Source organism: Ricinus communis, chromosome 5 (assembly GCF_019578655.1).
Source record: "Ricinus communis isolate WT05 ecotype wild-type chromosome 5, ASM1957865v1, whole genome shotgun sequence".
NCBI lineage: Eukaryota > Viridiplantae > Streptophyta > Magnoliopsida > Malpighiales > Euphorbiaceae > Ricinus > Ricinus communis.
This window is the reverse complement of record NC_063260.1, coordinates 1890861-2024283: the sequence shown is the minus strand read 5'-3', so window position 1 is coordinate 2024283 and position 133423 is coordinate 1890861. Positions and strand designations below refer to the sequence as shown.

General features: G+C 28.7%; 13 protein-coding genes and 3 long non-coding RNA genes across 22 annotated transcripts in view; 10 read left to right on the top strand and 6 right to left on the bottom strand.

The window, feature by feature from the left end:
* LOC8268714 (naringenin,2-oxoglutarate 3-dioxygenase) overlaps positions 1–86 on the top strand; it is a 3170-nt gene extending 3084 nt beyond the window's left edge. Inside the window, exon 3 of the mRNA XM_048375061.1 lies at positions 1–86. This exon is cut by the window's left edge and continues 429 nt beyond it. The gene's annotated coding sequence lies outside the window, so the exon portion shown is untranslated.
* Positions 87–17283: 17197 nt separating this feature from the next.
* Positions 17284–24730, top strand: LOC8268713 (calcium-dependent protein kinase 28). Its single transcript, XM_002521612.3, has 12 exons — positions 17284–18049; positions 19307–19437; positions 19647–19688; positions 19850–19961; positions 20052–20130; positions 20265–20434; positions 21665–21791; positions 21898–22013; positions 22102–22209; positions 22358–22420; positions 22770–22943; positions 24195–24730. The coding sequence occupies exons 1-12, from the start codon at positions 17609–17611 to the stop codon at positions 24357–24359; spliced, it is 1728 nt and encodes a 575-aa protein (XP_002521658.2). The 5' UTR covers positions 17284–17608; the 3' UTR covers positions 24360–24730.
* A 2480-nt stretch (positions 24731–27210) lies between these two features.
* Positions 27211–30275, bottom strand: LOC8268712 (transcription factor bHLH121). 3 transcript variants are annotated; one of them, XM_015720859.3, is made up of 6 exons: positions 30124–30275; positions 29856–29995; positions 29297–29421; positions 28520–28647; positions 27968–28435; positions 27211–27897 (listed from the first exon to the last, which is right to left on the bottom strand). In XM_015720859.3, the coding sequence occupies exons 2-6, from the start codon at positions 29936–29938 to the stop codon at positions 27745–27747; spliced, it is 957 nt and encodes a 318-aa protein (XP_015576345.2). In that variant the 5' UTR covers positions 29939–29995; positions 30124–30275; the 3' UTR covers positions 27211–27744. The 3 variants fall into 3 exon arrangements, with proteins under 3 accessions (XP_015576345.2, XP_002521657.2, XP_015576346.2); XM_002521611.4 differs by having other exon boundaries at positions 29297–29418; positions 30124–30274; XM_015720860.3 differs by having other exon boundaries at positions 29297–29412; positions 30124–30274.
* Positions 30276–32060: 1785 nt separating this feature from the next.
* LOC8281334 (DNA-(apurinic or apyrimidinic site) endonuclease 2) lies at positions 32061–36755 on the top strand. Its single transcript, XM_015720836.3, has 10 exons — positions 32061–32628; positions 32719–32830; positions 33299–33517; positions 33605–33690; positions 33769–33884; positions 33973–34053; positions 34392–34592; positions 34776–34927; positions 35024–35724; positions 36294–36755. Exons 1-10 carry the CDS (start codon positions 32521–32523, stop codon positions 36363–36365), a joined length of 1848 nt encoding a protein of 615 aa, XP_015576322.2. The 5' UTR covers positions 32061–32520; the 3' UTR covers positions 36366–36755.
* Positions 36756–44992: 8237 nt separating this feature from the next.
* Positions 44993–45857, top strand: LOC8281335 (chaperone protein dnaJ 11, chloroplastic). The gene has a single exon (XM_002521609.4). It carries the CDS (start codon positions 45021–45023, stop codon positions 45453–45455), a length of 435 nt encoding a protein of 144 aa, XP_002521655.1. The 5' UTR covers positions 44993–45020; the 3' UTR covers positions 45456–45857.
* A 7729-nt stretch (positions 45858–53586) lies between these two features.
* On the top strand, positions 53587–54225 carry LOC125370172. The gene is made up of 2 exons (XR_007216082.1): positions 53587–54074; positions 54164–54225. It is a non-coding gene; the product is annotated as an uncharacterized LOC125370172 (long non-coding RNA).
* Positions 54226–68596: 14371 nt separating this feature from the next.
* LOC8287926 lies at positions 68597–71377 on the top strand. Its single transcript, XM_002533748.4, has one exon. The coding sequence runs from the start codon at positions 69220–69222 to the stop codon at positions 71185–71187; it is 1968 nt and encodes a 655-aa protein (XP_002533794.1). The 5' UTR covers positions 68597–69219; the 3' UTR covers positions 71188–71377.
* A 3347-nt stretch (positions 71378–74724) lies between these two features.
* Positions 74725–79261, bottom strand: LOC8287927 (probable apyrase 7). Its single transcript, XM_002533749.4, has 3 exons — positions 78978–79261; positions 76204–78478; positions 74725–75357 (listed from the first exon to the last, which is right to left on the bottom strand). The coding sequence occupies exons 2-3, from the start codon at positions 78185–78187 to the stop codon at positions 75056–75058; spliced, it is 2286 nt and encodes a 761-aa protein (XP_002533795.2). The 5' UTR covers positions 78188–78478; positions 78978–79261; the 3' UTR covers positions 74725–75055.
* Positions 79262–79455: 194 nt separating this feature from the next.
* On the top strand, positions 79456–80544 carry LOC112536937. Its single transcript, XR_003080855.2, has 2 exons — positions 79456–80164; positions 80249–80544. It is a non-coding gene; the product is annotated as an uncharacterized LOC112536937 (long non-coding RNA).
* Positions 80545–81129: 585 nt separating this feature from the next.
* LOC8287928 lies at positions 81130–83104 on the bottom strand. 2 transcript variants are annotated; one of them, XM_048374152.1, is made up of 2 exons: positions 82833–83104; positions 81130–81645 (listed from the first exon to the last, which is right to left on the bottom strand). In XM_048374152.1, the coding sequence occupies exon 2, from the start codon at positions 81607–81609 to the stop codon at positions 81304–81306; it is 306 nt and encodes a 101-aa protein (XP_048230109.1). In that variant the 5' UTR covers positions 81610–81645; positions 82833–83104; the 3' UTR covers positions 81130–81303. The 2 variants fall into 2 exon arrangements, with proteins under 2 accessions (XP_048230109.1, XP_048230108.1); XM_048374151.1 differs by having other exon boundaries at positions 81130–81650; positions 82833–83100.
* A 2719-nt stretch (positions 83105–85823) lies between these two features.
* Positions 85824–86267, bottom strand: LOC112536938 (glutathione S-transferase U7). Its single transcript, XM_025159880.2, has one exon. It carries the CDS (start codon positions 86265–86267, stop codon positions 85824–85826), a length of 444 nt encoding a protein of 147 aa, XP_025015648.2.
* A 17308-nt stretch (positions 86268–103575) lies between these two features.
* On the bottom strand, positions 103576–104558 carry LOC8287931 (glutathione S-transferase U7). The gene is made up of 2 exons (XM_002533753.3): positions 104195–104558; positions 103576–104111 (listed from the first exon to the last, which is right to left on the bottom strand). The coding sequence occupies exons 1-2, from the start codon at positions 104504–104506 to the stop codon at positions 103752–103754; spliced, it is 672 nt and encodes a 223-aa protein (XP_002533799.1). The 5' UTR covers positions 104507–104558; the 3' UTR covers positions 103576–103751.
* Positions 104559–108982: 4424 nt separating this feature from the next.
* On the top strand, positions 108983–111689 carry LOC8287932 (ferredoxin--NADP reductase, leaf isozyme, chloroplastic). The gene is made up of 9 exons (XM_002533754.4): positions 108983–109273; positions 109360–109603; positions 109864–109997; positions 110189–110267; positions 110397–110488; positions 110624–110701; positions 110858–110920; positions 111018–111252; positions 111450–111689. Exons 1-9 carry the CDS (start codon positions 109169–109171, stop codon positions 111515–111517), a joined length of 1098 nt encoding a protein of 365 aa, XP_002533800.3. The 5' UTR covers positions 108983–109168; the 3' UTR covers positions 111518–111689.
* Positions 111690–114064: 2375 nt separating this feature from the next.
* On the top strand, positions 114065–117320 carry LOC8287934 (cold shock domain-containing protein 3). Of its 4 annotated transcripts, none has more exons than XM_002533756.4 (2): positions 114065–115074; positions 116532–117320. In XM_002533756.4, the coding sequence occupies exon 1, from the start codon at positions 114249–114251 to the stop codon at positions 115047–115049; it is 801 nt and encodes a 266-aa protein (XP_002533802.2). In that variant the 5' UTR covers positions 114065–114248; the 3' UTR covers positions 115050–115074; positions 116532–117320. The 4 variants fall into 4 exon arrangements, with proteins under 4 accessions (XP_002533802.2, XP_048229945.1, XP_048229944.1 ...); XM_048373988.1 differs by having other exon boundaries at positions 116529–117320; XM_048373987.1 differs by having other exon boundaries at positions 116430–117320.
* A 162-nt stretch (positions 117321–117482) lies between these two features.
* Positions 117483–117971, bottom strand: LOC125370094. Its single transcript, XR_007215844.1, has 2 exons — positions 117920–117971; positions 117483–117648 (listed from the first exon to the last, which is right to left on the bottom strand). It is a non-coding gene; the product is annotated as an uncharacterized LOC125370094 (long non-coding RNA).
* A 4147-nt stretch (positions 117972–122118) lies between these two features.
* LOC8287935 (thaumatin-like protein 1) lies at positions 122119–124121 on the top strand. The gene is made up of 2 exons (XM_002533757.4): positions 122119–123014; positions 123435–124121. Exons 1-2 carry the CDS (start codon positions 122260–122262, stop codon positions 123565–123567), a joined length of 888 nt encoding a protein of 295 aa, XP_002533803.2. The 5' UTR covers positions 122119–122259; the 3' UTR covers positions 123568–124121.
* The last annotated feature ends 9302 nt before the right edge of the window (positions 124122–133423 follow it).

Genomic DNA, 133423 nt, shown 5'->3' with positions numbered 1-133423 from the left:
CATCTGCCTTCTTTGTTTAGTATGCTAAAAAAGAAAATGATTCTTGAATAATTTAAATTTGGGTGTCAACTCAAAACTATCAAATATGTTATAGAGTTTGAATTTCCTTCATATATTATTAATATGTTGTCATAAAGTTACCAAAATGATATTAAAGATTAATAAAAGAGACCCATATATTGAAAAACAACCAAATTCACTAGCAGAAAGATTACCTCAAATTTCCCATATGCTTTCCCTAATGAAGTCTTACCCATTTATTGGACTTTTTGGACTTTGAATTTGATCCATACTTAGATTTAAAAATAAACTATAAGCCAGGCCAATCGGTGTAAGAAAATTAAAAGGTCAACATTTTCGTTTCTTTTACAATTTAATTCAATCGGGTTCTAATTAACAATATTAATTAACTTCTTGGTATTATCCATAGTATAAAAATCAATAAGAAAAAGTAAAATAAATTATTTTCTATTCTTCAAGTTTAGAAATGGCATCATTATTTTAGTATAAAATATATTATAAAAATTAGAAATGGCATCATTATTCATAATCTGTGAATATAGGTAGTATAAAGTTAGAGAATTCGAATTTATCCTAATCATGGTTGCCTTAAAATGAACAAGAAAATGAGAAAGAGAAAACCAACTAATATGTGTATAATTGAGATTCTCATGTTAGATCATTTCATGTTAAGTGAGTAGTACTCTTTGCCATTACTTTACAAGTCAAAATGAGTTATACATTTTCAAAGTTGGAATTAAATTTATAAAATTTTAAAAAGCAGACTAACTATTTCAGTTTTTTTTTTTTTAATTAGCATTTTGGACAAAATCTTTTACGTTTAATTAGTTCTTTTATTGAGTCAGACAAGAAAACTGGCAATCTATATTAATTTCTAAAACGTAAAATTTTTATTGATTATTATTAGTTAATAAAATATTAAAATATAATTAATATGATTTTTTTTAGAATAGAATTGGTACCATTATCTAAGTAGGAAACTATTTATTAGTTAATGTGTAAGCGTTTAATTAGAAATGTAACTTATTAATCAATAAATTAATTGAAAAAATTATAAAATTACACATAAATTTTAATTTTTGTATGTTAAAAGTAAATACATATGTCAAAATAAAAATCTTATGTGTCAAAAATTTAAGCATATATGTCAAAAAATCTAGGTCTCAAAATTAATATATATATATATATATATATATATATATATATATATATATATATATATATATATATATATATATATATATTCTAATTCTAGGAAATAACATCTTAAATTATATTTTTAATTTCAATAATAAATCAATATTTTAGTTATATAATAAATTTTTAATTCTAAAAATAATAATTTCAGTTATATTGATATATTTATTTATATAATATTAAAATTAAATAATAATTAATTTTTAAAATAATATTTATATTATTGTATTAATAAAAATTTTAGATTTTAATAAAATTTAAAGATATTTAAAATAATTAGTTTGCTATTATTTTTAAAATTTTATAAATTAATATTAAATATTAAAGTTTTATTAAATTATATCTATTAACTTAATCTTATAATTAAAATAATAATAACAGATGTGCAAGAAACGGATAACGACTAATATTTAGTAATTTTGAATATTAATTCTAATTATTTAAAAAATAATGCATGTTCATTTAGTGAATGAACACGTTTAGTAATACTAAAAGATTGTAACAAGAAACTGATAATTTTTTGTCATGGGCACAATTGAGCAACCAAAAGAATTCTATATAAATATGTTATATGTTGGTGGGCAGTTGGCTATTTGTTTTAGTTTTGGTGGGAACATAGATTTTTGATGCCTTGCTTTCTATGCTTTATTATTATTATTATTATTAATATTATATAATTGGCCTGTATTTTTAAAATAAATATATTTGAGATTTATCTCAAGTGTTCAATTTTTATTTTTACATTAATATAGATAAAAAATTTCTAGAGTAGATTACGGTTTTTCTCTTGTGACCCTAAATATATATAAATATATATCATTTCAAATGTGATTATTGATTTCAATTTTCAATTCATCAAAAAAAAATTTTAAATAAATATTAATCGCAAGGTAGAATTATAAATTTAATTTTTTAAAAATAAATTTACTTAAAAATATATCCATCTCGAAACTCCACACTTGCTTATATCACTCCAAATGTGATTGTTGCTTTTAGAACCCAACTTTAAATGGAGCTCCAAAATTTGTTTATACTCCAATGTGAAATCAAGATTCTCAAAAGTGATGTATAATCATATTTATTGGACCAACACAAAAAAAAAAGGGACAGAGACATAGATTTTCTTTGAAAAAATTGGTGGCACTTGTGATTCATTATTAGCTTGATTAAATAAAATCCCACTTTATATTAGAAAAGGTTAGATGGATCTTTTCTCAGAAAAGTTAAATGGATATTTACTTTTTTATCCTATATTTTGTTTTATGTTTCTTCTCCTTTTGCCCTTCTTTCTTTAGGTGATTGTATTTCTTTTTTCTGTTAATTATTATATGCATAAGTTTATTTTAACACACACTTTAATCTATATTATTTTAACCTTTCTAATTTCAATCTTTAAGGTTTGTTGTTTTATATTTTAGACATTATGATAAGAATTTAGGATAATTTAATCTTCACAATTGACATTGACTAAATATCCAAATACAAAGGCAATGTGTAAAGTATGGATAGGACAATATCATATACCTATTTAGAGAATAAATATTAAATCCATCTCTACCTATAATATTTGAATATACTATGAGTAGTTCATTATTCAAATAGTTATGAAATTATTTTTAAAAATACTTGTATTAATTAGAAAATTAAGTACATGATAATTAACTAATACTCACATTTAAGTAAAAATAATACATATTATATTGAAGAGCTATATTAAAATTCGAAATAAAACAATTAATATGCAAAGAAATAACTAAAAACCCCATATAAATTCCTTTTTAAAAAAAAAAATAATAATTTTACATACTTTTTCATCTTGAAACTACAATTTTTTAATCATCCAAAAATGTTCAATATTCAACAATAATATCAAAATCATATATTATTAAACCTTGACCACAAAAAGCTTCAAAATTGGCTTCTTGTGGTTAGCTTGGGTGACTAGAAATGTCACTTTCATTTTCATGGAGTCCAATGTTGATGAATAGTAGGGTTAAATCTCTAGTTGCTGCTTACTATACCAAGTATGACCAGGTATTTCAAGCAGTGACAGATATGCAGAATTTTCATACATCATTGAACATTAATTACTTAATTATTGGTCCATTTCATTTTAGTTGTTAGAATGGCTCTGTCAACAGGGTTGCAGATGAATTCAAAGTGTGAGGTGCAAAGAAAATAAGAAAATGTTTGAATGACAAAAGATAAATGAAAAATTTGCAACTGGGGTGGAGCCTTTAGGACCTAGTCCAAGTATTCATCTATCTTATAACATTTTCTTCATCATTTTCTGGGTTAATTACCTAATACTGCATTATGTTAGATTATTTGTTACTCATCCACTATTCGTACATTTTTATTATTTTTTTATTTACGTGAGATTCAACAGATCGTGTACTATATAACATGAGTAATTATTTTACTCGTTATAAAATAAAGATTTATCCAGTGCAGAAAAGATGACACGAATTTAATATTTCTCACTCCAAAAACAACTGCTTTGGAATTTGAAATTTATATATTGTTATTTTATCCCTTTAAGAAAAAAAATAAACTAATTATAACCTCGACCAATGAAATAAATATTTTTTATTTTTTTTTTTAAATTTATAAAAACATAAAGTTACTTTAGGATTATACACCTTTCTATTTAAGGATCAGATTTTCTTTTGATATTTTAAAATTTGTAATATCATTTTCTTTTCACTTTAATATCATACCAGCTAATATCTTTAGAGTTTTCAATATAAATTTTCTTTATTTAATGATTTAGTATACAACTAAACGTAATGACTTTTCAAAAAAAAACATAATGAATTTAAAATAAATAAAATTAGTATGTGCTTTTTGATACTATAAGAAATAAACGAAAATGGTTTTTAAAATAAATTTCAAAATCTCTTTTTAGAAATATCCTGATAATTAGTTTGATAGTAAACTATTTAAGAATTGATTTATTATTGAAAATTAATGTTTTTAAAGAAGATTATTGAAAATTAATCTTATATTAATATCACATCATAAAAATAACAATATTAATTAGTAACTAAACCAGTTTAAAAATTGAAAACCATGGGCCTGAGATTTTTTATTAAAAAATCACAAATTTTTAAATACAAAAGCCACTAATCCCATGTTTTTTTTTAATAATATATATTTTATTAACTTTTAAATTGAGATAAAAGACAAGACAATATTTAGAGAGAAAAGAGTCATCTTCTGTAACTCTTACATGAGATGAGAATTATTTTAATTAATATAATTGTATACGATTTTATTACAGAGCAATATTCATGAATCAAGAACAACCGACCACCATGTCTGTGCTCATCCCTTACCAAACCTGCAGCTTTCAAGCTTACTGTTAGAAGCCTTTTCATGGGAGCCCCACACCATCTCGAGAGAACCAAGCACATTCGTAATTGTAAGTAACTATTTGAGGAGGAAAATTAATACTCTTTTTTATAAATTACAAAAACACCATTTTATAAAGTGACCTTATCCTCATATAACATTCGATCCAAAGGCTACAAAAAGAAAAGTGTGAATTATTAGAAATTTCATGCACATCATATAAATTTAAACCCTCCTAATGTATGCCCAATTGGAACTTAAAACCTTGCTCAAATTGAGAAATATACCTTTATTATGAGAGTAAATATATGAATACCAGTTGTGAAAGTTAATATCGGTAAAGAGTATATAGTAATTGACCCAGCTAATCAACTGAGACCAAAGATAAATAATTGCTTCAATGTTGAATTTATACTCATATAATGGTATATAGTCTTATCATTATTTGTGCCAACTTGGACTCACCTGATGTGGCATGGAAAGAGATTAGTTTAGTAAAGATAATACATGCTACTGTACAAATGTTACTATATAATTAATTTTTTATATTTTGTAATATATCAAATTTACTTAAAAATTTCTCAAAATTTAAAATTTCATTTAAATTCTATTGAGTTTTATTTTCTTTTATTTTTAATTTTAGCACCATACTGTATTCAATATATTTATACTTGATTCAATTTATTTTATAGAATATATAAAATTATAAATAACAAAATTCCATATATTTGTAATTCAAATTTTAGTCAATGATATATAATCAATCGCAATCAGTTCCACTCAATAGTATATATGCAAAAAAAATAGGACAACAAAACAATAAAAATTCAATCAAAACTTATGAGTGGGTTAAACTAAATATTACAAGTAATTCGAATATAAACTTATTAATTTGAGTTAATATTAAATCAATTTGAAATAACAAATAACTCTAATTTATTTGCATGCTGAAAAATAAATTGTGCACGTGATAGTGATGGGACTGTGGCTGTGGCTTTTCCGATAAGCCATTTGTGATGCTTGAGATTCAGAAATTGACTCGGTCTTTCCACAACTAGAAATCAAAAAGTTGCATTGTTACTTGTCATATTCTATCAATTTCTAGAGCAAAGCCCCTTTTTACAAATATGTTAAAATTTTAATTAAATATGCCATTTTTTATGGTGTAAATTTAAAAAAATCAACCAGCCCAATAAATTTAAAAAATAAATTATTTTTTTTATATTTTAGCACAATAAAAATAAAAATATAAAAATTTATATAATAAAATTTCCAATATTTTTTTCCTTTTTTTTTAATTTTTTTGAGCAAGGAACAAAGCTTCTTTTTTTTTTTCTGAAAAAAAAAACAAGAAGAGAATGAACAAAGCCATTTATTCTGTGAAGCTGCTGCTACTTGTAGATTATTGACCATTTCAAAATTTTAAAAATAACTGTATTTAATTTATAGAATTTTCTTAAATTGAGTGCAATACTAACCATTTCAACTTAATTATCATATGGTTTAAATTAAATTTTATTTAAATACTAATTAAGATGGGTCTTTAAATCATTATTTTAATATTTATAGTTTTGTATAAAAAAGTATTAGAGAATATTACATAAAATTAATAAATAAGCATTACATATTTAATGCTGAAAAAAATGAAATTGAGATAATCATGAAAGATATAAAATATGATGCCCTGTTAAATTTACAAGTTCCAGAAGAAAAAATCTACAAAAATTCTTAACAAAGACTTGAACTTGTTTTCTTTTCTTCTGAAAAAAAAAAAAAAGAAAATCAATTGATTTATAACCACTATCCTCTCATATGATAAATATAAAATCTTTATATTTTTTATACAATATTTATTATTTTTATTTATCATAATTAAATCTTAATATATCTAAATGATCCAAAATATTATTATACATAAATAATATATTATAAAAATTAAAATCAAATTATAAAAAAAAACAAACACTCGATTATTATTTATTTAAATTTTGTTGTTTAATATATATATAATATTTTTATTAAACTATTTTTTATTTTTAAAATTCTTAAAATAATACATTAAAAATATGATATATCACATTAATTAGCAAGAAATAAATAATAATAAATTGTAGCATTACTCATTTATAACACATGTTAATTTATTTATAATAGAATCTTAACACAACGTGACATATGAGATTGATTTTGATTTTTTTTTTATTTTTTTAGCATCGATAGCTGCAACCTATGAGTTGTTCTCTTTTTACCAATCATGCGGTGACATCTTCCACATAAAGTGTCTTTATTTTTGTTTTATTTATTTATTTATTTATTCTTTACTTTTAGGTGCTAGTGCTTCGATTATTGGACTATATTATATATATAAAAAAAAACACATGAGTTAATAAAGAAATGAAATATATTTAGAACTAGTAAATGATCAAGAAAATCTTATTTCCCTAATTTTTACAAATTATACAAAAAAAAAGTCTAATGCAATAAATTTATTTAACTTAATAAAGATAAAATAAATTATACAGCATTAATTAGGTAATAATCTGGCCAATATCTTAAAATATGAATTTTTTTTAATTTTTACGATGAAAATAGTATAAGATAATATTGTTCAGTAATAAGTCTATAAACAATTAAATAAACTAAAATAAAATAAAGAGATTGTATATTATTTATTTTTCTTGAATATATGCCATATTTTATCTTCACTCTTGTATTAACATCAAGAAATATATATGTAATAGAAAAATATTTAAAAATATCCACCTTTGCTTATTTTTTCTTTATTTTTTTTCCAATTCGTGTTGAATTTTGAGAAATTATCAAAGTCAAAGTCTTTGTTCTATTCTTTCTTATATTTTCAATGTTCTGTTCACAGCTTCCTGGAACCCATACAGATTTTCAATTGATTAGTAAATAATCATAATCACATTGGTAACTTTTCCTTTATAAAACTATAAAAATAGAAAATAAACTAAAATTCTCTGGATATTAACAAATTAAACTAACTCCTTATTCCACATCTAAAAAAATAAAAATTTTATTAACTCTTCCTTTATGAAATAAAAGGTTTTTTTGAAGATGAAATAGTTTAATCCAAATTATCTTATACTTTTTTATATTAGTCCGTTCAATTCTTTTTTCTAAAAAAAAAATGATAAAGACAAACATGTGCTTTTGGAAACGGCTATAGAGAAGAGAAGGGGTAGGAGACGTTGTCGTTTTTGGATTCGGAAAAGCCAAAAAGGAAAAAGAAGTCTTCCATGGATTTTGGATAGGTTAAAAGGGAAAAGAAAAAAAAAATGCTAAAGACAACATTTGTGGGCAGAAGTATTGGTTACATAATATTGTCACTGGTGAGCGCTAAGCGCATTAATATGTCTCCAATCATATTAGTCCACTATTCACAAGTGCTACTTGTTATTATTATTTTAATTGTAAAAATTTTTATTTAAAAATTGATAAAAATTTAATAAAATATTTTATATATTTGATATTCCTATGTTAAGGTATAAAAGTTAATATGTTATATCTATGATTTGATGAGAGTATGTTGGAGAAAAATATATTTTTATTAATTTAAAAAAAAAATTTACATCAGAGACAAGTATTTATACAACTGCTCTAACTTACTAAGTATTTTAGGTTTCTTAATCCTTCAGCTTGAAGTGAGACTTAAGAAAGTTCTTTAAATCATCACTAAGTGAGTTGTTATTACTAGCAATTACTATGTCATCGACATAGACTAAGAGAACTACAAAATCAACTTCTGTCCTTTTGGTAAATAAGGAGTAATCAGACTTTGATTGAGTGTAACCATTATTAATCAAACAATCAGAAAACTTGATGTTTCACTGTCTAGAGGCTTGTTTCAAGCCATATAGGGATCTATTAAGTTTGCATACCATATTATTAGCTTCATTAGGTAATTGCATCTCCCCCTGAAAGTAATAACTTGGTGGAATTTGCATATACAAAAGCATTATTGATGTCCAATTGAGAGAGAGACCAATTAAACATAGCCGCTAAAGCCAGAAATACCCTGACAGTGGAATGCTTTGCAACTGGACTGAAAGTATCATGATAATCGAACCCTTCCCTTTGTGTATATCCCTTAGCCCCCATATGTGCCTTATGCCTTTCTATACTACCATCTGAATTAAATTTAGTTTGCATCCCACAAACTGTTTCCTAAGTGGTAAAGGTATAATAGTCCAGGTTTGATTCTGAATAAGAGCAAGTAACTTATCTTTCATCGCTTCTCTCCAGTGATAATGTTTAATAGCTTATTGAAATGAGGTTGGATCAGGTGTAGAAAGAATAGCATGACTAAAGTGTTTATGAGTGGGAGATAATAAGTGATATGAATGATTGAATTGAATTGGATGTGAAGTGGACACCAAATGAGCTAAAGATGATGTGGGTGGTAATGAAGTAACATAATCTTGAAGATATGCAGGGGGTTTAATGGTCCTATTACTTCTTTTAACAGAACGAACAGGAACAAAAGGTGAAGAATTAGATGGTGTAGGTTGTGGGATAACATCATCATACATGTCATGTTGTAAAGAAGAAAGAGAAGTAGAGTAATTTGGAGAATTAAAATTTGAAGGTTCTGTATGTTGGTTAGAAGAGAATTGAGAAAGATGACGAGATAAAGATGAAGATGTAGTGTAATCATCAAGATATTGAGAAGGTAAATAAGGTAAAATAAAATTAGAAAAAGAAGAAATAGGAGTGACAGAAGAGAAATAGGAAGGAGAGAAAGGAAATATAGACTCATAGAATTTGACATCCCTAGAGTTGAAACAAGTTTTGTTGTCAAGGTCATAAAATTTGCACCCTTTAACTCCTTGAGGGTAGCCTAGGAAGATGCATCTTTTTGCTCTTGGATCAAATTTAGTTTTATGGGCACTGTTATCAACTGCAAAACACAAACAACCAAAAGATCTAAGTATACTATAATCTGGTGATTTATTGAAAAAGATTTCATAAGGTGTTTTATTTTGTAAGACTGAACTAGGTGTACGATTTATGAGATAAACTACAGTCATGATTGCATCTCCCCAAAAATAAAGAGGTAATGAAGCATGGAATAAGATTGATCTTGCAACATTTAGTATATGTTGATGTTTCCTTTCCACTGCTCCATTTTGCTGTGGAGTATATGGATAAGAAATTTGATGCATAATACCCTTAGAAGCATAGAAGATAAGTAACACAAACTCCAATCTATTATCTGTTGTAATGCTTTTAATTCAGTAATGAAACTGTTAAGAATAAAGGCATAGAAATATTGCACAAAGGAACTAATTTCAGCTTTATTTTTCATCAAGAAATCCCATGTACACTTGCTATATTCATCAACAATAGAGAAGTCGGGAATATGAATATAGCCCATCTGTGATGCCATGTATCAAGAGAGACACTACAAATGAGTCTGGAGGATGCATGTGTTGAATAGCCTGTAGAAGGTTTTTGAAAATAATAAATTCCTTCATGCTTTGAGCATGTCCAATCATCATCTTGGATGAGAGGTCCTATATGAAGCATCAATTTGAAAAAGAACATGAGACAAAATTGTTGGTTTGCAGTTAGCTTGCTAATTGAAATTAAATTAAAATAAAATGAAGCGATTAAAAGCACATCATGCAAAACAATGTAAGAGTTAAGAACAATCGTGCCAATGTGAGTGACAACAACTTTAGTACAATCTGGAAGACAAACAAACAATTTTTATACTGCCTTATAAGATCGGATATAACCAATAGAACATACAATATGATATGTGGCACCAGTATCCAAGATCCATGTATCTGAAAAAAAAAATTATTCAGATTTGAAGAAAGAACCAATGATGGACAAACCTGCCATATTGGTGATGGGAATATGAGGAACAGATGAAGAGGAAAAAGTGATAGAGGTTTGGTCATTTATCAAAGATAACAATCTACCAATTTGATCATTGTTAAGATTCAATTACTGAAGAGATTTCAAAGCCTCATTCTTATCATTTTGTTCTATTATACTTGTAACCACTTGATTTACAGTTTTATTATTTGTATTCTTGCTCTTTGTGAATTTGAAGTCTGCTGGAAAGCCAATTAGTTTAAAACATTTCCCCTTTAAATGTCCATTCTTCCCACAGTGTGCACATACCAAGTCAGGTTTATTCCTTTTCATTACCATTGCAGACATTTCAGCAAAGTTTTGTGTCTTAAGAAATAAAGCTCTTTGATTCTCCTCTCTCAGTACCATGTTATAAGCTTGATCTAACATGGGGAATGGCTTTATATTAATAAGTTGTGACCTAATAGACTGAAAGGACTCATTTAAACCATTCAAGAACTTAAACATATTGTCCTTCAATTGAGTTTCTATATACAATCGAAAACAAGCTTCATTACAGCTTCCACACACACAATGAGCAAAGGCCTTAGATTTCTTAATTCCTCCCAAACAATATATAATTCAGTAAAGTATGAATCTACATATTTTGTACCTTGAATTGTTAATGATAAGACCTGTTGAAGTTGACATACCCTAGAGTCATATGGTTTAGAAGACCTTTGATTGAGTTTATCCCATATTTGAGAAGCATCTTGCATATAGAAAACAGTGGAGGCAATTGGAGGTGAAATCGATCTTGATAGCCAAGATACAAGCAAATTATTGTACCTCTTCCATACAAGAAATTTAGGATCATCAGAAGAGGGTTTCTTGATTGATTCATCAAGAAAATCTTATTTGTTTCTAACTGAAACCGCTAATAGAAAAGATCGTTTCCAAAAAGAGAAATTAGTCGTAGTGAGTTCAAGTGAGACTACTACAGAACTATGATTTTCACTGTGATGGAGATAGTAAGGAGACAAAGGATCTTCGAGAGTTGATTCTGCTATTATCACCTAGAAGCTTTAATACCATGTGATTTGATGAGAGTATATTGGAGAAAAATGTATTTTTATTAACTTAAAAAGATCGTTACATCAGAAACTAGTATTTATACATCTACTCTAACTTACTAATTGTCTTACTATACTAATTCTGTTATTTAACTAACTCATCACTATGTGACAGCTGTATAATTAGTTACACTAGCAGTTACATACTTTCTACACTGTTGACTATTCTTTATACTCAATTGACTAGCTTCTACACACGCATCTTTTGCTGATTGCAACTCAACATGCTACTTCTCATCACAATATATATTATTATTTTTAATATGTATACATTATATTTATATGTAATTTTTATATTTTATATTTTATTTGAATTATTATGTTAATTAATTAAATAAAATATTATTTTTATTACATAATTATTTTAATTTAAAATAACATTTAAAATATAGTATATTTTAATCAAAAAATGGGTTTTAATTTTCATAAAGTGTTAATCATAATATTTGGTTATATAAAAGTAATTGATATTTATTAGTTAATACATTAATAAAGTTTTTTGATCTTATATGATTTATTAATAATTATATTTTTCCTTAAATTGTTAACATATGGATTGAATTTATTATTAATTAAATTTTATACATAAATGTTATTCAAATATAAAGTTCTATTTAAATTTTAGAAATTATAAACTTTATAATTAGATTAATAGCAACACCTGCACAATAGTTTAAAACTCCTTATGTTTCTTAATTTTCATTAGCTAATATATTAATTATATTTATAAATTAATCAAAATAATAACAAATATATTGTTTTGAGTATTAAAATCATTATGTAATTAGAAGTAAAATTTATTAGTTAACATATTATTGCATTTATATTAATTAATATTAAAAATATAACAAATACAAAATTCATACATCATTATTATATTTATACATTAAAAATTTTAAAAATCATAATATAACGATCGATACGTATATCAATGTGCATAATATAATGCATCTCTTGGAAGGATTCAAATGGTCTTAGATCGATCAAAGATTGAACTTAAGTAGTATAATTTACATCTTTCGTGAAAATTCAAACAGTTTCTTAAATCAATAAAAGATCAAACTTAAAAAATTAATATGGTATGTGAAAGAATATAGACAACTTAATTTGCTGACATAAAAATAATCCGTATTTTATTAATATAATTTATGTAAGATATTATGGAATTGAATAAAAAAATTATTATTATATTCAGTAGTATAAATCATATAATTACTCACAAATTCTATAAAAATTAAATTAAGCTTATATCAACACTTATTAAGAAAAACAAATCTTCCACGCTACTCCATTATTGTTTATCTTAATTACTTCATTATGCAAGATCTTATGATCAATATAACAAGTCTAAATCAATTCATAAAACCCACCCAAAATCTTAATCATGATAAACCCTAAAAATTATAACTCTAATATAAAATCATGCAGATTATCTAAGATGTTTATAAAAAAATCAAATGTTAAATACAAGTCATACGAACGATTAAAAGAAAACCCACAAAACAATATAAACGTAAAGTAATTAGTACGAAACTATAAAATAAAATTCATAAGGAACTACAGTATTCGTCTATGGCTATGGGTCTTATATGTATAATATTTAATGTAAAATTATTTATAGATAAATTTATTGAATCTTATTAATAATATTGTAAATAAATTAGAATTTGAAATAATTAAGAAAAAATTACTAGCAGTTTTATTCAAAATATGCTTGAAATTCAAATAAATACTTTTAATTAGTTAACTTTACTCCCTCTATCAAATTAATATATATTTTAGTCCATATGTTTCTTACTATAAATAATGTTTCGTCCTTAAATTTTATAAAACAATAACTTTTTAAGACAGTACAAATTGACAAATGCATGGGTGAATTATTATTCTATTTAAAACGCGAGGAACTAAAATATATGATTTTGTTTTAAAAGTAGATGATTAAAATATAAGTTTAAAATCTTAAAATATATATTTTAAAATTTAAAATCAGTCTCGTTCAGCTTTCAGAAAATATGATTATATAATTAGAGTCAAAAGCTTCAAAGAAAAATAATGATTTGTTCAACAAAATGCCAGAAGGAATAAGAAGCTGAATTAGATTCTTACAAGGGAGGATCTAATGGATTGAAGTCATCACAGATAATATTATTGAGAAGCATAACAAGCACAATGGTCAACTCTCTTCCTCTTAGCTTGTTATGTGAAAAAACAAAATAAAAACATTTTTTTTTTAATTTTTTTAATTGGGTTAGATGCAAATAAAATGAAAGCTGCTTATCCAATACAAACCCACCCTTTCTTGTAAAAGAAAAGAGAACAAAATAAAGGAGGCAATATGTTTTAATGGTGCAAACACAGTCATGAATTTTCTTGCCATAAAATGTTTTAACTTTGTAATTGGTGTATGATGTTGAAGACTTGTAAAGTCTCAATCTCATGCATGTAGATAAACCCTAATATTTTCTAAAGGGCCATTGCCCATTTAGCATGCTTCCATAAGGAGGGAGAAGAAAAAGAGAGATAGAGATCTAACAATCACCCAAATAATGTGAAGAAAAAGATAAGCATTTCTTTTTTGCCACATCAAAAGTTGTGATGTTTCCTACTTGGGAATTTCTACTTCATCTAATGTGAAAAGAAGGTGAGTTTTTCAACCTCTTTAGTCGGCCGATCTCTGCCATTTTTCAGTGCCGGTGGCTCATTCTTTAAGTTACTAGGGGTTGAGATTTCAGTCTCCATTTTTCTTCTCCTCTCTTAAACTAACTAAACACTTTGACAAAGTAAGGAATTCATAATAACATGTAATATTATATATATTACTATTATATCTTGGATATATATTGTTTAATGGTGGTGAAATTGATTAGTTGTGTAACATGTGTCGAAGAATATCGGATGATTCAATATCATCCGGTATATAAAATAATATAAAAAAATTATAATATAAATAAGAAAAATTTATTAATTTAGTTTAATTCATGCAAATAGTTAGATTTAAATTAATATTAATTTATTAATGATACATTCATTCTTCTTCCGTTTCTAATTTTTGGAGCCATGAGTGCTAGGACCTTGTAAAATATAGTGTTAATCTCGTAATAAACTTGCTTACTCTTTTGATCCATAAAATTATTTCATATTGATAAGAAGGTTAGCTTCGAAACTTCACAATAACTATACATTGATGAGAACTTTCAACCTAAAATAGTATCAGTAATTAAAATATATAAACATCGCTTGTTCAAAAATAATATCGACTCTTCAAGAACTTGCAAAAGAGAAGATTCTATGTCAAACTTTTTAAGTGACATGAGAAATAAGACTTTGCCTATAGCTAGAAAAATTATTGAGACGGATATTGAAGATAACCAACGTCAAATAATAATTTTGTATCAAACTAAAGAAGGGTACATTTATATAATATAATGTTTTAGACCTAATAAACATACAACTTGTTCACCCATATATATTTTGCCACCATTAGCATCAATTACAATAACTTTCAAGTAAGCACAAATAACTTAAAGAAAAAGAGAGATAGAACTTTAATAGAATCACTACATCTCAAATCTACCAAACCTTAATATACTAAGCTTGTTACCTCTTATAATCCCAGCTAAAGAGGGTCCTTATTTTAGTTAAATTTTCTTATTTTAATATAATTAATTCTCATAAATATAAAAAATTTATATCCGATATAAATATTAATATTATAAACTAAAAGAAATTAGTCGACATCAAATTATGCGATATCAATTCACAAACTTGATCAACGCTTCAACTTTGAAATCTCAATTTCACGTGGTTAACACGATAGATTATAGTTTCTCTAGTCTAGAATAAAAAGAACAACAATTAATTAACCAAACTAATAAGAGAGTTATTCTAACGTCCGTAACCTACCGACAAATTAAAGACTAAATTTGTACTAATTAATTCTAAAACTTCATCAAAATTTTGACAGAGTCTTACCTATAACACAGATATCAAGTAAAACAAATTCATTTCCTACTAACAATTTTATGATAATCTAATTATTAACTATAAAACTTGAATCGGAACCCTAAATCTAAATCTAATCTATATTTTATGCTCAACCTCAAGCGGGGCAAGTCACCAAATATAAAAGCTATAGCTTAATACAATTATAATTAGAAACGTAGAAATATTAATTATAATTAAAGTAATAGCATCGGGCAGTAAAATATATGAATAGTTTTATTAAAGAAAGTCTAACTCATGATAAGATTAGTTGCCCAAACTATTTAAAAGTGAGTGTTCAATTAAAATAAAATTTAATTAGTTATTACAATCATATATATTATATTCAATGGATTTGTTATTTTTTTAGTTTTATTATAAATTTATAAAAACAAAAAGATAAAAAGGAAGCATGTTCATATTTAATTTTCTTATTAATAGGATATAGTAATAAAAATAGATCAAATCCGACCCTTGACTCGAGTAAAAATAGATAAAAAAGTAATGTTATATAATTTATTATTTTTTATCCCGTCTCTTACTCAAATATTGTGGCATCTACCATTTTTATAAAATTACCTCTTAATATTTTTCCTTCAACCATCATTCTCTATAGTCAAATATTAATATCCCTATCTTCTATGTATTAGTAAATTTGCTCTAAATCTCTAATTTAACACAGTATACATTTGCCATCTGATCTTTTTCTTGTGATTTAAGTGCTTGTGAACCATTGGATCAATCGGGCTTCGCATGCAACTATTAACTATGAAAACAAAAAGATAGAAAGTGGGAGCAGGTTCATCACAATTCCACATATATTTATCTTTTTTTCCCTTGAATCTCAAAATTTATAAATCTTTTATCTTATTCGAACCCAAAATTTGCAAATTTTGATTTTTCTGCAACATAAAATACTAACATAAAAAATAATTTAAATGAGGAAAAAGTTATACTCTGATAATTTATTTTGTATTTACTTTAATTTTCACTATAAAAAATAATTACCAAACTCTGCACATATTAAATCTGTTCATGGTTTCGATATTTGTAAGATCTGTTCAAAATTAGTTGAGAAATTTTAAAGTTAAATATATATTTTTTTATTTGAATCTTTTTAAATCCGAGCTCAATTAAAATAAAATCTATCTAATTTTGAGCATATTTAAAAATATTATTATTATTTTTAAATTTGATCTCTCAAGAAAATTACATGTAAAATATACTTTTGCTATTTCAAAAAATAGTCACTTTTTTCTTTTGACATGTCTCAAATTATAATTATTTTTTTAATTGATAATATAGTAAGTTATTATCAAAAACATCATTCATTATTATATATAATAAATTTTTAAATTTTATTTTATAATAACTATGATAACAATTAATAATCCTAAATAAGGTTTTAAGTTTAAAAATTAAATATGCATCTGCATTAAAACTCTTGAGATAATAATTTATCATTTATAAAAATTATGCTCAAACATTCTAGATTAACTTTAGATATATGTACATCAAAATAATATTAACTGAAAGATTTATATTTTTTAATTTACATGTAATTAGTATTGGATTATGGTTTTAGAAGGAAGAAATATTTTTTTTTATTATAAATTAAGTTTCAAACTAAATTTGTTAGAGGAAGAAAGATAAAACAAAAAAAGAAGAAGCAAAAACAAAAAAACTTGAGGAAAAAAGGAAAACATCTGTAAATATTACTAGTATAGTAATAAGAATAACAAGAAAACGTTTAATTTCTGTTATATACCATATCATCATCTCCTTCTCTGAAATGAAAAAAAAAAAAAAAGAGGAAGAAAGAAAGAAAGAAAGTCTCTTTTTTGACCACCACCCCCACCTCTCTCTTTCTTCTCTTCTTCCTCCTATCTTCTCTTCCGGTTCCCCAAAAGCCCATTATTATAGTTTATCATAATCATCCTCTTTATTTATTCATTATCTATATATATATTTTACAGAGTTTTGATCCTTGTAGAAACTTATTTATATATATTTATATATAAGAGTATAAAGCTATTGGCTTTGACATTTCTGTCTCATGGTTGTCTTCTTTGAATATTTGCAAATCAATTAATCAAATGGGTGCCTGTTTTTCTACCATTAAAGTTAGTGGTTCTAGTAGCAATAACACCGCCACCACAACCGCCACAGTTGGCGGCCACCATTATCAACGGAAAGAAATTGCCGGCAACCCACAAAGAATATCAACAGCAACAAAAACAAACAAGCAAACCAAGAATAACAACAACAACAACAACGAGAACAACAACAATGAGAGTAGACAACAAAAGCAGCAATCACAACAACAGCAACAAAAGGTCAAAGAGAAGCAAACTTTAAGGAGACCTGGCGGAGTGATCCCATGCGGTAAGCGTACAGATTTTGGGTACGCTAAAGATTTTGATAAAAGATACTCCATCGGGAAGTTATTGGGTCATGGTCAATTTGGCTATACTTATGTTGCTACTGATAAGGCTAACGGAGATCGTGTTGCTGTTAAGAAGATTGAAAAAAATAAGGTACTTTTTTTGGTCAATTGGGTCTATTTTTGTATGCTTAATCTGCTTAGCTTTTGTGCGTTTTATGCTTTTACAATGGTTATTAATGAATCTGAGTGTATTAATGACGTTGAATTTCAATATAATATAGGTGTTGTCTTGTTAATGGGGTGTAAAAGATAAATCTAAAGAACACTTCTTTTTTTGTGTGTGATTACTGTTACTAATGATGGTTTTGGATGCTTAAAGATTCTAATTTTGGACTTCGATTGTAGAGAAAAGGGGATAAATCGAGCATAAGATCCTGGAAAGGTTTTTCTGCTTTTATTACAGATAGATTCTCATTTATTTAATTTGCTTTTAATGAAGACCCTCTTTGCTTGAGAATCAAGCTTGCACTAAGCTGTTTGTACTGTTTTTCTCTGTTGATTTGGGTATCCATCCCCAATTAATTCCCCATGCTTAAGTATTTTAGGAACCGTTGCGTCCATAGAAACATCTGACATTGTTATCATTGACCTCCACCTATATATTGTGATATCCTCTTAACTGGGATTTGGGGGTATCCATGGGATTGTTGTTAGCTGAGTATTGATATTTGCGAATGGATTCTTTTGGGTTGGCGAGATCGTTTGCTTGTTTTTGCAGAAAGCAAGTTAGCAGGAGTATTTTTATAGTATAGCAATAAAATTTTGGTGTTCTCCTTCATCTCATCTTAGAATGCATGTACTTGAATTAAAGAGTTTTTCTTTTCAGATCTTTCTCAATTATGTTAAAATTCAATCTAATTTAATTTCAGAGTTGTGATGTTTCTGTAATAGAGGCCATGTTCTGAAGGCGCAGACTTCCCTTTGCCCTCATGTAAAGAAAAGAAAATTTTGTTTTATTCTCCTGCCAAAAAATGGTTCTAGAAAGAAGAACATCCCAGATCTTCCATTTATCATCTGCTAAAGTTGTTTTTCATGCTTGTCCCATGAAATATTCCAAATCACCAGTTATGTTCTTCAGTAGCTTTATATATTTATATACACTGTTATGCATCTGAACTCCTATTTTAATGACTGTCATGTGCAAGGAGATGTCTTGTTTTCTTTTCTAGTTAGGAAATCTCTAGTTCTGTAGCTACTTCTGATGATGTTGAGAGAGACTAAATTAAGCTCATGATCACTTACAGCTCCAATGCTTAAGATGGATTAAGTGTTGCTGCTTTATCTCTTAAACAAAATGGCCTGTTTACTCTTTGTCTATTTTAATGCTAATCCTGGGCTTTGGTGCTAGATGGTTCTGCCAATTGCTGTTGAGGATGTTAAACGTGAGGTCAAGATATTGCAGGAACTTGCTGGCCATGAGAATGTAGTTCACTTTTATAATGCATTTGAGGATGATTCATTTGTATATATAGTGATGGAGTAAGTTTCTATACCTTCTCTGTTGACTAAGCTGTGATTCATTTATATGCAGTGTTCCTAAGAATGCATCTCCTCCTATTTATGCAGCACTGATGCTTATTACAAGATACAACTTTTTTGCCTTCACCTTTTTCTTTGATGTTGTTCAATTGTATTATCTTTCTTCTACTTGGTTAATTTTATGGCTTCTATGTGCTGTCTTTAATTAGGTTATGTGAGGGTGGGGAATTGCTGGACCGCATATTGTTGAAGTAAGAATCTTTATTTCTGGGAACTTTATTTTGCAGTTGCTCCAATCTAGCATATTTTCACTCTAAATTTGTGTCAGAAAAATGTTTCTGATACGTTATCTTGGTTCAGTAGAGTCATTTCACATCGTTCTACTTACATCTGCTTGACTTTCTTCAAACAGGAAGGACAGTCGTTATACTGAGAAAGATGCAGCAGTAATTGTACGGCAGATGCTCAAAGTTGCAGCTGAATGCCATTTACATGGTTTGGTGCACCGTGACATGAAACCAGAGGTATAGTCAATTTTATTAGTGTGGATATCATCCTTGGCAATTCAGAACGACGCCCCTTGACAGTGTCTTCCTTTTTTGTCTTGACTGTAGAATTTTCTTTTCAAGTCAACCAAGGACGACTCACCTCTTAAGGCCACAGACTTTGGCTTGTCAGACTTCATTAAACCAGGTATGTAGTACTTCGTCATGAAGGGGGTGGGTTGGGGCAGCGAGGGAAGGGGCCGGGGTGGGGGTGTGGAAGTGCGGGTGGCATTAATATAGTTATACTCAAGATACTATATCATACTATCCAATCAATTGCAGGGAAAAAGTTTCAAGATATTGTTGGCAGTGCCTATTATGTAGCCCCTGAAGTATTGAAGCGCAGATCTGGACCTGAATCAGACGTCTGGAGCATTGGTGTTATTACCTATATTTTGCTATGTGGGAGGCGCCCTTTTTGGGATAAGACTGAGGATGGTATATTTAAGGAGGTCTAGCACAATCTCAATCTTGGATACTGGCTTTTTTTCATTTTCTTTCTTTACCGTCTATCATTGCCATGTGGTTTGCCAACATTTTGGAAAAAGATAGATTTGCCCTATGGTTTCTTGTGGATAATGTTGCTGACTTTCCTTTTCACATATTCATATTTTTCTAATTTTCTAATTAATACTGCTAATATTTGGCCTCAAGTTCTCAGTTTGTGTACGTGAATCAAAATGAGATACTCTTAGTTTCCTCTATATACGTAGTTGTTAAAGGCAAATTATCTCAATTAAAAAAAAAGATAAGAAATGGAAAAAAGAAGAAGAAGATTACAAGAAAATGAGACTTAGGGCAAAGAAGACAAGTTTACAATCAAAAGACCGAAATTAAGAAGTTGTGCTTATAGGAGTTGGCGATCTCTTCCACTGAAAGGTGATCACAAGGAAGTTGCAGACCTCTTCCAGCCAGCCAGGTTGCTGGGGTAGTGGAGTTGAAGAGGAGGGCTGTGATCATAAAGAAGTTGCAAACCTCTTCCACCCAGCCAGGTTGCTAGAGTAGTGGAGTTAAAGAGGAGGCCTCTCGTACTAGAGACAAAAAAATCATATCTTCTTCCTCAGTTAGGCCTAAACACAAATGGAAAAGACAAAAGGCATCTTTTCATATGAGAGCTAACCCTCCTTTAGTACTTAGAGATGAGGAAGAAATTGATTTTGAGGAAGATGATGGAGAATATGAAGGAGAAAAGGAAATTGGAATTGATCAACTGGAATTTGATGATGGTGATAATAGTGAAGACAATATTGACCTTTGACGATTAATTGTGCTTTGATATGTGATAAGTGTTTTAAGAATTGTTGCTCCAGTTTAGTATTATTAGGAATGTGTTCTGGAATTTTAGAAACCTTTATTGTTAAATATTATGTGTTTTTCTGTCATGACTATGTGTTTTGAGTATTAATTGTTTATTCATTAATTTTTAATTTTTTAGTTTTGCACCTTGTATCTATCAGGCAAGCACCTGCTCCTTGTGCCTTTGTGTGCCTTGCGCCTTTAATAACTATGTTTATATATGCAACCTTTTCAGTTCTCTGAATTAACTATTGTATACTAATAGATTGCAACTTGGCATATATGTCCAAGTAAGAGTTGGATTTTGTTTTAATTGGATTGCATACTGCTTATTTCTTTTTAATACTGATATTTACTCTTAAAGTACTTATGTCTAATGTCTGCAGGTCTTAAGGAACAAACCTGATTTCCGGCGTAAACCATGGCCAAGCATAAGCAGTAGTGCCAAAGATTTCGTGAAGAAGTTACTGGTGAAGGATCCTCGGGTCAGACTTACTGCTGCACAGGCGCTATGTATGTATCTTACTGGCCACTTAGGAAAGAAATAAATATTGGTAATTATTAGTATGAATTTTGGAGCGTATAAGAGTTTGGTTCTAAAGTGTTGTTCCATTCGCAGCACATCCATGGGTCAGAGAAGGAGGAAATGCATCTGAAATACCTATTGACATATCTGTTCTAAACAATATGCGGCAATTTGTGAAGTACAGTCGTTTTAAACAGTTTGCTCTAAGGGTAAGACATGCGTCTTTTGTTGTTGGGTTCTCATAGAGCAGAAGACAAGTTCTTCCTATATGTAAATTTTGTTTTTCACTAATAATAGGCATTGGCAAGCACACTTGATGATGAGGAGCTGTCAGATCTTCGGGATCAATTTGATGCAATCGATGTAGATAAAAATGGTTCTATTAGTCTTGAAGAGATGAGACAGGTTTTCTTTTTTCCCATTAATCCTGTAATAATTTTTTCTTGATATTAAACCTGGACTTTTATGGTAATTAATAAATTTCTTTCAATGAAATTTGCTCTTATATATACAATTTCTTTATTTTATTGTAACAAGGATGGTTTTAATGCAGGCACTTGCTAAAGATCTTCCCTGGAAATTGAAAGAGTCTCGTGTCCTTGAGATTCTCCAGGCGGTAAGCATGATTTATTTTGTTTTATCAGGGAAGAATTCTGTACAACATAAAAGGGAGAGGAAATGAGCCTTCAACTTGGTTTATGCCATCCTTGTTCTTTGTGGTCCATGGAATTGGCATTTTCGGCCAGATGACATTAGTGTGGCATTCATTATTCTACCAAATAGTCTTCTTTGTCCATTGGAATAGAATAAAAAATAGTTGATTTTAAGAATAGAATTTGGGATTCCACTCCAAACTTTTGTAACCACCCTTGAGCAATATGATATCGCCTCACCCTTTTTTCACATTGCTTGCTACTGCTGCTTCCTTGCTGCATTCTGAAGGGTTGGTTGTCTGTTTGATGCAGATTGACAGTAACACAGATGGACTTGTTGATTTCTCAGAATTTGTTGCTGCTGCTCTACACGTGCATCAACTAGAGGAGCATAACTCTGAGAAGTGGCAGCATCGATCACAGGCTGCTTTTGAGAAATTCGATATTGATAAAGATGGTTTTATAACATCAGAAGAACTTAGAATGGTCAGTATTTCATTACATGGAGAATCCATTATATTAATTCGACACCCCCTCCAAAGCTGAAAACTAAGAAAGAAAAAGGAAAAAAAAGATGATTATATGCACATCATGGCTTAGTGACTGTTATGCATCAAATCACCCATAACTCTTAGTTCTGGTACCATTTTGTTATGGTCTGAAAATCTAGTTATGGGGTGATGCATCTGAAATTACAAGATAGTAAGGCCTCATTAAGAGAAGTGAACAATCTCTATGTAAGGTCTCGTTAGGAAGAAGTCAATGATATCTTGAGACTAAGAACTCAAACACTTTTTCAGAAATGCTGCCATTAGGGATGGATCTCTTGAGTTTAAGGAACTCAAAAGGCCTTCCTTTGATATTCTGCAGGCTTATATAAGCAACTTCTACTTAATACAACAACAGACATAAAAACATGAACTTAAATGCCTGCTAAACATGAAACATGAAAAGGGAACTGCCCCATGTCTTGATAGCTACCTGACATCATAAAGAAACTACTGCCCCTAAATAATTTAAATAAAACTTGGAACAAAAATTACATTAAAGAATGCTTTTCTATAAACTACTATGTATTCTGGTCCTCACTTAAAAAAACCTAGATGATATAGAAATTTCTTCCATCTACTGGTTTGTCTATTGCACCATGCTGTTGATGACACCTATCTTGGTTTGAGTTAGTTCCATCTGCTACGTCTCTTCTCCTACTCTTTAGCCCTTAGTAACAGTGACAGAGCTTGCATTTGATTTTCTGGTCAAAGCAATTGTTCTTCATTGGATTGTTACACACACCAAGTGGTCCTTTTTTAACTTAATAATGATATGAGTTTGAAGACTTTGTGTAACTGATAAAAAAGACTTTCTAGTTTGTTGAAGGAGTCTGTAACTGATTAAAAAGTCTTTGTAGTTTGTTCAAGGAGTAGCTTTTTTTTAGTTTAACTTTGGGACATGTGGATATTCTTTTCTTCATAGTTTGATTGTTGGTAACACTTTCTGCCATGCACTTTATTTATATGTGAAAGGCCCCTGATTTCTATGGCTGAGTAGCACTGCAATTATGTGGGCGGTCTTTTAATCAAATCCTAGATCAGACAGGAGCTTGGGAGGTTATCTGTGCCTGCCTAGGGTGTTTAACTAGCAGAGATCATGTGCTTTTTATGTATGATAACTTTTTTGTAGCTACAAAGACACATTTTAGCTGCATTGCTCATAACTATTTGCTTTACTGAAATGTAGCACACGGGCTTGAGAGGTTCCATTGATCCGCTTCTTGAGGAAGCTGACATTGATAAAGACGGTAAAATAAGCCTTTCAGAATTCCGTAGACTTCTAAGAACTGCAAGTATTAGCTCACGGAATGCACCAAGCCCATCCGGACATCGGAATTCTCGAAAGATGTAGAGCAGAATTTGGAGTTCCAGAAAATCGAGACAAGTCAGAGTTGCAAAAGTCATCTACTTTCAGAAATTCTGCTGCAGGATTATACGGTGTTGTAGTCAGGGTACTCTCTTGCGATTAGATTACCATCCCATGTATTTTCTGAACTCAAATGTTTTCAATGGTAGGACTAATTCCCCAAAGGATGTGTGCTAAGAGGATGCGTTGTATTAAGTGGAGAGGTGTTGGTTCGCTGTGGAGGATGGCTGGCTGGCTCTGCGTGTGATTGTACATTCTTTTTGAGTGTCAGGGACTTTCTTTGTCGTGCCCAATGAATTGTAATATCTAACAGAAACCAATAAAATGCCAATAAATCTTTGGTGTTTTAGAAATCATTTTGATTCCTTTCTTTAGTACCCTGTTTCTTTTTGTTTTAAATTTAAATTTATGATTTCATCTACAGAACCATTAGACTCAGATCAGTATTGATCTTGAAGAGGCTGGAAATATGGGAGGGGATGAGCATTGAAAAGTAGCCACGAAAAATTGTTTGAGAAAATACACCTTTTATGCGTCCTCTTTCTTCTTTTTTTTTTTTTTTTTTCTTATGATATTTTTTTATTTTTTTTTTAATCTTTTTTATGGATTACAGCTCTAATATGTTCTAATTTTTCAAGAAAAAATTGAAATAATAAAAAAGTGAATGTAAATATATTAACAAAAAGATTGATAATTAATTATTATAATCTTTTTTTAATAAAAAAGAATTATTAAACAAAGTTAATAAAAAGATTATAATTTTTTTTCCTGCAAAACCCATTTGAATAATCTTTATTAAATTCAAATAACTTCATTTTAATCAGAAAATATTTCTTGAATATATTTTTAAAAAAACTAATAATGGCTATAACAAACTGCTAAAAAAATATTTGATAGAAGTGGAAGAGAAAATTGAATAACCTTAAAATGTTTTGAAAAACAGAGAAGAAGAAATTAAATTGTTAGTGATTGGTGGTGTGTGATAAAATATATATATATATATATATATATATATATTTTTTTTTTTCTTTGCATGTATGTTATGTGTGACATTTTTTAAATGAAAAAGAAAATAGTGGAATGAATCTTCTTTCAAACTAAAATGGAGAATGGATAAAATGGGATAAAAATATGATTAAAGAAGAAAAATTAAAGAAGAAATGGAAAGAAATAAAAAATGGAGAATGATACTAAAAAAAATGAAAAAGAATCTTTACTTATGCATGCATGTTATGTGTCACATTTATTTAACTGCTTTTAGTATGGAATTTTGCATGCATAGTCCTTTTATTTTGTCATTGCATTAGATGATGGAATAATTTAATATGTCATATGTCAATACTGTATGCTATATGCATTTTATGTTCGGTTTTTGTTATTTTTCTATTTTTTTGTTTATGTTTGGTTTATCTTTTGCTACAAATCAATATTTTTATTTTAAAATATACATATTTTAGTTTTTTTTTGTTATGCTATAATTAATCTTTAAGTATGTTATTTTTTTGATTTTTTGATTTATGTTTGATTTTTCTCTTTTACAACAAATCAATATTTTTGTTTTAAAACATTAATTTTTGGTTTTTTTTTTGTTATATATAGTTTACCTTCAATTATGTTGTTGCTTGTTTATTTTTGCGACAAATTAATATTTTTTTATCATGTTAGATATGTCTTTCCAATATGTTCTTTTTTATTTTTTTATTTTTTTTGTATAACATATCAACATTATTTCTGAGTTTACTATTTATTTTTTTTTTTAGATTTGATCTTCTGAAATCAATTTCGATTGATTAATTATTTTCGAAACTCCGATAAATATGCCGATTTCATCAGTGTTGGTGAAAATCGACCAAAACAAACAAGAAAAATAAAGCACCTTTGTGAGATTTATAATTTTATTTTAAAAATTCAAAACTAATACTTTTTTCGAATTTTTTTGAATAAAGTTGTTGATTTTAGCTTTAAAATTGATTCTGAAAGTCAAGTTTCATCAATTTATTTATTTTTTTATTTAATCGAATGGATTTGTATTAATGTATTTTTTATTTTTTAGGTTTTACGCTTTATTTCTAGAATTCAAATATATTTATAATAAATTGTGAAATTTTTCCAAAATTATTTGGGTGATCCATGCTAGACAATTTCTTATATACAACCATATCAAATAAGAGACCATATCTAATAATTTTAATAATGAGATGAAGGTTTTGTCTTTCCATGATTTTCTCATAATCTTCAAAACTCCATTTTGTTGGTTGGTTAGAGAGGGAAAGTGTACCTATCTCAGTGCCTGTCTTGACATGGTAACTTTTGGAGCCTTACCTTACCTTTGCCTGTGTGTTAACTGTTAGCTAGGGTATTGGGAAGGCGTGAGAAAATCACTCTGCAACTTCAATTCTGCTTTGATCGAATGAGACAAGTTTAAAACCTCAATTTCCGTTATGATTTATGAAGCTACAGAACTAGGTTGGCCCGACCGGGGCCGATTCGAGCCTGAAACCAGTTCAAAACCGGCTCGAAACTGAGTGACCCAAAAATAAAATTATTTTAATTTATTTTCTTTATTATGTCTTTAAATTAGTTAAAATTAGCCGGAACTAAAACGGTAAACCGCCCAATCCCAAACCGGCCTAAAAGGCAACGGAACGTGAACCATGGCCAGGTCTAGAACTTGGATGTTATGTCACTTGTTTGTAACCATTCAACAACAATCTGAAGAACAAACTAACATTAGCAAGTAACAATCCCCTATTAGAAACGCTTCTCTTACCGGCTCAATGTGCTGGTTACATAAAATTACCATAATTCTCTACTGGATACGAGATGGTATCTCTGCTTAACGAGAAAGAATTAATGGCATTTCTTCAACTATAGTTCATACATCCACAACAAATGAGTTGTGCTTTTTGGATACAGTTTTCACAGCCACTATTGAGCTATCAATTACAACGGGATAATAGCAAATGTGAACTGGAATAATGATGCAAAAAAGGAGGTTACAACTGAAAGCAGCGTTTCCAGCTAAACTAGTCTGTCAAGTAAAGACCCTGGCCCTTCTGTACATAATTAGAAATTATTTTTCACTTATAACCAACTAGCCAGCATGCTCTCAAGCCTAGAAAAGATCTACAGACATCTCTGAAGCAAACTCTATCCAGGTTCTTTGGTTGCCACTGACCCAAGGACAAATGGGTGATTATCCTTATCCCCAATGTCAAATGTTGCTAATTAGGTACCTGCGTAACCTGCCTTACTTCCAAGCTGGGTGTTGGGTCAGAAGTGATATCAAACATGTTACAGCCACAGCTTCCAACGTACACTACCCTTATGAGTTAGTAGTTTGAGAAGCTAATGGGAGCCAATCAGCATATCAATTATTAGGTTTTGGGACATCTCCTACACTGTTAGAAGAGTTATCCTGAACACCATGAGATGTAGAATACCCACTCGAGGTGCTACCAGGTGTAATATTTCTCTCCTTCCTCTGCAACGGTTTGCCTTTCCTTTCTCCGGTTGAAGTATCCTGCATAAACTTTTCAATCAGTTTTCTGTGTTTAAAGTGATGGTTGCAAGAACTAGCTTTTAGAACAAACCTGTTGGGCTGATGATCCAGGCATTGTCAGTTGAAGTTCTGTTGCAACATCATTCGAATCATCACATCGTTCTGCACTGCTGCTCCTTGGATGATCTGCTGACTTGCTTTTGGAATCATGTTTGCTCAAAGTATTGGAAGTAGAAGCATATGGAAGTGATGCATGTTCAGTTGGAGGATTAGCAGGAGCTGGGTATGGAATAAAGGTTGAACAGGGACCAGGAATTGCACCAGGATTCTGATTCCCAAAGAAGGGAAATGGCTGCAGTGAAGGATGCATGGGAATTGGGCCAGGTGGGACAGGTAGAGGAACAGGATATGAGTAAGTCGGACCCACAACAACAGAAGGATCAACAGAAGCCCATGGGAACATAACCCTGACTCTTTGTTGATACTGCACGCTTAGATTTTCAATATCAGATTTTAAAGATGCCTTTTCTTCTCTCAGCTCATTCTTCTCCTGCATTAGCTGTGATCATCACAAAATAACTTATCACACATGCAGTTGTATATATAACAAGGCCATCAGAATCAAACATCAACAGACAATCACCTCCCGTGATTCTTCTGAGAGTGTGGCATATTCAGCCTTTAGTCTGCTGACTTCAGCTGTCAGATCCTTCAGCATTTGAATTGTGTCAGTCAAAATGGTTGCCTTATCATTTTTGGGCCTATCTGGGTCTGCATGTAAGAAATAGGAGAAGGTCAGGGTTACCAAAATGAACACTTAAAATTAGAAAACAATTTATATATTCCTTTTCTTTCCAATAATTAGATACACAGATTCATGGAGAAGTGCCAAGTTAAATTACATTTAAAACAACATATCGCTGCGGTTAAATTTTAATATTGGGTTCATATATCTTTTTGCCAAAACATTGAATTGTCAAGAGCTACTAACAACTGTTTGAGTAGACTTCTCAGCAGGAAACTAATTCAAGACCTAACATCATAGAAACCAAAGAGACTTCCATATTCAAATTTAAATTTTTTTAAGAAATAAATAAAGAAGGCCCACCATATTCTTAAGCAAAATGGCAAAACTGCTCTTATAATGGCAAAAAATTTATACATCTGAAACTATAAGAACCTACCCTTTTGCTAGGAAGGTTAATGGACGAAAAATATATCCCTATTGCAGGAAAGACAATGGAGGAAAAAGCGATTAATTTAAATCACAAAATGACCTCTAAATATTAGGTACATAAGCCGCCACTTAACAGTTAGCTGGTTTCAACTCTTAATAACTTTTGCAGGAAATTAATCCAATTGCTAGTGACACAAGCGTGTCAAATGTCTCACAGAACTACCAAAAGCAACATCATATTACCTAGTGTGTTTCCCAGCTCAAGGAACTGCTCATTTAGTCGGTCTCTCCTCAATTTTTCACGATCTGCCTTCTGAACTTTTTTTGCAGCAATTGGATCCTTGGCTTCGGCTTCTAGTCTATTTCTGCTAAGCATCAAGTAAGAACTCTTCCTCAATAGTAAAGCATTTATAATACAAAAAGCATAAGTTGAAAAATTTAACTAAAAGCATAAAATTTTAACAAAATCCCCACCTCAGCTATTATATAATTGCAATCCTAATATCCAAATGCAAGCAATCAAGAAAACCCAATTATTCCACTAACCATAAATGCTTAATCACAGAATTTCTTTTTACAAAAAAAGAAGAAGCAACAGACAGAAATGAAGAAAATCATACATGCACTTAACTAACAACAACTAATGCTATATCTAATCTACAAAGAATCACAAGATCAGACAATTAACTATGCAGCAGAATTTATTAAACTAAGGGCACAAAAATTACTTCTTAACTACAATCAAGAAACAACTAAAAGCCAACTAAAGGAAGCTAATTGCAGACGTGGGGAGGAAAAAGACCTGGATTCAGAAGATGAAGGAGCCATGTCTGTTGCTGTTGCTACAGGTTGAGAGAAATCATTTGTTATATTCCACTGATCCATCTTTTAACCTTGCTAAGTAAATATCCTTTCTTTCTCTCGCACATCAAAAGGTAACAGCTACAAAAAGAAATAAGAAAATGAGAAAATAATTATTGGGTTTAATTGGGTTTATTTATGTGTTATCTTTTCTGGGTTAAAATTGGGGAAAGAAAATCTAATGTTCTGAGCAGGAGAAGAGCAATCACCTAAGAAAGAAAGCAAATGAGAAGAGGAACTTGTGCTTTCCACGAGCCTCCACCAAGCATGTGTCCTCCCACGTTCTCTTCTTTATAATATTTATTTTATCTTTTATTTATTTATTCCTGTGGTCCAACGCTCCAGGTAATTCTGCACTGTGTTTGGTGGGAAGGAAAATGACGGAAAAAAAAAATTAATAAGGTCAGCACTAATTTTATGGGTTTCTTTTCTAAAGTCAGTTGATCAGTAGCATTTATAGTTGATAGCTCCTACTCGATTAATATAAAATATTTGTAAATATCTATAAAATATGCAAAGCAATTGAAATAGAAATAATTTATTTTTATAATACATTATACTTCTTTATTATATAAAATAAAAAATATAAATATAAAATCAAATAAAATAATAACAGTAACAATATTAATAAGATATCTACCAACAAGTAACTTATTTTTACTAACAAATACGCGACCCGTTCACCAATGAACATATTATATATCAGGCAAAATATATTATTAGGTATTTGAATTTTTTAATTTTATTTTATTGGGTATCTGAATTTTTATTCTATCTTTTTGGCAAATTTATATATTTTTTTTTTTAAATTTACAAAATTTTTATTTCTTATGGGTTTTCATTTTTTTCATTTTTTTTTGTTTTTAATTAAATAAAAATTCAATACAATAAAACAAAATTAAAAACTCAGTGCACTAAAACTGAAAATTTAAGAGTTAAAAATGCATTTTACCTATATGTTATGTGCATGTAAAACCAAACAAAGGATAATCATGAAAGAAAAATTTACTATCATTTTTTATAAATAGTTTAAATACAAGGTCTTATCCTTTAAATTCATATTTTTCTTTCTTCCCAATAGATAATGTTAATATGTTAGTCGTTAAGTTAAAGGAAAGGGAGAAACTCATTTTATAAGTAGAAAATAAACCACAATATTTTAAAGAATTGAGATCTCGAACTTAAGACTTCAATCTCCGGTATTAAGTATTTGATCACTAGATAAATATATAATAGATTCTTTGTTGCTTTCAATCTAATTAATAAAAAAAGTACCTTGTCTATGTGTTTTCACATCGAGAATTCTCTGCAGATAAAGAGATGTCAAAGGGGCTTCTTATAAAACCTGTTGTTGCTGATACCTTCTTCTCAGTTCATTCTTCTCCTTCGGTAATTACTAACGAGAGAGAGCCGATGCCAAAGTCCAAAATCTACATACAGAGTTTCTTTTTTTCTTTTTTGGAGCAGGGGGAAAGAAAAGAAAAAAGATATGCGTCCCAAGCCGAAATATCATAAGTACCGTCGCGTCCTCTTTTTGTGCTACTTCTAGGGCGGGAAGAAGATAAGAAAACGCGTTTAAGACTTCAATCTCCGGTATTAAGTATTTGATCACTAGACTAAAATCTAGGAGTTATCTTGAAATTCACTATATGTTAAGAAAAAGAAATATATATATGGATGTCCTTGAGAATTATATTTTTTAACAATAAAAAATATTTAGTTGTACCTGAGAAATAAAAATGAAAGTTCATATATTCAATAGATGTATATTTATGATTTAAAAGAACATTCTAATGTTTGTTCAAATACCTTGTTTTCTATGACACATATTTTTACTTATGGATTTCGATACCCCTCAAGCCTATTAAAAAAATTTGAGTTAGAGACATAATTTTTACTTAATTATTTATTAAATGAATTTGAAAATATTATTTGTTTGAGATGTATTCGTAAGATTATAAATAGAAATTATATATTTTTAAAATAGATCAAATTTAATAAAAATATAATTTTTATTTTAAGTTCAGTCGAATTTAAATCTATTATTTATTTGGGTTTGGTTTAAAGATTATAAGTTAAAATATTATGTACTTTTAAAATGGAATAAACTTGATCATGATCTTCTATCTCTATATATATGTACTAGGCAAGGCTCAGGCTAAGGGTAACAAGTTTAAGTCCAACCAATCCCGACCTAAATTATGTCCGGCTCGAGTTTTGAACAGGTTCCATCGAGACGGAAAGCACAATTTTAGTCTTTTTAGAGAGCACGAGATCATGTCTGCTTAAGAAAAAAACATGAAGGGTCTATTCTGCCTATTAGGGAAAATATTAGAGGAATGTTCGACTTTTTTTCATTTTTCTTAATATGATTCTTAATCAAATTTAAGCAGGCGGATTCGGTTCTGATTCAGAAATTTTCCGACTTTAAGCAAGCAAGGGTTTTACATCTCCTCAATACGATAGCATAGAAGATGCTGATAAAACATTGCCAGTTTTAAAAGCCTGGACCTGGTTGCCTGCTGTGCAATCTTAGCAAGCCAAAGAACAATATTTCACTGCCCAGAACGGTAGCTTTCTGGGGTTCAGAGCAGGAAAGAAAAGAAATGAAGATAGTAACATACAACGTGAATGGCCTTAGGCAACGCATTTCCCAATTTGGGTCTCTCCTCAAATTGCTCAATTCTTTCGATGCCGACATCATTTGCTTTCAGGCATAAATATTGAATATTTTGTTTCTTTGCCTTTTCTAATTCTTAATTTTATCTTTGCTTATTATCAAAATTGTTTTCAAAATAATTCAGGAGACTAAATTGAGAAGACAAGAACTAACATCGGATTTAGTAATTGCTGATGGTTATGAATCCTTCTTTTCTTGCACTCGTACTAATGAGAAAGGCCGCACTGGCTATTCCGGTAATCTGTTTGTTAATTTGCCTCAATGAAATAACTTATTTACTTGCTATTTGTAATTTTTAATTACTATAGTTTCCTTTTTGTGTGTGTGTGTGTGTGTGTGTGTGTGTTTTGATATGGCTATTTATTAAATGTTAAATTGCCTCGATGAATAATATTTTTGCTTTTTATAAAAAAAATTTCTAACTATGATCATTGTATATTCTTTCCTTGGAGGTGTTTGTTAAATTGCCTCAATGAATAAAATTTTGCTTATTTACTTATTTTATCCTTAATTATGATACTTTCCTGTTTCCTTTTATCTTAGGCGTTTGTTAATTTCCCTGACTGAATAAAGTTTTGCTTTTTGTCCCTGATTGTGATAATTTTCTTTTTCTTTTTGTTATAGGTGTGTGTTAAATTTCCTGGATGAATAATAATTTCCTTTTTAGTTTCTAATTACCATTATCTCCTTCTCTTTTCCTGCAGGCGTTGCTACTTTCTGCCGCGTGAAGTCTGCATTTTCAAGTAGTGAAGTGGCATTGCCTGTTGGAGCAGAGGAAGGATTCACTGGTCTTGTGGATTGTTCCAGAAATGGAAAACATGAAATGCCAGTAGTAGCACAAGGTCTTGAGGAGTTTGATAAAGATGAGCTTCTTAAGATCGACAGCGAGGGACGGTGTATAATCACTGATCATGGCCATTTTGGTACTGATTCCTATGATTTGCTTGAAAGTTTTAACTTTATGTTGAATATTTTGTTATGGGAATAATGGGTTTGTGGCATTTGGTTAGTTCTTTTCAATTTATATGGGCCTCGGGCAGAAAGTGATGATACAGAGAGGATACACTTTAAGCTTTTGTTCTATAATATATTACAGGTAACTGGATCTGTTTCTCCTTGTGATTGGAGATTCTTTGTCATATGACATGAAAAAGTTCATTTTATTTTGATATAGAAAAGATGGGAGAGTCTGCTACAGCAGGGAAGGAGAATATTCGTTGTTGGTGATCTGAACATTGCTCCAACTGCCATGGATCGTTGCGACGCTGATCCAGATTTTGAAAAGAATGAGTAAGTATTGGACTTCTTTCTGTAGATTTCTTCTTCTTCCTGCCTATGATTATTCGAAGTTATCTTACTCTTAACTATAATTGTATAGGTTCAGAATATGGTTTAGATCCATGCTAGTGAAGTCTGGAGGCCCCTTTTTTGATGTTTTCAGATCAAAACATCCTGACAGGTTTAAATTTTATGCTTAATGATAAGTTTTTTCTGTCCATTAAAACATCAGTGTCACTGTCTAGCAATCTTTATTTCCATCGTGAAAATTCCTTTGTGTGTCTTGTGAAACATGTGTGATTCAGTTGTTGAAATATTTAAATTGAATTTATACCTCTGTGCATTATTCAATTGAACCTCTTTTTTTTCCTGTTTAGTTAATAAGGTATAGTCTGAGTTTTAAAGTTCCAATTGATTAGTAAATTTGGTCTTTCTACCTTGTCTGCATGTCAATATCTGATTTCCGTCATTTGTTTTTTGAGTTTCGCATTGAACCTAATTCATCTTCAATGACTGCAGAAGAGAAGCATATACATGCTGGCCATCAAATACTGGTGCTGAACAATTTAATTATGGGACTAGAATTGACCATATTCTTTGTGCTGGACCATGCTTGCATCAAGAGCATGATTTTCAAGTTCATGATTTCGTAAGTTGTCATATGAAGGACTGTGACATATTAATAGATTATAAACGCTGGAAACCTGGAGATACAATGAGGTAAATATTGAACCTAACCATGTCTTTAAATAAAGTATGTTGCCACATCTGTGATTCTGTTTTTTGCATGGTTATGTGCGCATCAGTGGTGTGCTCGTGTTCATTTACATGTATCTGTATTAATATTATTTTTCCTTTCTGGAAGAAGGCAACAATATAACCTTCTGTTTACCTAACGCATAGGTGGAAGGGAGGTTGGGGCACGAAGTTGGAAGGTTCTGATCATGCTCCAGTTTATACAAGTTTGGTAGAAATCCCTGATATCCCCCAACATGGAACTCCGTCTTTATCTGCTAGATATCTTCCCATGATTCATGGATTCCAGCAGACACTTGGTGTGAGAAATCTTTCTTCTAGTTCAGTCAGGTTTCCATTAGGACATTTATTTTTAATTATCAATTTAAAGTACTAAGTTCCTTAATGTTGTGCAGTGTCTGTCCTAATGAAAAGACAAGCTTCTACCCAGGTATCAAGTTCATTTTCAGATGGAAATGTTACTATAAAGGCATGCAACGAAAGCATAAAAGGATTGTACAATAACTGCAATATATCTGGTCACTCTGCAAGTGACTCGTCTTGTGCGACTAAAGATTCTGATGGAGCCATTTTGAGGATGGAAAAGCATTGCAAAGATTTCTCTGATCAGACTTGTTCCGACAGCACAATTATGTTGCAAAGTAGGCATATTAATTCAATGCATACTGAGGGAACCAAGAAAAAAGCAAGAAAAAGTCAATGTTCCCAGCTCTCACTAAGGTCATTTTTCCAGAGAACCCCAAACACTAGAAGTGGCGCCGAAAACACTGCTCTGGATATTTCACATTCTCAGGAAAATGTGTCAAACTCTAATAGTCCCCCAAGTGAAACCGCTTCACAGGATGACCATAACAACACTCCTGGACATTGTGGACTGAACTCAAGCTCAGGCACTCAGGATCAGGATGAGATCAATAATGGTCCTTCAGAGAAAGAGAAAAATAATGTCGCTTTATTGGAGTGGCAAAGAATACAGCAACTCATGCAAAATAGCATACCTCTTTGCAAGGGCCATAAGGAACCATGTGTTTCTCGGATAGTGAAGAAACCAGGTCCTACTTGTGGCCACAGGTTTTATGTCTGTGCTCGAGCTGAGGTATTTTGTCATCAAAGTAGTCTATGTAGATTTTATACTTTGAAAAGAAAAACCTGAAATGCTTTGGATGATTGGGGAAAATGTAATATCGAGGAATGCACCAACCAGTCAATTTAATGATATGCCTTTTCTTTTGGGGTTTGGTGCGGTGAGGGAATATTTTGCGATGCTTGGTGGTCTTTGGGTGGTTGGATTATGTGATTGGTACTTTCAATATGTTGAGATTCAGCTGATGTTGGAGCAAAACAATCGTCAGACTTTAGTTCTCTTTAATTTGGATAACCTATCTTGCATCATTGGATGCATGAGGCTGTTGGCTAGCATTGGTTTTGTTCAATCTTGTCTTTAAGCCTCAAAGCATTGAGCTTGGCTGTCTTAAACTGAATACACTAGATGCTAGCCTTGGTTGAGAAATCATGTTCTCTTTGGTTCCTTTTTTTTTTTTCTTTTTTTTTTTTCAAATTGTAATGACACATCATTTTGTGAATTTGTTTAATTTAGTTCCTTTGGACCATCTGCACTGGTATTTATTGTGCTACGTTATGTGAACTATTTTCTTTTCCTCTTAGGGGCCTGCATCTAATCCTGAAGCAAATTGTGGTTACTTTAAATGGGCTTCATCAAAATCCCGACAGAAGTGATTATGCAGACGATGATTTTTGCACTTGCATTATAGGTAAGCTAATTTGAATTTTCTTGTATATTTTTTATCGTTCCTATTCGTCTCATTGTAGTCCTTTTCTTCAAAGTATAGCTACTGCAGTTCTGGAACTGCTTTGGCTGAGCATAGAGCATCAGCTTGTATTTCTTCTGTATTGTCATAAGAATTAGGTTAAATATTTCCTTATGTTGGAAGTAATCTTCTTCCTTCTAATGCCTTCTCTTTGCATTTTTTACTTGTTACTTATTCCTGAGACTCAATCCTGTTGGTAGAAAACTACTTAACAAGAGGCTCGAGAGAACCAAGGAAATTGAGGCATCTTGTATTGCCTTGAGAACTAGCTCTGCTTACCAAACTTTTTCTTCTTCAATTCTTTGCATGCTAGCAGGAAAAGCACCTTTTGACATGTTACTGGATTGATGATTTGCTTGTGAGATAAATTTAGGCTCTCTCCAAATTTGATTCTGGCATAGTTGTCTCATAAATGTTAGTCTTCACTTTGCTAAGCTTTCTGTAGCTTCCAAAATATGCTGCAATTGTTGTAGTTGAATGTAGTTGTCTACAGATTTGAGTGATCGGAAGTAGAAAGTTGACCTGAGAAATGTGGTTTTAAGTAGATTGTGCATGGACCCGTTGATACACAAAGATTAGGGACTGACCCCCCAGTTAATCTGAACTGGGTTAGGATTGTACCCCAAGTTCGGACCTCTTAAGACTTGATCTAATTACTAAAAATGCTTCTTCAACCTGAAGAACTCAAGAGTATAATCTGTCTCCTATCTACTGAAAGTACCACCACAGCAAGATTTTTGATACATGATTATGCATCTGGATCTCTTTTTCAAATGAAATTTGAGGTAAATAAAATGATGAAGCTCAAGCTTCTTTATTGTTCAATTGGCTGAAGAACTGGAAGATAATTTAAGAATGAGCAGACATAGTTTCTAGTGCTCGTTATTATATCTCATTTTAATTTAAAATTATTTGATTAGTCTAGAAAAGCTTGAGTTCAGACTCGTAAGTATAATCAAGTTCGATCTCTCCACCTTACTTGTTGAGGCTATAATGAACTGATTTTTATTTGGTTAGGGATTGGTTCGACAATATTATCGAGCTGAAAGTTAAACTTGAACTTGGCTTGTTTAACTAAGGAGACAAATTCAAATAAATTTTTTTATTGAGTTAAGAGCTTTTTAAGTAGCTTACAAATAGATTATCTTGTTATATTATATAAATTAAATTAATGAGACAAAAAAAATACTACAATAAGATAGCATAATATATATATTTTTAAAATTATATGTATAAATATATTATATAGAAGAGTATTTTTTTATTACAATAGAGAGTTTATTTCTATTTATAACTAGCTCGAATTGGCATTGTAATCTTTTATTTCTATGTAGATGCCATTTCTATGAAGAAATTTTATTATATATTATTGATCATAAAAATTATTAAAAAAAGAAAAACTAAATCGATCACATTATTTCTTAAAACATCCTATCAAACACAAAATCTTATCTCCTCTCTGTTTTTTTTTTTTTTTCTACTTTCAAGCGAGCATAGGTGAGCAAAACAAGATCTAAATATGGTTTGATATCTCAGAAAATTTTAGATAGACTCAGTATATTATGTTTTTTATAATAAATTATATTTAATATTGATATGTGGTATTTTTTATTAAATGTTATATTTGTATTGATTAATTTATTAATATTAACTATTTATAAATAAAAATTAATTAATATAAATACAATAATTAATAAATAAAGTTATATATTATTAGACAATTAGTTTAATTTATGGATATCACGGTAGAATCAACTTTTGACACCACATATGCTTTACTTAATTACACCCACTTCAGTGGGATGACATGGGTTCAAGCTAGCTGAGTCAGGTCCCAATATTGAAATTAATCTTGTGGTTATCTAGCCACTCCAAGTAATTAACTACTTATTTCTCCCACTTGTCTTGTCTTGGACTTCGAATTTGTGTTTCATATTTGCATGTTAAAAAAAGGTCTCATCATCAAAACCATTAGGCATTTGGCAATATGATGATGACTTGCAAATTCAATGGATGGGAAAAAAGAGGATTTTCTTTTTCTAATTTGGACTTTTAAGATGAAGAGAATACAATTCTTTCATAAAATGTCACTATTGTTATTAGCTATTATAATCTTTCAAGATGAAGAGAATTTTGGGACTCCTTGTCCTTTGATTGTCAATCTTTATCATTATCCTCTCTCTCTCTCTCTCTTGTTATTTCCCTTTAGATATTTTATTTTTTTTCTAATTAAATTTAGTCTTTCATTACTATTGAATTATATTTAGTTAATTAATTAACTATATTTATTTAATATTTTGCCAATAAATGACTATATTAATCCGTTTTAAATAAGTAATTTACATAAATTTAAATAAGAACTCTTAAGAAAATTTTCCAAGTATCTTTTATTTGTACTCTTATATAAAGTAAACTTTTTTAAAAATATGCATGTAGTTTTATATTTTCAATTTTAAATATATATTTTTCTTTGATAAATCAATATATATATATTTATGTCAGTTAACAAAAAATAATATTCCATAATCCCTTGAGATTTGCTGACGTTGGTTTATTTTTTCTGATATGACACTTGTATTGTACCTTAAAAAATAAAATTAAAATTCATGCTTGTAATTTTGTGTATTTTCAATTTTAAATATGTATTTTTTAATCATGATAAATTAATATGTATACTTTTATCATTTGTAAAAAATAATATTTTATTATAATCAAATATCTATTCTACAAGTACTATTTTTTGTTAATGGAAATTAATAATTTAGTCAACAAGATCTTTAAATCTGACCGGAGTTTCGGTATACTTAAAACAATGGTTAAAAAGCATCGGGCACAGTTATTAAATAACTTATTCTGATAATTAAGTCAATAATAATTTTAAGTTGTACATACGTAGCTTTTTAACTATTATTTTAAATACATTTAGGTTAGATTTAAAAACTTTGTTGTCAGTTTACCTTTTTTTTGATCAAATTATAAAAAATAAACACTGATATTAACTTGTGGTGAAAAAAACATATACCACATCTATATTAACTTTCTCCATAAAATAATATGCTCACGAAAGGGTGGTGAAAGGGGATATATTATAGTCCGACATAATACTTCACTTTTGTGAATCGCCATTTATAAATAAATAAAATAAAGGATTTTGTTTTTCTCCTTTTCTGGCGTACGATGGAATAGATCAATGATGGGGATCGAGGGTACTGTCAAATAGTATCAAATTTCATCATAATTAGATATTATATAAAAATAATAATAAAATATATAAAATAGTCTTGTCAATTGTCATTGCAAATATAATATTTTCTTAGATTAAATCATGACCGTAATTGTTGTTGGGAATAAATAATACTATATATATATAGAGATTATGGATAATAATTAATGCATGGACGGTTATGAAGATAAAATAACTATAATATATAATTGACTGACTGAAATTAAACGCTAATGCGAAACTTGTTATGGTACAAATTAAGTTGTTCATTTGATGATTAAATGGTAAGTTGTCGTCATCAAATAGTGAAAGTCTCTCACTTTTTAAGTTGATAACCATTTTAGACCCCTAATAATTAATTATCTCAATAATTCCTGCCCCATCAAATAATGAATTTGTGATTTTAGAATTCTTTTTTAACAATTGGAAAACAAACAAATTTCAAACTCGAGATTTACCATTAACATAAAATCCCTGAAACTTAGTAGTTTTTATACAATCAATTGAATTATTGTGTGCCCTTTTGTATGCATTGAAAACACAAGAAAAGATCATGGAAATGGTCATGGATGGGACATATTTATGTTAAATGAATGGCATTTAACATTTTAGATAAGTTCATTAATTCTTTTTCTCTTTTTTTAAAAAAGAAAAGAAAAGAATGACACTATAATTAGGAGACAAAAGAAATCTAATGAACTAGAAAAGTGGGTCCATTTATATATATGTATGCACACAAAAAAACTTGCTTATTAAAATCTAAATTGGAATACCGACATGGCTAAATAGGGTGAATGGGGTTTAAACAATGAATAGTCTGCTGGTATATTATCGGAACAAACTATTGGCCTTAGTCTGGTACAGTGTCATCTAGAACTTTTAGGAGCAGATGTCCTGCGAGACACTGTCACTCAACAGTAGCTATAGAGGTTAAAGAAAGACTGCTGGTGAAATGATAATGCTATATAAGGCACTGATCGGCCTCAAAGATCGATGGAGTCGTTGTCAACTTTGCCTAAAGTTATACCATTTGTGATCTAAAACCTTTAGGAGAAGATGTCCTATGGGACACCGTCACTCAGCAGTAGATATAGAGGTTAAAGAAAGACCGTTGGTGATGCTATATATGGGCACTGATCGACCTCAAAGATCGATCAAGACGCTGTCAATTTCTCTCATCCCCAGTACTTGATGATGATTTTTGCAAGGTTTAGGTGGTGTTGGGTAACAAATCCATAAGATAAAGTGTTCTTTTTTAGCCTAGTCACTTGGCTCCTGATTGGAGTAGCAATGCCTCTTCGAGTACCTGATAGGGCTCCTTCACATTTAAAGAGATATAATTTTTAAAATATAAAATGTGATGATTACTTACATGCTATATTAATTAATAAAGAATATTCTTGATAATTATTTACTAAACTAATAACTAAAAAATAAATTATAATTTAGAACAAAACCAAATAAAGACTATTCTTAGAAAAAACAATCACTTCTATTATACAACTCACAGAAATATAACATGTGCTAGAGAGCATTGGAGAACAATCAATACCAATTTCAAAACTAAAAAGAATTGCTCAATGATCCTTCCATTATGTGATTTATGTCACCACTAGCAAAAAGGGACCATTAAAGACAAGAAGATATTTTGCCTAAAAGGGTCAAATCAAATAAATAAAAACCATAACTATACTATTATTTTTAATGCAGAATGATAATGTAGTGTAGGACAGATTGGTGCAAATCTTCCAACTGAAAAGTATCCATACCCATTTGGTAAGAAGATTTTGCTGTTTCCCATTAAATCAATGTCTTTAGGACCCACAAACACATGCATGATCCATTAACCATATAATTAACTAAAGCCTTCCCCCAAGTATAAATTAATATCATGAATGCAAGAAATGTGACCCAAGAATGGTAGCATTATAGAGTAAAAATAATAATAATAATTTAACACACATCAACTATGTAGTGCAAGTTCCTCAAGCAAAAAAAGATACATATATATATAAATAATTATCTAGTGGAAGACTTAAGAGTTCTATGGTAAACATTCCACTCCAAAGGTTTGCTACTCTATTACAATAGCTATCCTTTTTCTTTTATATTACCATGTCTTAAGAGTCAAACTTTAAAAAAAAAAAAATAGAAAAGTTTAAGCTAAATTTAAAAAATAGAGAATTTAAAAGAATTTTAATAAAATAAATAAATAAAAGTTTTTCTACCGTACCGGTTTGGTCGATAGAGTCAAATTTTAATAATTTATTGATAAATTATATTGCAACTATTCAATTATTCACAATTAATAGGGTTAATCAAATGGGTTTGGATACACAAAAGCAGACCATTCAGCTCTGATTGAATCTTCACAAGTAGTTTATGTTTATAATGAATAAATATTTACTTTTAAACTAGTAAGAAAACTAACTCTAGTTTTGACAACTAAACTACAACAAAGGAGAATCTATCTAATTACAATAAGAAAGGAAAATATACCAAATGGAATTTTTTAAAGATCTTTTAATTTTATTTTTAGTTGAGTAAGGTATTTTTATTTAGTTCTTTTAATTTTTTTTACTTTAAATGTATTATTATGTTTTTTTCTATAATTAGTTTAATATTAATAAAAATTATTTTTTATTTATTATGACTTGTACAATAAAAAAATAAAAATTTTAAAATTTTAAATAGTTCAAATTTGACTCATTATTTATTTAAACTTATTCAAGATATCTCGAATTTAAACGAATTTGAATCACCAATATAATTTTATCTAATCAAACCTAAATAACAATATTAATTTATTCAGATCGGTTCGATCCATTCCCAGACCTATTTGAAATGCATTCTAATTATATTTTAAAATCTACTAAATATGAGTATGAGTCCGTGAAAATCCAATTTAAATAGATGGTCCGTTTTTAATATCCTGAAAAATTATTCATAATTAGGTATTTTTAAGTGGGTATTGATACAATTTATTTACATACTTAGCTTACATAAAAGGCTTTGAATTTTAATTTGTAGCCAGAAACTTTTGAAGCTCATGCTTTGAACTATAGAAGATTTGTTCTTTCTTGTAGAATTCAATCAAAAGATTCTGAAAAATATTATTAGGATTTGGATAAAGGAAAAGAAGAAGAAATTCTCAAAGAAAGATGGGAGTTGGAAGAAAAGAATGTCAAGAATATCAGCTTAGAATAGTGGTACTAAACTCAAATTTTCCAAGAAAACAATTGACTGTGTTTGGGGTTTATAATTGTTTAACCAGAATTTCTCTTTTGAAATCCTTTTTTCAAAATATATATTTCAACAACACAGCAAGAAAAGTAAAAAAAGAACATTTAAAATTGCAAGAGAAAAGAAGAAGAAGAAATGTTCTAGATATTCTCAAGCAACAATTATTGACTTGGGTCCATTCAGCAGATTGGGACAAATTCTAGGCCAGAAAAAAAAAAAAAAAAAAAAAGAACTTCTGGCTGCAGGGACACTGACGACACTTTCCAAATCTTCCAAATGTAAAGGGCTGTCATTTTGAAAAATAAGGCAATAAAACTTATTTCATTTGAAAAGTAATATATTCAACAAATAAATATTTTTACAATTTCAACATTCTTATATTATTTTCTAGAATTCTAATTTTATAAATTTTGTAAATAGATAAATAAGTTATTAATCAATTATATATATATATATATGCCATAATTCTTGATGATTTCTTTATTGAGCTTTAACGAGCACAATGGAGCCTAAAAGAAATTAATAAATATAAAATTAAAATTAAGTTATTTATCAATAAATTAAGAACTTTTAATATTTGTTATAAAACTATTTTAATATATTTGTCTGAAAAATACGTTCATTTATACTGCTTTATCAAATTAAGCTTTAAATGGCTCACAGGCGCAAATTATATCATGCTCCCTGGACTACTGTGCTATGTGGTCCAGGGAGCACCTTACACGTGTATGGACAATGTTTTCGCTTTTGTGGAATTAGGGGATTTTTTTAATTATATTATAAAATTAATTTTAGAAATTAGTATTATATTATATAATTAAATTGTCTATATATATATATTTATAAAATTTTATTATAAGTAAATAGGATTTAACATAATTATTAATAGTTTACTTTATATTTTTAATTGGTCATATTCTATAAATATTAAAATAAATTAATAATTAAAAGTAATATAATATAATATTTAGAAAGTCTTTATATACCAAAATCTTTCATTATTACTAAATAAAACTAAATTTTTTACTTAATCAATAAATTTAAAATTTTATTTATATGTAGTTAATAATTTCATAACTGAAAGCATTATATTTTTATGATGGACATCAATATTTTTTATTTATAGGCACAATATTTATTATTTATTGTAATGAGATCACTATTTATTCTATCAATTTTAAAATGCTGATCATTTTTATAAAAGATATTCATAGTTTATAATATGCATATTCATTAATTGATTCAAATTACTTATGTACTTGTAATTTTATATATATAATTTTAGATTACTATGAAATATTATTTTTAAATAAAAATAATTATTATTTTTTATAAAAATTAGATTTATTATTTTATAATGTCATTAATTATTCTTATTAATTTAATAATTATAATTTTATATATGTTACTTATAACACTGTGATGAAAATAATGATCATTATTTGTGGAAGTCAAATTTATTACCTTTATCATGTTAAAATAATTTTTCTAATGGGTATAAACATTCATTATTCATAAATATAATATTTATTAATTTATTAATAAATATTATATTCATCGAATAGTTTAATAGGTCACATATATATAATATATATAGCATTAACATAAACGTAATTCATTCGTATAATATTAAAAAGAATATTAAGTTAAAATTAGATTACAAATATTTATTTTTAAATAAAATAAAGTAAATAAATAAATAATAAGAGTTTAACTTTTAGATAATCAACCTCTAATGCAGATTCAATTAATATAAATAGAAAATTAAAAAATGGACATGAAAAACTTAAACCGCTAACAAGATATAACGGCCGAGAGACTTGGAGTTATCTTCATATCTCTCCCCATTACCCTAAACTCTTACAATTAAGATTGCACATCAAATTAAAATAAATTCGGATAATCATTTTATTGCTGACTCGGCCCAAACTCACCTCTTAAAAAATCATTTTTTTAATAAAAAAATATAAATAAAAATAATTGGATAAGGGCCATTTCCCGCTTTAGTGACTTGACCATAGTTAAAAACTTACACTACGGCTTCCGTATTATTTATACCCTTCCAAACTCCAAAACCTTCCCTGAAAATTAACAAATATGCTTTCTTCTACGCTTCCCAAATTCTCTATAACTCCTCCACCTCCCCGGATCACCACTTTCCGGCCACCGTTCATCTCCAACAGCACAACCACTACTTACAAACAAAGATCGTCCAATCTTTACATAAATCCCCAAAGAATGACATCTTCCTTGTACGAGGTTCTTGGGATTCCAATCGGAGCTTCAAACCAAGAAATCAAATCAGCTTATAGAAGATTAGCAAGGACTTGCCATCCTGACGTTGCCACCTTGGATCGGAAAGACACTTCAGCCGATGAGTTTATGAAGATACATGCTGCTTACTCTACTTTATCTGATCCTCAGAAACGCGCTGTTTATGATCTCAAGCTTGTTACAAAGAACCGGCCGTTGACTGTGAGTTATTCCGGTGGTTATCGTGGCCGGAGTTGGGAGACGGATCAGTGCTGGTAGCCCAGTTGAATACACGACGAAAAAATCAGCGACTATATTTTCAGAAATTGCAGGCCCGAACACCCTGTAAGTTATTCCTGAATGCACAGATTGGACATGAAATACGTAGTGGAACTGGCTAGGCAATGTCGAGTTGGTCCAGCTATCAATGATGAAGACTGTAAATATTACTAAGATGTGCTAACTAGAGCCAGCAGCTTGATATGGAACTGAAGTTTCCGATCAGTACTGAGTTTGCTAATATACCTAATACGTACTCTGGTTAGTGTATATGCGGTCAGGCCGGCGTGATTTTGTGCCGGTGATCGATGCTGAAAAGTAAAAAAAGAAACATATGTAATTTGTAGCAGGCATTCAGCTTGAATGATATACAATCTTATACAATATTATATATGTTTTCTATGGTTGTTTCGTTTATAATTCCTTAATTTCTATAGGGTAATTTCTTTCTTCTCCAATTTGATTTTTGTTGTTTCATCTTCTCAACTAGTATAGCATCTAAATATATTTAACGTCTCAACTTGAGTAAGGATCATCTTCAAAATTATTATAAGAGAACTTTCTACACATAAGATAGTCACTAAACCTTATATTTAGTTTTATTTTGATTCTATAATTTTATTTTATTTTATTTTATTTTATTTTAATTATAATTTTAATTTCGATTATAATTTAATTAATTTAGCATATGTTCTATTTTTTTCTGTTAATTATTCTTTTTATTGGTTATTTTAGGACTTAATCTTTTATTCATAAAAATAACTAAATTAAAACGCAATTATTGAAAACAATAAATCAATATTATTTAACTAAATAATGTTCAATGACCAATATGTTATTTCTCTATAAATTAAATTATTTAATTTGATATCATAAAAGCACCCACAAACTTAATTTGATGAGTGATGTATATCTCAACTTAATAAACACATCTTTATTTGCATTTTAATCTAAAATCAAAGAAACTGAATTACATATAAGTTAGTTTTGGGTTCGTAATAATGTCTCCATTTGCACAAAATGTTATTGTATTATGATGATTGCCTTCAAAGAAAAGATTAAATTCCCAAATAGAAAGAAAATCGAGAATGTATTGTGAAGGAGTAGTCTTCTCCAATAGACAGATGCTGGCCAGACTGATCTAAGAGGACAAGTAGAGCAATGGATGTGACCCTAATCACATCCATGAAGTTATGGATAAGGCCTCACCACAATTGGACAAGTAGGCATGAATGCTTACATATCCATCCATATGGCTAAGGCAATAATAGAACTTAATAGTCAACTCATGCTTAAGAACAATTTGCAAGAGAAATTGGCCAAATTGCAACATGACAAATATACATAAGTCTAAATTCTATTATATATTACTGCAGCAAAAAGTCGGAACCAAATTTAGATGAAAATTTGGCCTTTGCAAACCTTTTTATTCGTAGCTATTATCTCACTCTATTATAGAATATAACAATTCAGAAATATTTTTTATTTGCATTGTTGGACAAATAATTATTTTATTCTTTCATAACAACTCATGAACTGTAAAATGAATTATACCATTTAATTAGTTTATAGTAAAATGAATTATGTTTATTATGATGTATATGAACATTTTAAAAAAAAATAAATCAAACAATTTAAAAAAAAAACTGAGAAACAAAAATCCGAACAAAGTATGTTTTGGATTGAGAAATTCTGAAAAAAAAAATTAATAATTTTATTTTAGAATCTCTCATTTCGTTGAATTCAAACGGCCCCTAAGTCTTTAATATTAAATTAAGGAATTAGATAACAATCGCAAATTAATTTTCATCAAGCTCCTACTTCAATCAACTCATTCATTATATATTTTCATTTATGTTAATCCAAAGTCTAAATTAAATAGAACTAATATTACCTACCTAGTATGTAAAACAAAATCCCCATAACTTTAGAATTAATTAATTATTTGATAGTTTTTATACAAAATAAAAGAGATGTTTCATTTAAAGATTTAATACAACTGATAGTTATTTGTCACTGAACAATTATATTGAAACATTTGGTAAAGACTTAAGACACAGCAGTTGATAATTGATTTAGTCTCAATCAGCTGTAGATTGTATCAGCTATATTTTAGAGTTTTCTTTTATTAGCTGATAACTGATTTGATTTATTGATATTATTTATTTAGATACTATTATCTTTATTAAAATTTATTAATAATAACTTACTTAAAGTTGATCTCATATAATTAGATTCTTATAGTTTATAATAAATAATTATTATTTTAAAATTATTTTTAATAGTTAAATAAGTAAGATATTTATAATTATGGTATTTAAATTAAAAAAATTTATTAGTAAATTTTAAATTTAAACTTTTACTTTTAAATAATTTTTATAAATAACATACTAACAACAACTGATAATAAAATCTTATTAAATAGTTTAATTTATCAATTATTAACTATCAATTATCAATCATCAACTGCATTGATCAGCCGAACCAAACAGATTCAAAATAAATATGGAAAAGAACTTTTAAAAAAAAAAGTTAGAGAAAAACAGCTATCACTTGATGGCCTCCAAAAATTAAACAAACGACCATTAAAAACTTTAGAAAAAACAAAAAGGAAGGAAAGAAATAACACTTCAAACACAATAATAATTTTAAATATAGCCAGCTTAAAGCATATGCCACTAACACTTATGTTTAGGGCCTCGGACAAAATTAGATTTAGAATTTTTTTATTTAATAGATCTATTATAATTTCTTTAATAATATATATATATATATATATATATATATATATATATATATATATATGTATATGCTCATTAAATATCTACCAAAATAACTCTTAACTACTATCACAAATATTTTTTAATAGAGTCTAGGTGTGTTTGAGATTGCTGTTATATGTTTAAAAAGCAGGTTTAAAATATTTTTAATTTAATATATTAATTTCTTTATAAATCTTTTTTTCTCAAAATTGCTTTTAGAAAAAATATTTATTCGCCTGTAAAAGTAATTTTAAAAAGTTTAAAAATAATTTAAAATAGAAATTGAGTTTGGAAAAGCATTCTCCTAACTTCAATGCCAAACTCATCCTCAGTTTGGGGACTGCTTTTTGGAATGAAAAGTTTTCTAGTGCACCAAGCAACAAATCTTCTTATTCATTTTCCACTATTGTTAGCATGATCAATCCCCATCATGGAAACACTTTTCTAGAAGATGTATACATGTGATTTAGTGGAAAAGAATTGGAAGGAAACATATCAGTCTAATTCCACAGCATGTGGAGTACTACACCTTCTTCTTTAGAACCTTATATGGACAAAGTAACCAAAGGAAAAAAGATGCAAGATTTTTGTGATTGAGATGGGGCATACCAAACTCAAACAAGTGGAAAATTAAACCTTTAAGACAGTGACAAAATAAAGAAATACCCATTTATCTATGTGCAATTAGAAGAAATTATTTTTGTTAATTATTCATTTTTGTCTTGTCACTTGATGCCATTTCTCAAGAACACATGGGATGACTTTGGAGGAAATCCCAATAGAGCAAATTGACTATCAATATTTGATGGTATTATTATTCTAAAAAAATTAAAATATAATTAATTATGTTTATGTCAGTTGTTTTACTTTTCTTTTTTTTATTTCCTTCTCTTTTGTTATTTTGTTTCCATAAGAATTTTCAATGGATGGAGCAGTTGAGCAAAATTATTGGTGGTGAGGAGAGTCCAAGAAGGCAATAACAAGATTATTGGTACTCAGAATTTTCTTGATTTAATACTCTTTAAGTTAAATGTCTAATTTCTATTAAGCCCTAGGATTTACATTTTATTAAACTTAAAAAGAATTCCTTTTTTTTTTTTTTGAAAAATCCTTTAATAGCTTTCATTCATGTGCATTCAAACTAAGAATTTCACCAAAGTACTGATATAAACATTAAAACACTACAAAAAGAAAAGTTCGAGTTTGGGGAAAAGAAAGAAACGATCATGGTAATATTATTCACAGTTTACCCATTAAATTTACCGACAAAATTATGATAGTTGGTAAATATGGCTAATTAACGTAATTATTAGATAATTTTTTTATATATATCATCCACGGAATTATCGACGGTTTAGTAACGATATATTATCTATAATTATATCATCTAGCAATCTCAATATATATTGTTCTTAATTATTAGAGATACAAAAAATACTTTAATCTCTCATCTAAAAATTAAAATTAAAATTAAATCAAATAAATTTCTGATCTAGTATTGTTTTTGACATGCCAATAACTATTTATATGTAAGAGTGTATTAAAAATGTTATACATGATCCTGGCCTGACACACATTTTCATGGGTAAACTATGCATAAATAAGAATACAAGTGAACAGCCTTAGCCCATCTTATTGGATTAAATTGGGCCTACTCACATAATATTCATTTATTTCCAAGCAGGCAATCAGTTTTTTAAGCCTAAAGTTGAAACAACAAAATAGCGGATTGTCTGTCTAATACCACACGTATCCTACAATTAAATTAAGAAGCCTAATCTATTTATAATATATTAGTATCAAAATCATATTAATGATTAAAATCGATTCAGATTCAAAATATTTTAAATAAATTTAAACGAGTTAAATAATGAGCTGAATCTGAATTAAATATGAACCGCTCAAAGTAATAATATCTTTTAATATTTTGCTTCTTTTCTATTATATAAAGTAAAATAAATTTTATTAATATTAAAGTAATAAAAAGAAAACATAAAAAGTGATAAGCTCAAAGTAATAAAATAGAAATCCTTTTACAAAATTAAATAAGAATAGTTTACTCTATTGAAAATAAAGAAAAATAAACTCATTATCTAATAGTTCCTTTAAAAGCTATTAATTATTACATCTTCGAAAACGCAAAAGATATAAAAAAATTTTACTACCAGAAAATAATCACTTTGTATAAAAGATAGTTACTGGTTAAATACAATTTCTTTTTGGATTTATAAAAAATTTATTTAACTTTATTTTTATTATCAATAAAATAAAATTAATTTTAAAAATATATGTATTATATTTTACTATTATAGATAATATATATTATTTATAATGAATCTAAAAGTTTATAAACATATGAGCCAATTTGTTTTTTTTAGCTTAGCTGGAGTTTTTAACGAGCTTAAAAATTAAGATCAAGCTCAAATTGGCATATATCTGTTATAAATAAATTTAAACGATTTAAAATTTGAGCGAACGTCAAACTATTCAGATTATTTTATATCTCTATTCATATCTAACTTTTTTCTCATAAATTATTCATTAATTGATGCATGGCATAACTGTTATTATATTTTAATTTAATGGATATTTTGAAGTAGATGGTCTTTAGCTTTTACTTTGTAAATATGTGAATGTCATTTTGTAGTTCTCCTGATGAAATTGGAGGCTTCGAGGAAGCATGTCCACGAACTACATCAGTCCAAAATGTTTAGTTTTTAACAGGCAATTGTACCTTTTAAAACCACAGAAATGGGTCTCCTATAAGATGTTTGTATTATAACATTTATAGTTGCAATTATAACTATGATAAGCTGTCACTTTTCTACGGTGAAGGGGAGTGATGGATCTGTCTTATTCAAGCAATTTCAATGGTGACACAAACTGTAGCGTGATAAAGAAAAGAATGATCACATAAATATGTTTCATAAAGAATAAATTAGGTTGGATTGAAATTTCACCTTTAATTCTTGAGAAAAGGAACATTCAGATCCTTGGAACTTTGAAAATGTGGGGATTTGAGAGAGCTGTTATGGAAAAGATTATGCATTCATTTGAATTTAGGTTTGTATTTTTCAGCTAAATGGCATGTTGAAATAAAGAAATGAATTTTCAACTCAGGGGTAAAAGCATTAATATGTAAGAATTGGATATATTTGATCCTGAGGAATCTACTAGAACCTTGATGGATTCACTAGGATCAGAGAATAAGACTTTGCTTATCCTGGATCTTTTGGGTCTTTTAGACTCAATTATTTGCCTACTTTTGATTTATTAAGAGATATATAACTCACACTTGGGCACTGTGCTATAATGATTTTGAAGATTGAATGACTAAAGGGTCCTTCAATCATTTTGAAGATTGAACCATCTTAACCTTTGTTCTGAGTAATAGTTTTGAACATTGAGTCATATATAGAAGCCTTACGCCCTAATGATTTTGAAAGATTGAACCATCTTAAGCTTTGTGTATTTGTGATAGTTTTGAAATTAAGGACCCTCTTAGGCCTTGTTCGTTAATAGTTTCCAAGATTGAATCATCATAGCCTTGTGCCTAAATGATTATAAGATTATACTATCTCTATCCATTTAATAGACTATTTTTCTTTTTTAGTCCGTCCAAAAATATGAGTCACTTTTCTTTTTTTAGTTATTAGTGTAATAAATATCTAAAATACTCATCAATAGTTAATATAAATAGTAACATTTATAATTAATGTCTATTTACTTGACTTTAAAATTGTAAATTACTATATAAACTTTTTGTTTGAATTTAAATCTAAAAAATTATAGATAAATTGATAAAATTATATCAATATTTGGATTATTATACATTGCGTTAAAAAATTTATTAAGAGTATTTTAGTAAGAAAGTGATAAAAAATAGTAGTATTAATTGAAAAAAAAAACTAAAATTCTTAATCTTTGTATAAATAAATAAAAATGACCTATAAAAATGGAGCAAACAATTAGTGAAGAAGCCAAGCCCTTTAAGCTAAGAGCTGTAAGGTTATAGTGAAGAGAATTGGCAGTATGATCATAATTTGCTGAAGAGTATTTTGAATTTTTATAATTATAGAAAAAATAGGATCCTATCAACTAATCTAATAGTCAGTTGGTCTTAAATCCAATTTGATCAGATTATTATTTTGAGCACCAAACCATATTAAAGTTCCCCACCAATTTTTCAATTGAATTGATAAAACTAGCCCATCTTATCCGAATTAGGACACTAGTTTTAGATATTTTATAATTATAATAAATTATTAAATTATATATTTTTAAATATTAATTAAATTTTAAAAATAATAATTAAATAAAAAATTTAATATATTTATAATTTCTTGATATATTGTTAGATATCACATTACTTATAAAATTATAATTTAATAATAATTTATGTTAAATACATATAAAAAATATGAAAAAATAATAAATATATATTTAAAACATACTAAGAAAATAAGCATATGGTACTCCTTTAATACATGCTCAAATGAAAATACTCAAACAACATAATATCTTTTAAATTTTATCCTAAAATATATATTACATATATAGGATATATTATTTTTAAAAATATTTTATTGAATATTTAATTCAATTAAATTTACAATATTAGTTAATAATATAAAAAAATTAATATAAATATGTACAATATTTTTATAGAATATACAAGTTATGAATTTTTAACATTAATAAAATTATAAAAAAAATAAAGGGGAATCCGTCCAAAAAAGTAATTCTACTTCATAATATTCCGATTCTTTGTAGAGCAGAAATGGAAATCTCAAGACCGGATGCTATTGCCATTCATATGTTGCAAAGTTCTTTCTAAAGTATTATTTCAAATTATGTTATAACTGAAATTCATAAAATAAAAGAATTAGGTCAACAATTTAAAATTTTTGTATACATATATAATATAAAGAGATGGCTTCTTTTGTAAATTTAGAGCCATCAATCTCATTTATATAATATAACATATGATATTAATATATTTTATTTATATTTTTTATCATTTTTCTAATAAATTAAATATTAAATTTAATAAAAAATTTAAATATTTAAACTTTTATTGAGTTAAAATATATTCATAGTTGTAAATTTTATTTAAGTCTAAATGTATGAATATTATATATATATATATATATATATATATATATATATATATATATATATATATATATATATATATATATATATATATATATAGTTTTTCGTTACCCATATTTTAGTTTAGTAGACTCCAAAACAGAAATGCAACTCCTTATTTGTCAACAATTCGCATACGTACAAGCAGCCTGGCTCCATCAATAATATTCTTTTCAGGATCAGACCACCTTCAGATTTTGGTTTACTGACGTCTCTCCAATTTAACAACTTTGATAACCTTTCCAAAGGAAGCTACGACATAATAATAATAATAATCTCCCTACTTCTGTTATGCATACCGCCAATCAGCCGGCCGGTATGGCAAATTAGCTTTATGCATATGTGCCAATTATTCCATCTTTCCGGACAGGTCCAAGAATGCAACCCCACTCTGGAATTATGCATTACTTATAGCCCCTCACCGTACAGCTTATGCAAATCAGGCTCAAGTTTTTTCCCCATCTCTTGCAATCCACCAAATCGTCCTGAGCTGGTTTGTCTTGGAGAATTTATTACTTTACAAAATCTCCCAATCTACACCACCTTACAACCTCACATCACAATCAGCAAAAACCCTTTTCTTCGTAAGTGTGTTATTTTTCTTTTTGCACGTTTTTCGAGTCTTTTCTTTTTTTTCTTTTTACAAGAAGATGAAAGGTCCTGAGGTGGGGGGTCACAGAGAAGTGGAATGGGGAACTATTAGGTATGTATGTCTGTATGTAAAGTCCTTGGATCTACCAATGCAATGTTTGATCACATGCTGAACATTGAACCATTGTCTGGTCTCTGCAGCAGTTAGAGAAAGTACGTAGCTTCCTGGAACCAGCAGATTTCTGTCTATCATGATTTCGTCACCTTTATTTTTCCACTTATCAGATCCTAAAACGACAAACTGTCAATGCATGCTAATTTCTTATTGACATATATATATATATATATTGGAACCGTATAGAAGAAATGATAAAGCAATAGATTCCACAACCCGTTTACTGGGTATATCCCTGTTATCATCTGCACTATTTTTTTTATGAAGATACGTACCCTTGTCATCTGTGTTGCATAATTTAAAATTTTAGTATTGGGCTATTAATTATGTGAAATATTTAAGCTTAGGTTCCTAAATTTTCCGATCACATGCAAGAGATTGCCACTACACCACATTTACGCACGTTGCTGCTGATAATCGGTGCGTCCAAATCTCCCCCGGGTAGCCACAAACAAATTATGTTGCTTAAGATCAAAAACAGGATACTATAATGGATCAGCTTGATCTTATTCTACATTGAGCTGAGGGAATTTCACTTTTATATACTGGGACCAGTCACTTAATCATGTGGGAAATTTCTTTTTTTTTTTTTTTTCTTTTCCCTCTTTCCTTTTGTCTTCCCTTCCCATCTTTAGCAGAATATCCAAATCCTGCAGATAGTTCCAAGATAGGTGCAAACTCAAGCAACACACTCCACATCTGAGAATTATGGAAGAGATTAAAAGATAGAAAAAACGGGGCATCAGATGTTATGGGAATAAAGGGGTAAGCTTACGTACTAGAAAAACTTCAAATGTACATAGCTTTCTTTTTTGGGCAAAGAATTTAACTGGTATCACAAGACAACTTTCACGCACCATATTTAACCTTTTCACCTTTTCGAACAAATGGAACACATACCAGTATTTCAAGAAATGGTATTGGCAAGGAATGAATAATATAGTTGGAAAATGCTTGATAGATTCATATCATTGTATATACACAAAATTGATAGATGATTACATATGTCCATTGATTTTAAATAATTGAGTATACTTTCATCATTCAATTTTAAAATATAAAACATTCCTTAGGTGTTGATAGGAATTATCCTGATTAGCTATAGATTCAGACTTTAATTTATTAAAATGGAGAGTACATCTACTAAATGATTAAGCTAACCCTTGGAACTTTTTATTCTTTTCCTGAAATGAGTGACAATTTGTGGCAAGTAAACATCAACTAAGTGCTCTCTCTACATGCCCACGATTTACGAGCTCTGTTCCCTGTCCGATTCTGATAGTGACATATCACACTATCAATAAAATATGAACCCATGGCCATATATGGGGTGCTTCGAGGAAAGACGTATCCTTTGCTAAGCCATCCGAGACAGTACGAAGAAAGTAGTTCAACACATGCTGCTATATAGTTAATTCTACTAAGAGTCTTGGGATTTAAATACAGAAAGATCAAGTCATTTTCATGTTTGTGTACCTTTTCTATTTCGTCTAATCAGCTATGGAAGATATATACCGTACAAGTCTTCCCAATATTGCCACAACAGGATTGTCTAGTACACCTTCAAATTCAAGCAAGTTTGGATGTGTTCTATTTCTTTCCAAGGGAAAAATGGGAGTGGGTCTAAAAATGGAAAATAGGAAGGAAAAATTTTATTGTAGTTAGGGGCCTAAACGAATCGAGTTTCGAGAGCTCGAGCTTAAGCCGAATTTCAAAAAGTTCAAACACCAACTTGAGTTGGAGCCAAATTAACGAGCTCAAGTTATTCATTCGAGTCTAAGTTTGAATCTAATTGAATTTGAATAATAAATATAATTTTTTAATAATTTTTGAAATATAAATTATTTAATTATTAAATTTAAATTAACTATTTATAATTATTAATATACACAGGATTATTGATATTTATAGGACTATATAAAATCATGTTAAACTTATTAAATTATGTATTATCACGAGATCAAATTAATATATGCTTATATTTAGTCTACCGGATAAAGTGTACAAATATTCTATTGAGTTTGCAAGTTCAAATCCTACTCTTTACACAATAGTTAATTTCTTTATTCAATTAAGTCTAAACTTGATTAGACTCGTGAGCTAACTCGAGTTGGCTATTATAGAGCTCGAGCTCGAGCTGGCTCGGCTCAATTAACATTGAATCAATCTTTACTTCTCTAATTATAGTAAAATCTAAATCACCTTTCACTTTTTTTTTTTATCATTATTTTGCACTAAATATAAAATATTGAGAAATTATAGATAGACTTAGTCTACATCATTATCTATAAACAAAATTAATTATATAGAGTAATATATACTATTACCTATTATTTATTATTTATTACTTTTACAATTTATTTACCATTTACACTCATTATTAAAATCTGATTAATATAAAATATCAAAAATAATAAATTAAGTTTATTTATAGATAATATAATAGACTAAAAATTACTCTCCCTATCTTATCTTCGACCATAGAAAATGCTAAAAACATGTTTACTGCTCTTTCTTCTTTCTTTTTACTACTTTCCTTATTGCTGTAAGAATCTATATTTTAGGACCACGTTAATAAGCAATCATTCCATAGGAATAAATCATTTTATTGTCCGTATTTGTATGTGTAATCGACCCATATTATATAGTGGAAAGGGGTTTCCATTTACTGCCCCAAAATAATATTCAAAAGAAATACTAATATGTATATGCAAATATGAGATATCCAGCAAAAAGAAAGAAACAAGAGCAAATGCATTAAAGATCCAAATACTTTCCATATCCCATCAAATTAATGAACATTCATTCATACAGACAAATTAAGCTCTTTTAGAATTGATTTGCCTAGTGAAAGCATCTTATGATAGCTTAGAAAAGATACTTCACATTCACGCCTTGCTCACACTAATTAATAACTTGTTTACTACTTAAAAGATAAATAATGGGAAAAACGTGCATTTTTTATTGTTTATTAATCAGAATCATAAGTGTTTATGCTCTGTCTAATCTTACTTTGGTAACCTTTGGAACTCTATGGTAAAGTTTTATGCCAAAAATGATGCTTCCTGGTGAAAGTTAAGAAATTAGTGACTAGAGAAATGGTGTTTTAGAGATGTAAAGGTTTACTTTGTAACTTAATGTTTGGTAAAATCCATTATTAAGTTTTTCAGTTTTAGTATATTAAACCCTTAAACTTTTTATACATACTTTACGATATTTTTGTTTATTTTATCGAACATTTATACTTTTATTTTTCTTACTTTGATTAAGGATTATTAAATTCGAAATAAGAATATAAGGGCTCAACAAAACAAAATAAAAATTAAGAAGCTCAATAAAGTAAACTAAAAGTTTAAGGGCTTAAAATGACATTTTTTTCTTAGTGTTTTGATGATGATGTTAATAACCCCATTGATCACTATGACAAGAAAGCCTCACTAGATTTAGAACATTTAGTCAAATTTCCTTTTATTTTGGTAGGTTTTGATGGGTTTGAGAGTTGAGTGAAGTAGGTATTTGTTGCTACTTTATTTATGAAATGGTCATCATATTATTTGATTGATCACTAGCATTTGCTTCCAAATACTATGATTAATTGTTTGCTAAGCATATTTTTCTGAAAAGGAACACCATTGTTGAAAAAGCTTCCATTGATCAAGCAATTTTCTGCTTTAAATCTGAGAAAATACTTGTCTGTATATGGTGTATTATGGAGTACTCTTTTTCAATTCATGACTTCATTTCACATACCTAATTAGTGAATCATGTTCAAATAACATTAACTTGGTTAATTACAACCCAATTTACAATTGCATTCAGCAAAAAATGCTGTCAAAAAAAGTCTAAAATTTGGAGTTTTGCAAACTATTTTAAAAGTAAAAGTAAATAAATTGATATTTCTCCCATGATATGTAATTTAAAAAAAGAAAAAGAAAATCCAATCAATTAAATTAAACCTATTCATTTTAACACTCAATACATTTTCAATCCGGCTCTATATAAAATTGCAGCTATACATGGTTCCAACATCTTTTCATTTTGGCAATATAATTTGTAAAAACCTCTTTTTTTTTTTCTTCAATAATTGCCTTAAATTCAGACAAAGGCAAGCCAATAAAATCAGCAAAATCTTCAAACAAAGTGAGTTCTCGAGAAAAGAAAAAAAGAAGGGGGCTTGACATGATTTGAGCTAGCTTTCTTGTGATCTTTGTGTGGGTTAATAAGAAATTAATGAACAGTTTATAGAATACTTGTATTAATTAACAATTATTAATCAGTTGCCTGCACATTATGTGATTTTTGTTGTTATTTAGACTATAGATATTATTAATTTTATAAGATTTAGGTTTAGATTTTATATTTAAGAATATCTTTAATTAATACTAAATTAAATATATGTAATAACAATTTAATACAGCATATAATTAATAATATCTCATGTACAATTAAAGATTTAATAATCTATTATCTAATATATTGATATAATTATATATATATTTAAACTAAAATATAATTAATATTTTTAGATTAAGAATTATTATTTAATTATAAAAATAATTTTTAATTATCACACAATTTTTAAGATTAGAAAATTATAGTGTAATTAAAAAAATAACATATATTAATTAACGCATTAATATAAAAATTTAAATAAATAATAATAATTCAAAAAGAATTACATGTCAGTATTATATCTATATATCAAGAATAATCTTGAATATACAATATTGTTCATTGAATTAATTAAATCATTAGAAAAATATTCTCCTTCTTATCACTTCTTAAAATTCTAGTTTCTTTTTGTTAATTGGTTTTCAACTTCTGCTTTATATGCCTTAAAAAGTATTTACTATGTCACTTTTATGCCTCAAAAAATGAATAAATGTGTACTTAGATATATCATTTATAAATGTAATAAAAATATTTATTGCCTCCTCTAGTTTACATGTCATTTAATTTATTTCAAGATGTATTATAATGAGTAAGGATTCAAGTATAGATTTAAGTATAGATTTACAAGGAGATTCCACTCACTAAATTCACTTAATTATGGAACATGAAGAACATTTCTGTGAGTAACTTTGTTTTCGGAATAAAAGTGAGTTCCCCATTTCCCTTGCCAAGCACCTCACAACCAACTTTGTTTTCCATCTATGACTTTCTTGAATGAGAACCAAGCAAGTTTGGTTCTCTTTGTTTTGTTTTCGTTTGTTTATGGCATTTGCTCTTGCATTACTAAAAAGTGTCACTCTTGTCTTGCATCCTCGATTACTCCTTAACTTGAAATATCTTTGAATTTTGCCGGATTTTAAAGAGGAAAAAAGTCTTTCACTACTATCACATAGATTTTGAATTCAATAGTAAAGAATGAGAAGTTGATAAGGGCGCAGGCTCTTTGTTATAGTCAATATAGTGTTGAGGTTGAGATTGTTAAAGTGTCATATCGGCAACTAAGAGTTGCATGATTTAGATTGTAAACGTGCATGGAGGGTACCCTATGGGTATTAGTTGGTTATTTTGTTGGGGTGATGTATGCAGGTGCTACTTCAATATCAAAATAATGTAGGGATTGCATGCTTGGTCACTACTAACATGGCTAGTATTAAGGGCATAAGGGCATTATATATATAAGGTGGGGTAGTGACCTTTTTTTGAAGACTTTGGCATGTGATTTTGGTGTATTCAAATTAAGATTTCGATAGAGTTTAAAAGTAATGTTGTATCAGTAATAACTTTGAAAAGAAAGTAATGGGGTATTCAATATAGAATTTTAGAGACTTTTAAAAAGTTTTTAAAAGGTTATGAGGTATTCAATTATAACTTTTATAAAGTTTTTAAAAGTAAGCTAGTATTTAAAAAGTTATTGATTTTTATAGATATGAACTTTCATATATTTTTAATGACTTTTTATGCATTGTTATGAATAAAGATTCTTATGATTTCTTTTTTACTTTTCATCAAGATTTTAATATATATATATTTTTTTTTAAAAAGAAACTCATCTTTCTTCTTTTCAAAATTTCCTGTATTATCATCTTCATTTCTCTTTAATATATTCTTCATATTAAAAGATATAAGAAATAATAAAACTTTAGAAGTTAAAAATTATTTACAAATAATATTTTCTTGTACTCACACATACAAAAAATTAATTAAAAGTTTTAATTTAATTTTAAAAGAGCCTCATAAGAAATATGAAGTTAAATGAAACATTTAATAAATTGTTCTCACAAACAACCCCACCATATATAGACTTTTAAATTTTATTTAGAAGACTATTTGGATTATTTGTTTTATTAGTAAACATAATTTTCAATTTAAATATTTATCAAATAATTTAGTAAGCGTGATTATTATTGATTTAAATATTTATCAAATAAATAATAAAAAATATAATAAGTATGATATGAATTTGGTGGTTTAATTGAAAATAAATTGTAATATATAATAATTTCATTTAAAAGAATTATTCTCTTAATAAAAAAACAATATTCATATTGTGAGATAAAAAAATTTGAAATTGGTATGAATTTAATATAATAATAAAATAAAGTCTACTATTTTGCATATAAAATTATGTGGAATAATGTTTAAAGTAAACGAAAAAGAATAAAGAAAGTAATAAAAATAAAATGATTAAATTTATTTTTAAGTAATTAAATAATAAAAAAATAATAGTCTATCAATATCTATAAAAGTATGTTTAAGTGAAGTCTGTAAAAGTCATTCATTAAATCATAAACTCTGTAAAAATCATTAAAAATTCAGAAACTCCTTAAAAGTAATTCATTTAAAAAAAATCTATAAAAATCTTAATTAAATACACCATCCTTAGAGTAGAGTTCACTTTGAAGTAAGATGAAGTTGGGGTATTAAGATGTATGGTAAAGATTGATATGTATTTTAGATGGGATTCAGATAGGGCACAAAATATATCTTGGTATTAATGCTCCGTTTGATTGAAATCTATTAAAATATTTATTTCATCTGAAAAAAATATATGAGAGAGAAACTAAAATGGAAATACTAAAATTGAAAAATATATCTTACTACTATAAAATATATTGACAAATTAATGTGAGATTCATTTGGAAATTCTATCTATCTTGTTAAAATCTAATTTAGTTATAACTAATTCTACATAAATTTGAATATATAAAATTTTAAATTAATTTTTATTTCATTTAAAACATATAAATTTTAGATTTGTAAATAAATTCTATAGATTTCATACATCCGAACTAAACACAATGTAAGTCATATATTAACCCAATCAATTCTATTGAAAGCCTACATTTGATAAATAGGCATCTCCTCATGGTTATATTCATAACCCATTCAAGTCTATTGAAGATGTCCTTTTGAAGATTGTGCTCACTTTAAAATTGTTGTCAGGATTAACTGTGTTTCAATCGGTTATTTATAAATAATTAGAAGTAAATCAAATTCTATTTTTTCAAAATAGAAAAAACTTAAAACCATGTTAAAATACAGATATCGCTATATTGAATCGAACAATTTTTTTTAAAAATCATTTTAAATTAAATATTTTTATATAATTTTTTAGTTCGAGCAGAAATTATCGATATCTATGCTCTGGGCCCTAATTCTTATTTCCAAATTTTGTTTAACCTAGACAGCGTCTAATACATATTTTAAATGCATAAAAGTTTTGGTAATTAAAAATGCTGCCTGATTAATGAGTGCTGACCTTGTTATTCCATTGACAACACCAAGTCATATATATGTTATGTATATCCAATATTTTAAGTCCTTTTTTAATTAGTAATTTGTTAAATTAGTGTTTATATATGTTAATAAGTGGACCAATTTTAATATGTAATTCTAAATTTGTATAATTTGGTCCAACAAGTTGCATGTGCCCAAAACTTAAAACAATAGACATACTGTAAAGTGTATATATTTGAGTAGATTGGAAGAAGATATATGGTTTTGATTAGTGCTTTGGTGTCTACAGATTCGAATACAATAATTAGAAAATTTTGATTATTGTGTTTTTCTTAATCAATTAATATTTGATTTAATTAGCTACAGAATCGCAATCCACATCATGAGGGCCACTAATATTTTATTAGAAATTGAGGTGACTAGAAACTGTTTTTTTTTTTTTTCTTTTCTAAAAAATAATTAATTTTTAAATTTTAGAAATTATTTTTATGAAAATTCATGTAAATTATTGTATTTTTCAAGAATGTTTTTGATAAAAACAGTTTTAAAAAGTGCAATCTATTCAATGAAAAGGTTTAACACCCATTAGTAATTCGGTATAATCATAAAAATGTTTACTTAACTTTACATTTAATTTTATTTTAGTCATAAAATTTTTATTTATTCATTCAATTTTAATTTTATTTTAATTTAAATATAGCTAATAAGAAAAAATATATGATATGTTAAATTTCTTATTAATAAAATAACTTAATTATAACTAAAATTAAAGTTATCGATTGAAATAAAATAATAAAAATTTTGTAACCAAAATAAAATTTAAATATATCATTTATATTATTATTGTTGAATATACCCGAACCGGCCTACTATCTTTAAAATCTGTAAGAGAAATTAAAGAGCAGACTGAAATATATATATATTTTTGGATCCCTAAATTTTGTGAATAGATTCAACACCATAAATTTTGTTAAGGAAATTTCTGAGATCAACTAAGCCTTACGTGTCCTAAATTGGCTGGCGCTAGAAAATAATATATGATTATAAATAACCAATCCCAAGTCATTCTTCAGCCGCTGCCTTTGGAAATATTGCATAGATTCTCATTTTTAATTTGATGATCTTTATTTATCCTTTCAGTTTTGGAATGTTCCTTCTATTTTTCCTCCTCCAGTCTTTGTTTTATTGCCCACCTTATAATATTCACCTCTGCTCTGTAATAAAAGGGAGAAGAAAAAAAAATAAAGAAAAGGAATTGTGATTTAATCTTTTTATATAAAGAGTTTCGTAGCATTTCTAGCGACATTTTAGTATTTTGACAGTTAAACCATTAGCAATTTGTATATGAATTTATTGACACTGTTGATAGTTTTGACTATTGAATTTTAAATAAAGTCTGTTTGCTGCAAAATTAATTTTAACCGATAGATGACGAAGTATAGAGTCTTTTAGTCTCATCAAATGATTCAAAAAAAATTTGACGTTAGCTAGAATTGGGAAAAATTCGAATTATAAGACTATTTTTTTTAATAAAAATGACATAGCCAGTCTTGAATGAAAATTAAGTTAGTAATAAATAATATGATGGTGAAATTACAAGCAATTGATACCGAAGAAATAAGCTACAACCATTGAATTAATATTACTATTAATTTTGTATGTAAATTATTAACGCTTTAATTCTTAGAGTACTAAAGTATAGTAAAAAACTACAAAAATTCTTGTTTCAAAAAGTTAAATCACATAGATTTATTAATGGTATCATTCCTTCTTTCTTAGGGTATTTTCTTTTCTTCTGACATAAAATTTACTGTAACAATGGTTAATTAAATAAAATGAGGAAAAGAATGGTCTTCCAAGAAATTGAAAAAAGATGATAATAGAAAGACTGAATTTATTGAATATGAAATAAATAATTTTTTTGACAATTGAATTCAACCATCTTAAATTTTCTAATTCTAATTAATTTTTAATCGGTCAAAATGGAGCAAAAGTAAATATGTTATTCTTTTATAGATAGTTTTTTTTCCTATTATTACTTTCCTTTTAGTGTGATAATATTAAGCATTTATGCGTTTAGTACGACAACAACATTTATTCCGCTTTACACTTAAAGGTAGAACATAAATGGTAAGACTATCTACTTTTTTGAAGTGAGAGATTTTAGATTCGAATCATTTTTTTACGTATTAACGTATTAGATAGTTTTATTTTTATGACGAGTGTAAAGAGCTAACTACTCCTTATTATATAGTCTATTTAACATAGTAAGTATTATATTATATAAAATTATAAGATTTAAAAAATTAGTTAAAATTATGAAAATTATAGTTTGAATAACAAACACCTTTTGCAACTTTGTGAAAGCTTGTTCTCTATATTTTCATTAACGAGCAACACTGATATTTATACACAGGTTAAGGAGAAAGACTAATCAGTCACCAAAGTAACTGTCCAGCAAGTAGAACATCCAACCAGAATTTGCCACATAAGCAAACTGTTACAGTGGAAAAGCAAGGGACAAAAGATTACCAGCTGTACAATCTGTTACATCAAATAAATTAACTAAGAAAAATGGACTAATAATAACCTCTTCTATTTTGGTGTATTGTACTGATATCCGCCTACGTTTTTAATTTGTGTTCGTTCAATTTTTCAATTCCTTATATAAATGACCTCTCCGTCCAACTAGTTAATGGGTCAATTGGACAAAATAGAAGTTTTATTTGATCCCTAAACTTTTGATATAATCAAATTCACCCAAATTTAAATATTTAATTTAGTCAAAACAAACTATTTATTTAATACACTTTAAGAAATACTAAAGTGATAAAAGAATTTGATTTTAGAAGATGGGATATTGAGTTCAAATTCATACTTCTGGATTAAGTAAATCATTACATTTATAGTGGGTGCAAGAGAATAATTATCCATATTGTGTAGTTTATATATAATAAAAAATTCTATAAATAAAAAAATAAGTTTTGAAAAAATTTGATACCATATCAAAGTCGATCTAAAAAATTTTGTGTTCAAATTAGAAATAGAAATTTTTTTATTTCATATATAATTTTTAAATAAATTTTAAAATAAAAAAATAATTTGAGCCAAAATAATAAAAATAAATCTATCCTGATTTGATAAAAAATCATGCATGGCCTTTTATTCGTTTCTTAAATAAAAGAAATATTTCGAGCCAAAAATTTAAAAATGAATTTACCATAAGTTGATAAAAAAATAATGTATGATGATTTTAATATGGTATTAGAATTTTTCAAAGTTTCTCAATAAATATATTGCTTAATTTATACAAATTTAATTTTAAGTGAATAATTATATCAAAAGTTTAGGAAGCAAATATAATTTTTAATTTTTCAAAGTATCTTACTTTTTCTAAATTGAAAATTGGAGCCCATAAATCAATGAAATCACTCTAAACATCCCAACTAGATTGATACATTCTTAACATTCTCATCATCTAATTAGGTCTAAAAAATATTATTAATAAAAAAAATAAAAAATTCATAAAGAAAAGAATAAATCACCTAATTTATTAACCAATTGGTTTTTCATAAAAATGAATGAAATAACGGATTAAAAATATAGAGATATAATATTTAGAAAAAGAAATAGAAATTTCAATAAATAACACTCTAGAACAGAGAATATCAAATATTTATTGATTGGATTAAATTATTAAATAACTGTTATTTTAATCAAGTCATGAAAAATCTAAACCTTCTCTAGTAGGACCATAAATAGAGTCGCCAGCTCATTTTATTGATTTTATTTATTTATTTATTTATTTATTATTATTATTATTATTATTATTATTAAGCAAAATGTATAAAAATATCCTTGAATTTATTAAAAAAGTCCAATTAAGTTTTCATCATTTTTTTAACTTAATTAAATTCATTAACTTTTATAAAAGGTTAAATTAAGTTTTTATGCTATTTTTTGGCTCAATAAATCCATTAACTTTTATAAAATGTCTAATTAACATGTAATGCTAACAACGTCTAAAATACTATTAAGTGTAAGGGTTTTATTATTTTGAGGGCGCGAATAATAACCGTTCTGAATATTTTAAAGTCACGCTTATATCACGTGAGGAAGAGGAAATTACTTTTTTTTATTTTTATAATTTTAGTATCTATAAACTCTAATTTATAAAAAAAGAGCAGTGATTTCTTTCCTCATTTAAAATGGCTGCAACATTTTCATCTTTTTCATCATGCTCATTTGTAAGTAAAGGGTGAGTGCAAGTTGTTGAATCAGTAAAACTACAAAGGCGTATATTTTATAAAGAAAGACAATCATGGAAGGAGATTTTATGGTTGTAGAAGCTATGATCTAAGTTAACATAAAGAAGAAGAAGTGGCTTGTGCTCATTCGTATGATGTAGACGTAACTTTAAAATATTTAGAGCGGTAATTATTCACGATCTTAAGATAATGAAATGTACACTTAACAACACTTTAGACGCTGCTAGTATTAGGAGTTAATTGGACTTTTTATAAAGTTTAATTGGCAAAAGGAAAGATAAAAATTTAATTTAATCTTTTATAAAAGTTAACGAGTTGAATTATATTAAAGAAAAAGAACTTAATTGGATTTTTCTAACAAATTGAAGGCCATTTTTATACCTTTTGCCTTATTGTTATTTTTATTATTCTTAGGTATGTTAAGATCCTATATACATCGAAAACATATGTAATAAAACAAAGAAGCAAACCAACATAATCAGACAGACCCATTCTGGGAACAATGATTTTCTTTATACATATTATTTCTATTAGAAAAAAAAGTATAAAATTATTGCCCCAAGGAGCCCATGTACTTACTCATGTCCACTATCATCTCATAAACATTATCATTCACATCCCATCGGAAAAGAATATTATTTTAAAAAATCATTGACATCTTCAAAACAATTGAAAATCACTATTTAAAAATAGACCCATCAGACAGTTGAGCTCAAAATAAGAGTTGATGATCCGACTAGTCGCATTAGAGTTTACAAATTAAAAATTTATTTAAATTAAAGTCTGATTAGTTGAATGGATTGGTTGACCCAATATCTCCAATTAAACCAATTGGATCGATTTATTCAAATTATTATTTTTTGAATTAATAAATTTTATAAAATTGATATTACATAATTCCATGAGAGCGACCAATTAAATTAACAAATCAATTCAAATTATAAAATATTATTGAAAACCAAAAGCAACATTTGTCACACATTATTATAATAATCACAATGTTGTTCAAGGAAAAGAATAAAAATATCGGTTATTGCTTCAATATAGTTTTTTCTAGCTAATGGCCATATGATTTAAGAGAAAAGGAAATAGGAAAAAGGGCCAAACTGTTCTTAAACTTTAGGTTGTGGGCTACTTGGCCCCTCATGATTTTTTAATTCCCAACATCATCCTTTTTCTTTTAAAATCAGCCCATTTGTGCCCTTCTGTTGGAAGAATCACAAACGCCTATTTATTTTTGCTAACCTGTAATACTTGGAGGCTGACATGGCATGAGATAATAGGTTACCATTTTTTTTAGTTTCATTGGTATCATCCCCAAATTTGGAGTCCATAAAATCCCAAATACAATGTTAAGTAAGGTTCATCTTGCCATTGCAAGCCATGTGTTTTGAATGAGAGATGACCATTCCCAACAAATGCAATCTTCTTGGAAGGCTTTGAAGTTTGCTTTGTTTGTCTTAATTCTCTCTCATTAGGAATTGGAAATCTTACTTTAGGATCAGGGTTTTGCAGTAAAAGTTTCATGAGCATTTATATCAGATTGAGAGACAACTTTTTCTGATGCCCTACCTGGTTACACATTGCAATACACTCCGTTAAGACAACTCTTTCATACTACAATTTATGTTATCACATAAAAAGAGGCACTTATAGTTAATGTCATGTTCAATGTCTCTTCGTCAATGTAGCAACCCTGTCTTTTGTGGTCTTCTATAACAATTGCCTTCTGTCATTGTATCTGATCCCTTTTCTTCGCCCTTTGATTTAGCAGTAGCTGGCTTAGTAGTTCCATCTTTTTGAACTGAACTTGTTTCCCTCTGGCTGAGCTTTTCCTTGCGCTCCTAGATATTTTGTGCCTTGTGGGAACAAAATATGTCATATTAATTGAAATTCATTCAAGAAATATATTGAAATTTCTAGTATTCAATACAGTCAACCTTGATATGTACCTCTGATGGAGTTACAATACAACTTGCTTTACTATGACCTTCTTAGTGAGAAATAAAACAAGTCATGCTCCCGCCTCTCTTACTTAGCTTTCCAGCAATTTGCCTCCTTGCCTCATTCTTTCCCTGAGTCCTCTTTTGTCTATGTTTGCTGGGCATTTTGGTGGTCAGTGGAGGTTCAATAGCTTCAAATTCACCACCAAATTCATAAACTTTTTTCTGGCATTGGTTCCATGAAAAACTGATAACTAGTAAGGTGAATGGACATGTGATACCATGAGAAAATACGAGTCATGGGATCAATTTTAGTATTTTTTTAATATATATTTATTTATTTATTTCTTTTTCTTTTTTCCTTCTATTTTAAGAGTCACTTATCTATTTAAAAAAAAAAAAAAAGAGTGGCTTACTCTTTCCTTACATATTTTGTCTCATATTCTTTTACTAATAGAAAATGAAGTAGAGACTGAAAAATAAAATATTTTAATTATTTTTATAATTTAATGGTTAGGACTCCCTCAACTTTGTTTCTGTTAGAAAGGCTCTATGGCTTTAAAGGGCTAATTCCAAATTCCAGAAGCCATCTGCAAGTGTGAATGTCATAAGACTTAAAAATGAGACGAGACTGACTGGCTGGTGGTTACATATGCCAAAAGAACTGCCATCAAATTTCTCTGTCAGAAAACGTAAAAAAAAGAAAAACAAAAAAAGTTTGATTGTCCAAGTCTTCCATTCTTCTTCCTCTTCTACTTCTTCTTCAACTTCTTCTTCATCTCCTCTCAGCCGTTAATAAATAGACCCTAAAAGAAAATGCGTATAACAAAACGCGTTTGACCTTGTAAAACCCGTCTACCATAAAACCCAAAGTATACAAGAATAATAAGGAACAATCTTCCATTTTATTTTCTACAAAATCAAACTTGGCAGCAACTCTGACAAGAATTAATCCAAAAATAAAGATAACCCAAATACAAATCCAGCTCATCTCTCACCCACTCTAATCTCTCTCTATCATCTCCACCAATCAAGCAGCTATGATTTTTCCTTTTTAATTCCCTTTCTTGCTTTTTCTTGATCTGATCATCATTTTATACATCTTTTTATCAAAATTCCTCTTCTGGGTTCTCTTCCTTTTTTGCAGTTTTATTCTTTTTTTCTTTTTGTGTTGTGTCCGCCATGGCGGACTTGGTGAAACAAATATTGGCAAGGCCTATACAGTTGGCTGACCAAGTAATCAAATCAGCAGATGAAGCCAGTTCTTTCAAGCAAGAATGCGCTGAACTGAAATCTAAGACTGAAAAGCTGGCTACTTTACTCCGACAAGCCGCTCGTGCCAGTCCCGATCTGTACGAACGACCCACTCGCCGGATCATCGAGGATACAGAACAAGTTCTTGATAAAGCCCTTACCTTGGTTCAAAAATGCCGCGCCAACGGCCTTATGAAACGCGTTTTCACTATAATCCCAGCAGCCGCTTTTCGAAAAATGTCTTCCCAGTTGGAGAATTCAATCGGTGATGTCTCTTGGCTTTTAAGGGTATCGGCTTCGGCTGATGAGCGTGATGATGAGTACTTGGGTTTGCCTCCAATCGCTGCTAATGAGCCAATTCTTTGCCTTATTTGGGAACAGATTGCCATTCTTTCTACTGGGTCTTTGGATGATAGATCTGATGCTGCTGCTTCGCTTGTTTCGCTTGCTAGAGATAATGATCGCTATGGTAAGTTGATTCTTGAAGAAGGAGGGGTTCTGCCTTTGTTGAAATTGGTCAAAGAAGGTAAAATGGAAGGTCAAGAAAACGCTGCGAGAGCAATTGGGTTACTTGGTCGTGACCCGGAAAGTGTTGAATACATGATTCAAACAGGTGTTTGTACTGTGTTTGCGAAAATACTCAAAGAAGGTCCCATGAAAGTTCAGGCGGTTGTTGCTTGGGCTGTCTCTGAACTTGCTGCCAATTATCCTAAATGTCAAGATCTTTTTGCTCAGCATAATATAATTCGGTTGCTTGTTGGTCATCTTGCGTTTGAGACAGTTCAAGAGCATAGTAAGTATGCTATTGCTAGCCATAAGGCTATTTCGATCCATGCTGTTGTGTTGGCGAGTAATAATTCAACCAATGTTGCTAGTGATATGAATAAGGTAGTATCAGCAGCTACTGATGATGATCATAGCCGTATTCCTCATCCTATGGGTAATCAGACTCCAAATCAGTTGCACAATGTGGTTACCAATACTATGGCTGCTAATGCAGCCTCCAAGGCGCCACAGCGACTTAATAGTAATGGGGCAAATGTGAAGAGCAATAGCAATGGATTCAATGGTTTGAAGCAGAATCATCAGCAGAATCATTCACTTTCTGGGGTTAGCTTGAAGGGCAGGGAACTGGAAGACCCTGCTACTAAGGCCAACATGAAAGCAATGGCAGCCAGAGCACTTTGGCATCTTGCCAAGGGAAATTCTCCTATTTGTCGCAACATAACTGAATCAAGAGCACTCTTGTGCTTTGCAGTTCTTTTAGAGAAGGGACCTGAAGATGTTCAGTTCCATTCGGCTATGGCATTGATGGAAATCACAGCAGTAGCAGAGAAAGATGCTGATTTAAGAAGATCAGCATTCAAGCCTAATTCACCTGCTTGCAAAGCTGTCATTGATCAACTGCTCAAGATCATTGAAAAGGCTGATTCCGACCTCCTTTTACCTTGTATCAAGGCTATTGGGAATCTAGCAAGAACATTTCGAGCTACAGAGACTAGGATGATTGCCCCATTGGTTAAACTACTAGACGAAAGAGAAGCCGAGATTTCTAGGGAGGCTTCAATTGCCCTTACAAAGTTTGCCTGTACAGAGAACTATCTCCACTTCGATCATTCCAAGGCAATCATACAAGCTGGAGGGGCAAAGCATCTAATCCAGCTTGTGTACTTTGGTGAACATATTGTTCAACTGTCAGCACTGCTTCTGCTATGCTACATTGCTCGGCATGTCCCAGATAGTGAAGAGCTTGCGCAGGCTGAGGTGCTTACGGTGCTAGAATGGGCATCCAAGCAATCTTTTGTGACTCAAGATGAAATGTTTGATTCACTGCTTCCAGATGCTAAAAGTAGACTGGAGCTTTATCAGTCAAGAGGTTCAAGGGGATTCCATTGATTGTATCAAATATTTATCTACTCTTAGTATGTTTTTGCATATAAATTTATTGTTTATTTCTTTCTTTCCATTTTAAGTTACTGTCATCTTGATGGAGTGTACATACAATTAGTTCTCTTCTATGATTGTTGCCAAGTATCTTGCTCTTTGCTTAGCTGCAAGTTCAGTCTATGGTTTTATTCTTCGTTCCTGGAGCATGTTTATGATTCTATGTTACATTGCTGTTATAGTTGTTGCACCAATTGAATACACTCAATTGTTAGTTGAGTCGTTTCCATGACCTATGAGTTCTTGAGTTCGAACTGAACATGTTATCGTTGCTTTTAAAGTAAAGTTGATGTGATTAGTCATAAAAAATTTGAAAGAAATGACAGTTTCAGATCAACTTTTGTAATAAGATGCAGTGAATTACAGTAACAATGACTTCATCCTTCGCTACGTCAAACTAATATATACAGTTTCAATGCTGAAACTCAATGCAAACCTTTTCCATGTCATTTTCAATGACAGTATGTTGTGTATGGCTCATATATATACATATAAGAAAGTGAGCGGAGCAGAGCATCTCAACAAAGCGTGAGCAAGGAGCGAAGCAGAGCAGAGCGACGATATCTGTCCTTTGGGAGAGTTTCTCCGTTTATAAGGGAGTTACGATTTAAGTGGGTTGGGGTTGCGGGGGCGACATCTCCGGCGGTACGGGGATAAATATTTTATAATCCTAAGTGCTTCTTGACTTGATAATAATTCAGCTGCTCTGCTCTCGAGAATGGGGGCCACATTGGCGAACCTTGACAGTTCTTGTGTTGTCTGTTTTCCTTATTTTTTCTGTCTACAAAAGTTTCTCAACACAATCTATCATCGTTATTCTTAATTTAGGATGCTGTTCTGAAAAACTAATGACATTATGAGCAGGTTTCAATTTGTACATATTTCCAGAAATGGCATCCTGTTGGAATTATTAGATAGTTGATGATGAATTAGCTTCGTTGGAACAGCTGGGAAAAGAGATAAGGTGGGGAAAGCATGTCTAGAAAAGAGAGATAGGCAGTTAGCATTCAGATAAGTCTTATTAGGGCACTGATTGGAATGTGAAGAACTCCCAATCTGGTCTACAGTTCTTTTGACTGTGGCTTTTAGCCAACACATTCAAACTTATGACTTTGGACAAATTCAAACTAACTGCCATCACTCACCAAATCTATTTGCTTTTATCATATGATATTCTATATTCAATTTTACTTCATTGGATGACACTTTTTAAATATGCACGTATGCAAAAATAAATAAATAAAGAGAAAGAACAAAAATTTGATAAGCTTATTGTTCAAAGCTGAAGACATTTCATCTTGACCTGTCCAATGGTTCTATCATGATGAGGATGGTGGATTTTGATCCTTGGGTATGAATTTATTAATTGGCCGTTCAATTACGATATAATCTCAATTCATGAAAATATAATCTAAAAAATTTAAAATTTCCTTTTAAAAAGTAAAATATTATATTAGTAGATTGAAAATTTATATTAATAAAAATAAATCACTATAAATCTTTTTTCATTTGAACCGATCAAAATAATCATAATTTTAATTCAGTTCGGGTTCAGTTAGATAGAGACAAGCTTAGATCAGCCTCTTTCCCTCATAATTCTAAACTAGTTCATAAAATGGAACCGTTGATCCCCTCTAATTCCAAGTTTGATCCAAACCAGTTCTAATCTAGTTCTAATTTGAACTCAGCTCATAACCAGGTCTCTTATCCCATGAAAATAATGGATATCTATTAGTTAAAATCATTAAAAATTTCGACACTTTGGCTATTTCTTGGATAAATGAAAATTCTCATTTTTTGTTTGGTACATGGACACTTGAACTTTGATCATTTAATCATTTAAACACTTTAATTTTTAATTTAATCTAATAAACACTTCAATTTGTAATTTTACAATATTTAAATACTTTTTAACATACGTCTTCATTCAACATAACCATATATATAATATATAAGTATTTTAATATTATCACTAAAACAAAATTTGGGTATCTTTTAGTTTAAAATAAAAATTAAAAATATTTAAGAAATTATAAAAATAAAATTTAATTTTTTTATTAGATTTAAAATAATTAAATACATAAAATTTAGGTGTATTGTGGGTTTTGATTATGAAAAAGAAATGATTACAACCATCACATACGGACTATAATTTTAATCCTAAAAATGTATAGACAGCCAAGTTGCAACTTACAATCGGATCTTTTAGAAATATGCAAATGGAATATAGAAAACGTACAGATAACAGAGACCTTTTCCAAGTCAATTGAGGTTTTCTTGGCAGTATCTCCAAAATTGTTTAATGAGAAACTAAAAATATGCTATTTACACCAAACAGCTTGAGGTTTACACAAATGGACATGCTACAGGCGTCAAGCAAACTCTATATATGATTAGTAGTCACGTTGCCATGTGAACAATTCATTTGGATAAACTCTAATACCAGTTTACCTCTAAGTGCCGATCCGGACTTGAATCGGTTTTGGTCTCAGAGATCTCTTTTTTTCATCTCTTGTGAAGTTAATCTTAATGGATTATAACTAAGTATACTGACCCATCTAAGAAATTTCTCACCTCTACAAATCTAGCTGTGATGCCACAATTATGCCTATAGTTCCTTGTCATTTTCATTCCCTCGGGGAAGAATCCCACCTAAACTCCATAGAAACCAGGCCTATGCTACATTATTCTTTTTTTATCACAGAAAACCCAAGTGTGGGTGAACATGAATTATTTTAAAACTTGCCTTTGATCCAAGTGTGGATAGCCTATTAATATACTGGAAATAACCTATGAGCTTCTAAAGATGCCAAAAGATTTTGAGAACAAGCGGCAACTGTAAAAGTGAACTAGGTCAAGGCATACCAATCCAGTCTCGAGTTCTAGACCTCCTTCCATCTCCTCGGACAAAAAAAGAAACTAGATAAAGGCATTATTTATAGTTATCATAAAAACATAAAATAACATAATTAGATAGATGACTCGAGAATGTTTTTAGACAAAGTTTTAAACTTGATCGTGTTGTTGCAAGCGACAATTATCCATTTTATGTGTTCGATCAGGATGAACACTAGGATGATTACAACAAGAGAAAGGATCCTGGTGATTCCTCAAGGGGATGGGGTGGAGACAGGGAGAAACTATAGGGACTTTTCTTTTTGTTGTTGCTGCTGCACCTTATGTACTTCTAACCTCTTTTCACTCTCTTTTAAGAATTATATTCTCCATTTTCATTATGTGGTCCTGAAACTCCCGCTGAGTTGAGTCTATTGAAATCAACTAGAAAACCAGTACACCCAGAATGGGATTAATTCTGTGGTACTGGGAACATCTACCACATACTATAGGAATGCATTTATGATTAAGCAAAAAAAAAAGCACTAAGTGTATTATTTTCAAATGATACTTGGGACTAAGAAACCAAAATTGCACGCAGCAGAACCATTACTGATAAATTTCCTCATCTACCTATCAATTATACACAAGATCGGTATGCTAATGTGAATTAAAGATGATAAATTTGGTCTCCCCTGTACATGTATTCTCAGCTTTGAAAATTCTCGACAAATTGAGATTCAGTAATTTAATTTTCATCCAAAGACATGTGCTAGAAAAGAATCCCTAGAATGGAATTGTTAAATAAGACCATTGGTAAAGGATGTTCAAACCAGTGCCATCTATCCCACCCGTCCAACTCTCTCCTCTTTTTACCCTTTTTCTTTTTCCTCCATCAGTAAAGATTATTGCAGTCCTTTTCCCTGTGAAAATTATAACGTAGAAAAGAAAGTCACTATACCATAACTTCCAGAAGTCTAACCCCCTAGACCTTCACCAAGTGTGCCTCAGCCAAAGAGGAACTGAGGTCTTCTCGAGATTGCGATCTCCTGCTTTGAAGACGCATCTGACTTCTGTGAGGAGACCAGAATGAACCCATGCTATTATTCTCCATCATCTGCCCTAAGCTACTTGAAGAATAACTATGTGATACTCCACTGGTTGATGGGTATAAGGATGATTCCATGAGCTGGATGCCACTGCTACTTAGACCATGTGCCAAGCCAAATGGTCCTTGCTGGCCACCAGCAACTGTTGGACTCAGTGGCATCTTTACTCTTCCATCTCCTGAATTCAAAAAGTTAAGAATTCCTTCAAATACTGAACAAGGCAAAACTAATCAACAACACGATAGTACAGCACAGGTGGAATAGCACACATTTAGTTAAGAGCAATGACAAATAAAACAAGGTGAAAGATTTAATATATCCACCTAGGGTAATCCTTTCATAATCTCGACCATGTTACCCAAAGGACAAAAAGTTTTAAAAGAACATTAACGAAACCTACAGACACCAACTACAGACTGCACTAAAAAAGTTAGAAGAGCCTCGTAACCTGGAAATTGATTCAGTCAGTTGCAGCATATTTTATGTTCAATCACAAGCTTGTCTGGGGAACCACTCAAATTTTCAGACATCCAAACAAAGGGCAGTTACCTGGAAAGCATGTGTTTATCTATAATTTAAACAAAGAGATGTGAATGTATTGCAAGCCTCTTTCAGTAAGTCATGCTTAAAAGTACCTTCTCCACTATGTGTATCTCACCAAATACCTAGCGGACAACTGGATCAACATTGCAGTCTGGTTGGCACTTTAAAGATACAATGTAAAGGCAATTTATTAAAAATTTCCTTAGTAATAAAACTATACTGGCTACGACTTCAAACATGTAAACTCTATGCTCTAGTCCTAATAAAAGAATGAGAACATTTAAATCAAAATTAAATAAGTTCCCCTTAAAATAAGGGGCAAGAATCTATTCTTCATCCAAAATATTTAGAATTTCAAAGACATCAGTTTTCAAGTCTCTGCTATAATTTATTAAATAAAAGAAGAAATAGTTCGTGCAAGGGTAAAAATGAAGAAAACAACCAAAGCTATATCAACCAAAAGTACTGCAGTAGAGCCTACCAGAACTAATTGGACTCCAACGCTGGAACCGGAAAGGAGAAGGGATACTTAGTACTGATGTAGCAGATGCACTGTTATGCCTGAAAAGCGGAAGATATGGTCTTCGAAAAAATCTCTGCATCCAGTTGCCAAGACATGATAGTGCGCAAATCAGCAAAACCAGTGATGTAGCCAGAACAACAATAAGAACTATTGGATGTATCTTCATCTGGAGTATTTCATAGCTAGGAAGCCTCAACCTAGGTGAAAATGCCTTCCCAGCTTGAAAGAGAGCAACCCCAAGAGTCCAAGTAATACTTCCAGAGCCAATAATGATGTGGTCATCTGTGATGTGTAAACCCTCTCTCAACAGTAACACTATGTATGGTGCCCTAAAGCAGTATTGTTCAATAAAAGGCTGTGGAGGGACACTGTTTTTTGCAGCTTCCCATGTCTTTTGACAGTATTCTTGCCCCTTCTCCAAAACATCATCAAGTGAAGCTTCTGAAGTCAGGTTAAAAAACCGATAAACCACAAAAAAGCCAGACATGGCATAAAACTGGCCATAAGGACGGGGATAAATATCAGGTAGAGCACAAGGTTGCAAATCACAGTCAAGTGGTGCACTTTGATTAGACCACTCAGACAAATTAACAGCAACTTTAGCCAGTGCGCTGCATTCTTGCCAATTTGGAGCACCAATAAGCTGCACAGGGACTCCTGGCTTGACTCCCTTACCTGAATTTCTTCCTACAACAACAGGACCGGCACTACTCTGTAGAACAGAAGCACACTGAGAACAGATGTATTGCTCCTTGTAGCCGGATTGCAAACAGGGGTGCTTGATTTCTATGTTCCCTTTTTTGACTAGATCAGTAGTAGGGAGCCCTTTAAAAATTTGAACAACAGACTTGTCAAATGCGTCATTTAAGCCGTAGCCCGCAAGAGAATAGGCAGTGAGATGATGATAAGCAGCTCCAATTCTAAGGTTTAGGTCAGTCTCATTATGGCCAAGGTCTTTGCTCTCAAATGTAACCTGTAATGATGACCCGCCCATGTCAAGTGCACCGAATGTTACTTTCTTGGGACTATTCCCCAATACACCTGTTTGATAATTAAGCGATATCCATCCATAGTAAGCTTCATCCATTCCACTGATAACCTTGACCCATTTTCTCTGGCACAGGAAAGGTGAACTCTTCAGTATGGACCATGCATTGTCTAGAAGCCAATTTGAATCAGTAGTTGGCAGCCTGCGAACCCCAGCTGTAGCATAAAGGAAAAGAGAGGTAGCCTTATGTGCATGCTCAGGGATTTGCTTCTCAGCCCACTGAACAAGAGGATTTATAGCAGCCTTTAATCCAGAAATATTATGTACTAACATGTGAAGCCCAGGCTCAGTTTCCATCCTGTCATATGCCCGTCCATTTGACTTTCTAGAATGACCCTCTGTAAATGATTTAAGAACAATGGGCAGATTACCATCTTTCTTGTGATCAATTGATGCCTGATATACATAGGCTCGAGTGCCAGTACTTCCACAATCAAGAACAACATAGAACTTGGAAACTCCTTGAGACCAATATGAAATAATATACATTGTAATCAGATAAGTTAAGAAAGCGAGCAGTAACAGGCACAAAAGAATCATGAAAAACCGCACCCACTTCCTCCGCAAAAATGGGTTTCCAGCAGGCAATGCTTTCTCCTTTGAGAAACTTGAGCCAGCATTTTCTCTCTGCAACAAAGGTGGCTTCCTATCAGTTCCAACGCTATACCCACCTCCTTCAAGATCAAGTCGACGATATGATGAGAAATCTTGAAGAGACGAAGAAAGTCTCAAATTATTCTTGCGGCCAGCATTTGCAAAACTAAAGCCATGGTCAATGGTTTCAACTGGAGGCGGTGATGATCCAGTTGATATATACTGAGCAGAAGAAGACTTAGCAGCTGTCAAACGACCTATTGCAGCATTAAATATATCTGCTACTCTACCAAACACCATTTTTGCCAAAACAATTAATTAATGAATACATGAAAGCGGTTAATTCCAGTGCATTGTAAAGTAGCACAAAATGAATAGCAAAACACCTCTATGATGTCAGCACCAAGGAGGAGGTGTTTCCAAGCTGCAGCAAAGTAGCTGCATGCCTATATTAGCAGGCCGCAAATGGAGTTGAGCAAACTGGGACCAGGATATGTGTGGTGTGAGTCAGGCATTGATACAATGAGGACAAGTCCGCTAAAGCAAGTAGCTTTCTCCAGTATATGTACAGACATAGAAATGAAAAATGCCCTGCATTGAGAATTCAATCTTCGTTTATGCATGTGGTACATCAACAATCAAATAGAGTACCAACAAAAAGAAATACAATGAAAAAACAAGCCAATACTACATGAAACCCAACCAATAGAAACTACCGGAATTGGACTACGTAATTCTATTATCCATCAAGCATGCTCTTAGGCCAAGTGGGCGAGCTTCGAAAATCCCATGCTTGGAATAGGATTCCAAGTGTTTGTTTGGTACAGAAAAGAGTTCAAATTTTCCTTTAATGGTATTGCTAATATATGAAAAGGTTTAAATTTTAGAGAAAATGACACCCAATTCAATACTCAACAGTACTAAATTCCAATCTTAAGTATTTCTTTGCAAGATTGATAAAAGGGTCTGTATTTAGCACTAATAGACGATCAATAAGTGAAATGGCAATGGATCAAATGATCAAGTGCTGCTTTGGTTGATATGTTACAGCAAATCTTGAAAAAATGTAAAATGTTAAACGGAATAATACCTGTTAGCAAGCGAGAGACTCGAAATTGTTTCAAAATCACAAAATCACGCAAATGGTGAGATCCAAACACCCAAAGAGAGGCTTTAGAAGAGTGTCAATTACTTCAATTTTTTGAATAATTGTACTAGTTGATAGATGATCTGGAGAAAGAGAAGTGATAAAGGTCAGTGTTAGGGTTACGGTCCATAGATGCGTTGGGAGAAGGAAGGAGGAAGAAGGAGGAGGAGGTGGTTTGTGTGAGGGGGGGGGCGGTCGGTGGGAACTGGGCGTCAGTTTTCTCCCATTATGTATTCTTCAAACGGCGTAGTTTCATGCAGTGTTTGTTACAAACATTTAAAAATAATTTAAAACTATAAATTAAAAAGTTACAATACCAACCTCATGATTCTCTCTTTTTTTTTTTTTACCTTTAATACTAAAATTAAATTGACAAAAATACTTTGTGATGTGGAATTTTATAAATTTTATAAATTATTATATATGGTCTTTTATAATTTAAAAGTGTGTGTTTTAGTTCTAAGTATATTTTTTTAAATATTTTCAGTAATTAATTAAGTTTTATTTTTTTTCAATATAATATTCATTATTCTATTTTTAGGCTGAAATAAAGTGTACGTGTTTTATTAATAATATTATATATAAAGAATTATATACTGGAAAATAACCTATAGAGATTGCATGGTCTTTTAAATAAATGTTTAAATAATAATAATTGACCAAATACATTAAAAGTGATATAAGACTAGCCTATCCATATTTGCCACCTGTCGTTTAATCTTTTTTCTGAAGAAAGGGAAGGGGTCTCTTTAGTTTAGATTCCAAAATTGGATTCAAAATTTTTGGTGATCCATGGCTGACTTCATGAAGCAAATGTTGTCCAGACCAGTCCAAGTAGCAGATAAGGTGACTGATATTGCAGAAAGTGCTCTGAGCTCACCTCCCAAACTGAGAAGCTTGCAGCACTCTTCGGCCCAGATGGTAACTCCAAGCAAGCAAGCTCTGTATTCAGATCATCCGTGAGACTGACAGACAGACCGAGGAAGGAAGTTCTTAACAGGAGGATCCTTTCTCTTCTTTTCAAATGCTGCAGTGATGGCCTCAGGAACTCTGTCTCACCTGAAAATCCCTGCTTCTGACTTCAGTAAATTTATTTTCAGTTGGAAAATGCTTTTGTGGATTTGACTCAGGTGGTTCGCTGGATGTACATTATGATGATTCTGAATATCAGAAGTTTACCTATTCTGATCCAAGTTTAAATGTTGATGATTCAGATTTAGCTGGTGTTGATCATGAAGAAGGGTAGCATCATTCATCCTCAAAAGAAGAAGAAGAGCATCTCCCTCTTGAGGCCTACAAAGAACCTACACTTTGGGCACCATGGCAACTTGCTGAAGATGGAAATATTGCTTACAATTACTTATTGTTCTGTTTTCTCCTTATTGTTTTCTTATAGTTGTAATGGCTGTTCTTTTCTTCTTCAATTATTGTCCTTTTTTTATCCTCTCGTAATATTTCATTCTGGTGAGTATCAAAGAGAAAAAGCAATCAATTATGATAAGTTTAGATCCTTGTCCTGTGCAAGTGTTTCCTCAAAAACATTAGTCACCTAAAAGGCACTGATAATTTGAGAGTTTTTTACAAGTTGTAAAATGGATTAAAAGAGACAATAAGAACTTGATGAATGGATGCTTATGATTGTGCATTGGAATTATTCTCTATTATTTCTTCTGTACAGAAAAGTCACTCCAAATTTATGTGCTTCAGCTTGATCTTCAAGGTGGGAAAAAGAAATACAGGAGGGAGATATGCTGATTGTCTGTCACATGGGTATTTCTGCACATTGAAAAGCACTGGTGTCCTAAATCAGACTATAATGAGTAAACGAAGGGGTAATGGCAGAAGTGTCTTCCATACAAAATAAAAAAAGGAATAGAAATGATGAGAATTCATGGGCATATTTACCTGTAATCATTTATTCCATTCCAATCATGAATTTGGGCTGAACATCTTTGCTCAACCTGTCATGGAGATAGTTCAATTCTGCTACAACCACTGCATAATCAGACCCTACCCAAAAATTAAGCTACATTGGACTAAAACCAAACTCGCCGTGAAAGAAGATTGGCAGTGGTATATGAAGGAAGGAGAAATATGAACAAACGTTTTCACATTTATATTTTCCTACAGTGGTTACAAATGCTCCAACTCTTCAAGTGGAAAAGTAAGTTCAATTGCACCCATAATGGAAACGATCTAGAAAAGACAGCAAAATTAAAGATCTAACTCTTATCACATTAGTGGAGAATCCATCACTTTCGGCAAACATCTAACGCTCCATCACCACCCTTTCAAAATTCCAGTCTCTCACAAGATCCCTTCTAACAGCACGGCTCCGGACTAGTCTTGGGGGTCCTGTTATTTCATCATTACCAGGATTACTTGGCTGTGGGGTCACTTTGGATGTTGATGCAATAGAAGAATTCCCTCTAGGAGGAGGAAGAGATAACTTTCTAGTTAAGCACTTTCCGATGGCAGAACATCTTCCCTCATTGTCCGAACTTGAGACTGAGTAGCTCCTAAAAGAGTGCGATGGACTTTCAACGCTGTGGCATACAAGACATGCTAGGCTCATATTGGTTGTTGACAATTTTCAGATCAACTATATCTGCTGAGCTGCACAGTAAAGGCCAGGATCAAGATTTATAAAGAAAATCAAAAATCACTAACCAGAAAGTCCAAATTGCAAAAAATAAATTATTTGCTATCAGCACATGTGTATTTCCCATTTAATTCTACAAAAATCTAAATCTCATCTATCAAACACCAATCAATGCTGACCTTGTCACATCATTGATATCTTACAGGGTGTTTCAATTATGGCCTCGTAAAGCCTCCCCATTTTTATTCTCTATACCATTATCACATAATCCAGATATTGAAAAATATAATTTAAATCGAAATAATTCAATTTTCATCTCAAGTTTTTATCCTACTGCTTTTCTTGCGTATAACACTACTAAGACATCTCGCTTTATAGATCACAAGCAGCAAACTGATGCAGTTTCACCAAGTCTTAAATCTTCCTAGCTATTAATTAATTAGTGTTCCATATTAACTTGGGTCCTATCCATAGTCTTTGGAAGCAATAGGGAAAAGAAATTCAAGAGCGTGATCAGAAGCAAGGATGCTTCAAAACAGAACCTAGATGGAACTCACTACTACAAATGTATATACTTCAAGAATTAGTGTCTATCCACAACTACTGTCTACTAAAACTGGGCCCACGTATTTGCATCCTTACATTTAAGCATAACGAACACAAATCTATTGCAGAGCAAGGTCAACTACTAAAAGAATTAGATCTGAAAATTGAATAATGTGCCTCAAAGAATAATCCTCGGAATTTGCAGCAAGCCTACATAAAAAATCACCAAATAGCCTGGGAATAAACAGATGTATTGTTTTAGCATAAACATGCCCTAAGCATTTAAAAACAGAAATTAATTTCTTCATCTTTTACCAATAAATAGAACACAATGTCATACGAAACACAAGCTAAAGACCCATCAAGAAAAGACGGCAACTTTTATTTTTTTTGCCAGAGAGTTTAGAGAATTTCATTCCATGAAAAAGAACCAAATTACAAGAAACTAACCAAGAACACAGTTTTGCAACCACAGAAATTAATAGGCAAAATCAAAGCTTAATTTATTATCCCGACAAAAGCTACGTAACTATAATAGATTCTCGATCTATCAGACATCGTACTAATTAGTTTAGATTAAAAATGGATTCTTCCTTATCATTACTATAAGGATCAATAAGTAAAAGAGAAACAAAAGTTTAGTTACATACCTGTTAGTTAGCAAGTAAAAGCCTTGAAATTAAAGTAAAACAAAATCACACAAATTCTGAAGAATTAGATCCAAATACCCAAACAGAAGGCTTAAACAGTATCAGTTGCTTCAATTTGTCGAAATTAAGAAAGAATTGGAAACGATGTATAGAGATAGAGTTAGGGTTTGATTGGAGATTGGTTGCGAGAAGGACAGAGTGAACAAGGCGATTGGACTGAAGTAGGCAAGTAGAGCGAACTGCTAAGTGAACTAAAGAGCAAGTTACTTTGGTTTAGACCTGTTTCTTGTACTCTGCTCGGCTCGAACCGGTCTGATCTGGTTTAATGTATATTTTTAAATATAAATAAATATTTTATTGTTAAAAATAAGTAACATATATTAAACTTATTTTTCATACAAAAATATCAAATATCAAAAATCTTTTTAGGAAGAAAATATTTTATATTTTCAAATATATTGCACCAAATATAATTAAGTAAGACAAACTTGATAATTTAATTCAACATGCTGAATCGTGATAATCAATCTATTTTTATTATATTTATAATTCTCTAATTTGTGAAGAAAAATAGTAGATTGGACATTTATTGTTTGTAGGTTAAACTTTTTTCTTTATTTTGTTTTATTTTAATTGTTATGTTAGGTTTAATTCAAAATAAAGGATCAAATAGGTTTTTAGATTTTGCGCACATGGTCAAATAGGCTTTTATTAAACTTTTTGAGCCATTTTAACTTAAAATTTTGATTTTTTTTAGCTCAATTCACTATAAATAAGAGAGTAAAAATTATTTTTCTTTAATAAAAAATTAAAATAAAATAAAATTCGTCAATTTTTATTAATAATTTATAATTTTTTAATGTTATTATTAATAACTAATTATTTATTTGTTAAATTTAATTTTAAAATAATTTTTTTTATTTTTTTATTGAACTCTCTCTCTCTCTCTCTCTCTTAATACAGAGAGTGTTATTCACTATTCTAAAATAGGATTAAATTGAACTAAAAGGAATAAATTTTGAATTAAAATAACCCAAAACATATAAAAAAAAATGTCTATTTAAATTGATAATCAATTTACTGTAGTCATCTTGCAATTTTGACTATCCTAAAGCATGCTCATAATATCATCCTTGTTAAATAATATATGTTTGTGTGCAAATGTTTAAATAAGAAATAATTACTAGCTAAGAAAATAAATATTATAATCATTTTTTTAGTGTTATTTGCCCCCACTCATAAAGAGTTTGCTACATAATCTATTCCTAGCAAGTCACTCTTAGAATTCACCAAGTTTTCTAAATTTATAAAGGCAAAACTTATTATTAAGCTTCTCAATTTTTTTATTCTATTAAATTTTTAGAATTTTAATTTATTTTATTAAAATTTAATATTTTTATTTTTAAATTTATTTAAAAAGTTTATAGGTATTTTATAAGATTTTTATTTATTCTATTTAGCTTTTATATTTTTATTTTTATATTGATTAAAGACCATTAAATTTTCAATACAAATAAAAATATAGATACAAAAGTGAATAAGATAACAATTAAAAGACTTAATAAAATAAAACTAAAAGATTTGAGGGCTAAAAATTGTATTTTCCATTTATGAATGTATGAAAAAAAATTTCTAAATTTATTATAAATAAAAAGGATTCATAATTTTAGAAGTACTTATTATAAATTTAAGATATTATATTTTAATTATTTTTCTTTAACTGGCCTAAATATATTTTGTATTAATAAATTATAATAGTATAAATTTAAATATTAAATTAATTAAATTATAAATTTTAATAAGAAATATTCAGATAGACTTAGTCTACCATGTCATTCATAGAGAAAACTAATTGTATAATAACACATGACATTAGCTATTAGTTATTGTACTTGGTTGGTTTTTAATCATAAATGATTAATAGTAATAAATAGACCAATCAATTCAAATGCAACATTTAATAACTAATGTCATATATTAATAAATTTAATTCGATTTATATATGGATAAAATGATAAACTAAATCCATTTAAGAATTCTAATTTGAATATTTGTTGGTTTCTCTCAGAAAATTGGTTCATGCTTGGTTTTTGAAGCGGGGATGTGGGTTATTCACAGGCCTCCAATTCGCCTGGTTTCTTAGATTCCGGAGAATTCAAGTGGAGACGGATTCTATCAATGTTGTCTCACTGCATATTGATGTTAATTCCTGTACTTGTAGCATTGTTAGAGTAGTCCTCGCCTTACTTAAAAGGATTGGACTGTTCATGTTAAGCACATCTTCAGAGAAGCGAATGCTTGTGCTGATGTTCTTGCGAGTCCGGGTTTTGATCTCCATCTTAGTGTGCATATGATGTTGGATCCCCCTGATGCTATCGCGCCTTGCTCTTGGGTGATGCTATGGGCATCTGTTTTCCGAAGGATTAGTCTTTTATGTTCTCGAACCTGGCTTTGTCTTTTGTTTCAGGAGAAATTAAATATTTTAGCAAACTTAATTTTATGATTGATCGTCCGAAGCCGACTAGTAATTAATGTGCTTTCATCAAACTATATAGATTTAGAGTTCGATTCTTAAGCCACGATTTTTAAAGGCATAAGTGCCTTCTAATTGACCATCCAAATTACGCTTCAGTTGTATCTCTTCTACATGGCCTCTAGGTTGATGGTGTCTTGGTACTACGAAATTGGTTTCACCACCCAGTAATGAAGAGAAGCTGAAGTTTCAGAGTTAGGAGGCTTCAATTGCACTTACAAAATCTGTATTAATTAACAAACTAAGAACTAGATTTCCCTGGATAAAATATGCCACCACAAACAAACCGAACAATCGCCTGGACAGCTCCAAGAAGATTAATAATGACAAAACAAAGCTGCTTTTCATTGATAACACAACCATCCCACTCTCGGATAAAGTAAAATAAAAGAAAAAGAAACAATAAAACACCTCAATTTGTTCCAGAATGAGGAAGGAAACTACAGGTGCTCTTCTCTTTATTTGGCGGCAGATTTTGCAGCTTCAATGCGAGCCCTAATATAAGCAACATGTTCGTCTTCTGAAGGCCGGCAATAAAGGGTGATTGTAGACATCATATCAAGCATTCCCATCCACTGAGCTATGGCTGGAAATTTCTCTACATCGATCAAATCTATTTGTGTAACTTCTCTGCTAATCAGGAACTCAGAAAATGAAATATATGCCACAATGTCCAAGTGCCCAAGTCTGTCACCTCCCAAGAGAATAATATGATCACCTACAAGGTTTTCCAGTCTTTTTAACTCGCTCTCAATGGGTATCATCTGCTCATGGATTTCTTCATCTCTCTCCTCCTCTTCTGCTGTAAATAACTTGTTAGCAGCTGGCACGATCTGCCCTTTATTACAGATTAATATATTAGACCAACTTACCAGTAAGTAAAGCATAGATAGAAGAATCATAGTATAATATAAATATACCCTCTAAATTTTAAACTTTACTAAACACGTGGTTGTATAACTGTGTCGTTAAATATTATATTACTAAATTAATGATATTTTTTTATTTTTATAATTCAATTAAAATTTAAAAATTTAATACTATTTCACTTTTAAAAAAAATTAAATTGGGTCTTTTTGACCTTTGGACACAATTTTAGGAGATTTGCTGCAAAAAATTTAAATTGGATGTATTTGATCATTGGATATAAATTTAAAAGACTATTTGCTGAAAAAACTTAAATTAAATCTATTTTACCTTTAGATATAAATTCAGGAGACATATTGACCCTTTATCTATTAAAAAATCCAATTAGTTAATAAACTTTATTTAGGTAACTATATTATTTAATTATATTCTTAAAGAATAAATGGAAGAAATAATTTAGTATCTTAGCATAAAATTATCAACTCCTTTCGCGCTAACTTCTAATCACATAGTATACATGAAAATCAAATTGATTTTAGAAAAAGAAAAAGTAATAATCAAATTAAATAAAATTGTTGGATTGAATATTTCATAACATAAACAAAAATCTTAAGGGCCGTTTGTTATTTTTTTTTATTTTTTAAAAACTAAAAACTGTTTTTTAATTTTTATTTTCTATCTTTCAGAAACTGTCCAGATATTTAAAATAAAATAATGTTAAAGTTATTTATATTAAATTTTATTCTTTAAATATATAATTGTATTAATATATGCTTGACGGAAACTTAAAAAAAAGTAAATAAAAGACATTTTTAATAAAATAAATAAATGTTGAAGTCACTAAACTAGTGTATTGACTTCAAATAATAATTAATAATTTCAGAAAGAAAAGGGAAATCATTAATCTTATTACTTTTGCAAATCCACTACCTGTGCTAATAGTTATCATTACATCAAGAGACTAGCATTGCTATTCAAACGGTTGGTGGCTTTGGAGGTTAAAATTAGGCACTGTCAGCGTTTATTTTTTACAAAAAAAAAATAGTTTCATGACAATTTTTATAGTTTGTGGTTCTTTTTTCAGCAAAAAAAAAATATCAGTAAAAAGAACGTACATAGTTAACACTCGTGATAAAAAAAAAATATTTCATTATTAAAAGGTATCAATTGATAATGATTTAATCATTTTTACTTTAACCAGCCATCATGATTATATTTTTGATGTTTGAAAAATATGACCTTAAAGTTTAATAACTCAAACTGTTAGTATTTAATGGTTAAATAATAAAATTATGAGTTGTTAACTTTTAAACTCGTGTTATCAAATATAAATAATATGATAATAATAGTTAATCGAAGTAAAGACGACCGAATACTTATAAATTGAGACATTTTAATAATAAAATATATTTTCTTATCATTATTTATAACCACGTCCTATATATTAAAAGTTGTAAAACAGTAAAATATAATTATTTTTTTTTATACCTATCTCTTGATTTTATAAAATGTTTCGCACAGCATAATAAAATTGTTTTATTATTTCAAGAGCATGTTCACAATGTCATCCTTGAATGTTTTTTTTTTTCTTTCTTCGGGGTTACATGAATCAAGATATTATAATAAACTATAATAATTAATAGGCAGAAGTTTCAAAATTAGTAGGCTACAACAATTGCCCTTATAGTGTTCGCATTCATGTGTAGTTAAAAATCATCTTCACCTGCACAATTCCAAGGCAATTAATTACAAGTGCTTCATTTCTACTGATAAACCATGATAAGTATCACAAATAAGGAAAAACAACAAAAATAACAGCAGAACCCATCAATTTATTCCAGAATCTTGAAGAAACTATAGTGCCCAGACAGATTTTGCAGCTTCAAATGCGAGCTCTGACATAATCAATATGTTTATATTCTGGAGGCAGGCAATAGTTGATAGTAAACACCTGACCAAGCAATCCCATCCACTGGGCTATTGCTGGAAACTTGTCAAAATCGATCAAGCCTGTTTCTGTAACTTGTTTGATGAGCAGGAACTCATAGAGAATGAAGTATACCACAATGTCGAAGTACCCAAGACGCCCATCTCCAACATTTTCCAGTCTTATTAGCTCTTTCTCAATAAACATCATCTGCTCATGGAGTTCTTTTAAGGATCTGAGCTTTCTCCTCCTCTGCTGCTGCTGATAATAACTTGTCAGCAGTTGGCACGATCTGCACGTTAATTACAGATTATATTCGACCAACTTAACGACAAGTGAGCATAGAAGAATCATAGTCTAATAATACCTTTTCGTCTACGAATTGGGCCAAGAAACGAGCGTTGGCTCTTTCATAAGGGTCTTTAGGCAAGAGCGGAGGTTCTGGCCAGGTTTCGTCGATGTACTCAAGAATGACAAGTGATTCTGCAATGGGTTTGACTGGTTCAATAGGTTCAATCAAATGAAATGTGAAATGGAAACTAAAAAAAGAAATAAATCTAATGAGTAATTGTTTTTTAGAAAAATGAAGGAATGATTTAATATCATTCGACTAGTTTTCCTCCTAAAATAAAATCATCAACATTATTTGTGATAACTTCTAATTAAATAATATCACTTGACGAATTTAGATAAAAATAAAAAAGAAATAGTTAGATGAACTATTTGAAAATCTCCTAAATCAACAAAATTTTTAATTGAATTTATTTTTAAACATATAATAATTAAATATTTTATTTAAAATTATAAGATTTAAACTCTTTACGTTCGCTTTTTCTGTATTCTCATTATGGTAGTAATTAGATTTATACATTTAACAAAACAATGAAAAGTTATAATATATATTTAAATATAAAAAGAAAGGAACAATGAAAAATTATTGTAATATATTAAACTTATAAAATCACATGGGATAATATATAAATGGTCAAGACTTTGTTAACATTTTTAATGAAATTTCTTTTTAATTTTTAAATTTTTCTATATTTCTTGATTATTTCACTTGCAATATGATTATAAATGATAAATATGATAATATTTTCATAAAAATAAAAATAGTAATCACATGGGACAATCAAGTTTAATTAAGAAAAAGTTCCTTTTCAGTTAAAATTGGATAAAATTATTTATTTAAAGAATTAAATTATCTGTTTTAATTGTTTAATTAAAAGTCTAGGATAAATATATTGTGGGAGAGAAATTATCAGATGTACCCACCCCAATAATGATGACCAATGAGTATGATCTAAAGGCCAATAGCTCATTCTTAAATTGCCACTAGTTTTGCCAACAGTTATCAGGATTGACCGCCGATATTGCAATAAGAAGCTGGAAATATCCAAGAAAGATCCTGATTTTAAGTTTCAGCTGTTGACCAAGTCCCTAAATTTCTATTTAAACCTTATTATAGTCAGAAAACTAAGAATATTAGGATCCAACCACCCAAATTAAATTGGTAATTTCATTTGAAAAAAAAAAAAAAACTTATGAAACATATGTTTTAATGATGTCTTGGACCTAAATCTTCTAATATGATTATAATATTCCTTTTTGGGGACTTAAATTTATTTTAATGTATAGTTCAATATTTGGAGAATATATTAGAAAAAAAGCAAATGTATAGTTCAAATGTATAATTTTTGTATACTTTTTCATGGTTTGCTACATACTCTTGTGAATGTACTTCGAAATTGTACTTTAGGAATAATATACACCTCACTATTTCATCCTAATAATTTTGTGCCATCGCAGTAAATATCGATCGAAAACATTAATTTAAAAATTTCCTTTCTAGTCGCATATTTAACTATATATAAATTTTAAAAAAGTTTAATATATTTATAGAAACTTGTACTAGTAATATTTAGTTAAATAGTCCCTTATACTTTGAGTTTAACCTATTAAACACATCAACTTGATAATTATTTAACACATAAATACCTGACAATTTATTTAATAGAGCATGTTGAATCAAGCTCTAATGTGCAAGTCAGTTCTTCTTTTCTAATTTGACATGGGAATCATATGGGTTATTGTAATTTTCTTGAATATATATCAGTGCCTTATTCATTACTTCATCTTCTATTTTACAATTGAATAAATATTAAATAAAAAAGAAAAAACCTTGATGCCAGTTGAACAGAAAAGGCAGGCAAACATCAATCCAGAGCCAAGATCTCAGAATCAGAAGAAGTGATGGAAACAGAAAAAAGAAGAAAAGAAAGAGAAGGGCAGTTCTATCCTTGTTACTACTGTGCTCCTCTTTAACCTTCAATTGAACTCTTTGTGAGAGGCACACACATTACTACTATGCTTCACTGCTCTGTCACCTCTTCTTCTATATTGTAAATATATATTTCAATTACGTGTCAATTTCATTGTTTGAATCAGCGCTCGTGTTATTTAATTTTTTTTATAAGTTATCAAATTTTTATGTGTTAAGGTAATTATGGAGTTTAAGTATTTAATAGATTAAATTCGAGATATAAAGAGCTATATGATTAAATATTATATATAACTGATATAATATAAATTTTAAAAAAATATAAATATATGTGAAAGAAAATTAATGCTTAGAATGCTAGCGACAAATCGTGCAAATTGGATTGGTACTTTATATTAAAAAAAAATTAGAAAAAGAATTTTATGATGTCATAGATCTAAATCTTCTGGCATCATTATTTCAATTCTTAATTGAGCCATAACATTTATTAATCTGTAATCATCCTTGATGAAATAGATTAGACAAAAGTAAAGGCTTGCTAGATTTTGATTGATGGAGCAAGTGATACTCGCTTAACAATGCAAATTTTTTTATACCTTTTTACCTCTAAATGATGTCACATATGATATATAATTAAAATAGATTTAAATTTAAAAGAAATAAATTTCATAAATATGTCAATCCGTTTATGATACGGAAAAGAATTAATTTTAAACAGATTAATTTATCTAACTTGCAAATATATATATCCTACATCTTCCTTTCATTCAAAACCGTGCATAGATTTTTATTTCGTATGACTCCTAAGTGATTAAAAAAAAAAAAGATAAGTTCTTTTTTCTTTTTGATCCAATTATGAGTCATTTTACATTTAAGTAAAAATGTCTATTTAAAATTCAAATAATTAATTTATATTTAAAAATAATTTTTTAAAATTTAGTTCATGAAATAGATTATAAATATCAACCTGTATAACCTAGTTAATAAGTATGTTCATAGTTGGGCTAAATTTTTTGACATAATTAATTAAATGAATAGTGCTCACGTTAGACAATTTTTTTATATTGTATGGTGTGACACAATTACTTTTCTAATTTTTGTTCTAGTATATTCATTTTTCTTAAAATTTGAAATATAATTGGATAACTAATTCCAATAAAATTTTCTTCACCTTTTGCTTTTCTGAAAGTTTTTTAGAACTATGAATATTGCCATAATTTCTTTTTTTCAATCTTATAAATATAAGTTTCTTTACAAAAATTGAATAACGTTGTCAGCAGTAAATATATTAAATATTAAAAGTTGTGTTTACTACGGGTAGATCATAGGGAATATAAAATGAAATTTAGGATCCAATAATTGTATTTGAGAGCTAGTCGAGTCTATTTGCCCCAATAATTCCAAAAATATTATATTTTATACTTTAAAAATTTAAGTAAGTTTGCACCCATTTCTATTTAATGTCTTTTAAACATTGTTATTTAAAGCCCTTAAATAATCTATAATCCATAATTTATATTTATTTTTCTAATTTTTCTCACCTATAAATTTTTTTTTCTGATTTTCATGTTTGTCCTTAATCCCATTAATTTTTATTTATTTATCTAGAACCCATATTTATATTTGTAGTATGTCAAAATCCTTTGTCGTTCTTTTTTAGCATTTAACTATGAAAATCAGATTCATAATTTCCAATCAAACAAACTTAAGAAAAACATATTGAATATCTTTTATCTTAATGTTTTAGTATGATTATTTCAATTCTTTATTCAAGGCAATAATATTTATTTATTGTCACCTATTATAAATAGATCAGGCAATAAAAAACTTCATATACTTTTATTGAGCGGGCAAGTAATCTTAGTATATCAATGCAATTCTTATACACTTCTTCAACCTTAGCTATCTAAATGTACTTGGAATTCTAGTCCATGGGCAATGCACTTCACCTGATAAGTTCTTTCCATCGAAATTACTTCAAAACAACAATCGTAAATAATAACATCTTTCAAGAACACTAAATTGAAAATTTCTTTTATATACTTTTTCAATATTTCTTTTGCACATTCATTCAAGATTTTGAATGGTCCAGACAACGGCTTTTGTAACAGTGTTAGTAATACAAAATCAAGTGCATATGTAAACTTTCACATATTGAAGATTGCAACAGTAGCTTAGATCAAAAGTACCAAGATAAAAAGAGTTGGTAAATCTTGTCATTGTGGATTGAAAAAAATTATTTTCTTTTTGATTTCATAAAAATATATTTGTTTGTGGAGTTGAATTATTATTGAAAGATCTCTTTATAGTCACATATCATAGGAAGTTACAAACAAATTTTAATTGAAACGTTTATTTAGTTTTTCTAGTAAACTAAAAGCATTTAAATGACATCAAATAAAAGAAGAAATTAAACTCTAACTTTCTTTTGTATGAGTTAATTTTAGAATTAATGCTTTGATTATATTGCATTAAATTTGATGTTTTTATTCATCAATAAACATAGAATACGTTGAATTTATGATTTAACTTTTTATTTACTTATTTGCTTATAAAAAGTAGCACTTTCAAATATTAGAGTAATTACGATTATACCTGAATAGTGAATATAGGAACTATCAATTGTACCGCTTTCATATCATTATTAAATCATAAATTTTCCTTTTGTTGCCACTACAAAAAAAAAAAGTATGAATGAAAATATTTAAGTGGTTTGATTAGTTAATTTTTCGAGCTCCTAGAAAACAAATCAGTGTATTATAAATTACAGAAAAAGGAGAAAAATAAATTAAAGGACAAACAAATGATAATAATGATTCTTTTAATAGTAAGAGACTTATTGATAGTATAATTAAATAACTAACTCCAATAAATTTTTATTTTTATTTTTCAATTTATATAATGTTCTTAGCAGTAAATATATTTAATGTTAAAGGTATGTTTTTAATAAGGGTAAATCATCATGAAATGCAAAATGGAATTTAAAATCGACATACAGTGGCAATTTGATTCGAGGGCTACTATCCAAAAACATTATAATTTAATACATTAAAGTTTTGTGTAAGTTTGCACTAAAGTTTTCGTAAATTTGCCTCATATGTCTTTTTTATTCTTTTTATCTTTAATCTATATTAGTTTTTCTTATTTCTCTCATTTATAAAATCTTTTCCTGTTCTTTTTTCTAGATTTTTCATGTTTGTTCTTAATCCTATTAATTTTTTTTATCTCTACATAATAATTATTTTGAAAATAATAATATAAATGGTTACTGAACTTTACACTTAGTTTCATTTTGTAGTATATCAAAATCTTCTCATTTTCTTCCGATACTCCATTATTGTGGAAACAAAAAAAAGTTTATAATTTTTAAAACACTTCATGCATTAAAGTTTAATTTTAATTAAACAATACTAGTTGCAATCATAGTTAGAATAGCAATTTTTAAGTTTTTGTCTTTTTCTATATCCAATAAAAAGCAATTAGAGATATTTACGGCGCACACACATTTTAATGTCGAAAAAGAAAAAAGAAAAATGTGAAAGAAAACTTGAATATTAACACTTAACTATGAAAATTATATTCATAATTTCCTACTAATGAACTTAAGAAAAACGTATCGAATATTTTCGATCTTGATGTTCTAGTACGATTATTTCAATCCTTTATTCAAGGCAATAATATTTATTGATTGTCATACATTATGACTAGATAAGGCGACAGTAAACTTCTTATATCTTCATTGAGCGGGCAAGTGGTCCTGATGTAGCAACACAATTCTTATACAATTCTTCGCCCTTAGCTAAGTACATTTCTAAATGTGTTTGGAATTCTGGTCCATGAGCAATGTACTTCACCATTTCATTATGACAAGTTCTTCCCATTGAAACTAGTTCAACACAACAATTATAAGTAACAATACCTTTCAAGAACACTGACTTAAAAATTTCTTTTCCACAATTTTTTGAGATTTCTTTTGCACACTCATTCAAATATTTGAATAGTCCAGGTAATGGCTCTTGTGATGGTGTTGGTGCTCCAAAATCAAGTGCGGATGCGAACTTTGACATGTTGATTATTACAACACTAGTTTGAATCAAAAGTACTAAAATGAAAAGGTTGTTAAGTCTTGCCATTGTGAATTGATAAAAATTATTTTCTCTTTTGGATTCGATAAAGATATGTGTGTTTGTGGAGTTGAATTGTTATTGAAAGATCTCTTTATAGTCACATATTATAGGAAGTTAGAAAAAATTAATCGAAACGTTTATTCAATATTTTAATAAATTAAGAACATTTAGATGACATCAAAATAACGGAAGAAATTAAACTCCTACTTTCCTTTGCATGAGTTAGTTCTAGAACTAATGCCTTTATTATAATGCATTAATTTCAATTCCTTTATTCATTAATAAAATTTTTTTAATGAAAAACTCTAATTGCATTACGTTAACCGAGACTAAAATAAATTTATAATTGATTTGTTATTTACTTATAAAAAAAAATAATACTTTCGAAGGTTAGAGCAATTACACTTAAATGGCGAACATAAAAAGCATCATTTCTACCGCCTTTAAAAATTTTTTTGTTACTACTACACAAAAATAGTAAGTATAAACAAATTTAAGTGCTTTGATTAGTTACTTTTGTGAGCTCCTATGAAATAAATAAGTGTTTTATACAAAAGAATGAGAAAAATAAGTTAGAGGACCAAAAAGATGATATTAATGATTCTTGAAATAGTTAAGCTTGGATGATTGCTATCAATAGCAATAAAAAGTAGTTTAGGGACTTGTCGGTAATTTTTAAAAGATATCATAAAAAAATTATATCCTAAAATAACTAATTCGAGCATATTTTCTTTTACCATTTAGCTTTCTTAAAAGCTTTATAAAACTGTTAATATACCATAAATTTCTTTCATTCTCATAGATTTTTTTTTTTCAAATTGAATAACGTTATTAGCAATAAATATATTAAATGTTAAGGATTCTTTACTACGTGTAGATCATAGGGAAAATAAAATGAAATTTAGGATTCAATAATCTCATTAATTTTTTTTTTTTATCCAGAGCTCATATTTATATTTGTAGTATGTCAAAATCCTTTGTCGTTTCTTTTTCTGTTACTCCACTATTCTGGAAACAAAAGAAAAATTATAATTTTTAGAAACAATTCATACATTAAAGTTTGGTTTTAATTAAACAATATTGTTTGCAAATCATTGCTAGAGTAGCAATTTTTAAATTTTTCTGATCTTTTTCTACCCAATATAAAGCAATTGGAGATATTTATGGCTAACGTACTTATTAATGTTGAGAAAAAAAAAACATATGATCAAAAGTTGAATGTTAGCATTTAACTATGAAAATTAGATTCATAATTTCCAATCAAACAAACTTAAGAAAAACTTTGATCTTAATATTTTAGTATGATTATTTCAATTTCTTTATTCAAGGCAATAATATTTATTTATTGTCACCCACTATGAATAGATCAGGCAATAGTAAACTTCTTATACTTTTATTGAGCCGGCAAGTAATCTTGGTGTATCAATGCAATTCTTATACACTTCTTCAACCTTAGCTAAGTATATTTTTAAATGTACTTTACCATTTTAGCATGATAAGTTCTTTCCATCGAAATTAGTTCAAAACAACAATCGTAAATAATAATACCTTTCAAGAACACTAACTTAAAAATTTCTTTTATATACTTTTTCAATATTTCTTCTGCACATTCTTTCAAAATCTTGAATAGTCCAAACAGTGGCTCTTGTAACGGTGTGGTAATCCAAAATCAAGTGCATATGTGAACTTTGACATATTGAATATTGCAACACTAGCTTGGATCAAAAGTACCAAGATAAATAATGTTAGTAAGTCTTGTCATTGTGGATTGAGAAAAAAAAAAAATTGTATTTTATAAAAATATGCTTGTACGTGGAGTTGAATTATTATTGAAAGATCTTTTTATAGTCACATATCATAGGAAGTTATAAACAAATTTTAATTGAAATGTTTATTTGGTTTTTCTAATAAACTAAAAATATTTAAATGACATTAAATAAAAGAAGAAATTAAATTCTAACTTTCTTATGCACGAGTTAGTTTTAGAATTAATACTTCGATTATATTGTATTAAATTCGATATTTTTATTCATCAATAAACTTTTTTAACAAAAAATTCTAATTGCACTACGCTTACATAGAATACGTTGAATTTATAATTTAACTTTTTATTTACTTATTTGCTTATAAAAAGTAACACTTTCAAATATTAGAATAATTATGATTATACCCAAATAGTGATAGTATCAATTGTAACCGCTTTCATATCATTATTAAATCATAAAAAGATTTAAGTGGATTGATTAGTTAATTTTTCGAGCTCCTAGAAAACAAATTAGTGTATTACAAATTACAAAAAAAGGAGAAAAGTAAATTAAAGAATAAATAAATGATAATAATAATTCTTTTAATAGTAAGAGACTTTGTCCATAGTATAATTAAATAACTAACTCCAATATTTTTTTTATTTTTTTCAATTTGAATAATGTTCTTAGCAGTAAATATATTTAATGTCAAATGTATGTTTTTAATAAGGACAAATCATCATGAAATTTGAAATGGAATTTAAAATCCACATAGAGTGGCAATTTGATTCGAGGGCTACTATCCAAAAATATTATAATTTAATACATTAAAGATTTTATGTAAATTTGCAATAAAATTTTCGTAAATTTGCCTCATATATCTTTTTTATTCTTTTTATCTTTAATCTATATTAGTTTTTCTTATTTCTCTCATTTATAAAATCTTTTCCGGTTCTTTTTCCTTGATTTTTCATGTTTGTTTTTAATCCTATTAATTTTTTTATTCCCACATAATAATTATTTTGAAAATAATAATATAAATGGTCACCGAACTTTACACTTAGTTTCATTTTGTAGTATATCAAAATCCTCTCATTTTCCCCGGACACTCCATTATTGTGGAAACAAAAAAAAAGTTTATAATTTTTAAAACACTTCATGCATTAAAGTTTGATTTTAATTAAACAATGCTAGTTGCAATCACAGTTAGAGTATCAATTTTTAAATTTTTGTCTTTTTCTACGTCAAATGAAAAGCAATTGGAGATATTTATGGCACATATACATTTTATTGTCGAGAAAAAAAAATATATGAAAGAAAACTTGAATATTAACATTTAACTGTAAAAATTAGATTCATTATTTCCTATCTAATGAACTTAAGAAAAACATATCGAATATTTTCGATCTTGATGTTCTAGTATGATTATTTCAATCCTTATTCAAGACAATAATATTTATTGATTGTCATACATTATGACTAGATAAGGCAATAATAAACTTCTTATATTTTCATTGAGCGGGCAAGTGGTCCTGATGTACCAACGCAATTTTTGTACACTTCTTCGCCCTTAGCTAAGTACATTTCTAAATGTGTTTGGAATTCTGGTCCATGAGCAATGTACTTCACCATTTCATTATGACAAGTTCTTCCCATTGAAACTAGTTCAACACAACAATTATAAGTAACAACACCTTTCAAGAACACTGACTTGAAAATTTCTTTTCCACAGTTTTTCGAGATTTCTTTTACACACTCATTCAAATATTTGAATAGTCCAGGTAGCGGCTCTTGTGACGGTGTTGGTGCTCCAAAATCAAGTGCATATGCGAACTTTGACATGTTGATTATTACAACACTAGTTTGGATCAAAAGTACCAAGATGAAAAGGTTATTAAGTCTTGCCATTGTGAATTGATAAAAATTATTTTCTTTGTTTGGATTCGATAAAGATATATGTGTTTGTGGAGTTGAATTGTTATTGAAAGATCTCTTTATAGTCACATATCATAGGAAGTTAGAAAAAATTTAATCGAAATATTTATTCAATATTTTAATAAATTAAGAACGTTTAGATGACATCAAAATAACTGAAGAAATTAAACTCTTACTTTCTTTTGCATGAGTTAGTTCTAGAATAAACGTTTTTATTATAATGCATTAATTTCAATTCCTTTATTCATTAATAGATTTTTGAATGAAAAACTCTAATTGCATTACGCTAACCGAGACTACAATAAATTTATAATTGATTTCTTATTTACTTATAAAAATAAAACACTTTCAAACGTTAGAGCAATTACACCTAAATGGTGAACATAAGAAGTATCAATTGTTCAGCCTTCAATTTTTTTTATTACTACTATACAAAAAGAGTACGAATAAATAAATTTAAGTGCTTTGATTAGTTATTTTCTTGAGCTCCTATGAAACAAATAAGTATTTTGTACAAAAGAATGAGAGAAATAAGTTAGAGGACCAAAAAAGATGATATTAATGATTCTTGAAATAGTTAAGCTTGGATGATTGCTATCAATAGCAATAAAAAATAGTTTAGGGAGTTGTTGGTAATTTTTAAGGGATATCATAAAAAAAATTATATCCTAAAATAACTAATTCGAACACTTTTTTTTTACCATTTAGCTTTCTTAAAAGCTTTATAAAACTATGAATATATCATAGATTTCTTTCATTCTCATAGATATATATATATTCTTTTCAAATTGAATAATGTTATTAGCAATAAATATATTAAATGTTAAAGGTTCTTTTAATAAGGTTAGATCATAGGGAAATGTAAAATGCAATTTAGGATCCATATAGAGTGGCAATTCTATTTGTTGCTTGTAGGGTTTACTTGTCCGATCATTAAAAAATAAAACTATATTTTAATACCTTAAAATTTGTGTAAGTTTGTACCAGTTTCTATTTAACATCTGTTTTTTTTAACATTATTATTTACGCAGTGTTGTTGAAATGCATAACATTTATGGAATTTATTTATGAATTTAAAAATTATGTACTTTAAAGGAGTAAACGTTAATTTAATATTTCATATAATCAAATTTGTATGAAATTGATTATAACTAAACTAAATTCTAATAAAATAGGTAGAATTTCCAAATGAATTCTACATTAGTAAGTAAATACATTCTATAAAACCAAAATATCTCTTTCAACTTTATCAATTCTATTTTTTTAAAAAATAAAATAAATTTTTTATGAATTTCAACCAAACATAGCATTAGAGTCCTTAAATTTTCATCAATTTGCCTCATATCTCTATCAATTTCTCTTTCCATTCATTTTTTCTTTAATTTATATTAATTCTTCTTATTTTTCTCACTTGAAAAATTTTCTCTAGTTTTTTTTATAATTAATTTTTCATGTTTGTTTTAATCCTATTAATTTTTTTATCCTCCAGAATAATCATTTTGGAGCGCTATTTTTCAAATTAATTTACTTATTTCTATTTTTATCATATTTGTAGTATGTCAAAATCCTCTCTCATTTTCTTGTGATACTCCACTATTGTGGAAACAAAAGAAATTATAAACATTTTGTATATCAAAGTTTGATTTTAATTAAACAATACTAGTTGAAAATTGTTGCTAGAGTAGCAACCTTCCTAAAAGTTTTTCTGCGCCCAATATAAAGCAATCAGAAATATTTATGGCGCATGTACTTATTAATGTTGAGAAAAAAAATATTTTTAAAAAATTTGAATATTAGCATTCAACTATGAAAAATAGATTTATAATTTCCTCTCAACGATTGATCTTAATGTTCTAGTACAATTATTTTAATTCTTTATTTAAGGCAATGATATCCATCGATCGTCATATATTATGAATAGATCGGACAATAATAAATTTTTCATATTTTCATTCAGTGGGCAAGTAGTCCTGATGTAGCAACGCAATTCTTATACACTTCTTCACCTTTAGCAACGCAATTCTTGTACATTTCTAAATGTGCTTGGAATTCTTGTTCATGGACAATGTACTTTACTATTTTATCATGGCAAGTTCTTTCTATCGAAATTAACTCACTATAACAATTATAAGTAATAATATCTTTCAAAAAAAGAATGATTTGAAAATTTTTCTTCCACGCTTTTTTGAGATTTTTTCGGCACACTCATTCAAATATTTAAATAGTCCAAACAGTGGCTCTTATGACAGTGTTGGTGTTCCAAAATCACGTACAAATGCAAATTTTGATATATTAATTATTGTAACACCAGCATGAGTTAGAAGCACCAAAATGAAAAAGTTGTTAAGTCTTGCCATTGTAAATTAATGAAAATTATTTTTTTATAAATTCTATAATGATACCTTTGTTAAATTATTATTGAAAGATTTTTTTATAGTCAGGTGTTATAGCAAGTTAAAAAAAAGTTAATCGAAACGTTTATTCAATTTTTTAATAAATTAAGAAAATTTATATCACATTAAATTAAGAGAAAAAATTAAACTCCAACTTTCTTATGTATGAGTTGTTTTAGAACTCATACTTTTATTATGCATCAAATTTCTTTTATTCATTGATAGATCTTTTAAGCAAAAATTGTAATTGCATTCCCCTAACAGATTGCACTTCTAATTGACTTTTTATTTACTTATTTGCTTATAGAATAGTTATATTTTCTAAGCTTAGGTAATTACGATTACCAAATTGGTGAATATAAAAAGTATAAGTTGAATTATTTTTATATCATATTAAAATATAAATTCTTTTATAACCATTATACAAAGTTAGTATGACTAAAAGAATATAATTGCTTTGATAAGTTATTTTTTTTTCTCTCTTACAAAAAAAACATTGTGTTTTATAAATTATAGAAAAAAAAGAGAGAAAAATAAATTAGAGAACAAATAAATCATAATAATTAAAGATATATGTGACGCACGCACAAATTAATACTTAGAGAAAAATAGAAATATTTGAAAAATAACTTAAATATTAGGATCTAATTGTGAAAACTATATTCATAATTTCCTACCAAACAAACTTAAGAATTTTGAATATCTTTAATCTTAATTTTTAATTCTTTATTTGAGGCAATATCATTTATTAATTACTTAACGATATTTATCACATATCCAATCAAAATGTTTATTCGGTCTTTTAATAAATTAAGATATTTAAATGATGTAGATACTAAAGATGTGCCAACCTAGTTGAGATGTCTTGTTGTTGTTATTCTATTCAATTCTATACTTATATATATATTCTACATATTTTTAGATTATTTTAGAATATTTCTAGAATCCTCCTTGTCTTTCAAAGAATTTTAAAAATTTCTTGGGCCTTTGAACCTTATTTTAATAAGAGAAACTTCCGGGTTCAATCTTTTACTAAAAAAAGAAAATGACATTTAAATGATATTAATAGATTAAAAATTATAGAGAAGAAATTAACTCTAACTTTCTTATGCATTTGTTAATTTCAAAACTAATACTTTTACTATAATGCGCATTAAATTTAGTTTATTTATTTATTAATTTCTTTCTTAGGAAAAAAAAAGGAAAAGAAAAAAGAAACTCAAATTGCATTACAAACAGAGAGTATAATAAAATTATCATTGACTTTTTTATTACTTAATTTCCTTATAAGAAAATTGCAATTCCAAATATTAAATACTTATAATTATCCATGTGGTCGATATGCATATTATATCGTATTGAATTATAAATATTTTCTTCCCACTAAAAAAATAGTATGTATAAAAAAATTAAAGTTTTTTTTTATTATTTTTATCGAACTCCTATAAATAGAAAATCAACATTTTACAAATTACAGAAAAAAGGAGAAAAACAGATTTGAAAACAAACAAATCATAATAATGATTTATCAATTACTTTTGTTGCAAAAATAGTTTAGAATCTTTGAAGGATGTCATAAAGTTTTCTTTACCTTTTAGGTTTGTTGGCCAAAGGAGGTGTTCTTAGGAACCATTCAGGCCAGTTTTATTCTATTTTCTCATGTCCCTTTGGGGTTATCCAATCCAATGAGGCTGAAGTTAATGCCATCATGTTTGCTTTTTAGTTATAGGCTGAAGTGTTTTTTCATTAATGAAAAGCTTATTTGTGGTTTTTCAAATATAAGGTTGATAATATTTTAAACTAATTAAATCACATTTAATTAAGAAGAAATTTCTTTTTAAAAAAGTAAAATTATTATTTTAAAAGGATACAAGCATAAAAAAGAAAGAAAAATCATCATATTGTACCTCATTCTTATATGCCACTAGGTTATCAGTATGGACATAATGCATGAAGACCATTTCTTATTATTATTATTATAGATGGAGCCGCCCGTATAGCAATATGAAATTGGAAATAACCAAGAAATATGCCACATTCATATCATATTGGATAATAGTTTTTTTTTTTATTTCCATTACACGAAAATAATATCAATAAGAAAAGTTTAAATGTATTCATAAGTTATTTTTAGAGGTCCTATTAAGAAACAACCAATGCTTTAAAAATCACAATATAAAGGAAAAAAATAAATTAAAGAAATTAAAAGATTAAAATAGTGAGTTTTTCGAAGGAAAAAAAATTAAATTGAATTACGTTCTTAGCAATAATTAATATTAAATATTAATGTTTCAAAAAAAAATTAAATGTTTAAAGGTTTGCGTAGGAAGGATTTGGCCACAGAGAAATGTTACTGCTAAACAATATAGTTTATGTGATTATGCAAATGAGGCACTTAAATCACTATTAATATTGCTTGTGGTAAAAATAAACCTTAATTAGCCTTCATATTTTAAAAGAAAACAATGAAAAATACTAGTGAAATTATGTATATATGTGTATATAATAATTATATCAATAATCAACTATTAAAATAACATATTATAAGAAAATTTAGTTTTAATTTAATACGACTTTTTAGATAATTTATCTTATTCTCTTTATCCACAAGTTTATATATGTTGATTATAGATAGAGTAAAATCTCATTTATATATCCGTCAATAAATAAATTTTTATTAATATTAATGAATAACGGATAAAAATATTTAAACTCTATATCTTCTTAGTATTTACAAATCGAAGATGGTACGAGGGTTAAATTTCTTCCGCTATTTTTTAATTGCTTACATTATATAATTACAAATTGAAGGTTTGACATCTTTTTTGTTTCTGAGTGTAAAATTTAGTGATAGCCAATATAATTTACTGGTTATTTTCTGTAATTAACTTATTATCCTATTTATGATAAAAAATAAAAATTAACTAAAAAAAGATATAATAATCTTGTGTAGATTAAAATCTTCTTCACCTGGACAACTCCAAGGCTGGTAATTAATTATTATTGCTTGAGGTGACAAACATAAGTATCACACACAAGGAAAAAGAACAAAAGAAAGCATCAATTTATTTCAGAATGGTGAAAGTAATAACTGCAGCGGCACTCTGCTCTCTATTCAGAAGCAGATTTTGCAGCTTCAATGCGAGCTCTAATGGAATCAATATATTTGTATTCTGGAGGCAGGCAATACATGCTGATTGTAGACACCTCACCAAGCAACCCCATCCACTGGGTTATAGCTGGAAGCTTATCAAAATCGATCAATTCTATTCCTGTAACTTGTTTGATGAGCAGGAACTCATAGAAAATGAAGTACACCACAATGTCAAAGTACCCAAGACGCCCATCTCCAACACTTTCCAGTCTTATTAACTCTTTCTCAATAAACATCATCTGCTCATGGAGTTCTTTAAGGATCCCATCTTTCTCCTCTTCTTTTGCTGTTAATACCTTGTCAGCAGTTGGCACGATCTGCATAAAAAGCATATCAAATTATACCAAACCATCTTACTCTAGTAAATACACGAAGGGCACAGCCCAGAACATCTGTTTACCTTTTCGTCTACAAATTTAGCGAAGAAACGAGCGTTGGCTCTTTCTTGAGGATCTTTAGGCAAGAGAGGAGGTTCTGGCCAGGTTTCGTCGATGTACTCAAGGATGACAAGTGATTCTGCAATGGCTTTTCCATTGTGTATAAGCACTGGAACTTTTTTATAAACTGGGTTGGATTCAAGAAGTAAAGCACTCTTGTTGGAGAGGTCTTCTTCCTCTACCCGACCTTGTAACCTTTTCATAACCACGGCTAGCACTATTCTGAGACAGTATGGACAAAACTCTGAACGAATTAGCTTCAAATCTTCTGCCATTTTGGACTTTGAACTTAGGCTTAGGAAAGAAAGGGTGATGGTATACTTTGTACAAATAATCATCCTTCTTATATAGCTAGGGAACCGGCGAAATGCATATTTGGATACTGACACTTTAATTAATATTTTTTTTGTGATATTTAACTATTTTCTGATATGTAGCATTATCCAACTTGTTCATATATATTTATGTATTATTCGTTTCAATATTATCAAAATATAAAATTCAAGTGTTTATTAAGTCAAAAATTAAAATTGTTTAAAAAGTTATAAAAGTAAAATTAAAATATTGATTAAATGAAAAATATTTAATAATAATAGTTGTAAGAATTTTCTATTTAAAGTAAAATATATAATTAATATGTTTAAAATATTATAAGTAATTAATAATAAAAAATAAATTAATCAATATTAAGACATTATTTTGTGTTATTATATAATTAGTATTTTTTTATAAATCACTAGGTAAAATATATGTAAAAGTTTATCCTAGTTCATCACAATATAATGCAGTCAGTTATCATTATTGACCTAATCCATTACTTTGGACGCGGACGATTCTTTCTTGTTGTCGGCTTTTATTTTTATTGAAAAGGCTTGGCTGCCTGATCTTTTTATAGAAAGTCAACAATACATATAGCCAACCATCTATAATTTTATAATATAATATTATATATATATATATGTATAATAATGGACTAAATTTTTCATCGATAATATTTTATAAAGCCATATGTATAATTTTTTTTAAATATATATGTAAAATTAACGTAGTTGTACAATAATTTACTTAATATTAAATATTAAAAAAATAAAATAATAATATTAAATAGAGCTTGCAACTAATATTTAATCACCAAGACTCATCGTAAAAAAAATAGAAATTTTAATAACATTGCTTTTGATCTAAAGCTTCTAGCGTGATTATTCAATTCCTTATTTGATATCATAATATTTATTCATTTGTAATGCATATATGGTGACTAGCTCAAGCAAAATTAGATATATTATATTTTGATTGAACGAGCAAGTGGTACTAATATAAATATATAATTATTATATATTTTTATAGTTTTTATTAAATATTTTTGTAAGTGTGATTAGAACTATGGTCTATGTGCGATATATTTTACTATTTTGTCGTGGCGACCTTTTTCTATGATATATTGTATTCAGTCGTCTAAAGATTTATATAATCCATGCAATAGCTCTTGTGACAAAATTAACGCTTCAAAATTTATTGTAGAGTCAAATTTTGATATATTGAAAATTATAATACTAGTAATGTAAAGGTTGTTAAGTCTTGCCATCTATATATATTTATATATATGAAAGTTAAACAATTTTTCATTTATGCTTATTTACTTGATATGTGTATAAGTTTTAAGTTTTAATTGTTTATTTATTGTTATAATTATTTTAAAAGAATTAGAAAAATTTAGTTGAATAGATTAATTGAAAGTCTAATGACTTTTCTTAGAGATTATGAATTGACTATTTAAAATGATATGATTCCATATATTATTTTCATCAATTAGTTTCACTCGAATTTTCAAATAAATAAATTTATAAGTTAATTTTTCATACTGAATCAATTGCTTATAGTTTATATTGTGGAAATTTGGTTGTCAAAAAAAAAATATACATTTGATAGTTCTATTTTAATTTTAATTTTTGTTTTAAATTATTTATTACGATCTAAATAAATTATCAAATCAAGAATTAAAGTATTCAAATTATGTTAAAATATTATAAAAACTATTGTAAATATCATAAAAAATTATTATAAAATATTTACTTTTATTTAAAAATTAGAATTTAATTTTATAATAATCTAATATGTTAATTATTTACCATATATTTTAATATAAATACTATTTAATTATTTATTTAATAACTTAATAATGTCATTATCAAACCGCGCGCATAGAACCGATATTTATCTAGTTTGAATTAAACCAAATAATTAAATTTATGCTATGAGGATATATTTCATTGTAGAGTTGAATTGTTATTGAAAGATTTTTGATATTCAGTTTTTTCTAAAGTAAATAAATAACGTACAAATGATATAATTGATGCTTTTTGCAATGCTTTTAAACTAATTTGTCCATAGTTTTAGAATTGATACTTTTATTCGGATGCTTTTTATTTGATGGTTCTAAGTTAATTAAGCTTATATTTTAGCGGTAACTTTTTATATATTTATTTGCTTAATTGTATTAAGGGTAATTACTTTATCTCTTTATATAATTTTTTTATATTACATTATTTACGCCTTAACATTTTAAAAAAGTACATATTTTTTATTCTTCTATTTTATAATTTTTGTAAACAAGTGTCAACTAGTTTTGGTTTGTCCCTTGCATTTTGTTCATTGTATTCAAAAATATATTTTGATTCTTAAATTTTTTTATTAAAATTACAATTCTAATATAACATATTTAATTTATTTTGATAATTTAAAAGTTAAATTATATAAATATTCAGTATGTTGCTAAATATATAAGTACTTTTAAAAAATATTAGATTTTACTAGAATTAAATCATGCTAAAAATTAGAGCAAGTAAAAAAATATTAGTTGATTATTTATATACAAATACTAAAATTGGCTTTTGAGAAAAAATATTAATACTTTACTTTAATAATAAAAAATTGTATTTTAAACGAGTTTAATATTTAATAATTAAATTATTTTTTTATTAATTTTAATAAAGATTAATAATTTTTAAATATTAATTATCCTTTACGAGATTATATTTAAACTTTACTCCAAAGCTTAAAATATTTACTGGGACTCGAATAATTTGTATGAATTCATGACTTAAAAGTAGCCATCAACAAAGAAAGAAAAAAAGACTTGAAGCATTTCATCCCCGCAAGATGATCCAGCGGATTGCTGCTGCAGATTAATCTACGTTGAAGCAACTGAGCATTTCTTGAGGGATTATTAAATATATTTTTAATTGAGTTTGCAATATTTAGTTGAAATTTATTAAAAAATTATTTTATTTAAAAAAATATATAACAAAATAAAATAAAAATAATAAAATTGAAAGAGATATACTGACGTTATCAAATATATTAATAAGTTAATATGAAATTCATGTGAAAATTCTACCTAGTTTGATAGAATTTAATTTAGTTAATAACCGATCCTATACAAATTTAAATATGTAAAATTATAAATTAATTTTAACTTCATTTCAAACACGTAAACTTTTGATTTATAAATAAATTAGATTAATGGTCAATTTTTCCAATGAACTTATGGGATCAAATATACCCAATTTAAATTTTTCAGTAAATAATCTTTTTAACTATATTTAAATATTAAATACATCCAATTTAAACTTTTTTAAAAGTGAAATAACATTAGATTTTAAATTTTAGTTGAATTATAAAAATTAAAAGAATATTTATTTCATTACTAATATAATATCTAGTGACACGTTATACAAGAGAGTGTTTAGCAAAATTTAAAATTGTAGAGATTATTAATGAAATAATTATTATTTTTAATTTATAATTCAATTAAAATCTAAAAATTTAATATTATTTCACTTTTTTTAAAAATTTAAATTAGATGTGTTTGACATTTGGACACAAATTCAGATAACTGTTTACTGAAAAGTTTAAATTAGATATAATTAATTCTTAGATATAAGTTTAGAAGCTATTTACTGAAAAAAATTAAATTTGATGTATTTAACGCTGGTACATAAGTTTAGGAGGATCATTTGTTCTAACAAACTCTATGAATTTTATATATTTCAATCAAATACAATATAAAAAATAAAATAAGTACTCATAATTGACAAATTTAACTTTTATATTTATATAATTTCTTAAATATATTAATTGCATTTTTCACTTTAAATAAAAAAATCGAAATAAATCGAGATGAAATAAAATCATCTTTCTAGAATAGTCAGTAAGACAAAAATTATCAATTGAGAAAATATCAATTAGTATTATGAGAAAATATCAATTAGTAATATAAATTTCATTTGTAAATGTGCAGTGCATGTATTAGACTAAAATAAAATTAATAAAAAATTATTTATAATTCTACATAATTAAATTTATAAAATTAGTTAAAACTAAACTAAATTAAAAATAAAATATGTGAAATTTTAAAATAAATTTCATATTAGTAAGTGGATGTATCTCGTGATTTTTAATTTTAATATTTTTATTTTATTTTCTCTTTATTATTTCAATCATAATATTCATTTAGTTTAAAATTAATTCTATATATTGTGATTTAACAAACTAAATATTAGAATTCATATCATTTGCCAATGAATTTATCTGTAAATAAATGAATTTTAACTAAAGATTACACAAAATGTCTTTTTATATGGGGCAATTTGAAATTTGATAAAAAGAAAAGAAAAAGAAAGATGAAGCATAAAAGTGGTTTTATACAAGTAGTTAACAGGGGGGAGTGAGAGTCATACAACACACTACCGACTTATCCTCTCATCAACCACTGCATTGCCTTTGAAATCTCATCCACGCAATCCCATAATCCATATTTTGAACAAAAAAATCTAACTTTCTTCTTTTCTCACTTCTGCAGCCATTAATACAAAACACTTTGCTCTCTTTTCCTTTTCACTCTTCTCTTCTTCTCCATTTGTCAATACATAATAGCCATGGCCGCTGCAGTTACTGCTGCAGTTTCCTTTCCTTCCACCAAGTCCACTTCTCTCCCTTCAAGAACCTCCATCATAGCACCAGAGAGGACCACCTTAAAGAAGGTACTGTTATTATTATTGTAAGGTAACTAATGTTTTATGGGCATGACTTGATGGAACTTATGAAATGTGTTCTTGTCCGTATTCAGGTGCCTGTTTACTATAGGGATGTTGTGTCTGCTGGTAAAAGAGTTGTTTCCATCAGAGCCCAGGTTACAACAGAGGCAGAAGCTCCTGTCAAGGTTAAGAAAGAATCAAAGAAAAATGAGGAAGGTATTGTTGTTAACAAGTTCAAGCCTAAGAATCCTTACACTGGCAGGTGCCTTTTGAACACTAAGATCACTGGTGATGATGCTCCTGGTGAAACTTGGCACATGGTCTTTAGCACCGAGGGTATGTTATTCAACTCATGCCCGTCTATTTTGTTTGAATATTGTTTAGTAAAATTTGATTCCATCATCTGCTATAGATAATCAATCTCTAATGTGTGAACGGAAATAAGCATAATTTGAGACATTAGGTTGCACAATTTTGACATAAACAAAGATAGAAAACTGAAATGTTAACAAAGTAATATGTCGTCGGAAATCATTTTGAGCTGATTAATGTGTACAATGATCTTGATAAGCTGAGTGGTTCTTGGGTTTGTTTAGGAGAGGTCCCCTACAGAGAAGGGCAATCAATTGGTGTAATTCCAGATGGTATTGATAAGAATGGGAAGCCTCACAAGCTCAGATTGTATTCAATTGCCAGCAGTGCTCTTGGTGACTTTGGAGACTCCAAAACTGTGAGCTCTTTTTTCCAATTCGATTCACACTTTTTCGCAACATGAATATTATTCTAGAAAGGATATTGATTTTATCTGAAACGGGTAGTACTTAACAAAATTGAGTTGATTATCAAAGTACCCCACTTGTTATCCTTTCTTTTCAGTTAGTTTTAATTAGTTGGTGACCTTATCTGATAATCTCTGTCCAGGTTTCTCTTTGTGTGAAGCGGCTTGTGTACACCAATGATAAAGGAGAATTAGTTAAAGGAGTCTGCTCAAATTTCTTGTGTAAGTCTGAAGACTGCCATGAATTTAGAAGGATAGATCCTGTACTGATGATCAATGGCATGTACAATGAGAAACAACTTGTGACAAGACTGTAACATTGTACCATTTGGATTCATTATTATTTTTCAGGTGACTTGAAACCTGGAGCTGAAGTACAGATTACTGGACCAGTTGGAAAAGAAATGCTTATGCCAAAAGATCCCAATGCCACCATCGTTATGGTAAGCACCCACTTTTTCCATGTTAGGCCACCACAATATTTTAGCAATTCCAATGGAATCCCACTGTAATAAAACAGCACTGTTCAATTCACAAGTCCAACACATTAATTCTTGTACTGGATCTTTAACCTGCAGCTTGGGACTGGAACTGGGATTGCTCCTTTCCGATCGTTCTTGTGGAAGATGTTCTTTGAGAAGCATGAAGACTATGAAGTACTGCCATTGCCACTATTTCTCTTTTCCCCTTAAAGATCATATGCCCTTAAGAGAATTACTAACAAACTAGGATTTGAGTTCCTCTCTTTTCTGTCTCAGTAAATTTGGAAACAACCATTCGACTGCTAATTCAGTTCTTTTGATGCTTGTCAGTTCAATGGTTTGGCGTGGCTCTTCTTGGGTGTCCCCACAAGTAGCTCATTGCTGTACAAGGAGGTAAGGCAAATGAATTGACTGATCTTATGCATTGAATCCAAAATTGTTCCACAAATACAAAAAAATGAAACTGAAATTTCCCATTCCGGATGGACAGGAATTCGAGAAAATGAAGGAGATAGCCCCTGATAACTTTAGGCTTGACTTTGCCGTGAGCAGAGAGCAAACTAATGAAAAGGGAGAAAAGATGTATATCCAAACTCGGATGGCTCAATATGCAGAAGAACTTTGGGAGTTATTAAAGAAAGATAACACCTTCGTCTATATGTGTGGACTGAAAGGAATGGAGAAGGGAATTGATGACATAATGGCATCATTGGCAGCTAAAGAAGGCAAGAAATAGATCATTTTGTTTTTCTTTTGATTCATTGAAGGCCCTACGATTCAAACTCGAGAGTTGTCCAATTTTCACAAGCTAAAATATCAAGCAGGCCACTGTCAGTCTGTGACTGAAAAAAATACATCACTTCGATCATATAATAAAATACATCAACTTTGCAACTTACTAATATTTGCTTTTATGTTTCAGGCATTGATTGGTTGGAGTACAAAAGGCAGTTGAAGAAAGCAGAGCAATGGAATGTGGAAGTGTACTAATGCCTGCGGTTATTACTTGTACAAATATCTTCTCTTTTTGATTATATTCTAAGCAAGTCATCCTGTAATATTTTCCATGCATTTGTGTAGATAGGTAATATGGCTGTAATTTTGCACCAGAAATCTTTTTTGTGTTTTCATAAATGAAGAGGTCGCACTGTTATGGTTGATACATATGTTCTGATACATGGGAAATAAAAACTATTCACTCCCACACACACGAGGTTCGTGAATAAGTGGTTGTTTGATAATAAATAAAGAATATCCGGTCTTTTTGTCAAACAATGTGTATTAAACTCATAATTTATTTGATACTTTTTTTATGAATGTTAATCAAATATTGTAATTAAATTGTCCGGTCACTTGATAATCAAAGTCATTCTTTGATAAATGATCACAGCGAGTAGACTCAATAGAATTTGATCAACTTTTTTTTTTTTTTATCGTTAAGGTAGAATACTGAACTAAGAATTCTCTTTCTTGTCATCAATTGCTGTTCGAGACTAAGGATTATATTCCATCATCAAATCAATCACCATTTATGTTTTTTTTTTTTTCCTTTTTTTATCAATGAATAAATCTCTTTTCCTTGTATGATTTTTGATGTCTGTCCTTCCGAGGCTAATTTAAGACCTGGGAAAAGGAAAAGAATTGCATCAAAAATGTTACCAGCGTCCTGAAATTCAGGACTCACCCACTCTATTGTCTACGCTGTTCAGAATTCTGCTGATAAGCTTGGCAGGGCTTTTTGTTTTTACATCAAGAACTCAGAACAGGATTTGACGCAGGCATTGTTTTCTTTACCGAAAACCCAAAGGAACCCACTCGGCCGAGGAAGAGATTAAGCTCTGATATTAAACGAGCGCAACACCCACCTAGCCTTTGAGGATTTTCTAGGGAAAGGGGGTGTTAGATTCTTCTTCTTGAGATTCACTGCATCAGCTACTATTGCTCCCGCAAAGCCAACACCGTCAACAAAAGTGGCAAAACAGCAACACCAAAGAAATTTGCTGATATGTGGGCAGTGAGCCCGCATCTGCGCTTGACGCTAGAAGAAGTCGAAGCCTCCAACATCTTCCTCAACACTGTCTCACAAGGCGCTAGTAACAGTGCTGCTACTAGCAGCAGCGACGACACTTTCATAGAGACCACCACCATCGGTGTGGTTGCTGCTGCAGTTTCTGCAATCTTTCTGTAGCTACAAGTACTGAAAAATGTGGGCAACAACAGTCTGGAATGAAGGACTGAAAGGGTGTGTTACCTGGGTTTTCTAGTCAAGAACAAAAACAAGCACAATCTATTTTAATGTTAACTACGGGTGACATTGATGACCCATCTTTGGGATTAAACAAGCTTTCAAGGAGGAAGTGGGTCTCATGATACAGAGCCAAATCATTTTTTTTAAATAAAAGATTAGATAAAGTTTGAAAAATTATAATGTTGTTTGACGTTTTCTTATTTAAGGGATAGATATATTTTTTAGATTAAAAATTATTATATATTTTATTTTTTAAAAAGATAAAATTTTATTTTTATTTATTTTATATAATTTCATATTTATTTAATATAAATTATCACTAAATTATAATTTTATAAATAATATGTATATTTAATAATGTATTAAATAATTATGGATATTTTTAAAATGTCATTTAAAGATTATTTTAAAATTTATCTAAAATTATAAAATATATATTAATAATTTTTGTAATAATAAAATATGTAATTAGATATTAAATTAATTAAAAATATTTATTTACTAAATAATTATATTACTATTAATATTTATAATCTAAAAAATATAAAAATATATTAAATGTACTTAAAAGCTATAGAAAAAAAATAAAACACATATAATTTTTTTAATACATAAATATTTTTATTCCTTAAGTGTAGTATGAAACTGGATAATTATTTTAAATTTTATTCAAAAAGAACTATATAAGTTAGCAAAAATAGATAGTTGTTAATATTTTCTATAATAAAATTGATAGTATTAATTAAAATTATTAAATGGTTTAAAATTGAAAACCGTCTGTTTATATTTTATTTTTTTAATATGTAATAAAAGGATTGACTTATTTATAATTCAAATATATTTATAGTAAATCTATATGTATTAGAGCTATTGAGTAAAATAAATCTTAAATCAATTGATGTTTTAGAAATTTTTTGAAATATTAAAATTGATAAAAAAAAAGTATGTTTATAGAATAAATTTTTATCAAAAATATTATTTTTTCAAATTTGTAATTGTTTTTAGATATTTTTTAATTATTTTTTATTGTTTTACTCAACACGATTAAAAAACTAAAAATTGATTAAAACTGTAAATCTTAAACGATAAATTAAAAAGATCATATTTCTATTTTAATATATAAAATGAAAAAATAAAAAATATAAATTTCATAAAAAAGGAAAGGATAATTCTATATTTTTCCTTATGTTTTTGGGCTGAAAAGCCCAAAAAGACATCCCACGACTAGCCATAGACTGTAAAGCATTATATAGGAAGGAATCAAATATGTTTTAAGCAACAATTACGATACATTAATTAAGCAAAGCACAAAGGGCGGTGGGCTAATTAGCAAAAATTAGGGTTCTCTTAAAACATCCTTCAGTCTTCTTCTCTTTATATATATGTATTTATAAAATCTAACCCTAAAAAATTGATAGATCTCTCTTCTCACATAAAACGCTGGTGTGCTCTGCTCTATTGATACAGAAATCAATGGCTCAATCAATGGCAGAGGAGCAAACAGGAGTGAGATCTAGGGGAAAAGTAGTGAGGTTTAGCGACAGGAAAGGTTTTGGTTTTATAAAACCAGATGATGGTGGTGAGGATCTGTTCGTTCATCACTCTGCTATCAAATCAGATGGTCGATATCGTTCTCTTGCTGAGGACGATGTAGTTGAATTCACTGTCTCTCTTTCTGATGATAATAAATATCAAGCTGTTGATGTTACTGCCCCTGGTGGTGGTCCCATTCAAGCTAATCATTCTAACAACAATAAGAGAGGTGGTGGTGGTGATGGTCCCGCCAAACGCGGTGGTGGATTTGGTGGTTCTTGGAGCAGCAGCAGCACCCGGAGGAATAACAACGGTGGTGGTGGTGGTGGGTGTTATAACTGTGGAGGCAGTGGTCATATTGCCAGGGAGTGCAATAATAACAATAACAGTAATAGCAATGGCGGTGGTTGTTTTAAGTGTGGTAACACAGGGCATTTTGCTAGGGATTGTACTACAAGAGGGAATAATAATAATAACAATGGTGGTGGCGACCGCGATCGTGGTTGTTTTAACTGTGGAGGGTATGGGCATTTGGCTAGGGATTGTGCAGGTGGCGGCGGGGCGTGTTATAATTGTGGAGGGTTTGGCCATTTGGCTAGGGATTGTACTAGTGCTAGAGGAGCTGGCGGTGGCGGCGCCGGCGGTGGTAGATTCGGGGGTAAAGGCGGTAGCGGCGGCGGTGGATGTTTTAACTGTGGGGAGGAGGGGCATTTTGCTAGGGAGTGTCCTAACAAGTCTTGATGATGATTAGAGGGAAGAAAAAAGAGTAATAGCACATGTTTCTCTTTTTTTTTTTTTGGTTGTTTTCGTTGGATTTTTTTGGGGGTCTTGCTTTGTCTTTTTAATTTTTCTTATTAATATCCAATTTATATACATAGGATTTGTGTTGATCCAAGTTGGTAATGTCCTCTGTTTGCTGCTGGAGGAAAATTTTCCCAGTTTTGACGAATACATATATGGTTCCTTAAAGAATTAGGCTTTTTCTTTGTTGTTAGTGGCTTCCTAATTAATTGAGCTGTTCTCATTTGCATGGAATGTGAATCTTGTTTTGCTTTGTGTTTCATTATTTGCAACTTGTGATGGTATTGATTTCTCTTTTGAAGTTTGCATCTTGTATTTGATTGCGAATCAGCCCTTTAGTGACATATTTTCTTATATTCTCACTTTGCACTTAGCTTATAGGCTATATTTATGTGACACTAACTGAAAGTTGGAATATATTAGAACTCCTAATCTTGGGAATATATTCCAATTCTTATGAGATTTGGTGTGGTGTATTTTTAGAGAATGGCATATAGTCTAGGCAGAGGTTTGGTTCACTCTTACACTGAAGTTGGGTCTATAAGCAGTTGTAATGTCAGCTTGATCATTAAATTGTAGCTCATATTAGAGAAATTCAATTTGACAACCTGATTATGTATTTGTATTCCTGCTCAGCTATGTTAATATTCTAGTGCTACGTATTCTGTTGTCCGTATGGAGCAACTTGTTGTGTTAATTTTCTTAAAAAGAAAATGCGGTTGATAACTAATTTACCACCTTATGTTTGATTCCCAACTGGTGGAAAATTACAACCATTTTACAGGTAGGACGGTATTATTGAACTGTCGTTACTAGTTTCAATTGGCAAGCTAGCAGAGATTATCATTTATTTAATTTGACTTTAATTGAGATCTGGGTTGGCCCAACTACATATGGTATGAACATCTATCATGTGCTAGGGTAACATACTGCCACTTTTTCATGGAAGTGTTGCAGTGCATATGTAGTATGTTTCCATTATTGTGAGCATATTTTTAGGAAATGTACTTCATATAAAATGTAATATTTTAAAGTATGGTGGCTCATGGAATTGATTGCATAAAAATATGAAGGCATTATGTGGACATTGCTTCTATATTATAGTTAAGCTCTTAAATAATATCCTTGTTTATGGATTGCAGTTCCTAGAATTATATTTCTCTTGCAATACCAGTGACCTCAACAGATTCTATTTCATTATATCACTTGATTTACTTAGTAATGATTGAAACCTTGTAGACGAACAATAATCTCATGTTTTGTTTTTGTACTCTTTTCAAATTGATGAAACATTGTTGCTGACAGAGTAACAGTCTATAGGTTTGCAGAAGTAGTGCAAAAAATTGTTGCTTGAAGATATTAGCTACAAAATCACTGTAAGCAACAACTAAGATTATGGTACTCACTCACATTTCATAGCAGGGGCGGAAGTAAATCACTGTAAGCAACAACTAAGATTATGGTACTCACTCACCTGTCATAGCAGGGGCGCTTCCGCGTAACACACTTAAACCAGACTCGGAAGCAAAGAACCGGTAGACTGGTGATCTTTGCGTATTATGCAAATGTGGAATATATGACAGGTATGTAGAAATTTTGCAACTTTTTGGACATAAGAAGTACACGAGATCTTGTATTTTAACTCAGTATAGTTTTCAATTGTCGATTGTCGACGGAGTATAGTTTTTACTTTGTACAAAACAAAGTCACCATAGAATCTTCACTTAGAATATAGAATCCTGATGACGGCTGCTTTGGATGGCTGTCTTGAGAATCTACTGTAGAAAACAGATGTTGGAAGAATTTGGTACAGCCATTTTCTCATTAACTTGAATTTGAAGAGCTTTAAACATCTCTAGTTGAGTAATTTCTGAACTTACATGCGAGGGTTAGTTTGGTGATTGCCGTGTCGGTTTGAAAATTTAGGAATGCTTTTATGTATAAGCTTGTATTTGACAGATTGTCTGGCATTTGCCTGGGTCATTTCATGCTTTGATTGATACCTATGTGTAGTTTACACATGTTCAAGTCTTAATACTCTTTTGAGTATTTCACAGGTTACTTGAAGGGTGAATTGTTTTCTTTTTTTATTTTTTGTAAATTATCAAGAACGAAGTATATTTACATTTTTAATTGCTTATTGATAGCAATGTAATCGAACTAAGTGAGCCGGGTTTTTGCTAGTTTTATTATCCAATCGAGTTTGCTCAACTATTTTTTTTAATTTATCTTATAATTTAAAAATTAGATTTATATGTTAAGTATAACACCCCAACTCAAACTTCCCATTGAATAGCAATATATATATATATATATATAACTTTATAAACATAATTTACTACTTAGTTACAATATACATTCATACAATTTAAGTGGCATGACATACTTAATATATATAAGAAATATTTATACAGTAGTTTAATTCACACAAGTTCCCAAAATGCCCCAATGCTTTAGATAACTCCTCTGGCCCACCTGATAATATTGATTGATGCAAAAAGAGCAATGCACAACTAAGGCTATCTACAACTGCACTAACCTGAAAAAAAAATTGCTAAGGAATGAGCTAGCGACTCAATAAGCATTTAATTTACTAAACTATAGTATATTAGGCTAGAATTATCAAATCTTTATCAATACAGAAAATTATACCAACACTTAACTAACAATCACAAAATCAACCATTTTAGTTATTCTCATAAACATATAATTTCATCTCACGTAATGCAAATAATCTCAAACTCAACCAAGTCAAATAATTCAATTCCACATTATTTCTATCAAATTAGGATCAGATGACTCATCCTTACATTTCCTCACATTTTTAAATTTCAGTAACCACTTGACAAGACTATCCGTCCGTACCGGTCTTGCCATCTCACATACTCGGGTAGCTATCCGGCTCGACTTTCCGATCACACAATATCCATACAAAAGTCATCAATCCTTAATCACAATCATTTCACTTCACAACACATCACAATCAATTCACTTCACAACACATCACAACACATCACAATCAATTCACTTCACAACACATCACAATCAATTCACTTTATAACAAGCCAAAACATAACTAATATCAACTCGGTCAACCAAGAAATTATCAAGTAATCAAACAGTCCCTACTCAATATACACAAAGTTTAGTCTATTAAATACTTACTGGGAAGTTATAGGATAACAAAGTAATCCTATTCTTTTCTCTTACCACTTCCTTGCCTTTGGATGAACCTATTCACATATTCAATACAAATATGAATTCAATCACAAGGCATAAATATATATATATATATATATATATATATATATATATTTATTATCAATAAAATATCACATTTCAACAAAATAACATATATTCTAGATATTAATATGATGCATGAGATGAATGACAACAAATCAACATATTTGTTGATGAAGGCAGCTTGTAGGTACTTGACTTAGAAATTACACCAAAACTTATGTACAATTAATAAAAATCTCATATTTTCCAGAATTACACTTCCATTTTTATAGAAACCATAGCAGAAAGAATCACCTCAAAATCATTGGTATAGAAATAGTTATGGCATTTTCTATACAGCTGCTCAAATTTCCATCTAAACAGAACAGAAAAAGTTTCCTATTAAATGACCAATCAAACAAATGAATTTTCTGATGAAACTCTCCAGATATAAAGTTAACATTCTAAAGTTTCTATAGACACTAATTTTACTCAATTTGGACTTTTCTAGCTCAAGTTGTGAAACACACAATTAGCAACAAATTTCTGAATCCTAAGCCCGATTTCTGCTTAAAACAGTTTCGGGCAGGCCATATTAAGTTCAACATATCTCACGTTATACTCAACCAAAAATTATGAAATTTTTCAGACATATACTACATATATAAATGAACAACTTTCATGTTTAACTCTCTGCTTGGTTCAGCCTCTAAATGCCTCAAAATGTCAGCACAAAAACCAGGTCACCTGCTGAACCAAAAACAGAGCAGCAGCAAAATCGAACCTCATAAGTTCCTACTCACTCAACAATCTGCAAAACCATTTTACAGAGATATTCTTGAGACATATACCTACAACTTTCATGTTTGAAAATTTTCGAGATAAAGCCTCTAAGGTCACGAAATCATAAGTGAAAAATCTGCCCAGAAATTTCGAACTTCAAGATCACAAGTAAAAGCATGTTTACTCTTGATTAAACAATTCCAAAACACATAATCATCAACAATTTCATATCATTAACCCTAATTTACAGCAAAATCAAGCAATTAAAATTACTTACCTTTGTTTTCCTTGATTAAGAAAGCCCAAATCTTTCAAGCTTAAAAGAAGAATTTGATTTTCACTTACTAAAAGTTTTGTAGAGTTTGATTTGGAAAATCAAAGTTGAAGAAGGAAAGGAGAAAAATGAGAGAGACAAAGAAGAAAATGAAATTGGAAAGCATACGTAGATAAGAACAAATGAAAGAGGTGGTATATTGGTGTGGAAATAGGCAAATTACAATTTAATCCTCTTTCTTTCTAACTTTTCAATTTAGTCCAAAATCATTACTTTTCAATTAAATCAATATGTAACTAAATAATTTATTTATCTACCACATAATATAATAAAATAGATCATATATAATCATGATGCAAATGACATGTTTAATGACATGCTAATGAATATTAATTATTAATAAAAAGAAGTAAATAAATTTGGTTGTGACATTAAGTCTTTGAAAAGATTAAAATAATAATTATAAAAATTAAAACTTCTTTATTAAGAATAAAAAAATAAATTGATCAATTATTTTTGAAAATAGTTGCAAATTGCACAGTAGAATTCATCAAGTTGGTTACTTGTGTAATTAAAATTATGTTTTCTTAGACAAGTTGATGTAAGATATAAATTTTATTAATTGTTAGTGCGCACAAACAAACCTTTTCCACTCTTCCAAGGGACACCACAACTTTGCATCTATAAATTCTTCACTGCAAATTTGTTCTTAAAAAAATAATAAAATATTTCAAGAATAAAGAATTTTCTCTTGGACTAGGAAGACAATATTTATTCTTTCTCCTCTCTATTGACCGCTGCCTCCTAATTTTGAAGTAAAGAGATCTTAGTACTCACATTCTCAATTTAATGCATTCATGTGCCGTAGGACCTTTCTTTTTTAAGAAAGAAAAGACAGTCAAAATGTAATTAAAATTTCTAAACTTTAACATATTTTAATTACATTCTCAAAGCTTTAAAAAGTATAGTAATTTTATTTGAAGGCTCATTCTCAAGTATATAAAGTTTAAATTATATAAAAGAATTATCTATTATTTAAAATTAGTCTAGATTTTAATTTTAAATTATAATTTTTTTTTTTTTTGTCATTTTAATTACATCCTTTTTAATTCAAAATTCAGAGGTGAATTCCAACTTGTTGGCCTTATTAATTTTGAATTACGAATGCATGATGGTATAAATTGGGAGAATCCTGCAGTAAGGCAGAGGGGTTTTATATTGGGAGAATCCTGCAGTAAGGCAGAGTGTATGAATGTGCATGATGGTATAAATTACGACATTCACCTCATGCCTTTTGCAGAATCTCAACGCATCCTTTGCTTATTTCCAAAAGCCTAAATCACATTCATTTGTTTTTACATAGCCAGGCCCAGCTTTTCGAAAATAGAGATGTCAGGGTTTTATATTCTTTTAATATAAAATTTCAATTTTTGCTGCCAAAATATAATAATAATAATAATAAAAATAAGATTCAGTGGTCCTCCTGATTTTAAATATAATTATCTTTCTTCTATTTATTAAAATATTAAATAGAGTACTTCTTGCTTATATAATTTTTATTATTAACTTATTAATATTAACTGATGATGAGACTCTGATTTAGTAAATGCAATTTATATCGTTCAAAAATATTATTATTTTTTAAATGCAATTTATTTCTGTATTATTATAATCAGTTCTTATATCATCACAAGAGATACCAACTGTTGTGATGTATAAATTATAGTAATATTAATACTCATTTTAACTTAATGAGATTTTAAATCACAGCGACAATTTAATCAGTATGGTTTCCAATTAAATAATATGACGGTTTTTGTTTTCATTTTTATTTTTTCTTAACTTAATAAAATCATGGCTGAATCCCAATTTTCAATCGAAATTCAACTTCTTTGTTATATTACTTGAATATTTTCATAACCTAATGAAAAAAATAATTATCAGTAACATTAATAAAAAAAAAAAATTTATATTTCTGTAAATAAAAAAATGGATTATCTTTTTTTGGGTTTAAACAACACTTGTTAACGACATTCACAAAATTATAAAATGAACTGTGGTCACCATGTAGCATTATAAACTTTCTACTGCAATTAATATCATATGCATAATCTAATGGTACGTAATTATTATCAACATGGAGAATCCTTATTAAGTTAGAAGCAGAAAATTGTTTTAAGTTATATTTATATTAAATTAGTTTCTAGCAGAAGAAACTAATTTATGAATGTAAAAACTATTTGCAATTTTTCATAGGCACAAATTAGGGCCAACAATAATTTTCCTATATGGTATAGCTATTTTTTAAAAAACAAATTTAAAAATATTCTTGTCTTTTATTTTTTTATTAAATTTATGATTTTTTTTAAGATTAAGGTGTTTGTCTATGGATAAAAGATAATTAAAAAATAACTGAAAAATAATTTTTAAAAAATTAAAGTAAAAATAATTTTTTAATTTTAAAATATTTTTAAAAGTTTTTTGTTCTTTGGCTCTCCTACAAAAATATGACGATTGGCTGGCTTCACAGCCTCAATTATGACCCTCTTGAACAATTAGTTTCAGAGTCGGTCAGGCTTAGTTATTTGTAATTTTCCTATGCTGGCATGAGCCACACAGGCATTGGTAGAACAGGAACAAACATCTTTCCCTGTGGCTTAAGGAAGCACAGGACTAAATTACAAAACAACAAACATATGCACATTCATACACTCTGACCGACCTTATTCCAGAGTTGGGGTGCATGTGCTTTGCTTATAAATAAGCCCCAATTCTCCATTCTCCCCACCACATGCTCTCCACTTTCCATAACCTTTTTATGCCTTAAAATTTGACCCTCTGCATCCCATTAATCAACAGTGGAAAACCCAGATGGGTCCTGCTCAGAAACTCTTTCCCGTTCTGTTTTATGTCTTTGTTATGTGCTCATGTGCTTATTCAGCTACATTCACGATCATAAACAAGTGTAGCCATCCTGTCTGGCCAGGCATACTCTCTAACGCTGGCACCTCACAGCTCCCCACAACCGGTTTCGCCCTGCAGCCTGGCGAATCGAACTCAATTGAGGTGCCGCAAGCATGGTCTGGCCGTTTATGGGGTCGAACACTTTGCTCTCAGGACTCCACAACTGGGAAATTCTCTTGCCTGACAGGGGACTGTGGCTCCACCACAATCCAATGCTCTGGTGATGGCGCTGCTCCTCCTGCCACCCTTGCGGAATTCACTCTTAATGGAGCTAACGGGCTCGACTTCTATGATGTTAGTCTTGTTGATGGCTACAACCTGCCAATGCTAATATCACCACAAGGCGGTGCAAGTGGGAATTGTACAATTACAGGCTGTTCGGTGGAGTTAAACAATGCATGCCCGTCAGAGCTTAAGGTTATGGACAGTGAAAATGGTGAGAGCGTAGCGTGTAAAAGTGCGTGTGAAGCGTTTGGGAATCCTGAATATTGTTGCAGTGGAGAATATGGCAATCCTAACACCTGCAAGCCCAGCTCCTACTCAGAATTCTTCAAAACTGCTTGCCCTCGAGCTTATAGTTACGCCTATGACGACGGGACTAGCACTTTCACTTGTGCAGGAGCCGATTACGAAATCAGCTTTTGTCCTTCACCTTCCACCAGGTAAATTACCACTGGCATAGCTATGCAATTCCTGCACGCAAATTAGGCTTCAAAAATTTTCCTCCCATAGTAAGAAACGTAACCATAGTCCGTGATAGGCTTTACCCAGTTGTCCTTTTTGGATCATTCAGAAATCGGAGTCCATGTCGGTTCTTATGTGAATTACATATTTTACAGAGTCCTGCCATTTTTCTTTTTTTAGCATGTTGTAGTGAAAGCTGTGATATTTTAGGATATTATTTGACTTACAAAAGGTCGGTTTTGCATATTAAACCAGGGGGCCATTCTCTATTTTATATTATCTATGATATGGTCCGCACGTCTCATTTGTTTTTCTTGGCTACTACCATATTCGTGCTCTGTTTGCAAAGTTTTATTAAAAAAGTGTATTCTGATGTGAATTGGCGATGGTGGTTGCAGTTTAAAGTCGGCAAACGGGCAGTATCCACAAGCTGTGGATGTCTCAGCGGGCGCTCGCAGGACGTCACCTTATGTCATCAGCGGTAGCATGGCTGTTTTGGCGGCAATTTGGCGGTTGTGGCAGCTCTACTAATCCTGCCAACCGTACGTTTGCTATAGGGAGAAAAAAAATTAGAAAAGACTCTTCCAATACTTACGACTTGAAATTCTTTTACGAACAAAGAGCGATTCAGTCCATCGGATTCACCTCCTGTTCATATGAATACGAGAGAGTGTACTATTTTTTCTTATGGGTATGAAAATTTTAAACATGTGCCAAGAGTCAGAAGTGGCAATTGGCCTGCAATTGTGGGGGTTGTGCTTGCTGTATTTGCTTACCCAACTTGGAGGAAGGATTATTGGGACATTAAAAATATTGATATCAGGTGCAAAGATGTGATGGAAATGGTAATGCATACAATGGATAAAAGGTGAAAATTGCCCACATCAGCAATCATGTTTCTGGATTCGGACAAAGAGCAAAAGATGAGCAAGTGGGTTATATCTTGATTTTCTTTTCTTAATTTGAAGAATTTTAATGTTTCAGACATTCAAGTTGATTTGGAGGTGTAATAGATTTATAGTATTTTGGGGTATACTATGATTGCTTGTTTAATTTAATGTAATATATTTTTCAAAGCTTTCTTATATTGTGCCAACTTTGATCAGTTCATGTATGTATCCTTCAACTTTTTATCTAATTCTTTTGTACATTTATTACTGTTATATCTTTTCTATATTGTCTCTTTGTCCCTGATGACAGTTGCCAATATCTTTAATAATATATGTGTGGTGTGGGTTATTGCTGTACTAATTTAAGTATTGTTATTTCCTTAGATATAAAATTAATAAAATATTATGCCTCTTGTGAGTCTAATTTCTTTTTTTTTTTTAATGTTCTGGTTACTTAATTCCTTGGAGTGTTCATATTAATAACGTTTTATGTGTGGCCATGACTTTAATGGTTTATTTAGTGATATTTTAGTATAATAACTAGTACTTAATTAGATAGTTGTAGTTTATTCATTTAGTATTTAATTGGTTACAATTTTATCACTATTTAATTCTTTACCAACTTGCTTTCATTCAATACTATTCATGTCAATTTTTATAAAGTTTGGAGAAAAAAAAAAAATAGTCTCATAATTCAATTATTTTTTTTAATTATAATCAATTCTGACGAATTTTGAATGATCTATAAGACTAAAAAAATTTATATCTCGTCATATATTCGATAAGACTGATTTTGCAACGATTGGACTTCATTTGAGATTTAACTTTTAAATTATTAACAGTGTTAATGAATTTGGATATAAAATATTAATAATATAATTCTTAGATATTAAAGTGTCACAAAAAAAAATGACATCTTATGTTAAAAGGTTAAACCATATTGTCAATTTTTATACTTTTTCTTAAATTTTATTTATTATGATTTAGATATAAAAGCTTGCGGTTGAGAGTAATGTGGTAAATGACAATTTGTAATAAATAATTAAAATATTTAAAAGAAAAACATAATCTTTGGAGAAATTGAATAATCACTCTGATTTGCAAGATAATAAAAATAAGGAATAAAGTTCAATTTAACCATTAACATTATTGTTCAGTTTAAGTTAGCAATTTTTAAAATTTGTTGACATCTTAACCTAAATCTTTATATATTTAGTTTAAATTAACTCAATTTTTATAAAAATAAAAGAATGAGTTATACACTCTCTAAAAAGAGAGTAAATAGAATGAAAAATTTTAAAAAAAATATTAATTTCTTATATTAAATTATTTAAATTAAAAATATATATTAATATTTAAATAAAATATAATAAAAAAAATAAATATTGTTATACTGTTCTTACTATTTCTTTTTAATAATAATAGTGAAAAAGACAGTTGTACTAATAGTGGTGCCGAGAACGGTGGAAATGAGAGTGGTTTCAACGAAAATAATAGTGGTAATAACTACTCATTATTTTATGATGTTAATTATATTAAATTATAAAATAATTTTTGAATAACATTATAATTTTTGAATTATTTTTTATTTTTAAAAAAAAATGACTCTCATTTTTTTTCTTAAAATAGAATTAATTTGAGTCAAATATATAAAGATTTGAGCTAAAAAGTTTATAAATTTAAAAAAATAACTAAATCAAGGTCGTGTGACAAAATTAGTGAATAAACTGCATTTTATCCTAAAAATGACAATGAGTCATTTGGTTTGTTTTACTAATCTTTAAAGTGCATTTGAGACAAAAATTAAATAGATATCTAATTGGCCTTTCCTAATTAGTTGACAGGCAATTTTATAGTTTTTGCTTTATATTAATGATGGCTATTTGTTACATTTCTTTTCAATTTATTCACTAAAGTTAGAATTTATTTTATATCAATTTTTCAACTCTAGTTTTTATTATAAATTTAATCATTTCGCGTTTAATCACTTTTATTTTTTTTTATTATTCTTACTACACGTCAATCTTTTATTTACAAAATAATTAAATTATAATTAAATTAAAATCAAATAATTAAAAAATATAATAAATTTTAAGATTATAACGAAATTGAAATTAAATATCATTGATTTTTTCCATTTTGTTAATTTCCTTTTCTCAATTTTTAGCCCCAGACCAATGAAAAGTTCACTACAACTCTTTACGAAATACTATAAGTAATAGTATTACATCACTTGATTGCTTAGTAACTTTGTTTCTATTTTAGTATTTTCTTGCGAGGTATGAATATAATGAATACATGAATTTTGCCATGGAAAGGCTTTCATGTGAAATATATATTGTACCAAAAGCGAATCCTGATCTTTATTTGTTCTTGGCTTAATTGAGGCTGTTCTTCAAACTTCACTTCTTCATTTGATGACTAGGAATATATAGCTAACTAATTAATTAATGATTTCAATGTTGCCGGCTGCTGGCTGTAAATGGATAAGATCCCTGGTGTGGACAAATTTCAAAACCCAAATCATTTCCTGCAAGTCATTTGGTTTGTACATTAGAGACTAACAATACATTTTTAGAGCCTTTTTTTTTTAAAACAAAAAAAAAAATCTAGTACCAATTACTCTAAAGTTTGATCATTGTTTTCGTTTAATATTTCCATATGTAAAACACAAGTGTTAAATTAAAAATTAAAGGTGCTTAAATATTAAAAAAAGTAAAATTCAGAAATATATTAAATAAAATTAAAATTTAAAGTGCTAAATTAATTGATATAAATTCATAATTATAAATATGCATTTATTCTAGAACAGTTGTAACTTGCAATTCGATGAGCTCCGCTTAGTGGGTTTCCTAAACTACAAATCATATGCTCAAATAGATATTCTTGCAAGTTTCCAGGAAGTTAAATATTTTTTCAGAATTGTATGAGCAAGAACTAAAATGTCACTTCTTTCTTTTCCCAGGAACCATGTCATATTCCATTTTCTTCTTGGGTCGATGAGAGTGTTATAATTTAGCAGCACATAGATTTATTTCTAGCAAAATATTTGGCATTCAATGATAAGTTTATGCAAATATACCCGATTAATTTATATTCAGATTTGACCGGAGTATAAATTATTGAAAAAAATATATTAATTTTTTTTTAATATTTATGATGGTTGAAATCCGGTGACCGATTATTGAATTTTGATTCCAATGACTGACCGTCGAATGCTAATCGACGGTGGTGATCCGCGATGGTTGAAAATTTATAAATATATGAATTATTAAGCTTATAAATGTTTGAATTATGTTAAAAAAAAAGTAATTAAAATAAATATAAATATATTATAAGTAATATAATTATATATATTTTTTTGTATATTGAACATTAAGTCAAATTAAAAATAATTAATTATATGATATATTTGTTATTATATTACATTGAAACTTTTCGCTATCATATAAAATAATAAAGCATGCAATTTAATCATAATTTTATTACATGCTTTATTGATATCCTATTAAACATACGTTTAGTGTTTTATTCTTTGTCATTCTCGTTGATCAAAATTTTGGCATAAAATGATAAGATAATTTCTTTTTACTTGGTCATGCTTCATGGCCAATCAAAATACATGTTATCCGATAATATAAATAAACAATTTTAATTCGTCAATGCAGAGAAAAAGAAGATAAAAGGCACTGAGCAAACCATATCTTGATGAGACTAAATTAAAGCAAACATTACTACTAATCTACACCACCTTTGTCCCTGCATGTTCCATTTTCCACATCAGAACTTCTCCCCCTTGGCATTTTTGTTTCTTATCTATTGAAAGCAAATAGACGGTGGACTACAACAGACAATAGCTATCTCCTTACACTCGCGATAAAGATAAAATTTCACTTGATATAGAGATAAAAAGTTAAACTTAATACATTCACCTGTCAAGAGCAATCTGTCTTGGCACTTGACTAACTTCAAGAGTTGTCCTCTTTTCTTTTTGCTAGTCATTTTCTTTACTCATATATAGATATATATGTTTATATAAGATATTTACTATATTTTAGTCAATGCCTTCTGGCCTCCATCATGCATGGACTGTCTATTTACACCATTCTGCACATAATCCAATCTTTTTTTCCTTTTCTTTCCCCTTAGTTCTTTGCCTGCCTTGAAGAACAAGTGAAGCTTAAGAAACAAAGATTCCAAAAGCCCTTTCCAGAAAACAATAATTGTTTTTTAGAATGGGGAATGGGGTTGCAGTGGGATGACGCAGAACTTTAATAAAGAACGATGGATTGCAGAGAGAAAAGAGGAAATGGTAAAGAAAAACGATGCTTGTAGAGGAAAAAGAATAGTATAAAAAAGAGAGAAGTAGATTAATAATAATAATCTTATCCAGATTTTCTTTACACTTCATATGGCACATCCATGGGAGACTTTGGGACGTTGATGGAAGTATTCTAAATGCAAAAAGGAAGAAAGCAGCAGTCTCGTTCTTGATAAGAAGCCACTAATAACGGCTCCAGTTTGTGATAATTTCATCAAGTTATCATGCTACTTTGTTTTCCAAGAAAGCTATCCTATATTTATTTATGTATTTTAATAACTTTTTATAAATTTGAAATAAAATAACTTATAAAAAGAACCCAAGTGATGATCAATCTCACAAAAAAATAATTATTATTTTAATTAGTTATTACAAATGGATAATAATATTGAAAGTACTATAAATTTTATGTTTTCTACCTACATAATTATTTTTATTTATCTCGACTCTTGCTCATATAACGTAGTATATAATACCTTTACTAAAATTATTTTTTAATATTTTAAAATTAAAAAAAATAATTTTTTTTATATACTACATTAAATAAATAAGAGTTGAGATAAATAAAAATAAAATATTTAACATTTTCCATTTTTTATGAAGCGTGTAAAAGATTTTATGTTGTTTTATCTCGTTACTTTAATTAAATATAGATTTAATTATGATATACACGAGGAATGCTACATTATCCCTTTTGATTGATTAACTTTTTTCTATTTGATATAATATATAATACTTTATAAAAATAAAACTTTCTCAACTTTTGAATTACCGAAAAAGATATTTATATGAGAGTCAAGGCCCATTATGATAAAAACTAAAAGAATTATAATTATATTTATCGCTATACCTTTTTAAACACTATATAATGTATTTGCATTAATTATAAAGCATATGACATATTTTACTAATAAAAAAATTTAAAATAAAAATATAAAGAGCATGTGCTTACTTTTCCTTATTGAATTATAAATTATGAAAATTGGATAAGTAAAAATAAAGAAGGATAAGTAAAAGGAAAAGATTTTAAAATTTAATTGTAAATAAAAATCTTTTAAAAACTCTCTTGTAAAATTAAAGTCGTGTCGAGGCCTCTCGGCGACCAACCTGGTAAAAATAAGCATAACTTTTTAGGGTTAATTGATATCTATGAGTTATATAAAAGTATACTAATTAATAAATTATAATATTTTTTTCTAATATAGATGTTATTAAAAATAGACGTTAAATGCAAAATAAAATATCTAATATATTCTCAATAAATTAAATATCTTGGCATTTTTGAGTTTTATTAAAATATATTAATAGATCATTATGTTTTCGTAATTATTTTTACTGATGTTATTATATTAAAATTACCTCTAGTAATTAATTTTAAATTTTATATAAATGATTCTTCTAAAACTTATTTATATATTAAAAGAATATAATTAAATTATAATTTTTCTGACTTAACTTAACATAATTAATATGATTAATTGTAAAATATAATTTAATATAAGGTATTTTTTAATTAAAGTATCTTAGTGGACATCTTAATTTCTTTAAATTTCTCTAATAATTTATGATTTTAACTTTTAAATATTGAAATATCTAAATTTTAAAATTAAAGTGATAGTCTAATAAAATTTAAAATTTTAAAATTATAAATTTAGACTAATTATTTTAATATTTTCAAAAAGGACGTTACAATTAATTACTGAAAATAGAGAGATTTATTAATACAATTTGATAAAAATTCAGTAATATTAGAGTATCTCTATTCATAAAGATAAAGTTAGTATTTTAAATTAAAATAACAGTTAGACTAACAGAAAAATCTGACAGTAAATATTACATTAATGAGTTTTTATATTTTCAATAATCAATTTTAACATTTCTTTATTTTAAATGTTACAAATACTTAGTTTTTTTAATATATTTATTCTATTAATAAAATCTTAAAATATTAAAATCTTTTATTAAAAATATTGTAAAATATTCTTTTTTTTTTAAATGCAACAAATAATTGCAAACTATTGAGAGTTTTATTAAATTTTATATAATTTTGTTTTTTTACTTTGTTATTTAAAATTAAAGAAAAAATAGTAATAGTCACTAGCCGGTATAAATGAGATGTTATAAAGAAGTAAAAGTAAATAAATAAATAAAATGGTTTAAACAAGAAGCCACACAGTAGTACTGAACTCAATTCAACCGAGTCTCAGTCCCCAACCTAGTTGGGATCCCCTGTATGAATCCTTATGGGTTCTATATTTGTATATTAACAGCCAAACCAGTGCAACAGGTGAATGGAGTGCCTAGAGAACTACCTGATAATAGTCCAATTAATTTTGAATAATAATAAAAAAAAAAACAAACTGGTGGAAATAGTGAACAGAATAACATTCTAAAGGAAATACAAAATCCAGGCATGAATCTGCTATTCCTACATTTACTTTTACAGTTTATGTCAATCAGAATGGGAGTCTGCTTCCAAAGATGATCTTACTGTCCTTTGCCTAGTTCCATGATAATCATCGTCTTCGTCATCATCCTGTTCAGCTTTCTTCACTTTAATTCTACCTGTAAGATAAGGGTTAAGGGAGAAATTGCATGATAAATTGAATATATACCTTTATCAGAAGAATCTCAAGTGTTTTCCGGCTGAATTTATTTTTTCCTCCAAAAATATCACCTAACAAGTCTATCAACTACAACCCCTTTCCTAAAGCAAAATTCTTTCATGGCGACCGATAGTTGATAGAGTCTAAAATTGAGGCAAAAACTCAATATGAAGGTCACTAAAATGCATGTTCAAATGTAAGTTTTAATGGTGTTCTTATATTGATTATGCTTATCTAAAATAATTTATGAGTTCTGATTATTCCGCAACTAATCCAATGTTAGCTTATCAAAAGACACCCAGAAATCCATAAGTCAAGCAGAATTACAGGCAACACGTATGGAAAATCATATATTTGGATGAGTACAGTCAAGCCAAAATTCAGTTCAGTAACCAAAGTAGACAAGGGAAAAAAAATCAAGCATAAACTTCTGCATCCAGCCTGATGAACTTGGTGTCAAGATGCCTTGATGCAAAATCCTTCAAATGCTTATCCATTATTCTATAATAATGAACCAGCACCATCATTAATTGTGACCATAAAAAGAAAAAGTTCAAGTATGTATCTGTTATTGAGTGTGGGCATGTCAGAGAGAATTTAAAGTAACAGCATTACTGACATCGAATTCCCTATGGTAGAAATGGCAAATGAACTTCTTAGTGACAGTAACTTTACCCAAGAAATCCGCCAGTCATCTCCATGTAATCTCTATGTCCTTGCTTCTTGCTTTTTCAACTTCTTTTCTGTTCAAACAATCCTATGGTGAATACTTTACCAACTTTAGCAAGCTTAACCTGGAAATAATACGCATGCATTATACCATGGAATACTGAACTAATGGGAGCTGCAATCCTGTCAGCATGCAGTTTTTCCAGTTCAGGATCCTAAACATTGAAAAGAAAAAAAAAAAGCAACAGAGACCCACGTTTAGTAAATTGAAAGAAATCATTGCAGGATTTTGCGGAGAAAATTACAGGTGCAACATCAAAACTTACAATCCATCAACTCATCAAGATCGTGCGTTTAGTCTTTGAAATGTTTGGAGAAGAAGAGGGAAACTAATGAAGGTAATTGTTTCCTGCACTAACTAGCTGTATATAATAAATCATTAATCATATCATAATCATAATTATAATCATTATAACATTATATAAAAGTGCAAAGAAAGAGAATGACTGATGAATTTACCAAAAGAGCCGTATAATTAATGCTGTTAAGATTGACCAATTTAATCTTTTATTAATTTAATTTATTTTTATAAAAAATAATAGATAATAATAATATAAAATAAAATTTATATAGAAATGTGATACTATAATATTATAAAGATTATTTTTACTAATTTATCGAGATAGGATACTACAATATTAAAAAAAAAAAAACTAGAATTCTATTAAAAAAAGAAAAGTGATATCAAAAGAATTACTTCACAAGATCCATTGAAGAGAGTCCACAGATGCAGATTAAAAGAAGTACACAAAAAGAAATTGTAGAGATATGAACGAGACAAATTAAGAAAAACAGAATAAAAATGGTGATTTTTGGCTAAAAGTTTGTTAATCACACCTTTAATATTTCTTTTATTTGGAGTGGTTGAGAAAAAAAATGTATGACTCTTATGATAATTTTTTTAATTGGCAAGTGTCATAAAAACTTTGTTGATGCTTTATTATTATCTCTTTAAATGAATCTAAATATATACTTTCATGCTTATATTCATAGTAATTATTAGTAATAAAAAGTAATCTTTTAATGATTAATCAAAATCAAATTTAAAATTATCTATATAAGTGTATGTGCCCAAAAGGAAATAAATGAAAAAATAAAACAAAACAAAACAAAAATAATATACCATGCATTAAGATTTATAGTATAATGACATGTTCAATCAGTCATCAAGATAGATTTAGATTCTATCTTATTAAATTATATAAAATTTCTATATTTATTCAGTCTATATTTAATAATTATTTTATTATTTATAAATCTAACTACTATTAGATAAAAAATATTTTTATTTTAATTTAATAGATTAGAAGTATTTAAATAGAAATTAATTTTAAATTAATTGTTTAGTATTAACCCTTCACTCTATATGCACATAGAAATGAAACGACAACATAAGCATAGAGCTAATGTGCCACTTGACTATCACTTCCAAGTAACATTGTCTCTATCTATTCAAATAAAAAAAAAGTCAGCATTTTACATTCTATATTGTCATTAATAGTAATCTGTATATATCCAACATGCTAAAATGTAAGAATCATATCACTAAAAATTGAACCTATGAAAGAATCATATCACTAAAAACTGAACTTTTAACGGCTAAATTATTTAAGAGAAATAAAATTAATACTAAATTTATCTGATAAAATGACAATAAAATTATATTTTGGCTAACATTAAAAGCTTTAAATTTTTTAAATTGAATAAATATATAGATTAACTATTGAAGAAGTTATATGATTAATCTAAAGTTTGAGAAGACTCTTAAATAACGTTAAAAAATTTATATAACATTTTATATTTATTTTTTCTAAAAATAAAAAAATTGAGTCAAAATTTTA

Excerpts from the sequence above, each read along its gene's own strand:
- LOC112536938 (XM_025159880.2), bottom strand. The coding sequence starts at position 86,267 with ATGATTCTTCTATCTATGCTTTACTTACTGGTAAGTTGGTCTAATATA.
- LOC8287927 (XM_002533749.4), bottom strand. The coding sequence starts at position 78,187 with ATGGTGTTTGGTAGAGTAGCAGATATATTTAATGCTGCAATAGGTCGT. Across the intron at positions 75,358-76,203 it reads TTGGAGTCCAATTAGTTCTG|GAGATGGAAGAGTAAAGATG; the intron begins GTAGGCTCTACT and ends TTTTGAATTCAG.
- LOC8281334 (XM_015720836.3), top strand. The coding sequence starts at position 32,521 with ATGAAGATAGTAACATACAACGTGAATGGCCTTAGGCAACGCATTTCC. Across the intron at positions 33,691-33,768 it reads TGTTCTATAATATATTACAG|AAAAGATGGGAGAGTCTGCT; the intron begins GTAACTGGATCT and ends ATTTTGATATAG. Across the intron at positions 34,054-34,391 it reads AGATCAAAACATCCTGACAG|AAGAGAAGCATATACATGCT; the intron begins GTTTAAATTTTA and ends CAATGACTGCAG.
- LOC8287932 (XM_002533754.4), top strand. The coding sequence starts at position 109,169 with ATGGCCGCTGCAGTTACTGCTGCAGTTTCCTTTCCTTCCACCAAGTCC. Across the intron at positions 110,489-110,623 it reads CCAATGCCACCATCGTTATG|CTTGGGACTGGAACTGGGAT; the intron begins GTAAGCACCCAC and ends TTTAACCTGCAG. Across the intron at positions 110,921-111,017 it reads GCTCATTGCTGTACAAGGAG|GAATTCGAGAAAATGAAGGA; the intron begins GTAAGGCAAATG and ends CCGGATGGACAG.
- LOC8268713 (XM_002521612.3), top strand. The coding sequence starts at position 17,609 with ATGGGTGCCTGTTTTTCTACCATTAAAGTTAGTGGTTCTAGTAGCAAT. Across the intron at positions 18,050-19,306 it reads AGAAGATTGAAAAAAATAAG|ATGGTTCTGCCAATTGCTGT; the intron begins GTACTTTTTTTG and ends CTTTGGTGCTAG. Across the intron at positions 21,792-21,897 it reads TACTGCTGCACAGGCGCTAT|CACATCCATGGGTCAGAGAA; the intron begins GTATGTATCTTA and ends TTCCATTCGCAG.
- LOC8287931 (XM_002533753.3), bottom strand. The coding sequence starts at position 104,506 with ATGGCAGAAGATTTGAAGCTAATTCGTTCAGAGTTTTGTCCATACTGT. Across the intron at positions 104,112-104,194 it reads CTAAATTTGTAGACGAAAAG|ATCGTGCCAACTGCTGACAA; the intron begins GTAAACAGATGT and ends CTTTTTATGCAG.
- LOC8268712 (XM_015720859.3), bottom strand. The coding sequence starts at position 29,938 with ATGGATCAGTGGAATATAACAAATGATTTCTCTCAACCTGTAGCAACA. Across the intron at positions 28,648-29,296 it reads TGAGCTGGGAAACACACTAG|ACCCAGATAGGCCCAAAAAT; the intron begins GTAATATGATGT and ends TCTTACATGCAG. Across the intron at positions 28,436-28,519 it reads TCTCAGAAGAATCACGGGAG|CTAATGCAGGAGAAGAATGA; the intron begins GTGATTGTCTGT and ends TGATGATCACAG.
- LOC8281335 (XM_002521609.4), top strand. The coding sequence starts at position 45,021 with ATGCTTTCTTCTACGCTTCCCAAATTCTCTATAACTCCTCCACCTCCC.
- LOC8287926 (XM_002533748.4), top strand. The coding sequence starts at position 69,220 with ATGGCGGACTTGGTGAAACAAATATTGGCAAGGCCTATACAGTTGGCT.
- LOC8287928 (XM_048374152.1), bottom strand. The coding sequence starts at position 81,609 with ATGAGCCTAGCATGTCTTGTATGCCACAGCGTTGAAAGTCCATCGCAC.
- LOC8287934 (XM_002533756.4), top strand. The coding sequence starts at position 114,249 with ATGGCTCAATCAATGGCAGAGGAGCAAACAGGAGTGAGATCTAGGGGA.
- LOC8287935 (XM_002533757.4), top strand. The coding sequence starts at position 122,260 with ATGGGTCCTGCTCAGAAACTCTTTCCCGTTCTGTTTTATGTCTTTGTT. Across the intron at positions 123,015-123,434 it reads TGTCCTTCACCTTCCACCAG|TTTAAAGTCGGCAAACGGGC; the intron begins GTAAATTACCAC and ends TGGTGGTTGCAG.